Raw genomic sequence first — 123,217 nt, forward strand, 5'->3', positions numbered from 1 at the left:
AGAATAACAGGATTTATTCCGGAAAACAGAGTTACGCAGTAAAGCGTCAAAACAGTCCAGTGTGCAAAACAGGCGCACTGGAACCAACAAGGCACACAGGGAAAACAACCCAGCGATACAAAATACAAGGAGCACCACCGAGCTTCACTCTCCTCACAATAAACAATCACACACAAAGACAAGGGGGCAGAGGGAACACTTATGTAATGAACAAGACAAAAGCAATGGAATGATGAAATGAGGAGCGGCAGTGGCTAGAAGGCCGGTGACGATGAACGCCGAAGCATACCCGAACAAGGAGAGGTGGCAGCTTCGGAGTGTCACAGTGCGACGGTGAAATGCGGTAGGCGAAGTCAAACGCAGGACACAGAGCTTACTGGAAATGTACTTTACTCGAAAGTAACCAGAGTAGAAAAACAATCTCCAACACAAGGAGGATAAACAACCCGCACACGAAACACTGCCGATGACGAATACAATAACACACAACACACAATGAACGACAGAGGGTTAAATAGGGAATACAATACAACATAATGGGGAACAGGTATACACAATCAGGACAAAACAAGTCAAACATAGATCGGTGGCAGCTAGTACTCCGGGGACGACGAACGCCGAAGCCTGCCCGAGCAAGGAGGAGGAGCAGCCTCGGCTAATTCCGTGACAGTACCCCCCCCCCCTTGACGCGCTGCTCCAGCCGTGCGCCGACCCCGGCCTCGGGGACGGCCAGGAGGACGCGGAGCAGGGCGAGTTGGATGACTCCAGTGGAAGTCCCTCAACATGGAGGGATCTAGAATGTCCCTCCTGGGGACCTAGCACCGTTCCTCCGGACCGTACCCCTCCCACTCCACGAGATACTGCAGGCCCCCCGTCCGACGCCTCAAATCCAAGATGGAACGGACTGAGTACGCCGGAGCCTCCTCGATGTCCAACGGGGGCGGAGGAGTCTCTCGTACCTCACTCTCCTGGAGTGGACCAGCCACCACCGGCCTGAGGAGAGACACATGGAACGAGGGATTAATGCGGTAATTAATGGGCAGTTGTAACCTATAACATACCTCGTTCAATCTCCTCAGGACTTTAAAGGGCCCCACAAACCGCCGACCCAGCTTACGGCAGGGCAGGCGAAGGGGCAGGTTTCGGGTCGAGAGCCAGACCCGGTCTCCCGGTGCATACACCGGAGCCTCACTGCGGTGGCGATCGGTGCTCGCCTTTTGCCGCCTGATGGCCCGCTGCAGGCGTACATGGGCAGTGTTCCAGGTCTCTTCCGAGCGCCGAAACCACTCGTCCACCGCAGGGGCTTCGGTCTGGCTCTGATGCCAAGGTGCCAGAACCGGCTGATAACCTATCACACACTGGAAAGGCGTAAGGTTAGTGGACGAATGGCGGAGGGAGTTTTGAGCTATCTCTGCCCAGGGAATATATCCCGACCACTCCTCTTGCCGGTCCTGGCAATATGACCTCAGAAACCTACCCACATCCTGGTTAACTCTCTCCACCTGCCCATTACTTTCGGGGTGAAAACCTGAGGTAAGGCTAATCGAGACCCCCAGATGTTCAATAAATGCCCTCCAGACTCTAGAGGTGAACTGGGGACCCTGATCAGACACTATATCCTCAGGCACCCCATTGTGCCGGAAGACGTGTGTAAACAGGGCCTCAGCAGTTTGTAGGGCAGTAGGGAGACCTGGCAGGGGAATGAGACGGCAGGCTTTAGAAAACCGATGCAAAACGACCAAGATCGTAGTGTTCCCCTGGGAGGGGGGAAGGTCGTGACAAAATCCACCGATAGGTGAGACCACGGCCGTTGTGGAACGGGTAGGGGTTGTAACTTCCCCCTGGGCAGGTGTCTAGGTGCCTTACACTGGGCGCACACCGAGCAGGAGGAAACATAAACCCTCACGTCCTTAGCTAAGGTTGGCCACCAGTACTTCTCACTAAGGCAGTGCACTGTCCGACCAATACCCGGATGACCAGAGGAGGGTGACGTGTGAGCCCAGTATATCAAACGATCGCGAACCTCGAGTGGCACGTACCTCCGACCCTCTGGACACTGTGGAGGAGTAGGGTCGGAACGTAACGCCCGCTCGATTTCCGCATCCACCTCCCACACCACCGGTGCCACTAAACAAGACTCTGGGAGTATGGGAGTGGGCTCAATGGACCTCTCCTCTGTGTCATATAGTCGGGACAGGGCGTCTGCCTTAGCGTTCTGGGACCCTGGTCTATAGGTGAGCTTAAATACAAAGCGGGAAAGAAACATTGACCACCTTGCCTGGCAAGGATTCAGCCTCCTCGCTGCCTGGATGTACTCCAGGTTACGATGGTCAGTCAGAATGAGAAAAGGGTGTTTAGCCCCCTCAAGCCAATGTCTCCACACTTTCAGGGCTTGAACCACAGCCAGCAGCTCCCTATACCCCACGTCTAATTGCGCTCCGCCGGACTGAGCTTCTTAGAATAGAAAGCACAGGGGCGGAGTTTAGGTGGCGTACCCGAGCGCTGAGACATCACAGCGCCGATCCCAGCCTCGGAAGCGTCCACCTCTACCTGGAATGCCAAAGAGGGATCCGGATGCGCCAGCACCGGAGCCGAGGTAAACAGGTCCTTCAGACGTTTAAATGCCCTGTCCGCCTCAGCTGACCACTGCAGGCGCACCGGACCCCCCTTTAGCAGAGAGGTGATGGGAGCTGCTACCTGTCCAAAGCCCCGGATAAACCTCCGGTAGTAATTGGCAAAACCCAAGAAGCGCTGCACCTCCTTTACCGTGGTGGGAGTCTTCCAATTACGCACAGCAGAAACGCGGTCAATCTCCATCTCTACCCCTGACGCGGACAACCGATGTCCCAGGAAGGAGATGGACTCCTGGAAGAACAGACATTTCTCCGCCTTCGCATACAGGTCATGCTCCAACAGTCTACCAAGCACTTGACGCACCAGGGACACATGCTCGGCTCGTGTAGCGGAGTATATTAGAATGTCATCAATATATACCACAACACCCTGTCCATGCAAGTCCCGGATAAATCTCGTCCACAAATGATTGGAAGACTGAAGGAGCATTCATTAACCCGTATGGCATGACGAGGTACTCATAGTGACCCGAGGTGGTACTGAATGCTGTCTTCCACTCATCTCCCTCCCTAATGAGCACCAGGTTGTACGCGCTCCTGAGAACCAATTTTGTGAAGAATCGCGCCCCGTGTAATGACTCCGTCATACTAGCAATCAGAGGGAGAGGATAGATGTATTTGATGGTGATCTGATTTAGACCACGGTAATCAATAAACGGGCGTAAACCCCCATCCTTCTTCTTCACAAAAAAGAAACTCGAGGATGCAGGGGAAGTAGACGGCCGTATGTAACACACTCTCAAAGATTCGGTGACGTAGGTCTCCATACCGGCCGTCTCCTCCTGAGACAGAGGATACACGTGACTACGTGGAAGCGCAGCGCCTACCTGGAGGTCTATCGCTCAATCCCCCTGTCCGATGAGGTGGTAATTGAGTCGCCTTCTTCTTACTGAAGGCGAGAGCCAAATCGGCATACTCAGGTGGAATGTGCAAGGTGGGAACTTGGTTTGGGCTCTCCACCGTCATTGCCCCTACGGAAACGCCTACACACCGCCCAGTACACTGATCAGACCATCCCTGGAGAGCTCTCTGCTGCCATGAAATGTTGGGGTCATGAGATGTTAACCAGGGAAGCCCCAACACCACGGGAAACGCAGGAGAATCAATAAAATACAAAACGTACTATCTCCTCATGACCCTCCTGCGTTTTCATCCGGAGAGGCGCCGTGACCTCCCTAATCAATCCTGACCCCAACGGGCGGCTATCTAGGGCATGAATGGGGAAGGGCACATCAACAGCTACGCTAGGAATCCATAATTTATAGGTGAACTGGCGATCGATAAAATTCCCAGCTAAGCCTGAATCTACTAGCGCCTTATGCTGGGAGTGAGGAGAAACCTCGGGAAACACCACTTTAATACACATATGATCAGCAGAGAGCTCTGGGTGAGTTGGGTGCCTACTCACCTGGAATGACTCATCAGTGCGTCGCCCACTGCCTCGATTCCTAGGAGACCCTCCCCAGCACCGACCAGCAGTGTGTCCTCTGCGGCCACAGTTGGTGCAGGGGACGGCCTCCCTCCTGGTCTCCCTCCTGGTCTCCCTAGCACGAGCACCCCCGAGCTCCATAGGGGTCGGCTCGGAAGTGCTGGGGGATGGAATGGACGGCCCCGAATCCGGACGTCCGCGGGTAGCCAACAGGGTATCCAGGCGAATCGACATGTCCACCAGTTGATCAAAGCTGAGGTTGATGTCCCTGCAGGCCAATTCCCGACGCACGTCCTCCCTCAGGCTGCATCTGTAGTGGTCGATGAGGGCCCTCTCATTCCATCCCGTGTTGGCAGCTAGCGTCCGGAAGTCCAGCGCGAACTCCTGCGCGCTCCTCCTCCCCGGTCTAAGGTGGAATAGACGCTCACCCGCCGCTTTACCCTCTGGGGGATGATCGAATACTGCCCGGAAGCGGCGGGTGAACTCCGCATAGCTGACCGTAGCAGCGTCTATCCCACCCCATTCGGCGTTGGCCCACTCCAGCGCCTTGCCGGACAGACAGGAGATGAGGGCGGACACGCTCTTGTATCCCGAGGGCGCCAGGTGAATGGTTGCTAGGTAGAGTTCAACCTGGAAACCCTGACACCCGGCCGCGGTGCCATCATAAGCCCTCGGGAGCGAGAGCCGAATCCCACTGGACTCCGGAGATGGAACGATGGCTGATGGTGGTGGTATCGTAGGAGGAGGTGTGGGCAAACCTCCACTCTCCCATCGCCTCAAGATGTCCATCACCCCTTGCATGGTGGTGCCCAGGTGCTGGATCATGGCCTCTTGGTGGATTACGTGATCCAGTGATCCCCTTGGCACCGCCGATCCTGCTGATTCCATTAAGTTGTTATTCTGTCAGAATGCGACAGTGAAATGCGGTAGGCGAAGTCAAACGCAGGACACAGAGCTTACTGGAAACGTACTTTACTCGAAAGTAACCAGAGTAGAAAAACTATCTCCACATAAGGAGGATAAACAACCCGCACACGAAACACTGCCGATGACGAATACAATAACACACAACACACAATGAACGACAGAGGGTTAAATAGGGAATACAATACAACATAATGGGGAACAGGTATACACAATCAGGACAAAACAAGTCAAACACCGAAACATAGAACGGTGGCAGCTAGTACTCCGGGGACGACGAATGCCGAAGCCTGCCCGAGTAAGGAGGAGGAGCAGCCTCGGCTGAATCCGTGACACGGAGGAATTCGTGACACATGTAGTGTTTGTTGTTGTACAAAGAGCAATATATATTTAGTTATTTTAAACCTGGTTGTTTCTGATATTCTCTTTAGTACCACCAAATTACCAAAGAGTATTGCCAGGTATAGCCAATGATTACATTTGTTTTGAATCAGAGGATTTTTTGTTATATTCAGCATTCCCTACAACAATATCAACTGAGTACCAAATCCTACCTTGAAATCCAAAACTGACATACAGTACAAGGAAGGCCATGATTCTGTGTAACCTGCTCAGTAGGGAACACATTTAGTTTGATTGACACAGACACAGCATGTAGGGTTTATGGTTGTAGAAAGAGTATTGTGTTAACTCACTGGGTAGTTTTCCCCTTGTGGCTTTGCCCTCTACAGAACGTGTCAACGTCATCATAAATGATTCGGTCACTAAATAGATAAATTGTGAGCATAAAGGTCATTGGTGAAGAGCTTCTCAGGAAGTGTCTTGATACTTACATTTTAGTTTACTGTAATCGAGGTAAGGACATTTTTCTAACAGCATTGATTTTATGTTTTGTGTATCAAACTGTGATAACATGGATGATCAGTGATAATGGTAGTTTCTCATTTGATTTGACAGCACCTTATTTTAATGTCTGCTTTTAAACTGCTTACACACATTATTGCTTTGTTAGTTTACTACTACATTTAGTAAATCCATGCATAAAGCCTGTTGTTCATGATTAGTGTAGCTTTCCAGGTCCTGGTTAAACATTATGTAAGACAATACATTCACATGTATTTAATAATATCAATGAACAAATAACACATTACAATTTTCAAAGTTTTACTGATGTTCATTTACAAACAAAAATAATACATATATATATATTGTCATGAGCCCTCTCACTCCACCGGGTTACCACCTTAATTTGTTTCCACTATCTTCCACTCTGCTCACCACTCTCTCTACTCAGCCTAACTAGCTCCACCTGTCCCTGCTCTGCTCTGCTCTAATTACTCTGCCAGCTGCGCTGCATTACCCACTAACCTCTCCCAGTATTTAAAGCCCTGTCTTTCAGCTCTCCTTTGTCAGATCGTCTGCAAAGCTCACACCCGGAACCTGTTTGCTCACGCTTCTGGCTCACCCTTGTTTTGTGACCCCGGACCTGCCTGATTCTTGGATACTCTTCTGCCCCAGGAAAACCAGACCTGCTTTCTGCTATAACGACTCCTGACTACTCTTCAATCCCGGTAACTCTGACCAGCCTTCTGCCTTGCTACAACGTATTTGGATTTCCCTTGAACTGTACTGCTGCCTTGTTTCATCCGCCCCGTTGTGTCTGTGTTTCCCCCCCCAGGACTTCTGGACCACCCACCACCGGCGTCATAGGACGCATCGCTGCCACTGGGGGGGGCACAGACCCAGCACATTGGACGGGATCCCTGTTACCCCTGGAGCCTTCACTCACTCCCTACTTCCCTTTTCCCTTAAGTTTTAATAAACTTTCTGGTGTGACGCAATTGTGGTCCTCTGGTCGTCTGTCTGAACCGTGACAGTACGATCTGACCATCATGGACTCAGCGCACACTTCCCCCGACATGGAAACCGACGAACCTGAGCAACCCACTGCCATGCTACGCCTGGAACACACTGAGAGAGGGCTAGCCCGCATGAGCGGCGACATCACCTCTCTGCTTCAGGTCGGCCACCAACAGCATCAGCAGTTACAGCAGCACCAGCAGCAGTTCCAGCAGCAGCAACAACAACTCGCCATGATCATCCAACTCCTCACCAACCTTACCCCAGCCACTCCGCCCACCGGCCCGGTTCCAGGCAGTCTGCCCACCAGCCCTGCCTCCGAGTTACCTGCCCCGGTCATTGCAGCCGCTGCTCCGGAACCCAAGATTGGAAACCCCGAGCGGTTCAACGGCGATTCTACCCAGGTCCGGCCATTCCTGACTAGCTGCCGACTTCAGTTCTCCTTGCAGCCAAGGACCTTCGCCACGGAGGGGGCTAAAGTTGGGTATGCCATCACTCACCTGACGGGCCGAGCTCGACTCTGGGGAACAGCAGAGTTCGAACGTCAAACCCCCGCATGTGCAACCTTCGACCTGTTTGCTGAGGAGATGCTGAAGGTGTTTGACCTGGATTCACCAACCGCAGAGGCGTCTCGTGAACTGTTCAGTATTCGACAAGGCAGACGAACAGTCGCAGACCATTCCATCGACTTCCGAACCCTGGCAAGACGAAGTTCTTGGAACACACCATCGTTGGTGGACGCGTTCTTCCATAGCTTGGCTGACTATATCAAGGACGAGTTGGTCTCCCATGAACTGCCTTCCACTCTTGATGAAGCCATCGCACTGACTGTCCGGATCGACAGAAGGATACAGACCCGTCGTCGTGAGAGGGGGCGCCAAGGTCCACCAACTACCGGCATTCGGAGAGATCCGACTGGGCTCCTGTCATCTACTGCCACTCACCCAAGTCAGCTTGATCAGTCTGAGCCTATGGAGATTGGGCGAGCCTCTCTCACTCCTGCAGAGCGCCAGCGCCGCTTCACCTCAAACCTCTGCCTCTATTGTGGAGGTGATGGACATCGTGTGGTAACCTGCCCTTTAAAAGCCGAAGCTCACCGGGCATAGGGGGAGTCCGGTTGAGCTCAATGACCATCCAGTCCTCCGACCGCAAACCCCTGCTGCAAGTTCACCTCCGCCTCTCTGACTCAACTCACACCCTGGCTGCTCTGGTGGATTCTGGCGCCGAAGCCAACATAATGGACATCAAGCTGGCACGCCAACTGGGACTGGAGAACCTCCGTTTGACACCTCCTATTCCTGCCCGGGCACTGGACGGACACTTACTCGGGTCGGTCACTCATGTCACGGCCCCGGTCTCGATGGGTCTGTCCGGAAACCATCAAGAAACTATCCAGTTTCACCTGCTCCCCTCTCCAGGCCAACCCCTCATCCTGGGTTACCCATGGCTCCGCCGGCACAACCCTCAGCTCGACTGGGTGACCGGGGTGATCAGGGAGTGGGGAGAGGACTGCCACCGAACCTGCCTGCTTGCTGCCGCACTACCCCCTCGGCCAGTACCTACTAACTCCGCTCCTGACCTCTCCAATGTCCCAGAATGCTACCATGGTCTCAGAGAAGTGTTTAACAAAGCTAGAGCCACATCTCTGCCCCCTCACCGACCGTACGACTGTGCCATCGACCTCCTCCCTGGAACAGCCCCTCCAAAGGGCCGTCTTTATTCGTTGTCTGCTCCTGAAAGAAGGTCCATGGAGGACTACATCAATGACTCTCTGTCCGCAGGATTAATCCGTTCATCTTAATCTCCTGCTGGTGCTGGCTTCTTCTTTGTGGGGAAGAGGGACGGATCTCTTCGCCCCTGCATCGACTACAGGGGACTCAACGACATCACAGTGAAAAACCGTTACCCTCTGCCTCTGCTCACCTCTGCTTTTGAGTTGCTCCAGGGAGCCACTGTTTTTACCAAGTTGGATCTCAGAAACGCTTACCACCTAGTGCGGATCCGGGAGGGAGATGAATGGAAAACCGCATTCAATACACCAACAGGCCACTACGAGTATCTGGTTATGCCTTTTGGCCTCACCAATGCTCCTGCTGTGTTCCAGGCTCTAGTGAATGATGTACTGCGGGACATGTTAAACAAGTTTGTCTTCGTTTACCTGGATGACATCTTAATCTACTCCAGAAACCTGTCTGAACACACCCGCCATGTCCAGCAAGTCCTTCATCGTCTTCTGGAGAATTCCCTCTACGCCAAGGCAGAGAAATGTGAGTTTCACGTCAAGACAGTGGCCTTCCTGGGGTACATAGTGGCAGAGGGAAGTATCCAAATGGATCCTGCCAAAGTATCAGCAGTCACTTCATGGCCAGTTCCGGAGAACAGAAAGAAGCTGCAACAGTTTCTGGGGTTTGCTAACTTCTATAGAAAGTTTATCCGGAACTACAGTACCGTTGCTGCCCCTCTCACTGCTCTAACCAGCACCAAGCAACCCTTCACCTGGACCCCAGCAGCCGACAAAGCCTTCAGTACCCTCAAGGTAAGGTTCACCTCCGCTCCCATCCTCCAGATGCCTGATGTGGACCGGCAATTCATTGTGGAGGTGGACGCCTCGGATGTGGGAGTTGGTGCTGTGATTTCTCAGTGGGCTGCGGAGGATAGGAAGCTCCATCCCTGTGCCTTTTTCTCACGTCGGTTGTCCCCCTCTGAGTGCAATTACGACATAGGGAACCGAGAGCTGCTGGCTGTGAAGCTTGCCTTGGAGGAGTGGCGTCACTGGCTGGAGGGGTCCACCATTCCATTTCTCGTTTGGACCGATCATAAGAACTTGGAGTACATCCGCACGGCCAAACGGTTGAACTCCAGGCAGTCCCGCTGGGCCCTGTTCTTCACCAGGTTTAATTTCACTCTGTCATACCGGCCTGGATCACGCAACACCAAGCCAGACGCCCTCTCCCGTCAATTCCAGAAGGATGACAGCCCCTCCAAGGATCCTGTGTCGATTCTGCCAAGTCCCTGCATCGTAGCAGCTCTGACCTGGGATGTTGAGGAACAGGTGCTGGAAGCTCTCCGTAACCAGCCAGGTCCCAGCACTTGCCCAGCTGACCGCCTTTTTGTCCCCGAAAACCTGAGGTCCCAGGTTGTTCAGTGGGGACATGACTCCCGCCTAGCTTGTCACCCTGGCTCCACCCGCACTTACAACCTGCTCGCCCAGAGGTTCTGGTGGCCCTCTCTGAGAAAGGATGTACGGGAATTCGTCCAAGCCTGCCCCATCTGCAACCAACACAAGTCGTCCTGCCAGCCCCCAGCCGGATTGCTGCAGCCCCTGCCTGTGCCCAGACGTCCCTGGTCTCACATCGCCCTTGACTTTGTCACGGGGCTGCCCCCTTCAAGTGGCATGACCGTCATTCTCACCATAGTTGACCGATTCAGCAAGATGGCACACTTCATTCCCCTCCCCAAGCTCCCAACCGCCAAGGAGACCGCCCAGGTGGTCCTGGAACACGTCTTCCGGATCCACGGACTGCCAAAGGATGTAGTTTCTGACCGTGGTCCACAATTCTCCTCCGCTTTTTGGAAGGAGTTCTGTCACCTGCTGGGAGCCACAGTCAGTCTGACTTCCGGATTACATCCCCAATCCAATGGGCAGTCAGAGCGGGCAAATCAGGAGCTCGAGAAGGCACTGCGATGCATGACTTCACGCAACCCCCACTCCTGGTCGCAGCAATTGACATGGGTGGAGTACGCACACAATTCTCTGACCTGCTCTGCCATCGGTATGTCCCCTTTCCAATGTGTTTATGGATACCAGCCTCCTCTATTTGCCAGCCAGGAAGGGGAGGTTACTTGCCCATCTGCACTTGCTTTTGCCTGTCGATGTCGCCGCACCTGGTCACAAGCCCGAGCCACACTCCTCAGATCCGTTGCCAGCTACACTACCGGGGCCAACCGTCGGAGAATTCCTGCTCCCACCTACCATGTTGGTCAAAGGGTGTGGTTGTCATCGAAGAACCTGCCACTCAGGGTGGAGTCGCAAAAGCTGGCACCTCGGTTCATTGGCCCATTCCCTATTATAAGAGTGATTAGCCCAACTGCTGTCCGGCTCCAACTGCCTAATTCCATGAGGGTGCACCCCACTTTCCATGTGTCTAAGATTAAGCCCATTCATGAGAGTCCGCTGGTCCCTGCTGCGCCTTGTCCTGCTCCTCCACGGCTCGTCGATGGTGGTCTGGTTTACACCGTCCGCCGCCTGCTTCGGTCCAGACGGAGGGGTAGGGGTCTCCAGTACCTCATTGACTGGGAGGGTTATGGACCTGAGGAAAGGACCTGGGTGCCAGCTAGTCGGATTGTGGATAGGACTCTCATCACCGCCTTCCACCAACGGCATCCTGATCAACCTGCAATCCGTAGGGGCCGCCCCAGAGGGGTCCCTAACCGTCCTGCCCGCTCGGCTTCCTGTCCTGTGCCTGATCCTGTCTCGGGACCTGTCCCATCTCCCGACCACGGCCCTCCGGCTTCCTCCGAGGATGAGGACGTTCACTCGGACCGTTCGGAGGAGTTCTAGCCCTCCTCCGGCTCCCCTCCTCCCGCCCGGCGTGGTGTTGCTCTTGGGACTTCTGGGGCCGTCCCTTGGGGGGGGGGTTCTGTCATGAGCCCTCTCACTCCACCGGGTTACCACCTTAATTTGTTTCCACTATCTTCCACTCTGCTCACCACTCTCTCTACTCAGCCTAACTAGCTCCACCTGTCCCTGCTCTGCTCTGCTCTAATTACTCTGCCAGCTGCGCTGCATTACCCACTAACCTCTCCCAGTATTTAAAGCCCTGTCTTTCAGCTCTCCTTTGTCAGATCGTCTGCAAAGCTCACACCCGGAACCTGTTTGCTCACGCTTCTGGCTCACCCTTGTTTTGTGACCCCGGACCTGCCTGATTCTTGGATACTCTTCTGCCCCAGGAAAACCAGACCTGCTTTCTGCTATAACGACTCCTGACTACTCTTCAATCCCGGTAACTCTGACCAGCCTTCTGCCTTGCTACAACGTATTTGGATTTCCCTTGAACTGTACTGCTGCCTTGTTTCATCCGCCCCGTTGTGTCTGTGTTTCCCCCCCCAGGACTTCTGGACCACCCACCACCGGCGTCATAGGACGCATCGCTGCCACTGGGGGGGGCACAGACCCAGCACATTGGACGGGATCCCTGTTACCCCTGGAGCCTTCACTCACTCCCTACTTCCCTTTTCCCTTAAGTTTTAATAAACTTTCTGGTGTGACGCAATTGTGGTCCTCTGGTCGTCTGTCTGAACCGTGACATATATATTATAATGATTGTTGACATGGTAAAACAATTCCGTCTGTGAGCTGTAATAATTATTGGTAAATGCACAATGGGCCAAATCCTTACTTGAAATCTGCATGCATAACAACATTTCTTTGTTCAAATCTTCCACTGACAATATGCATGATTTACATGAAAGTCACACGTGCATACGTCAATTTAGGATTTGACACTAGAGTATATGAGCAATATTCCGTTTGATTTGATATGACAAAAACCTGATGAAAACACTGCTCTAGGTTGTAATGATGGATAATTTACTATAACATAAATGTTCATTACTTTCCAGAGTGTTGGTTCTAAGAGAACATATGGTCATGTCAGCAGGGAATCACAGCTTTGTGACAGAGTTTGTCATCGTTGGGTTCCCTGGACTTCAGCCAGAGTTCTACGGCCTTGTCTCAACTGTATTATTCTTGGTATATTGTTGCATTTTAATAGGAAATGTTGTTGTTCTTATCTTGTTTGCAACTCATAACGTTCTCCATAAACCCATGTATTTTATCATTTTGAATCTGGTTGTGTCTGACATACTATTCAGCACCACCACTTTACCAAAGATTATTGCCAGGTATTGGTTTCAGGCGGGAGCAATTTCTTTCTTTGGTTGTTTTTTTCAAATGTACTTAGTGCACTATTTTGGATCCGTAACTAGCTTTCTCCTATTGATAATGGCTTTAGACCGATATGTGTCAATCTGTTACCCACTCAGATACCCAAAGGTTATCAACAACTCCACCATTCATATATTCAATGCCACTGCGTGGGTGCTTGCACACCCTCCCTCTCTTGCTATGGTAATCAGGGCCTATCCTCTTCCTTACTGTGACTCAAACACAATCATGCAGTGCTACTGTGATCATGTTTCCATAACAACGCTTGCATGCACTGACAGGGCCCCTTATGGTTTATCTGCTTTTGTTGTAGCAATGGTGGTATTACTGGGACCCCTTGCTTTTATTATATTCTCATATTGCTCTATTATTATGGCAGTTCTTAAGATTGCGAGCACCCAAGGCCGCCTCAAAACCCTTTCTACCTGCAGTGGTCAGCTGATCATCATTGCCCTGTATTATCTCCCCAGATGTTTTATTTATCTGTCTAGCAATATCGGCATTAGATTCAGCACTTATTTACGTATTGTTATTATCATGTTGTATAGCCTGCTCCCTCCTATGATCAATCCACTGATATACTGTCTAAGAACTGAGGAAATAAAACAGATCTTGGTCAAGCGATTTAGAAAAACACAAGTGCGTGTTCAATAAGAGAGAATAGGACTAATATTATTTTGTGTTCGATCAAATAAAAATACTATACTGTGTATGTGAACACGTGTGTTTTATAAGTGTTTCATCGCTGATTTCTATGGCCTAACTGTGAGCATAAAGACAAGGTGTTTAGCCTCCAAAACAAAAGGCTTGTTTGTTGTTGTTTCATCATCACACAATTAACAGTTAGTCCAACTGAAGTTCTCTTAGAAAAAAAGGTGCTACCTAGAACCTAAATGGTTCTTCGACTGTCCCAATAGGACAACCCTTTGAAGACCCCTTTTGGGTTCCATGTAGGACACTTTCCACAGAGAGTTCTACATGGAAGCCAAAATGGTTCTACGTGGAACCCAAAAGGGTTCTATCTGAAACCAAAAAGGGGTTCTCCTATGGGGACAGCCGAAAAAACCTTTTGGAACCCTTTTTTCTAAGAATGTACAGTACCAGTCAAAAGATTGGACACACCTACTCATTCAAGGGTTTTTCTTAATTTTTACTATTTTTTACATTGTAGAATAATAGTGAAGACATCAAAACTATGAAATAACACATGTGGAATAATAATAATAATAATATGCCATTTAGCAGACGCTTTTATCCAAAGCGACTTACAGTCATGCGTGCATACATTTTTTGTGTATGGGTGGTCCCGGGGATCGAACCCACTACCTTGGCATTACAAGCGCCGTGCTCTACCAGCTGAGCTACAGAGAATCATGTAGTAACCAAAAAAAAGTGTTAAACAAATCAAAATATATTTGAGATTTGAGATTCTTCAAATAGCCACCCTTTGCCTTGATGACAGCTTTGCACACTCTTGGCATTCTCTCAACCAGCTTCACCTGGAATGCTTTTCCAACAGTCTTGAAGGAGTTCCCACATATGCTGAGCACTTGTTGGCTGCTTTTCCTTCACTCTGCCGTCCGACTCATTCCAAACCATCTCAATTTGGTTGAGGTCGGGGATTGTGGAGGCCAGGTCATCTGATGCAGCACTCCATCACTCTCCTTCTTGGTAAAATAACCCTTACACAGCCTGGAGGTGTGTTGGGTCATTGTCCTGTTGAAAAACAAATGATAGTCCCACTAAGCCCAAACCAGATGCGATGTCATATCGCTGCAGAATGCTGTGGTAGCCATGCTGGTTAAGTGTGCCTTGAATTCTATATAAATCACAGACAGTGTCACCAGCAAAGCACCCCACCCCATAACACCTCCTCCTCCATGCCTTACGGTGGGAACTACACATGCGGAGATCATCCATTCACCCACACCGCGTCTCACAAATACACAGCGGTTTGAACCAAAAATCTCAAATTTGGACTCCAGACCAAAGGATACATTTCCACCAGTCTAATTTCCATTGCTCGTGTTTTTTGGCCTAAGCAGGTCTCTTCTTCTTATTGGTGTCCTTTAGTAGTGGTTTCTTTGCAGCAATTCGACCATGAAGGCCTGATTCACACAGTCCCCTCTGAACAGTTGATGTTGAGATGTGTCTATTACTTGAACTCTGTGAAGCTTTTATTTGGGCTGCAATTCCTGAGGCTGGTAACTCTAATGAACTTATCCTCTGCAGCAGAGGAAATTCTGGGTCTTCCATTCCTGTGGCGGTCCTCATGAGAGCCAGTTTCATCATAGCGCTTGATGGTTTTTGCGACTGCACTTGAAGAAACTTTCAAAGTTCTTGAAATGTTCTGTATTGACTGACCTTCATGTCTTAAAGTAATGATGGACTGTCATAATATGGACTTGGTCTTTTACCAAATAGGGCTATCTTCTGTATACCCCCCCTACCTTGTCACAACACAACTAATTGGCTCAAACGCATTAAAAAGGATAGAAATTCCACAAATTAACATTTAAAAAGGCACACTTGTTAATTGAAATGCATTCCAGGTGACTACCTCATGAAGCTGGTTGAGAGAATGCCAAGAGTGTGCAAAGCTGTCATCAAGGCAAAGGGTGGCTATTTGAGGATTCACACATATAACATATATTTTGATTTGTTTAACACTTTTTTGGTTACTACATGAATCCATATGTGTTATTTAATAGTTTTGATGTCTTCACTATTATTATACAATGTCAAAAATAGTACAAATAAATAAAAACCCTTGAATGAGTAGGTGTGTTCAAACTTTTGACTGGTTGTGTAGGTAGGGTGTGTACTCTGCTTACTTTCATGATTTGTGTGCACATGTATCATTTAAAACATAATGTTGGATGCATCAAACAACAGAAAACATATTGGGTACAATAATAGTTATTTTATTGTAGAACGTGTAAACAGAATGCTTGCCAACTCATCTCTAACACTACAGTACCTCTACGAGGCAGGAGTGAGGAACTGCGTGTATATATTTCAATTTCATTTATTCACTTAATTTGTCAGGGACCATGTGCAACATCTATGTTACAGAATGAAGATAATATAAGATGTACTTTACTTTATTGTCCGTTAACTTTATTGTCCGTTAGTTAACTTTATTGTCCATTAACTCTATTGTCCATTAACTTTATTGTCCATTAACTTTATTGTCCGTTAACTTTATTGTCCATTAATGGAAATATGTATTTATGCTCACACCCTAACCCCCCCGAGACAAACACACACCCGAGAGACTGGAAGCAATGGGTCAGACGCATGGATCAGCCGCAGAGCAATTGTAGGGGTTAAGTGCCTTGCTCAAGGGCACAACGGCAGGCGATGGAATCTAGGATGATGTCAGCAACACTCCGGTTGCCGGCTTACGCCACACCAGATTTTCTCGTCTGATCCAGGATTCGAACCTTCATCTCTCTCCTCCTGTATCTGTCCCCTGGTGGTTCAGGCCTGGTAGGTCTTGACCAGGATCCACATGAGCAGCACAGTGATTAAGACTACTGTGAAGTTCAGAAACAGCTCCTGCACAGACCGGTCCATTCTGCCCTGAGAGGGGTGGCAGGAGAGGAGAAGAAGAATAGGAGAGTGTCGAGACAGAAAGGATGAGGGTCCTTACACCTTGGTTGGGAGGGCAGGTCACTCTGTCAGGGAGGCCAAAGTCTCTGAAGGTGAAATCTGAAAGTGGGGGAAGAGGTTGACCTTGAATTTTCTGGTGACAAATTAAAACTGTATCCCATTGCTCTGAAAAAAAGCCTGGTCTGAAAACAACACCTTGCTCCAGGGACGGATTGGAACCAGAAAACGGCCAGGCCTTTTTACGCCCATTCTTTCTCTTGAGGCCACCATTATTAGCCGAATAATGAAACATTTTGTGCAAACCTAGAATTTAGACAGGCCCACTAGGCTTAAGGTGGACTAGCCCATTTGGAATTTTGGCCAGAAATGCCCTATGACCAGTCTGTCCCTACCTTGCTCCTTCCTCTAGCTCCTACCATTTCTGTAGCAGGTTGGCATTTATTGTCATGAATCTTGCCCTGAAGGCAGCTCTGCAGAGTGGTCAGAAGCTGGCATAGCCACAAAGTCATAAAATCTGATTTTAAACCTAACCCTAACCTTACAGCCAGGTCATCCATGATACAAGTCAGTATTCGACGTCCATCCATGTCTGAGGACATAGAGAGATGATGTGGAAACCATCCACTAGGGGCAACAGTGAGCGCTGTTGCCTTCAAGTAGGTTTCGGTTTTGCTAGAGTGTTGTGGACGGTGGATGGTGGATGGCAAACGGGTGTAAGCATCTGCTTCTAATTCCAAAGGTTGCAAGTTTGAGTCCTTTGATAGAAAGTTTTTTTTTTATGTCAATTTTTTTTAATGCCTAAACTTAGGATTTCGGAATTAACGTCTAAATTTAACCCTAACCTTAAAGATTCTGAGTGAAAGTCTAAATTTAACCTTAAAACATTTCGAAATATGACGTTTGGAACAACTTTGAAATTTGACATTTGAGAAACATGGATGAATGTGTAAATGTGACGTGAGACTGTGAGAGCTGGATTAACCATAACGCTAACCTTAACCACACCGCTAACCCTAATGTCTAACCCTAACCTGAAATTAAGACCAAAAAGTTCATTTTTGTTTTCATCAATATTTAAAATAGAGCCAATTTTGACTTTTCAGCTGGACCATCTAGTGGAAATCACTCAGTTCTGCCTCCAGGGCAAGATTAATGATAATAAACATCAACCTGCCTTTCTGTATTTGCAGATACATAGAAGAGTAAGTAACTTGACAGACACTTCCCTATCTACAGTGTGTCTATCTAGACAGTATAAAATATCAGCCCTTGGGCATTTACCTGGCTGGGTCTGGTGGTGGGTGTGACAGGTAGAGGTCCTTTGTAGTCCTGTGGTCCTGTGGTCAGGGTCTCAGAGTTGTCATCTGTCTTCTACAGTCCTGAGGGCCAGGGTCCACACCTAAAGTAACCCACTGCCAATCGACCGCCCACGGTTCAGATATAGTTTGTGGATGTTTGGGCCGTGGGGTGGGGCCGAACCCTCTGGAGCCTGACAATGGAATCTGACATGCGCGCACACGCGGACACTCACACACACCTCCTCTGCTGATGAGGGCAGGATCCAGGGGATGGGGGGGACAAGTGTTATTTATAAAAGCCCATTGTCTGAGCTGGATTACAGTAGTTCTAAATACAATACTCATTATTTGAATAATAAAAATTACAGATGAAGTGTGCTAGGAAAATATGCATCTCATGCTTTGGCTGGGATATGGATTCATCTCACACAATAACCAATGGCTGGGTTATGGATTCACCACACATAGTAACCAATCTCTGGGTTATGGATTCATCTCACTGTATTAAACCAATAGCTGGAGTATGGATTTACCTGACACAATAACCAATGGCTGGGGTATGGATTCACCTCACACAATAACCAATGGTTGTAACTATGACTCCCTGTATCCTTTTAGTGGGCCACATGGGCAGCCGATCCACTGCAAACATGCCACACACAATCATGCCATACAAAGTGTCCTTGTTTCCATTGGGTGTGTTGAGTGTGATAGAAGGAGTCAGGCGCAGGAGGAGAATCACCAAATGCAGAGTTTATTCCGTCATACACAAATAGCTCTGGATAGCGACAAACGAAACAGGCACAGGGGAAAATCTACCCTGGCAATACAAGGTAACGGTAGTTCCAACAATAACAGGCACAGAGGAAATATCTACCCCGGCAATAACAAGGTACGAGTAGCTCCACCGAGCTACACAACTCTCACGAATAAACAATCACCCACAAGGACAAGGGGAGCAGAGGGAACACTTATATGGTGAACTTATATGGGAACACTTATATGGTGTGGTCCTCTGTAGCTCAGCTGGTAGAGCACGGCGCTTGTAACGCCAAGGTAGTGGGTTCGATCCCCGGGACCACCCATACACAAAAATGTATGCACACTTGACTGTAAGTCGCTCTGGATAAAAGCGTCTGCTAAATGGCATATTATTATTATTTATTATTATTATTATACACAGACTAATGAGGGGATAAGAACCAGGTGTGTGTGATTGACAAGACAAGACAAATGGAATGATGAATAATGGAGCGGCAGTGGCTAGTAAGCCGGTGACGACGAACGCCGAAGCCTGCCCGAACAAGGAGGAAAGGCAGCCTCGGCGGAAGTTGACAGTACCCCCCCTTGACGCGCAGCTCCAACAGCGCGCCGACCCCGGCCTCGGGGACGGCCAGGAGGATGCGGAGCAGGGCGAGCCCGATGGTGACGGTGGAAATCCCGTATCATGGAGGGATTAAGGATATCCCTCATTGGGACCCAGCACCGTTCCTCCGGACCTTACCCCGCCCACTCCACGAGGTACTGAAGGCCCCCCACCCGATGCCTCAAATCCAGGATGGAACGGACAGAGTACGCTGGGGCCCCCTCGATGTCCAGAGGAGGTGGAGGAACGTCCCGCACCTCAGACTCCTGGAGCGGACCAACCACCACCGGCTTGAGGAGAGACACATGAAACGAGGGGTTAATACGGTAGCCTCAGCGTTGGCCTTTTGACGACGCACGGCGCGCTGGAGGTGAACGTGGGTAGCGTCCCACGTCTCCTCCACACGCCGAAACCAGTCATCCACCGCAGGAGCCTCGGTCTGGCTCTGGTGCCACGGTGCCAGAACCAGTTGGTAACCTAAAACACATTGGAATGGTGTTAGGTTAGTAGAGGAGTGGCGGAGAGAGTTCTGGGCATATTCTGAGCATGGCAAGAACAACGACCACTCCCCCAGCCAGTCCTGGCAGTAGGACCGCAGGAACCTACCCACATCCTGATTTACCCGTTACACCTGTCCATTTGACTTGGGGTGGAACCCAGAGGTCAGGCTGACCGAGACCCCCAGACGTTCCATGAACGCCTTCCAAACCTTGGACGTGAACTGGGGACCTCGGTCAGACACTATATCCTCTGGTACCCCGTAGTGCCGGAAGACGGGAGTAAATAGGGTCTCCGCAGTCTGCAGGGCCGTGGGGAGACCGGGCAGAGGAAGGAGGCGGCAGGACTTGGAAAAGCGGTCCACAACGACCAGGATGGTGGTGTTACCTTGGGAGAGGGGAAGATCAGTCAAGAAATCAACACTAAGGTGAGACCATGGTCGTTTTGGAACTGGTAAAGGTTGTAACTTACCTGCTGGGAGGTGCTTAGGTGCCTTACTCTGGGCGCACACCGAGCAGGAGGAGACGTACAATGTACTTACTAACTGTAAGTCGCTCTGGATAAGAGCGTCTGCTAAATGACTAAAATGTAAATGTAAATGTAATGTACATCCTCACGTCCTTAGCCAAGGTAGGCCACCAGTACTTTCCGATCAGGCAGTGCACTGTACGACCGATACCTGGGTGACTAGAGGAGGGTGACGTGTGTGCCCAGAAGATCATACGATCACAGATAAGAGCAGGCACGTACTGCAGCCCAGCTGGACACTGAGGTGGAGATAGATCTGTGCGTAATGCCTGCTCTATATCCGCGTCCATCGCCCACACTACCGGCGCCACAATGCAGGAGGCAGGGAGTATGGGGGTGTTGTCTCTGGGCCTCTCCTCTGTGTCATACAGCCGGGACAGTGCGTCTGCCTTCACGTTCTTCGTACCCAGAATGTATGAAAGTGTAAAATCAAACCGAGTGAAGAATAGGGCCCACCTGGCCTGGCAAGGATTCAGCCTCCTCGCTGCCCGGATGTACTCCAGGTTACGGTGGTCCGTCCAGACGAGGAAAGAGTGTTTCGCCCCTTCGAGCCAATGCCTCCACACGGTCAAAGCTTGGACAACAGCCAACAGCTCCCGATCACCAACGTCGTGGTTCTGCTCCGCCGGGCTGAGCTTCTTAGAGAAGAAGGCACAGGGGCGGAGCGTGGGTGGCGTACCCGAGCGTTGGCAAAGGACAGCGCCTATCCAAACCTCGGACGCATCCACCTCCACTACGAACAGTAGTGATAGATCGGGGTGGGCCAGTACCGGTGCTGAGGTGAACAGACCCCGCAGTTTGCTGAAGGCCAGGTCAGCCTCAGCAGACCAGCGGAGCCGGGACGACCCACCCTTCAACAGGGATGTAATGGGAGCTGCAACCTAGCCAAAGCCCCGGATAAACCTTCGATAGTAGTTGGCAAAGCCAAGGAAGCGCTGCACCTCCTTAACCATGGTTGGAGTCTGCCAATTAAGCACGGCTGCAATGCAATCTCCCTCCATCTCCACACCTGAGGTGGTAATGTGGTATGCGAGGAAGGAGACGGACTGCTGGAAAAACATACACTTCTCTGCCTTGGCATAAAGGTCATTTTCCAACAGTCGGGCCAGCACTTTGCGAACCAGGGACACATGCTCGGCGCGCATAGCGGAATACACCAGGATGTCATCGATGTAGACCACCACACCGCGACCAAGCATGTCCCGAAACACCTTGTTCACAAAGGAATGGAAGACGGATGGAGCATTCATCAAACCGTAGGGCATCACCAGGTATTCATAATACCCCGTGGTTGTGCTGAATGCTGTATTCCACTCATCCCCCTCCGGAACACGCACCAGGTTGTACGCACTCCTGAGATCTAGTTTAGTGAAGAGGCGCGCCCCATGCAATGACTCAATCACTGAAGGAATGCGGGGGAGAGGATAACAAAATCTTATAGTCTCCTTGTTCAGTGATCGATAATCAATGCACGGGCGCAGACCGCCAACTTTCTTCTTCACAAAGAAGAAAGAAAGTGGAGGGACTTATATACCCCTGGCCCAGGGACTCGGTGACGTATGTTTCCATAGCCATAGTTTCAGCCTGCGACGGGGGGTGGGCTTGTAGGTGGGCTTGTGGAGTGCTAGCCAAGGGATACTTAATACCACAGGGAAAGCAGGAGACTCAATAATTGAAAAAGTAACCTGCTCACAATGAGTCTCCTGGGTGATCATGGTGACTGGTACAGTAACTTCCTTAACAAACCCGGAACCTAATGGTCGACTATCAAGTGCTCTGATGGGGAGTGGAATGGATAGGGGAACCAATGAAATGCGTTGACGGCGTGAGAATGCCCTGTCCATAAAGATCCCAGCTGCGCCTGAATTGACTAGCGCCTTACACTGGGGAACTACCATGTGATCGGGAAAGTAGATAGGTAGGGTACAGTGTGCAGCAGAGGGCTCTGAACGAGTGTGCGTGTTCGATACCTGGGGTGATGCGAGAGTGCCCTGCCTGCCGCCTCCAGGCCCAAAAGAGCGTTGACTACGACGTGTGGTGTACTGTCCCTTCGTGCACCAGAGTGGCACTGTCGCTGTCTTCCTCCGCTCTCTCGGACGGCGGCTCCACCCAGCTCCATCAGCTCGGGATCCGAGTCGTCCGGGGTGGAAACGGGCAGACCCCTACCAGGACGTCCTCTGGCTGCCAGCAGGTAGTCCAAACGGATGGCCATGTCCACCAGTTTTGAAAAAGACAACATGGTGTCCCGGTAGGCTAGCTCCCGTCTGACGTCCTCCCGCAGATGGCACCGGAAATGGTCGATCAGGGCCTGCTCGTTCCACCCGGACCCCGCTGCCAGATTCAGAAACTCCAACATGAAGTCCTGTGTGGTTCTCGTCCCCTGCCTCAGGTGGACCAGCCGCTCGCCCGCCTGTCAACCCTCGGGCGGGTGTTCGAAGACTGCCCGAAAGAGGCAAGCAAACTCCCCGTAGTCCTCCAACGTGGCTCCTCCTTTGTTCCAAACCGTGTTGGCCCACTCCAGGGCTTTCCCAGAGAGGCAGGAAACGAGGACGGACACCTTCTCCCGCTCCGATGGCGGCGGCCTGATGCTGGAGACCGTCGCGGCCCCCCCCAGTCTCACTGGGAGAAACAGAGGGCCAGGTTGACAGAGAGGGATGGAGGGATTAAGGCTATACAAACGCCTCACACCGCGTGGCTGCTGCCTCTCTAACATGGTGGTTCCTGCACGCACGACCCACGTGGAGTTCCAGGTCTCCAGCAGCCTCTGGAACTGCCGTTCTGCGGCCAACAAGGCAGAGTTCATCTCAGCCTATGCTACCCTCCAGTCCCTCGACTTCTTGGCGCTGACGGAGACATGGATTACCACTGAAAACACTGCTACTCCTACTGCTCTCTCCTCGTCTGACCATGTGTTCTCGCATACCCCAAGAGCATCTGGTCAGCGGGGTGGTGGCACAGGAATCCTCATCTCTCCCAAGTGGACATTCTCTCTTTTTCCCCTGACCCATCTGTCTTTCTCCTCATTTGAATTCCATGCTCTCACAGTCACTAGCCCATTCAAGCTTAACATCCTTGTCATTTATTGCCCTCCAGGTTCCCTTGGAGAGTTCATCAATGAGCTTGACGCCTTGATAAGTTCCTTTCCTGATGATGGCTCACCCCTCACAGTCCTGGGTGACTTTAACCTCCCTTCGTCTACCTTTGACTCATTTCTCTCTGCCTCCTTCTTTCCACTCCTGTCCTCTTTTGACCTCACCCTCTCACCGTCCCCCCCTACTCACAAGGCAGGCAATACGCTTGACCTCATCTTTACTAGATGCTGTTCTTCTACTAATCTCACTGCAACTCCCCTTCATGTCTCCGACCACTACTTTGTATCCTTTTCTCTCTCGCTCTCCTCCAACACTACTCACTCTGCCCCTACTCAGATGGTAATGCGCCGTCGCAACCTTCGCTCTCTCTCTCCCGCTACTCTCTCCTCTTCCATCCTATCATCTCTTCCCTCTGCTCAAACCTTCTCCCTCCAATCTCCTGATTCTGCCTCCTCAACCCTCCTCTCCTCCCTTTCTGCATCCTTTGACTCTCTATGTCCCCTATCCTCCAGGCCGGCTCGGTCCTCCCCTCCTGCTCCGTGGCTTGACGACTCATTGCGAGCTCACAGAACAGGGCTCCGGGCAGCCGAGCGGAAATGGAGGAAAACTAGACTCCCTGCGGACCTGGCATCTTTTCACTCCCTCCTCTCTACATTTTATTCATCTCTTTCTGCTGCTAAAGCCACTTTATACCATTCTAAATTCCAAGCATCTGCCTCTAACCCAAGGAAGCTCTTTGCCATCTTCTCCTCCCTGCTGAATCCTCCTCCCCCTCCCCCTCCTCCCTCTCTGTGGATGACTTCGTCAACCATTTTGAAAAGAAGGTTGACGACATCCGATCCTCGTTTGTTAAGTCAAATGACACTGCTGGTCCTGCTCACACTGCCCTACCCTATGCTTTGCCTTCTTTCTCCCCTCTCTCTCCAGATGAAATCTTGCGACTTGTGACGGCCGGCCGCCCAACAACCTGCCCGCTTGACCCTGTCCCCTCCTCTCTTCTCCAAACCATCTCCGGTGACCTTCTCCCTTACCTGACCTCGCTCATCAACTCATCCTTGACCGCTGGCTATGTCCCTTCCGCCTCCAAGAGAGCGAGAGTTGCACCCCTTCTCAAAAATCCAACACTCGATCCCTCTGATGTCAACAACTACAGACCAGTATCCCTTCTTTCTTTTCTCTCCAAAACTCTTGAGCGTGCCGTCTTTAGCCAACTCTCTTGCTATCTCTCTCAGAATGACCTTCTTGATCCAAACCAGTCAGGTTTCAAGACTGGTCATTCAACTGAGACTGCTCTTCTCTGTGTCACGGAGGCTCTCCGCACTGCTAAAGCTAACTCTCTCTCCTCTGCTCTTGTCCTTCTAGACCTGTCTGCTGCCTTTCATACTGTGAACCATCAGATCCTCCTCTCCACCCTCTCCGAGTTGGGCATCTCCGGCGTGGCTCACTCTTGGATTGCGTCCTACCTGACCGGTCGCTCCTACCAAGTGGCGTGGCGAGAAGCTGTCTCCGCACCACATGCTCTCACCACTGGTGTCCCCCAGGGCTCAGTTCTAGGCCCTCTCCTATTCTCGCTATACACCAAGTCACTTGGCTCTGTCATATCCTCACATGGCCTCTCCTATCATTGCTACGCAGACGACACACAACTAATCTTCTCCTTTCCCCCTTCTGATAACCAGGTGGCGAATCGCATCTCTGCATGTCTGGCAGACATATCAATGTGGATGACGGATCACCACCTCAAGCTGAACCTCGGCAAGACAGAGCTGCTCTTCCTCCCGGGGAAGGACTGCCCGTTCCATGATCTCGTCATCACGGTTGACAACTCCGTTGTGTCCTCCTCCCAGAGTGCGAAGAGCCTTGGCGTGACCCTGGACAACACCCTGTTGTTCTCCGCTAACATCAAGGCGGTGACCCGATCCTGTAGGTTCATGCTCTACAACATTCGGAGAGTACAACCCTACCTTACACAGGAAGCGGCACAGGTTCTAATCCAGGCACTTGTCATCTCGTCTGGATTACTGCAACACGCTGTTGGCTGGGCTCCCTGCCTATGCCGTTAAACCCCTACAACTCATCCAGAATGCCGCAGCCCGTCTGGTGTTCAACCTTCCCAAGTTCTCTCACGTCACCCCGCTCCTCCGCACACTCCACTGGCTTCCAGTTGAAGCTTGCATCTGCTACAAGACCATGGTGCTTGCCTACGGAGCTGTGAGGGGAATGGCACCTCCGTACCTTCAGGCTCTGATCAGTCCCTACACCCAAACGAGGGCATCGCGTTCATCCACCTCTGTCCTGCTGGCCCCCCTACCTCTGCGGGAGCACAGTTCCCGCTCAGCCCAGTCAAAACTGTTCGCTGCTCTGGCACCCCAATGGTGGAACAAGCTCCCTCATGACGCCAGGACAGCGGAGTCACTCACCACCTTCCGGAGACACTTGAAACCCCACCTCTTTAAGGAATACCTGGGATAGGATAAAGTAATCCTTCTACCCCCCCTTACCCCACCCCAAAGAAGAAGAAAAACAAATTATTGTAAAATGGTTATCCCACTGGCTATAAGGTGAATGCACCAATTTGTAAGTCGCTCTGGATAAGAGCGTCTGCTAAATTACGTAAATGTAAATGTAAATGTTGTAGGAGGAATCCTTGGCAGAGTGCCGCCGTCCCGTCGAACGCCCGTGGTCGGGATATCTGGATCCCTCCGGGTGCTGGGGTGTAGGTGGCTGGATCCGGTTGGCCAGCTGGTCTCGACAGATCGGGTCCTCTCCTCTCCAGGCGTTGGACGACCTGTAGAACCCGATCCATCACTTCCCCCAAGCTGGCCAGCATCGTGGAATGCTCCTGGACCCGTGCCACGATTCCAGGCATGCGCTCTTCTCCCACTGACTCTATAGCGCGTGGGTGATTCTTTGATGAGTGTGATACAAGGAGTCAGGCGCAGGAGGAGAATCACCAAATGCAGAGTTTATTCCGTCGTACACAAATAGCGCTGGATAGTGACAAACGAAACAGGCACAGGGGAATATCTACCCTGGCAATACAAGGTAACGGTAGTTCCAACAATAACAGGCACAGGGGAAATATCTAACCCGGCAATAACAAGGTACGAGTAGCTCCACTGAGCTACACTACTCTCACGAATAAACAATCACCTACAAGGACAAGGGGGGCAGAGGGAACACTTATACACGGACTAATGAGGGAATAAGAACCAGGTGTGTGTGATTGACAAGATAATACAAATGGAATGATGAATAATGGAGCGGCAGTGGCTAGTAAGCCGGTGACGACGAACGCCGAAGCCTGCCTAAACAAGGAGGAGAGGCAGCCTCGGCGGAAGTCGTGACATTGGGTCATTTATTCCAACCCCCTAAAGCTATGTAAGCAGACACAAAACATTGCAGTGAAGGGCAATGTAATTTTCTTGGTCCCTCTATAGCATACATTACTGGTGCTCATGAGCGTAGCGCTTCAAGCAGGTGGGTCATTCCACGAAATGAGTGCCTTTTGCGTCCATTTGATCCTCTAAGTAGGAATTGCGCTGAAACATTGCATTTTAAAAGCCTGTTATATTAAATTAAGCGGCCTTTAAAATATACCATCTTGTAATTCAATAAATCTGATTTTTTATATGAATTAAGACTTGCATTTCTGAAGATTATTAATTATTAGTGATTCAAATCCTGTACCTCATTTTAACGTCAACCCTGTTACATAAACTGAACTCTCATTAATAATATGGTGAAATTATTCCTTTAAAAAAAAAAAATCCAAAGAGACATTGAACATCTGATAGGCAAATCATAGTTTAAAAGCAGGTGAACTGGTTTTACTCTTTTTAAACATTTTCTGGTGTTTTGTGGTGGAAAACTGAGCGGGTCGAGTATAACACGTCAATCCTGTTACCCATAGATAAACAGGCTAGAGGTGTATTAACAATTTAAAAGAAATTTGTGAAGCTTGTTTTCAATTGCCCCTATCCTGTTGCACACAACAAGCTTCCATTCCCCCTGTCACGGGGGGATTTATGGCTGATTTAAGATGAAGTCGTCAACTCTGTTACGGTCAACCTTGTTACTTTATTTGCCATTTAATAGGCACTTACTATAGTCATTTTTTTATCAACAGCTTTATTAAGTTGAACATGTGCTCTTTAGTTCAAGTTTAAGTTTTATTGTCACATGCACAAGTACAGTTTCATGTATAACTTGCAAGCTCTTTATAACAGAATGTTAAAATTAGGTTAAATAAACTATTTAAATTCACTACTCAAAAGGCACTTAATTGGTGGAACAACCCAGTTGATATAAGGTTGTTATGGATGTTTAGTAGTGCTGCGATTGAGCAACATTTGCACACTGACTTTGATAGTGACTTATCATGTACGTTGTTGTGCTTTGGTGATTGGTTTGCCATCTAAGTGTTACAGTCCTTTGGTTAATAATGAAAGAACATTAGTTTATCTCACACACTGTCATGGAGTATTCCTTTCAGAAACAACAACAGTTGTTGCAATAACTGACAGGCTAACTTGTGACAGGTCACAACAGCTAACCTCACAGTTAGCCACACATTCGACAGCTGCTTAAGGAGAGTGTTGTTATCACAAATCTGCTGCTAAACCTGCCCTCAGGTCAATCCATAAATACACGCAACACGCCTGCATGCACACACTGCATGTAGACAGGTACGCATACACACACACACACACACACACACACACACACACACACACACACTGGGGTCACAGCAGGACCGCTGTGAGAGTTTTCCCTGTGCTGCTCTCATTCCAGGATTCCATAGGCATTCCAAGATAATTAATACAATCCAGGGGACTGTCTCCTTCGGGAATGACGGAGCCCTTGCATCTGTGTCCCGCTGCCGCCACCGACAGCACTGATGGAGTTTTCTGGGAAATATCAACATGGAGTGATGCTATTGAACCAGGAGGAAAACATAAACACATTATTACACTATGTAAACATTCTTATTGATTGTGTAATCTGTACTTTGACCATGTGTTGGGACCCAGGTGACCAACCTGTTGGTGACCCATGTATTGGGACCTTGGCTCTTCTATCCTTGTGGGACCTAAAATCCAAGGATAGAAGAACAAGGAAAGTTCTCCCTAGTGGGGACATTTCCCACATCCCCATGAGGTCAAAGGTTATTTTAAGGTAAGTGGTTTAGGGATAGGGTTACAATGATGGTTAGGGTTAGAATTAGGGTTAGGGTAAGGGGTTAGGGGTTAGGTTTAGGGTTAGTGTTACGGGTTAAGGTTAAGGTTGTGGTTATGGTTAGGGGTTAGGGGAAAAAAAATGTTTTATGTAAAATAAATATTTGGTCCCCACGTGTGTGTGTGTGTGTGTGCGTGTGTGTGTGTTTGTGTGTGTGTGTGTGTGTGTGCGCGCGCGCGTGCATGCGTGTGTGTGTGTGTACACATGCATGCGTGTGTGTGTGTGTTTGTGTGTGTGTGATAACAAAGCCCTCACCTGTCCTCAGACATCTCGCTAATCAGTGACTCATATCTGTGTTGGCCAGGGGGAACCCTCCGTTATGGAAACAGTCTGGCCAACCAAACAACAGCTGAGTTATGTAACACTGCTGGTGCCCTACCAAATCACAACAAATCAATCCAATTTAATTTGTGTACAGAGCTTTTACAAATGCATTTATCCCAAACAACAGATCCCAGACCCAATCCCTCAAAGAGCAAGTAGCAATACCAAAACACACACACTAAACTGGAGTTTTGACCTCATATTGTTGGCACTTATGCACACTACACACCCATGACCTCTTTAGAACGCCTGGAATGGAGGTCAGAGACTGTTGACATCCCCATGTCTCATCATGGAATGGAGGTCGGAGCCTGTTGACATCCCCATGTCTCATCAATTTGGGGGTTATGCTGTTTTCTCTATTTTGGACTCCTCTTAAAGCCATATGCAGCTGTCAGAGGTGCAGAGCCAAGTGAACCTCAGACACACACTCACACACACACACACATCTGAATCTGTTTAAATTTACTCCTGAGAGAGGGGGCCTGAGAGAGAGAGAGAGAGAGAGAGAGAGAGAGAGAGAGAGAGAGAGAGAGAGAGAGAGAGAGAGAGAGAGAGAGACTGTAGGCCTCACTCACCTCTTAAAAAGAATAATCTATGACTCCTGTGCTATTGTTAAATTTGGAGACCAGATGAAATCTCATGTTACTTTAAATCCACTAGTCAGTCCAGTGATGACACTGGACAGTGGAAGATCCGTCCATATCCTGTTCCCCATATTACTCTGTAGATGGTGATGGAACGGAACAAAAGTATCCCAGCTAGCATATAACGTTTTGAGAACCATATGTTTATTACAATGATTTGTAGAAACCCTGGATGACTGACAGGGGGCGCTGTATTGAAGCACCGCGCAGCCATCTTGGTACTCCTCCTCAGGTGTTACATTTTTTTGGGAAGCTATGGAAATGCAGTTATTAATGTCTATAGTTATTTTGCATGCAACCTTCCCACAATTTTCTGGTGCAGGATAGTTGCTTGGCTTTGAAACATTCTCAGCACATTTAAGAAACAAAAAAGGATATACACTACCGTTCAAAAGTTTGGGGTCACTTGGAAATGTCCTTGTTTTCCATGAAAACATACATGAATTGAGTTTGAATAGGAAATATAGCAAAATGCATAGGAAATGTAGTCATTGACAAGGTTAGAAATAATGATTTTTAATTGAAATAATAATTGTGTCCTTCAAACTTCGCTTTTGTCAAATAATCCTCCATTTGCAACAATTACAGCCTTGCAGACCTTTGGCATTCTAGTTGTCAATTTCTTGAGGTAATCTGAAGAGATTTCACTCCATGCTTCCTGAAGCACCTCCCACAAGCTGGATTGGCTTGATGGGCAGTTCTTACGTACCATACGGTCAAGCTGCTCCCACAACAGCTCAATAGAGTTGAGATCCGGTGACTGTGCTGGCCATTCCATTATAGACAGAATACCAGCTGACTGCTTCTTCCCTAAATAGTTATTGCATAGTTTGGAGCTGTGCTTTGGGTCATTGTCCTGTTGTAGGAAATTGGCTCCAATCAAGCGCCGTCCACAGGGTATGGCATGGCGTTGCATTGCAAAATGGAGTGATAGCCTTCCTTCTTCAAAATCCCTTTTACCCTGTACAAGTCTCCCACTTTACCACCACTAAAGCACCCCCAGACCATCACATTGCCTCCACCATGCTTGACAGATGGCATCAAGCACTCCTCCAGCATCTTTTCATTTGGTCTGCGTCTCACAAATGTTCTTCTTTGTGATCCGAACACCTCAAACATTGATTCATCTGTCCATAACACCTTTTCCAATCTTCATCTGTCCAGTGTCTGTGTTCTTTTGCCCATCTTAACCTTTTCTTTTTATTGGCCAGTCTGAGATATGGCTTTTTCTTAGCAACTCTGCCTAGAAGGTCAGCATCCTGGAATCACCTCTTCACTGTTGACGTTGCGACTGGTGTTTTACTGTACTATATAATGAAGCTGCCAGTTGAGGACCTGTGAGGCGTCTGTTTCTCAAACTAGACACTCTAATGTATTTGTCCTCTTGCTCAGTTGTGCAACGGGGCCTCCCACTCCTCTTTCTATTCTGGTTAGAGCCAGTTTGCGCTGTTCTGTGAAGGGAGTAGTACACAGCGTTGTACGAGATCTTCAGTTTCTTGGCAATTTCTAGCATGGAATAGCCTTCATTTCTCAGAACAAGAATAGACTTTCACGTTTCATAAGAAAGTTATTTGTTTCTGGCCATTTTGATTCTGTAATCGAACCCACAATTGCTGATGCTCCAGATACTCAACTAGTCTCAAGAAGGCCAGTTTTATTGCTTCTTTAATCAGCACAACGGTTTTCTAATGTCACTGATTCTGCCGAGGCTGCTCCTCCTCCTTGCTCAGGCAGGCTTCGGCGTTCGTCGTCCCCGGAGTACTAGCTGCTGCCGATCGATGTTTCGGTGTTTGTCTTGTTTAGTCTTGAGTGTTTACACCTGTTCGCTATTATGTTTGATTGTAGTCCCTATATTTACCCCTGTCTCTCGTTTGGTAAATTGTGTGTTATTGTTTTGTTTCCCGTAAGGTCGGCTTTGCTGTTTCGTATGCATGTATTTGTTTCCTCCCTGTTAGGAGGTTTTGTTTTGTATGTTCTTTTACTGGTTAGTAAAGTACGTCTGCCAGTAGCTCTGTGTCCTGCGCTTGACTTCGCTCACCGCATACACGTCGCCATTGACAGAATAACACACCACACATGGAGTCAGCAGGATCGGCGGTGCCAACGGGATCACTGGAGGAGCGCGTTATCCAACAAGCGGCCATGATCCAAGATCTTGGCACCGCCATGGAAGGGGTGATGAACACCTTGAGGCGAAGGGAAAGAGGAGGTTTGCCCACACCTCCTCCAAAGATACCATCACCATCAGCCATACCCATCGTTTCACCTCCGGAGTCCAGTGGGATTCGGCTCTCGCTCCAGAGGGCTTATGATGGCACCGCGGCCGGGTGTCAGGGTTTCCTGCTCCAAGTGGAACTCTACCTGGCAACCATACACCAGGCGCCCTCAGGATACGAGAGCGTTTCCGCCCTCATCTCCTGTCTGTCCGGCAAGGCACTGGAGTGGGCCAACGCCGAGTGGAGGGGAATAGACGCCGCTACAGTCAGCTCTGCGGAGTTCTTCCGCCACTTCAGGACGGTTTTCGATCATCCCCCAGAGGGGAAAGCGGCGGGTGAGCGTCTGTTCCACCTCAGACAGGGGAAGAGGAGCGCGCAGGAGTTCGCACTGGACTTCCGGACTCTGGCTGCCAATGCGGGATGGAATGAGAGGGCCCTCATCGACCACTACAGGTGCAGCCTAAGGGAGGACGTTCACCGAGAGTTGGCCTGCAGGGACACCAACCTAAGTTTCGATCAGCTGGTGGACATGTCGATTCGCCTAGATACCCTGTTGGCTACCCGCGGACGTCCGGAGTTGGGGCCGTCCATTCCATCCCCCAGCACCTCCGAGCCGAGCCCTATGGAGCTCGGGGGCGCTGGTGCTAGAGAGAAGAGGAGAGAGACCAGGAGAGAGGCCGTCCCCTGCACCAACTGTGGCCCCAGAGGACACACTGCGGGTCGGTGCTGGGGAGGGTCTCCTAGGGATCGAGGCAGTGGGCCACGCACTGATGAGTCATTACAGGTGAGTAAGCACCCAACTCACCCAGAGCTCTCTGTGGTACATATGTGTATTAAAGTTGTGTTTCCCGAGGTTTCTTCTCACTCCCAGCATAAGGCGCTAGTCGATTCAGGCGCAGCTGGGAATTTTATTGATCGCTGTTTCTCGTATAAGTTAGGGATTCCTCTTATACCAGTTGATGTGCCCTTCCCCATCCATGCCCTAGACAGCCGCCCTTTGGGTTCGGGATTGATTAGGGAGGTCACTGCGCCACTTAAGATGAAGACGCAGGGGGGTCATGAGGAGATTATACAGTTGTATTTGATTGACTCTCCTGCGTTTCCCGTGGTGTTGGGGCTTCCCTGGTTAACATCTCATGACCCCAACATTTCATGGCAACAGAGGGCTCTCAAGGGATGGTCTGATCAGTGTGTCGGGCGGTGTATAGGTGTTTCCGTAGGGGCAATGACGGTGGAAAGTCCGAACCAAATGCCCACAATGCACATTCCTCCTGAGTATGCAGATTTGGCACTCGCCTTCTGTAAGAAGAAGGCGACTCAATTACCACCTCATAGACAGGGGGATTGTGCGATAGACCTCCAGGTAGGCGCTGCACTTCCTCGTAGTCATGTGTATCCTCTGTCTCAGGAGGAGACGGCAGCTATGGAGACATTCGTCACCGAATCTCTGAGACAGGGATACATACGGCCGTCCACTTCCCCGGCGTCCTCGAGTTTCTTTTTTGTGAAGAAGAAGGATGGGGGTTTACGCCCGTGTATTGATTACCGTGGTCTCAATCAGATTACCATTAAATACAGCTATCCTCTCCCTCTGATTGCTAGTATGACGGAGTCATTACACGGGGCGCGATTCTTCACAAAATTGGATCTCAGGAGCGCTTACAACCTGGTGCGCATTAGGGAAGGAGATGAATGGACGACATCATTCAGTACCACCTCGGGTCACTATGAGTATCTCGTCATGCCATACGGTTTAATGAATGCTCCTTCAGTCTTCCAATCATTTGTGGACGAGATTTTCCGGGATTTGCATGGACAGGGTGTATATTGATGACATTCTAATATACTCCGCTACACGAGCCGAGCATGTGACCCTGGTGCGTCGGGTGCTGGGTAGACTGTTGGAGCATGACCTGTATGTGAAGGCGGAGAAATGCCTGTTTTTCCAGGAGTCCATCTCCTTCCTGGGACATCGGTTGTCCGCGTCAGGGGTGGAGATGGAGATTGACCGCATTTCAGCCGTGCGTAATTGGCAGACTCCCACCACGGTTAAGGAGGTGCAGCGGTTTTGGGGTTTTGCCAATTACTACCGCAGGTTTATCCGGGGTTTTGGACAGGTAGCTGCTCCCATCACCTCCCTGCTAAAGGGGGGCCCGGTGCGTTTGCAGTGGTCGGCTGAGGCGGACAGGGCGTTTAGACATCTGAAGGACCTGTTCACCTCGGTTCCGGTGCTGGCACATCCGGACCACTCTTTGGCATTCCAAGTTGAGGTGGATGCGTCCGAGGCGGGGATCGGTGCTATACTGTCTCAGTGCTCGGGCACGCCTCCAAAACTCTGCCCCTGTGCTTTTTATTCCAAGAAGCTCAGTCCGGTGGAACGCAATTATGACGTGGGGGACAGGGAGCTGCTAGCGGTGGTTCAAGCCCTGAAGGTGTGGAGGCATTGGCTTGAGGGGGCTAAACACCCTTTCCTCATTCTGACTGACCATCGTAACCTGGAGTACATCCGGGCAGCGAGGAGACTGAACCCTCGTCAGGCTAGGTGGGCCATGTTTCTTGCCCGGTTTGTATTTAAGCTCACGTATATACCAGGGTCACAGAACGCTAAGGCAGACGCCCTGTCCCGGCGATATGACACAGAGGAGAGGTCCATTGAGCCCACTCCCATACTTCCGGAGTCTTGTCTAGTGGCACCGGTGGTGTGGGAGGTCAATGCGGAAATCGAGCGGGCGTTACGTACCGACCCTACTCCCCCAGAGTGTACAGAGGGGCGGAGGTACGTGCCGCACGAGGTCCGTGATCGACTGATATATTGGGCTCACACGTCACCCTCCTCTGGTCATCCGGGTATTGGTCGAACGGTGCACTGCCTTAGCGGGAAGTACTGGTGGCCCACCTTGGCTAAGGACAGGGTTTACGTTTCTTCCTGCTCGGTGTGCGCTCAGTGTAAGGCGCCTAGACACCTGCCCAGAGGGAAGTCACAACCTCTACCCGTTCCACAACGGCCGTGGTCTCACCTATCGGTGGATTTTGTCACGGACCTTCCCCCCTCCCAGGGGAATACCACGATCTTGGATCGGTTTTCTAAGGCCTGCCGTCTCATTCCGATGCCAGGTCTCCCTACAGCCCTATAAACGGCCGACGCCCTGTTTACTCACGTCTTCCGGCACTACGGGGTGCCTGAGGATATAGTGTCTGATCGGGGTCCCCAGTTCACCTCTAGAGTCTGGAGGGCATTTATGGAACATTTGGGGGTCTCGATTAGCCTTACCTCTGGTTTTCACCCTGAGAGTAATGGGCAGGTGGAGAGAGTAAACCAGGATGTGGGTAGGTTTCTGAGGTCCTATTGCCAGGACCGGCAGGAGGAGTGGTCGGGTTATATCCCCTGGGCAGAGATAGCCCAAAACTCACTTCGCCACTCCTCCACTAATCTTATGCCTTTTCAATGTGTGTTGGGTTATCAGCCGGTCCTGGCACCCTGGCATCAGAGCCAGATCGAGGCTCCTGCGGTGGATGAGTGGTTTCGGCGCTCGGAAGAAACATGGAACGCTGCGCATGTCCATCTGCAGCGGGCTATCAGAAGGCAAAAGGCGAGCGCCGATCGCCACCGCAGTGAGGGTCCGGTTTATGCACCGGGAGATCGGGTCTGGCTCTCGACCCGAAACCTGCCCCTTCGCCTGCCCTGTTGGAAGCTGGGTCGGCGGTTTTTGGGGCCATTTAAAGTCCTGAGGCGATTGAACGAGGTATATTATAGGTTACAACTGCCCATAATTTACCACATTAACCACTCGTTCCATTTGTCTCTCCTCAGGCCGGTGGTAGCTGGTCCACTCCAGGAGTATGAGATACGAGAGGCTCCTCCGCCCCCACTAGACATCGAAGGGGCTCTGGCGTACTCAGTCCGTTCCATCGTGGATTCGAGGCGTCGGATGGGGGGTCTGCAGTATCTCGTGGAGTGGGAGGGGTACGGTCTGGAGGAACGGTGCTGGGTCCCTAGGAGGGACATCCTAGATCCCTCCCTGGTGAGGGATTTCCACCGGAGTCATCCGACTCGCCCTGCTCCGCGTCCTCCTGGCCGTCCCCGAGACCGGGGTCGGCGCACGGCTTGAGCCGTGCGTCAAGGGGGGGTACTGTCAAGGATTCTGCCGAGGCTGCTCCTCCTCCTTGCTCGGGCAGGCTTCGGCGTTCGTCGTCCCCGGAGTACTAGCTGCTGCCGATCGATGTTTCGGTGTTTGTCTTGTTTAGTCTTGAGTGTTTACACCTGTTTGCTATTATGTTTGATTGTAGTCCCTATATTTACCCCTGTCTCTCGTTTGGTAAATTGTGTGTTATTGTTTTGTTTCCCATAAGGTCGGCATTGCTGTTTCGTATGCGTGTATTTGTTTCCTCCCTGTTAGGAGGTTTTGTTTTGTATGTTATTTTACTGGTTAGTAAAGTACGTCTGCCAGTAGCTCTGTGTCCTGCGCTTGACTTCGCTCACCGCATACACGTCGCCATTGACATCTAATGATCAATTAGCCTTTTAAAATGATAAACTTGGATTAGCAAATACAACGTGCCATTGGGACACAGGACTGATGGTTGCTGATAATGGGACTCTGTACACCTATGTAGATATTCCATAAAAAATCAGCCGTTTCCAGCTGCAATAGCCATTTACAACATTAAATCAAATCAAATCAAATCAAATTGTATTGGTCACATGCGCCGAATACAACAGGTGCAGACATTACAGTGAAATGCTTATTTACAGCCCTTAACCAACAGTGCATTTATTTTTTACAAAAAAAGTAAAAATAAAACAACAACAAAAAAAGTGTTGAGAAAAAAAAGAGCAGAAGTAAAATAAAATAACAGTAGGGAGGCTATATATACAGGGGGGTACCGTTGCAGAGTCAATGTGCGGGGGTACCGGCTAGTTGAAGTAGTTGAGGTAATATGTACATGTGGGTAGAGTTAAAGTGACTATGCATAAATAATTAACAGAGTAGCAGCAGCGTAAAAAGGATGGGGTGGGGGGGCAGTGCAAATAGTCCGGGTAGCCATGATTAGCTGTTCAGGAGTCTTATGGCTTGGGGGTAGAAGCTGTTGAGAAGTCTTTTGGACCTAGACTTGGCACTCCGGTACCGCTTGCCGTGCGGTAGCAGAGAGAACAGTCTATGACTAGGGTGGCTGGAGTCTTTGACAATTTTGAGGGCCTTCCTCTGACACCGCCTGGTATAGAGGTCCTGGATGGCAGGAAGCTTGGCCCCAGTGATGTACTGGGCCGTACGCACTACCCTCTGTAGTGCCTTGCGGTCGGAGGCCAAGCAGTTGCCATACCAGGCGGTGATGCAACCAGTCAGGATGCTCTCGATGGTGCAGCTGTAGAATTTTTTGAGGATCTGAGGACCCATGCCAAATCTTTTCAGTCTCCTGAGGGGGAATAGGTTTTGTCGTGCCCTCTTCACGACTGTCTTGGTGTGTTTGGACCATGATAGTTCGTTGGTGATGTGGACACCAAGGAACTTGAAGCTCTCAACCTGTTCCACTACAGCCCCGTCGATGAGAATGGGGGCGTGCTCAGTCCTCTTTTTTTTCCTGTAGTCCACAATCATCTCCTTTGTCTTGGTCACATTGAGGGAGAGGTTGTTGTCCTGGCACCACACGGCCAGGTCTCTGACCTCCTCCCTATAGGCTGTCTCATCGTTGTCGGTGATCAGGCCTACCACTGTTGTGTCATCAGAAAACTTAATGATGGTGTTGGAGTCGTGCCTGGCCATGCAGTCATGGGTGAACAGAGAGTACAGGAGGGGACTGAGCACGCACCCCTGAGGGGCCCCCGTGTTGAGGATCAGTTTGGCAGATGTGTTGTTACCTACCCTTACCACCTGGGGGCGGCCCGTCAGGAAGTCCAGGATCCAGTTGCAGAGGGAGGTGTTTAGTCCCAGGATCCTTAGCTTAGTGATGAGCTTAGAGGGCACTATGGTGTTGAATGCTGAGCTGTAGTCAATGAATAGCATTCTCACGTAGGTGTTCCTCTTGTCCAGGTGGGAAAGGGCAGTGTGGAGTGCAATAGAGATTGCATCATCTGTGGATCTGTTGGGGCGGTATGCAAATTGGAGTGGGTCTAGGGTTTCTGGGATAATGCTGTTGATGTGAGCCATGACCAGCCTTTCAAAGCACTTCATGGCTACAGACGTCAGTGCTACGGGTCGGTAGTCATTTAGGCAGGTTATCTTAGAGTCCTTTGGCACGGGGACTATGGTGGTCTGCTTGAAACATGTTGGTATTACAGACTCAGTCAGGGACATGTTGAAAATGTCAGTGAAGACACTTGCCAGTTGGTCAGCACATGCTCGGAGTACACGTCCTGGTAATCCGTCTGGCCCTGCGGCCTTGTGAATGTTGACCTGCTTAAAAGTCTTACTCACATCGGCTACGGAGAGCGTGATCACATAGTCATCCGGAACAGCTGGTGCTCTCATGCATGCTTCAGTGTTGCTTGCCTCGAAGCGAGCATAGAAGTGGTTTAGCTCGTCTGGTAGGCTTGTGTCACTGGGCAGCTCGCGGCTGTGCTTACCTTTGTAGTCTGTAATCGTTTTCAAGCCCTGCCACATCCGACGAGCGTCAGAGCCAGTGTAGTACGATTCAATCTTAGTCCTGTATTGACTCTTTGCCTGTTTGATGGTTCAATGTCTACACTGTATTTCTGATCAATTTTATGTTATTTTAATGGACAAAAAAATTGCTTTTCTTTCCAAAGCAAGGAAATGTCTAAGTGACCCCAAACTTTTGAACGGTAGTGTATATATATTTTATTACTTTAACAGAAGTTTTCCTAAAAGTTCAAACACGGTCACATTCAATTTAATTTTGTTCTAGGAACGTTTTCCAACTGGTTTGACATTGGGAATGTTCTCAAATAGTTCAGAGAACGTTAAGAAACAACGTTAAGAAACAATGTTTCGTACAGGTTTCCTCATGGTTCTATTTAAAGTCATGTTCTCTAATTGTTCTGAGAACATTAAGAAAACTTTCCATAAAAGCCACAAGAAAACTTTAGTATAGTTCAGAGAATGTTCTAAGAATGTTATTTTAAAACATCTACATTCCGTTCTCAGCATCAACCAAACTCTCTCTAGCCTCTGTCTTGTTTAGTGTGTTGTGTCTGTGTGTGTTGGCCGTGCCTACTTATTGGCCACACCTGATCTTAAGGAGTGTTTGTTTCCTTTGAAATGGGGTCTGTTTGAATAGACTAAAATGAACAGCTTTGTATTCTTAAAAAAATATGGCATGCTGTCTCTGTCCTGGAGGCACGGTGGACTAATTCCATAGATAGAGAACCGAAGGTTATGAATTCAAATCTCACTGATGCCATGTCACAATAAAAAAATGAATGTGTTTGTTAGATTAATGCCTAAGGAAATTAATTTCCATGGGTCCTATTCTGTTCAAAAAAGCTAGCAGTGTTATTAAAGGTCTTGACATTCAGTGAAAGTTTTAATAAAGAAGTTATACAAAAAAATCAAAATATTATAATTTCCGTTCTCAGAACATTAATAAAATCTCCCAGGAAACTTTCAGGGACCATAGTAAAACGTTATCAGAACCTCCCTGCAACCGATAAGTTAACGTTCCAAGAACAGGCGATCAAGAATTTAGAGCGAGGCTGGTGTTAGCAAGACTAACACCAGATTGCTATAACATATGATGTGATTAGCTGATCTGTAAAATACCTATCCAGGGGTTGTAAGATCTGGCATGCATCCGCAACGTCTGAGCAGGGAAACACGACCATATGAGGCGCATTCCTCTGCCCAGGTGTTGCTGACGCATGCCAGATATTACAACGTCTGGATAGGTATTTTACGTAATTCCGGAAACATTTCTCACGTCTGTGTTGCAGTGGGGACGTATTAAGTAGTTGCACCATGGAGCCCTACTCAGAAAACGTGAAAACTGTCAGGAGAAGTAAAGAGGAGAAGAAACTTCTCCGAAAGCAAATCAAAGCCAGTCATACTTTACTGAAACATGAGGGCATAAGCACAGTAACACAGCCCACCAAGGTAATAACTGCAGTCTTTGTTTTGCGGGAGAGTAAGCTAGTTTACGTGTTAGCTACTGTACCTAGCACCAGTAGCTAGCCGCTAGACGGAGCAAGAACAACACATCTGTAAGTTAAGAAAGTAGACTGAACACGAATACAATAGCTATATACTGTGCAATCTGACTAGGTAGCTGTCTGAGAAAATAACACAGGCACGGTCTAGGACTGTAATGCTAGCTATATTGCTGTTTCTCTGCAGAGCCTGGTGGTGGCTAACGGTGGGTTAGGTAACGGTGTGAGCCGTGAGCAGCTCCAGGACGTGCTGGGAGAGGTCGGCGAAGTGGAGACCCTGGTTATGCCCCCACACAAACCCTACGCCCTAGTGACCTACAGGTCAGAGGTCAGCGCCCAGAGAGGACACGCCCTCAACGGACGACAGCTGCAGTGTGGGGACCAGATTGTCACACTGTACCTGAGCTATGTCATTACAGGTAAATAGGTGTGTGTGTGTGTGTGTGTGTGTGTGTGTGTGTGTGTGCGCGCAGTGTGGGGGTCACCATAGTTGAGTCAGTCAGATCTGAAAGAAAAATGGTGTGTGTGTTATGCTCCCTGTAGTAAGTTGTGTTTGTGGATGTTTCCCTGCAGTGGACAGTGGGTTGGGGGGGGGTGTGGACCTCCCCCCAGGGTTGGTGCTGGTTGAAGAGTTTGTCTCTCTGGAGGAAGAGGCTCTCCTGCTGGACGCTATAGACTGGACGTCCCACGATGAGGATGTCACTGGTACTTTAAATATGCATTATTCCTTGTGATCAATCAGTCAACCAATCAACTAGTCACGAAATGTGGCGATGTCTTCAAATGACGTAGACAACGCTGCGCACATTTTATATAGAAAGATCCTAAACGTCCCTTATCTGTCACGAATGTTGAATAAAATTATATTTAAATTTACTCTGCCGATTGACTGTGGTGTTGGTCACTCAGCTGGTCGAAATTTGAGACAGAATATCCACAGGAAGGTATTATTAAACTGACTTCAAAACACGGGTCTATGTGTGGCAATTAAAAAATATGTTTGCTCATAATTGAAGGCACGTGCACAGGATGGAAGTACACAGACACAAACCATGCATACTAACCGAAATCTTCCAGGTGTTTACATGGTTTTGCGCCTGTGAGGACCATTTCCAGAATCAAACACTGTCACACAGCATGTAGCCTAGCAGTTGAGAGCGTTGGGCCAGTAACCGAAAGGTCGCTGGTTTGAGTCCCCGAGCCGACTAGGTAAAAAATCAGTCTGTGCCCTTGAGCAAGGCACTTAACCCTAATTGCTCATGTATGTCTCTTTGGATAAGAGCATCTGCTAAATGACAAAAACAATTCCAGACGGTGTATTACAAATTCACCGTCTGGTCCCCAGGCAACCAATCGACCAACTGTCAGTGCCTGTGCAGGTTTCAGCCACTGGGTAATGATTGTTGTTTGTCTTCCAGTGCAGAAAGCCCTGAAGCACAGGAGAGTGAAGCATTATGGTTACGAGTTTCGCTATGACAACAACAATGTGGACAAAGACAAACCGTTACCTGGAGGTTTGTGTCTGTCATATGATCATCATAATAGTGTATGGTGTTACAGTGTATGGAATATACTCAGTGGTTCCCTTGCTATACATTGATGTTTGTGGTCTTGTTCCCAGGTCTTCCCCAGGTGTGTGTCCCTGTGCTGGAGAGGTGTGTGAGGGACAGACACACAGACATCATGCCAGACCAGCTGACTGTGAACCAGTACCAGTCTGGACAAGGTGAGTCTAATTAAATCACATCCAGCAGCTGTAGTACTCGCCTTGACCACACAGGTGCAGCGTGCTCTGCAGTCATAAGGTAGAGGACAATGAAGGTATAATATAAATAATAATAATATAATAATATAATATGCCATTTAGCAGACGCTTTTATCCAAAGCGACTTACAGTCATGCGTGCATACATTTTTGTGTATGGGTGGTCCCGGGGATCGAACCCACTACCTTGGCGTTACAAGCGCCGTGCTCTACCAGCTGAGCTACAGAGGACCACAGTCGTGACAGGTAGTGTCAATGCTGCTGTAGAATCAGACTGTAAAGTGTGTGGAACTGGAAATGAACACAATCCTCATGTCAGTTATTCAGAGGTTATTTCTAGACCCTTATACTGGTTGGTGTTTGGATAACATGTTAATAGTGCTGGTGTTTAAAGGCATACCATTGAGCTTATGGTTTATTTGTGTTGCTGTTAGGTATTCCTCCTCATGTGGACACTCACTCTGCCTTTGAAGACCTCATCCTCTCCCTAAGCCTGGGTGCTAAGGTACATTTTCGATCTGTTTTCATTTCCTCACAGAATATTAAGTCTATACTCTGTCCCCATCCTCTCTCTTTCCCCACCCTTTCTCTGTCTCGTGGTCTCTCTCTCTCTCTCGCTCTGTCTCTCGCTCTCTCTCTCTCCCTTCCACTGCAGTGAAAAAGCTTTTCAGAGTTTCTGTGAGCGTGTTAATGTAACAGCCTAATTGAGAGGATTGGGAAGTGTGAGTTTGCACGTGTGTGTATAAAGGTTTTGCAGTCTAATGGAGGGTTAGTTATGTTTAAGACCTTTCTCTGCTGGAGAGGCCCTCACAATGATGTTTAGTATCCCAGAAGACGCACACACACAAACAAGTACACACACACAAACTACCGTGGAGAGTTACGTTTCATAGACTGAGTTGATGATGCGTGTCTTTGAAGACTGTTTCTTTTTGTTAATGGTGAATTAATGAAATAAATACAAAGACAGATGTAGGAAAGAGAGAGAGGTCCCAATGTTCCATATGTCTGTGTGAAGTTGTTCCCTGTCACAGCTACAAGACTGTCAGTACATGACTGGTTGACGGGAGGGGGCAGCATTTACTGCGACATGCTGACAGGGAGGCTGCTTTAGATGGGACGGGGTTAGAGGGGGGCGGCTTTAGATGCGACACCTCATCTGTTCCTCTGTGCCTGCAGTGCAGGGGTGCCATTAGCAACAGCCTCTCTTACGACACAAGATCAATTACAGACAGACAGAGTGCACCGTGCTGCATCTACGTGTCTGTGACATAATAATAAGTAACTTCTCGATGTGGAAAGGACGTTTTATACCCAGACTGATGGGAGAGAAGTGAACTGCCCTGATGTTATAGTGAAGTTGACAGCCTTGACTGATAGGAGAGAAGTGAACTGCCCTGATGTTATAGTGAAGTTGACAGCCTTGACTGATAGGAGAGAAGTGAACTGCCCTGATGTTATAGTGAAGTTGACAGCCTTGACTGATAGGAGAGAAGTGAACTGCCCTGATGTTATAGTGAAGTTGACAGCCTTGACTGATAGGAGAGAAGTGAACTGCCCTGATGTTATAGTGAAGTTGACAGCCTTGACTGATAGGAGAGAAGTGAACTGCCCTGATGTTATAGTGAAGTTGACAGCCTTGACTGAGAGTTAATTTGATATAATATAAAACATATCCTTGTCTCTGAAGCTGTGGTGAAGTTGGCAGTGTTGAGGGGATCGGTTGTGATACTGTAATAGGTCTTTGTGATGAAGTGTCTTGAGGGACGTCTATGTTTTGTAAGTTGTAATGAAGCCGTAGTCTTGAGTGGTTGGCAATGTATTTGTTTGTTCAGTAAAAAATAAATAGGCAGTTGTAAGTGATAGTTGTAGGCTTCTACTGCGTTATTATTTCTGACGTTGTAGTGCAGTAGGTTATCTGGACTGATAGGTTAAGCCTACTTGAGGATATCTTTGTTTCCTCTGCAGTAATCATTTAACAGGAAGTCGTCAGGCAAAGGTAATGAATCAGTTAACATTGAGCTGTGTTCCTATTCAATTGGTGAGCGTGTGCGCTTGCGTGTGTGATTAATTGCTGAGGGTTGTAGCGTAGAGAAGCTGTCTGGTTCTGGATTGATTTGGTCACAGCCGAGCGGCTCCATTGATAGGGTGATACTCCCCAGAGGATCTGAGAGGAAGAAGAGAGCCCAGATCGTGTGTGTGTGTGTGAGCATGTAGATGTCTATATCAGTAAAGCCTGTGATTTGATGGTGTAGAACGTTGTGATCTTTTCCTGCTTTGTAACACACCGGTTCAGCAGTGTCTGAAATTCCATTATATCCTGTCACTCTCCTCAGTCTCTCCATCTCTCTGTCTCCCTCTCGCTCCATTTCTCTCTCATTGCAGACGGTGATGGATTTCCGTCATCCTGAAGGCCGCTCGGTTGCCGTAGTGTTGCCAGGGCGCAGTCTCCTGGTGATGAAGGGAGAGAGCAGATACCTATGGACACACGGGTAAGAGAGAGATGGGGAGAGAGAGAGATGGAGAGAGAGAGCAGAGACCTATGGACCCACGGGTAAGAGAGAGAGATGGGGAGAGAGAGAGAGCAGAGACCTATGGACCCACGGGTAAGAGAGAGAGATGGGGAGGGAGCGAGAGAGGGAGAGACGAAGATGGAGCGAGAGATGGGGAGGGGGAGGGAGAGGGAGATGGAGCGAGAGAGATGGGGAATGAGAGAGAGAGCTGATACCTATGGACTCACTGGTAAGAGAGATGGAGAGAAAGAGTGGGGGGAAAGGAAGAGGGTGAGACTAGTGAGTGTAGGGATAGTTCAACCAAATTACAAAATGACATCGGTTTCCTTACACTGTTAGCAGTCTAGGGACAAGGTATGACAACAATCCATGCTTTAGGTTCAAAACATCCAAAAGTATCTCAAATATATTATGAAGCTCAACAGTCACATATATACAGTGAGGGAAAAAGGTATTTGATCCCCTGCTGATTTTGTACGTTTGCCCACTGACAAAGAAATGATCAGTCTATAATTTTAATGGTAGGTTTATTTGAACAGTGAGTGACAGAATAACAACAAAAAAATCCAGAAAAACACATGTCAAAAATTTTATAAATTGATTTTCATTTTAATGAGGGAAATAAGTATTTGAACCCTCTGCAAAACATGACTTAGTACTTGGTGGCAAAACCCTTGTTGGCAATCACAGAGGTCAGACGTTTCTTGTAGTTGGCCACGAGGTTTGCACACATCTCAGGAGGGATTTTGTTCCACTCCTCTTTGCAGATCTTCTCCAAGTCATTAAGGTTTCGAGGCTGACGTTTGGCAACTCGAACCTTCAGCTCCCTCCACAGATTTTCTATGGGATTAAGGTCTGGAGACTGGCTAGGCCACTCCAGGACCTTAATGTGCTTCTTCTTGAGCCACTCCTTTGTTGCCTTGGCCGTGTGTTTTGGGTCATTGCCATGCTGGAATACCCATCCACGACCCATTTTCAATGCCCCTGCTGAGGGAAGGAGGTTCTCACCCAAGATTTGACGGTACATGGCCCCATCCATCGTCCCTTTGATGCGGTGAAGTTGTCCTGTCCCCTTAGCAGAGAAACACCCCCAAAGCATAATGTTTCCACCACCATGTTTGACGGTGGAGATGGTGTTCTTGGGGTCATAGGCAGCATTCCACCTCTTCCAAACATGGCGAGTTGAGTTGATGCCAAAGAGCTCGATTTTGGTCTCATCTGACCACAACACTTTCACCCAGTTCTCCTCTGAATCATTCAGAAGTTCACTGGCAAACTTCAGACGGCCCTGTATATGTGCTTTCTTGAGCAGGGGGACCTTGCGGGCGCTGCAGGATTTCAGTCTTTCACGGCGTAGTGTGTTACCAATTGTTTTCTTGGTGACTATGGTCCCAGCTGCCTTGAGATCATTGACAAGATCCTCCCGTGTAGTTCTGGGCTGATTCCTCACCGTTCTCATGATCATTGCAACTCCACAAGGTGAGATCTTGCATGGAGCCCCAGGCCGAGGGAGATTGACAGTTATTTTGTGTTTCTTCCATTTGCGAATAATCGCACCAACTGTTGTCACCTTCTCACTAAACTGCTTGGCGATGGTCTTGTAGCCCATTCCAGCCTTGTGTAGGTCAACAATCTTGTCCCTGACATCCTTGGAGAGCTCTTTGGTCTTGGCCATGGTGGAGAGTTTGGAATCTGATTGATTGATTGCTTCTGTGGACAGGTGTCTTTTATACAGGTAACAAACTGAGATTAGGAGCACTCCCTTTAAGAGTGTGCTCCTAATCTCAGCTCGTTACCTGTATAAAAGACACCTGGGAGCCAGAAATCTTTCTGATTGAGAGGGGGTCAAATACTTATTTCCCTCATTAAAATGCAAATCAATTTATAACATTTTTGACATGCGTTTTTCTGGATTTTGTTGTTGTTATTCTGTCTCTCACTGTTCAAATAAACCTACCATTAAAATTATAGACTGATAATTTCTTTGTCAGTGGGCAAACGTACAACATCAGCAGGGGATCAAATACTTTTTTCCCTCACTGTAGGATTTGAACATGATGCGCGAAAAATGCTAATATCGAATCAATTTCTTGAGTAGGATTTGTGCCATAAATGCTAAAATGTTAGTATGTGTAAACAGTGCCATGGACACTAAACCAAAGCATGGATTGATGTCATACCTTGTCAATAGACTGCTTACAGGGTAAGGAAACCAATTTGTCATTTGGGTGAACTACCCCTTTACATTTGACATTTTAGTCATTTAGCAGACGCTCTTATCCAGAGCGACTTACAGTTAGTGAGTGCATACATTATTTTTATTTTTCATACTGGCCCCCTGTGGGAATCGAACCCACAACCCTGGCGTTGCAAACACCATGCTCTACCAACTGAGCTACATCCCTGCCGGCCATTCCCTCCCCTACCCTGGTCGACGCTGGGCCAATTGTGCGCCGCCCCAAATGACTATTTGGGTGAACTATCCCGTTTTCTGTGGTTTTCCAGGATAACCCCCAGGAAGTTTGACGTGGTGCCAGCCTGTGACCCAGAATCCCCTGCTGCAGTGACCTCTGACCTCAGTAACCATAGTAACCTCACCCTAAGTAGGAGGGGCACCAGGACCTCTCTCACCTTCCGTAAGGTGCGCCGCACACCATGTGACTGCGGTGAGCTCCTTGATTTGTTAAAAGCAGATGGGATTGATGTGTCTCTGTGTTTACCTTTACCTGTGCTGATCCGTTTGTCTCTCCTCTGAGCAGGGTACCCCTCGGGCTGTGACAGCCAGCAGCCTACTGCCCCTCCCTCGCCCCCCTCCCTCCCTCGCAGCCAGACTGACGCTAGCCGTCTAGAGGAGGAGTTTGTGCACCGTGTGTACGAGGAGATCGCTGGTCACTTCAGCAGCACTCGACACTCCCCCTGGCCACGCGTGTGTGACTTCCTGTCTTCCCTAGAACCAGGAAGCATTCTCGCTGATGTGGGCTGTGGGAACGGAAAGTACCTGGGCGTCAACCCGGAAGTGATTGCGGTGAGGGAGTCTGTGAGGGTAGTTTATAAATACTAGCATCTTTTAACACTATCTATGGAAGAGAGAGTGTCCTGTTTATTGACCCTATTGTTCCCTCTCGTCTCTCAATTCAATTAGCCTACCATACAAGTTTTCAGACTTTTCTACTCTTTTACAGTTATAAATGCTACACAATTTTTGTGAAAATGTCTTATTTGTTTAAAAACATACATTTCCTGTATCTGGGTACTCAGTCTAGGCGTTAGATATACCATTTAAGCTTTCAAAGTCTCCAAAACAATCTCTACACAATGTTTACAGATTATGGAAGCCAGATGAGAAAAAAAAAAACGTTTTGAATGCTACACTATATTTGTTACATTTTTGGTTAAAATAGATTATTCATCTTGATTAAAACATGCATTTTCCTCTATCTGGGTACTCAGACAATGCTTTAGATCAGGGGTGTCAAACTCATTTTAGCTCAGGGGCCACATGGAGGAAAGTCTATTCCCAAGTGGGCCGGACCGGAAAAATCAGGGTATATATAACTTAAAAACAACAACTTCAGATTGTTTTCTTTGTTTTAATACGATCAACATACAACATAAAGCTGGAGCCTGAGGACAGTGTGTCCAAAATAGTACAAGCACAACATCACTATTAATCATAAAACACGTCAAGTTTATTTGAAAATTCTAAAGAAAAAGAACACACAAACACACAATGCCTCAGTGATTAACAGAACTGTTTCACAGATCACAGAACTATATCAGGGTGTCATTTCTCAGGCAGAAATGTAGATAAAAATAATTAAATCCTGTTCCCCAAACAAGTGCAAGAACCACAGAGTCAAGAATAGGTTAAATATACAAATAAAATAAAAACAATTAAAAACAATAGCACATCAACATAAAAACATATAAACATAAAGCTGGAGCCTGAGGACAGTGTCCAAAAGCACAACATTACTATTAATCATAAAACACCTCAAGTTATTTGAAAGTTCTGAGGACAAAGAACACACAAACACACAATGCCTCAGTGATTAACAGAACTGTTTCAAAGATCACAGAACTATATCAGGGTGTAATTTCTCAGGCAGAAATGTAGATAAAAATAATGAAATCCTGTTCCCCAAACAAGTGCAAGAACCACAGAGTCAAGAATAGGTTAAATATACAAATAAAATAAAATCAATTAAAAACAATAGCACATCAACATATAAACATAAAGCTGGAGCCTGAGGACAGTGTCCAAAAGCACAACATCACTATTAATCATAAAACACCTCAAGTTATTTGAAAGTTCTGAGGACAAAGAACACACAAACACACAATGCCTCAGTGATTCACAGAAGTATATCACAGATCACAGAACTATATCAGGGTGTCATTTCTCAGGCAGAAATGTAGATAAAAATAATGAAATCCTGTTCCCCAAACAAGTGCAAGAACCACAGAGTCAAGAATAGGTTAAATATACAAATAAAATCAATTAAAAACAATAGCACATCAACATAAAAACATAAACATAAATCTGAAAGCGTTGCTCAAACTCCCGTAACAGTCCCGTTATTTTATCTTTGAACCGCTTCATGTCTGCCACATGTTTCAGACAGGGGAAGTGAGCTGCATCACCACCGGCAAGTTGCGTCTCCCACAATGACAGCTTCAACTTGAAAGAACGTATGCTGTCATAATACTGCGTGACAACTTTGTTGCGCCCTTGCAGCTGTTTGTTCAAGTTATTCAGGTGCTCTGTAACATCCACCATAAATGCAAGGTCCTGCATCCATTCTGCGGAATGAAATTCTAACACTGGTTTGCCCTTTTCTTCCATGAACTGTTCAATTTCTTCTCGTAAATCAAAGAAACGCCTCAGCACAGCACCTCGGCTTAACCATCTTACCTCAGTGTGGTATGGCAGGCCATAGATGTGGTCTTTCTCTCTGAGAAGGCTGTCAAACTGACGGTGATTCAGGCTTCTGGATCGGATGAAATTAACAGTTTGGATGACCACCTTCATGACGTTATCCATCTTTAATGACTTGCAACACAAAGCCTCCTGGTGCAAAATACAGTGAAAAGTCCAAAAATCACGTCCTCCATTTGCAGATTGCACTTTCTCTCTGAACTTTGTCACAACGCCTGCTTTTTTCCCGATCATTGAGGGCGCACCATCTGTAGCCAGGCTGACAGCGCGGGACCAGTCCACTCCGAACAAAGTAGCTCATTGGCTGCACGTGCTTGACCTACTTGCTCTGCCCCGGTATAAACAGTTTGCTTGCTTAACACAATTGCTATTGCGCCATCTAGTGGACGCAATTGGAACAGCAGTTTATTTTATTGAAAAATTGCAGCGCATTTTTATACTTTACAAAAAAACAAACAAAAAAAAGTTTTTATTTTTATTTTTTTATCATCTCGCGGGCCGGATTAAACCCGTTTGCGGGCCTGATCCGGCCCGCGGGCCGTACGTTTGACACCCCTGCTTTAGATATACCATTTAAACTTTCAAAGACTCCAAAACAATCTCTACATGATGTTCCCATCTTAGCGAAGCCTTGTGAATGCTACTCTACTTTAGTGTAAATGGATTAGGCTACCTGCAGAGACTCTTCAACCCCTCAGCCATTCTAATAGTGATAACTTCACTACTTTAAATTGAATGCAAATGTTGACCATTGTGTGTCTGTCTCTGTGTATGAGCAAGAGTGAACGTGTGTTTTTTTGGCGAGTGTGTGTGTGTGTTTGTGTGACTCACGCATGATAAGACAGAATATATGAAATTCTCTTCCAGTCTTGCCCCAGACCCCTCCTTATAGGCTAGAGCGTATGACTCATGAAGAAGCTTAATTACATTTCTCCCCCGAACAGGAGTTTTATTCAAAAGATTATTACTGCTATCAATTTCCTTCACTCTCTCCTACTCCGCTGTGAGTTATTGCAGCTGGCTGCTCCGGCTGTAATTTGTCCACTGCTGGTTTTCATTATGTGGAGTATGTTGGGTGACTTTGATAAGGATGTAAAGGTCTTAATTATTCTCTCGATGAGGCGTGTGTAAAGGCAGGCCAGTAATGGGGTTGGCTGGGGTCATACAGGAGCTTTATGGTCAGGAGTTGTGTCCATTCCTCTCACTATTTAATGTCAAAACTGTGGAAAAGGAGTAATTACTAATCAGGAAGTTTAGATTAAAATGGAAGTGTGTGCGTGCGTGTTATGGGCTATATGGACTAATAAAGTTATGTGTGTTTTGTATCTCCTATTTGTAGGTGGGCTGGGTGGATTAATAAAGTTGTGTGTGTTTGTATCTCCTTCCTGTGTGTAGGTGGGGTGTGACCGTAGCAGTGCTCTGGTCCAGATCTGCTCTGAAAGAGGCTTCCAGGCCTTTGTGTCAGATGCCCTCAATGTACCTCTACGCAGTGATGCCTGTGATGCCTGCATCTCTATTGCAGTCATACACCACCTCTCCACACAGGTCACACACCGACCGACACAGACGCTTTCCATTTTAGTGATTTTAATTCAACTTGATTTAGTGATTTAATTAATCTGTATCTCACATTGAGATTGTCTTTCGTTATCAAGCTGTCAGTGGTCATGAACTGAAAAGATCTTATTTCATGTTTAATCAAGTGTAGTTGTTTATCTGAGTTGTTTGTGTGTGTAGGAGCGGAGGCAGGCTGTGGTTGAGGAGCTTGCTCGACTACTGAGGCCTGGAGGACGGGCTCTAATCTATGTGTGGGCTGTGGAACAGGAATACAACAAGCAGAAGTCCAAATACCTCAAAGAGACCAGACATGGTCCTACAGACGACTCCACGGACCACAACAACCAGGAGTCAAAGAGACTTACAGGCAATGCCACAGACGCCTACAACACAGCACAGGATACTTCAGGTATATCCATGGGCTGCACCAAAGTCCACTGTGAGACAGAGAGTCCAGCAAAACTGAGCGTTCACACCAACCGCACTGCCTTCAACTCCCAAGACCTGCTGGTGCCCTGGCACCTCAAGGGTGGAGGGGGAGGAGGGTGTAACCAGAGGAGGGGAGGGGATGAGCAGGGGGGACGAGGCTCCAAAAAGACTTTAAACCCTCCCACTGAAGCCCAGGCCCCTGCCCCTGCCCTCAACGCTTCTCCCAGCCCAGTGTTTCACCGCTACTACCATGTGTTCCAGAAGGGGGAGCTGGAGGAGCTGTGTGTCAGGGTCAGAGGGGTGACCGTACAGAGCAGCTACCACGACCAGGGGAACTGGTGTGTCATACTGGAGAAGACTGGAGACAGATAAACAAACACTATCAAGATTTTAGTAAATGAGCTCCTAAACTGATAAACATTGAATTCGGAAATAAATTAGCTTTTCGCCTCATCAGATAAAGACGAGACAATTATACGAGCCAATGATGCGTTTTGTTATCTCTGATTATTGTAAATAATAAAGATTGAAAAACAAAATGCCCTTCAAATTAATGAGGAAAGTGCCTGTTTGATTTTCTCCACTCCAACTTGATGTATTTCGTTTTAAGTGTTAGAAAAAGCCCCAGGTTGTTGAATGGGAATGTTAACCTTGAAAGATTTGTGTCGTTGTAACAGCTGAATAGTTCACTTTAAAATCAAAGTTTTCATACCTCCGTTAGGCTCAAGACCACTTTGGTGGTCTGGAAACTTTAGTTTTGGGGTAAACTATTCCTTTAAATCCCCTTCATTGCCAAGCTCAGTCACCTTAAGGTCTGGTATATTTACTGCCGTGTGTTCTGCTATTGCCACCGTTGCTTCCCAATGCCAGACTAATTCATCTCAATGAGAGTGGGGTACCAGACAATCACAGAGAGAGGGGCCCCAAATGTCCAGCTCATCATAAACATGGTCCCGTGTGGCTCAGTTGGTAGAGCATCGCACTTGGAACGCCAGGGTAGTGGGTTCGATTCCTAAGGGGGGACCAGTACGAATCAAAATATATGCAATCACTTACTGTAAGTCGCTCTGGATAAGAGCATCTGCTAAAATGACGTAAAAAAAACAGTGCTCCTCTCTCTCTCTCCATCTGTCTCCTCTCCGTCTGTCCTCTTTCTGCTATAAACTGGGATCATGGTGGTCACTACACTGCCTCTGTCAGTTTTCCTTTCTGTCCCCTCCCTCCCTTTCCCATCCTCCTCTGTCTTGCTCCTTCTCTCCCTCCCCCTATCTGCTACTGCATGGTCCCTGAGCAGCCTGAGTATCAGTATTCAAGACCACATTTGTACTGACAGGGAGTCTGGCTGTCTGTAGACCGCACCTGAAATGGACATACACACCGAACACACTCACACACTAATCTTAATTAGATAAGGTCCAACAGACGAGTTAAATAGCTGAATGAATCTCGGGGTACCGGGGTCTTGCAGGGACGATGCCGTATCTCAAAGCAGCCCCGTGATAATTGGGAAATGGCTCCCGGTAAATTACCTCCGCGGCTGTCTGAGTCCACTGGGACTGAACCGCCAGTTACGTAGTTAAAAGGAGGAGGAGGCTGGAGTCTACCGTGCCTGGTGATCTGGCTATCGATTGTTGTGCTGCAGTTAGGCATATGACATTTTCAGAAAATTAAAGGTGGCTAGATGTCTGCCTGCCCCCTGTGTATTGATCAAATGGATAGAAGGTCTAATGCATTTTAAATCTATTTACTGAGGGGGTAACATCAAGACAACATCATTGCAATACATTCCTATTCATTATAGGCCATTTTGCATTCCTTATTATGGTGAACGCCTTAGCCTTGACATAGGCAGGCCTATACTGTACAATCTCCTCTCCTTTAGCCTACTCAGCATAACACGCTGGGGCTACCACAGAACTATACTGAACAAAAATATAAATGCAACATGTTAAGTGTTGGTTTCATGAGCAGAAATAAAAGATCCCATAAATTTGCCATTTGTAAATTTGCCATTTGTGCACAAATTTGTTTACATTCCTGTTAGTGAGCATTTTTGCTTTGCCAAGATAATCCATCCAACTGACAGGTGTGGCATATCAAGAAGCTGATAAAACAGCATTATCATTACAGGTGCACCTTGTGCTGGGGACAATAACAGGCCACTCAAAAATGTGCAGTTTTGTCACACAACACAATGCCACAGAGGTCTCAAGTTTTGAGGGAGCATGAAATTAGCATATTAACTGCAGGAATGTCCACCAGAGCTGTTGCCAGAGAATTTAATGTTAATTTCTCTACCATAAGCCGCCTCCAACGTCGTTTTTGAGAATTTGGCAGTATGTCCAACCGGCCTCACAACCGCAGACCACGTTTAACCACGCCAGCCCAGGACCTCCACATCAGGCTTCTTAACCTGCAGGATTGTCTGAGACCAGCCAGCTGATGAAACTGTGGGTTTGCACAACTGAAGAATTTCTGCACAAACTGTTAGAAACCGTTTCAGGGAAGCTCAACTGCATGGTTGTCGTCCTCACCAGGGTCTTGACCTGACTGCAGTTCGGCGTCGTAACCGACTACAATAGGCAAATGCTCACCTTCGATGGCCACTGGCACGCTGGAGAAGTGTGCTCTTCACGGATGAATCCCGGTTTCAACTTTGTGTGGGCGAGCGGTTTGCTGATGTCAGCGTTGTGAACAGAGTGCCCCATGGTGGTGATGGGGTTATGGTATGGGCATGCATAAACTACGGACAACGAACACAGTTGTATTTTATCGATGGCAATGCACAGAGATACTGTGACGAGATCCTGAGGCCCATTGTCATGCCATTCATCCACCGCCATCACCTCAATTTTCAGCATGATAATTCACGGCCCCATGTTGCAAGGATCTGTACAGAATTCCTGGAAGCTGAAAATGTCCCAGTTCTTCCATGGCCTGCATACTCAGCAGACATGTCACCCATTGAGCATGTTTGGGATGCTCTGGATCGATGTGTACGACAGCGTGTTCCAGTTCCCGCCAATATCCAGCAACTTCGTACATCCATTGAGGAGTGGGACAACAGGCCACAATCAACAGCCTGATCAACTCTATGCGAAGGAGATGTGTCTCGCTTCATGAGACACATGTCATGATACTGACTGGTTTTCTGATCCACGCCCCTACCTTATTTTTAAGGTAGTTGTGACCAACAGATGCATATCTCTATTCCCAGTCATGTGAAATTCATAGATTATGGCCTAATGAATTTATTTCAATTGACTGATGCTTATATGAACTGTAACTCAGTAAACTCTTTGAAATTGTTGCATGTTGTGTTTATATTTTTGTTCAGTGTACAATGATATTCTAGTTCTATGGGAGCTATTTCTCAAGTAGTGTTCTGCAGACATACAGTGAGATTGAGAACAGATAACTTGCAATGAAGGCCTAAAGGAGAGGGGCTTGAACCTTGCAGTTATTGGATGAGTGCACTACCCTACCACCTGTACAATAATATTCCAGGTAAGCCAGGTTGGTTTGATATGTTTGATCACACGTTCACAATTTACATTTACATTTTAGTCATTTAGCAGATGCTCTTATCCAGAGCGATTTACAGTTAGTGAGGGCATACATTAGGCTGAAACATAACAATGTGGAAAAAGTCAAAGGGTCTGAACACTCTCCGAATGCACTGTATGTGAGTGGGTGTTCGTGTGTAGAGTCAGTATAAATGTATTTGCATATTATGTGTGAGTGAGAAGATGGAGTGAGTGCATGTGTGAGTATGTAGGGCCCTGTGAGTGTGAATAGAGACAGCGCAAAACAAAAAATCAATAAATATACAAGGTTAACTCAGTCCGTGTAGCTATTTTGTCATTGGGTCTGGACTGCGAGGGTCCACTGCTGACGACCCAATCTACATCCATCATCCAAAACAAACAGGGCAGGCAGGGGTATTGAAGGTATGCAACTTACATTTTCTGTTAAATAAATAAAATACATTTTTAGCAAAGATTGGCCTACGTTTGTATCTTTACAGAAACCATGTTGCGATTGGAGCTCTGGATTTGCAATGAAGCATTTTTTAATCAGAAATAGCAGAGATGTGCTTTGGAAATAGCAACTTGGATGAGCTAAATATGACGATATTTCCCATATAGCCTCCTACTGAATATAGTGCAAATGTATGCTTAGATATGTCATCTTCATGTGAAGAAGCACTATGATTATCGGCGCCTGAACAGATGTTGACCAGATACTGGAGTGGGTGCTCTAACAATGAAAATAAATGTCTCAAAATTGGAAGGAAGTCAGGAGGCAAGATCAGGTGGGACATTTCATTTGAGTCTGATTTAGCCCATTTTCAATTCGTTCATGCCTAAGTATAAAGGCTTAGATATGTTGAAACCCCTTCTGGTGTAGTAATATTCTACAAATACAAAAGTATGTGGACAGTGTCCACTTGACACCCCTTCAAATGATTGGATTCAGCCATTTCAGCCACACTCGTTGCTGACAGGTGTATAAAATCGAGCACACAGCCATGCAATCTCCATTGACAAACATTGGCAGTAGAATGGCCTTACTGAAGAGCTCAGTGACTTTCAACGTGGCACCGTCATAGGATGCCACCTTTCCAAAAAGTCAGTTTGTCAAATTTCTGCCCTGATTACAATTGTAGTTCTGTAATTCACTGTATTTGTACGTATAATCCACTGCAGTGGACTAAATTAACCAGAACCACTATTTTTTCAGAGGTCGTAAATGTTTTTGCGACAGTTGACGGAAGCACATTTACCGGCAGTGTCATGGCGGCAGTTTTGAAAATGTTAACGGCGTCGAAGACCGAAAATAATATAAACGTAAAGCCAGGGAGGAGGTTATTCAGAAGGTCAATATGTGTGCTGTATAGGTAGATACTAATCTACATGGGCAATGTAAAATACTTTAATTTAACGTCAATACAAAGTCAAGTGTGTGGCTGCAACACCTAGCTGAATGCTAACAAATTGTTAGCCTAACGTCTGCCATACGAATTAGCTAGCTACGGGAGTTACTTTAAACAATATTTGTAATTGGCACATATACGTATGTTTAATATCATATAGTGATAATAAACTGTTTTGAATAATGCTATTACCTACTAAGTACAGCAAAGATGTGTAGTTAGCTATCTTAGCCAGCTCGCTAACAAACGTCAAAACAGTGAAAGGAAGTCACATGGTCCTTCCTATCCGTGTTCCTTGGGACGTCCCCACCCCCAATTGAAGTAGAAAATGTAAATGGTTCGGTAAGGGATTGGGGTTAATGATAGGGACTTCCGAAGGATCCCAGATAGCACTAACCGGAATCACATGGCTAACTACCAACCTATTTACACTGAACAAAAATATAAATGAACATGTAAAGTGTTGGTTTCATGAGCTGAAATGAAAAATCACATTTTCCATACGCACAAAAAGCTATTTTCTTTCAAATTATTGTCCACAGCACAAGGTGCACCTGTGTAATGATCATGCTGTTTAATCAGCTACATTTGGAAAGTATTCAGACCCCTTGACTTTTTCCACATTTTGTAACGTTACAGCCTTATTCAGTTTGGCCGGGCAACCAGCTCTAGGAACAATCTTGGTGGTTCCAAACTTCTTCCATTTAAGAACGATGGAGGCCACTGTGTTCTTGGGGACCTTCAATGCTACAGAAATGTTTTACCCTTGGGTACTCTTCCCCAGATCTGCGCCTCGACACAATCCTGTCTCGGAGCTCTACAGACAATTCCTTCAACCTCATGGCTTGGTTTTTGCTCTGACAAGCACTGTCAACTGTGGGACCTTATATAGACAGGTGTGTGCCTTTCCAAATCATGTCCAATCAATTGAATTGTCCACAGGTGGACTCCAATCAAGTTGTAGAAACATCTCAAGGATGATCAATGGAAACAGGATGCAGCTGAGCTCAATTTCGAGTCTCATAGCAAAGGGTCTGAATACTTATGTAAATAAGGTATTTCTGTTTTTTACATTAGCAACATTTTCTAAAAACCTGTTTTCGCTTTGTCATTATGGGGTATCGTGTGTAGATTGATGAGGGAAAAAAATATTTTAATCAATTTTAAAATAAGGCTGTAACGTAACAATGTGGAAAAAGGGAAGGGGTCTGAATACTTTCCGAATGCACTGTATTAAATCACATTTTATTGGTCACATACACATATTTAGCAGATGTTATTGCGGGTGAAGCGAAATGCCACACCCGTCAGGTGGATGGATTATCTTGGCAAAGGAGAAATGCTCACTAACAGGGATGTAAACTAATCTTTGAGAAAAGCTTTGTGTGTGTATGGAAGATTTCTGGGATCTTTTATTTAAGCTCATGAAACATGTTGCATTTTATATTTTTGTTCAGTGTCTTGCATTCCTTTTTAATTCCTTCCAAAGTACCCCAGTACATGAAATTGTTTACATGTCCCCCCATGTTGCTCCTGCTATGTTAGTATGCTCTTATTCTCTCTGGTAGTCAGTCAGTGGTGATGTGAGCATGGTAGACACTAGGTGGCGATGTTCTACACAGTGGAGGTGGTGCCTATCCCTAGTCCTCTCTGTGAATGCACTGTCTGCGGAATGTCTACCCACCTTGCCTCAGGTGATCAATAGATTACCATGAAGAAATAAACTGTCTGAATGTCTACCCACCTTGCCTCAGGTGATCAATAGATTACCATGGAGAAATAAACTGTCAATGTCTACCCACATTTCCTCAGGTGATCAATAGATTACCATGGAGAAGTAAAGAGCAACAGACGCTGTGCCCTCTGAGGACAGGAGGGAAATGACAAGGCGGACAGACACTTGAATCAATGGAAGCAGATTGATAGTGTTTACAGTGGTGTGATTGATCAAGATACACCATAGTGTGTGTGTGTGTGTGTAAATATGAAGTGTCATCAGGGGATGGCAGGACAAACACTGCTGCAGGGAGATAATAGCTGTGACGCAACCACTCCGGATACAGTTGAACACGGTTATATTCCTGTTCAACACACATATACTCACTTACCTTACACCATATATATGCCATGCACACCAAAAACAAAGAGTAGTTGGGTACATGTTATCTCCTGAGCAGCTGTGTTGACTTCATGAACACACATTGTGAGGTGTGTGTAATGGTGACGGATAAGCTTCCTGGAGGAAATCATCTGAACTTGATATTTCTTTCTCTCGCACCTCATCTTCCCCTCCATCTCCGCTCTCACTCTGTCTTATCTCCGTTCTCCCTCCCTCCCTCTCTCTCAACTCATCTCCCACTCTCCTTCCTCCCTCTGTCTCACCTCATCTTCGATCTCCCTCTGTCTCACCTCATCTCCGCTCTCCCTCCATCTCCCTCTGTCTCACCTCATCTCCGCTCTCCCTTCATCTCCCTCTGTCTCACCTCATCTCCGCTCTCCCTCCATCTCCCTCTGTCTCACCTCATCTCCTTCCTCCCTCTGTCTCACCTCATCTCCGCTCTCCCTCTGTCTCACCTCATCTCCGCTCTCCCTCCATCTCCCTCTGTATCATCTCCGCTCTCCCTCCATCTCCCTCTGTCTCATCTCCGCTCTCCCTCCATCTCCTTCTGTCTCACCTCATCTGTGGTCCTCTGTAGCTCAGCTGGTAGAGCACAGCGCTTGTAACGCCAAGGTAGTGGGTTCGATCCCCGGAACCACCCATACACAAAAAAAATAAAAAATGTATGCACACATGGCTGTAAGTCGCTTTGGATAAAAGTGTCTGCTAAATGGCATATTATTATTATTATCATTATCTCCGCTCTCCCTCTCTGTCTCACCTCATCTCCACCTCCCCCCAGACGAAGCAGCAGTATGAGAAGGAGGAGAAGAGGAAGGAGATGAAGAGACAGAGAAGAGAGAACACCTGGATGCTCCCTGAAGTTGACCTCAGACTGCAGCAGCTAGAACAGGTCAGCAGGTCGTGCGTTGGTAACCCCGTGACCTCCCTATTCTCTGCATGACCTAGAAGTAGGGTTGATCCCCAAGTCAATATTTGGTTCTCATACAGCAACAGTGGATCTAGAGCTGCACTGTTTTTCATACCTGTCATCTTTTTTGTAGATCTAGCTAGACCATTGATGTTTCCAAACACTTTATCTTATCTATAATGGCATATAAGAGATCACCTCGTTTTGCATATTTTAATCAGCCCCACTAATTTCTGTCACCTTCAGGAGGTTTTCGGGCAAAAGCAAGATGAAGAAAGAGAAGGAGGAGAAGAGAGCTCAGGGAGGAGAAGAGAGCTCAGGGAGGAGAAGAGAGCTCGGGGAGGAGAAGAGAGCTCGGGGAGGAGAAGAGAGCTCGGGGAGGAGAAGAGAGCTCGGTGAGGAGATGAGAGCTCGGGGAGGAGAAGAGAAGAGAGCTCAGGGAGGAGAAGAGAGCTCGGGGAGGAGAAGAGTGCTCCGGGAGGAGAAGAGAGCTCAGGGAGGTGAAGAGAGCTCAGGGAGGAGAAGAGAGCTCGGGGAGGAGAAGAGAAGAGAGCTCAGGGAGGAGAAGAGAAGAGAGCTCAGGGAGGAGAAGAGAGCTCAGGGAGGAGAAGAGAGCTCAGGGTGGAGAAGAGAGCTCAGGGAGGAGAAGAGAGCTCGGGAGGAGAAGAGAGCTCGGGGAGGAGAAGAGAAGAGAGCTCAGGGAGGAGAAGAGAAGAGAGCTCAGGGAGGAGAAGAGAAGAGAGCTCAGGGAGGAGAAGAGAGCTCAGGGAGGAGAAGAGAAGAGAGCTCAGGGAGGAGAAGAGAGCTCAGGGAGGAGAAGAGAGCTCAGGGTGGAGAAGAGAGCACAGGGAGGAGAAGAGAGCTCGGGGAGGAGAAGAGAGCTCGGGGAGGAGAAGAGAGCTCGGGGAGGAGAAGAGAGCTCGGGGAGGAGAAGAGAGCTCAGGGAGGAGAAGAGAGCTCGGGGAGGAGAAGAGAAGAGAGCTCAGGGAGGAGAAGAGAAGAGAGCTTAGGGAGGAGAAGAGAGCTCGGGGAGGAGAAGAGAAGAGAAGAGAGCTCAGGGAGGAGAAGAGAAGAGAGCTCAGGGAGGAGAAGAGAAGAGAGCTCAGGGAGGAGAAGAGAGCTCAGGGAGGAGAAGAGAGCTCGGGGAGGAGAAGAGAGCTCAGGGAGGAGAAGAGAGCTCAGGGAGGAGAAGAGTGCTCAGGGAGGAGAAGAGAGCTCAGGGAGGAGAAGAGAGCTCATGGAGGAGAAGAGAGCTCGGGGAGAAGAAGAGAGCTCGGGGAGGAGAAGAGAGCTCAGGGAGGAGAAGAGAGCTCGTGGAGAAGAAGAGAGCTCGGGGAGGAGAAGAGAGCTCAGGGAGAAGAAGAGAGCTCGGGGAGGAGAAGAGAGCTCAGAGAGGAGATGGTCCAGTGACAGCTTTGTATCGCTCTTCCGCCCTCCCTCCGTTTACTCTCACCTCTTTATTTTCCTCTCACATCCCATATTCCCTCTCCTTCCCTCTCTTGTACTTCCTTTCCTCTATCCCGAACATATACATGTTATCCCTCTTCTCTCTCTCTCCAGGGGTCAGGGGATGAGTGGGTTGAGGCCCAGCCCCAGACAGAGGCCTCAGGTAAAGCCTGGAAGATTCCTGCCAAATCTGAGACAGCAGCCCTACCCCGGCCGAGAACAACCAGGTAACACCCACATCCATTACCCTCCACAGCACCGGTAAACCATAAGACAGGGATCATCAACTAGGTTCAGCCACGGGCCAATTTTTTCTTTAGTGGATGGTCAGGGCGCCAGAACATAATTACAAATCATTTGTAGACTGCAAATTGACCACAAGAAGCACAAACAGATATAATATTTTATTAAAACATAATAATTTCAAACCTTGCTTACATTTGTATACAATCACATACAGTTGCGGCCTAATAAATTGGCAACCTTGAACTTTTCTTAAATCATTTCCTATTTCTTCTCAAATAAAAAGGTCGCCCCCCCTTGTTATTGGATTTTTTCCCCTATTTTTATTTTTATAAACTTAAGTTTACAGTTTTAATTGAGAAAATAAAGACAAATGGCATGGACAAAGTTATTTGCACCCCAGAGCAAGTACTTTATTGCACAGCCTTTAGCCAAGATAACTGCAGACAAACGCTTCTTATAGCTATCAATGAGCTGGCTGCATCTTTCTCCTGACAATTTGGTCCACTTTTCAGCAGCAAACTGCCTTAATTCTTCAATATTTGAGGGGTTCCCTCCACCAACTGCTGTTTTCAGATCTCTCTATAGGTTTTGGGTGTGATTCAAATCTGGACTTCACTGGCCACTCCAGAACAGTCCAGCATGTCTTCTTAACCATTCCTTTGTGCTTTTTGGTGTCGATGTACTGCTGGAAGACCCATCACTTTCAACAGAGACACAGTTTTTGGACACTGGGTCCAACATTGGACTACAAAACACCTGATAATCTGCTGATTTCATGATGCCTTGCACACGTTCAAGGACCCCCAGTACCAGAGACAGCAATGTTCAACCAAGTGTCCAAAAACAGTGTCTCTGTTGAATGTCGTGGGTCTTCCAGTAGGACAACAACCCCAAACGCACATCACAAGCACCCAGGAATAGTACAAGAAGAAAGACTGTTCTGGAGTGGCCAGTGAAGAGTCCAGATCTGAATCACATCCAAAACCCATTCCTATGCTTAAAACAGCAATTGGTGGAGGGCACCCCTCGAACATTGAATAATTAGAGTAATTTGCTGCTGAAGAGTGGGCTAAGTTGCCAGTAGAAATGTGCAGCAAGCTCATTGATGGCTACAATAAGCATTTGTTGGTAGTTATCTTGGCCAAAGGCTGTGCAACCAAGTACTAGCGCCGGGGTGCCAATAACTTTGTATTTACAGCGCATTCGGAAAGTATTCAGACCCCTTGACCTTTTCCAGCCTTATTACAGCCTTATTCTAAAATGGATTAAATACTTTTCTTCCGTCATCAATCTACACACAATACCCCACAATGACAAAACAAAAACAGGTTTTTTGAAATTGTATCAAATTTACTAAAAATTAAAAGCAGAAATACCTTATTTACATAAGTATTCAACCCTTTGATATGATACTCGAAATTGAGCTCAGCTGCATCCTGTTTACATTGATCATCCTTGAGATGTTTCTACAACTTGATTGGAGTCCACCTGTGGTAAATTCAATTGATTGGACATGATTTGGAAAGGCACACACCTGTCTATATAAGGTCCCACAGTTGGCAGTGCATGTCAGAGCAAAAACCAAGCCATGAGGTCGAAGGACTTTTCCGTAGAGCTCAGAGACAGGATTTTGTCTAGACACAGACCAAAAAATGTCTGCACCATTTAAGGTCCCCAAGAACACAGTGACCTCCATCATTCTTTTTTTTTTTCAATTTAAAGTTTTATTAAGTTTTCAATCAACCAACCAAACACATTCCACATTCACAGATGTGAATTAAAAAAATAAAAATAAAAAAAAATTACAAAAGTAATAATAATAAAAAAAAAAATGTTTTATATATGTATATACATATACATACATATATATACATACATACATACATACATACACACAAATAATAATAATTATAACAACATTTTAATTATAGAACTTGCAGCAGCACTATCAAGGTTCTTATTAGCTATTTCCAGCCTTAGCTGAGATGACGAGCCAATAATTAGTTTTTATGTTTTACAGCACCTTACACAACACGCATCTGCCCACCTCCCTGATTCCCCCATTCACTCTGTCCAATTTGAAATATAGTTGAGTAGTGGAGACCAGAGTCTATCAAACTTGGGCTGTCTCTTGTGGAGGTCATAAGTGAGCTTTTCAAGGGGGAGAAAGTCAACAATCTGGTCAATCCACATTTTAAATGTAGGAGAAGTATTAGAGGCCCACAATAGGAGAATACATTTCTTAGCAAAGTATGTAATGGTCATGAGCAAATTTTCTCTGTCAGGATCAAGAACAAAGTCCTGCTGGGCATTAAGAAGGTAGAGACACGGGGTCATATCAAACTGTACATCTAGTATTTTCTGTGCAGCAGTATGTATAGATTGCCAAAATCTGGCAATCTCTCTGCAGCTCCAAAATACATGCATATAGGTTCCACTTTCAGAGGTACATCTATTACAATTAGGAGAAATGTCTGTTTTCATTTTATGGAGTCTCAGGGGAGTGTAATAAAATTTGTACAAAAATTTGTAATTAGATTCTTTCATTTTTACATTAGTAGAGGAGCAGTATACCCTGTCGCAAACCTCCGCCCATAACTCGTCACTGATAGTCAGACCAAGGTCCTTTTCCCATATTATTTTCAAAGGAGTAAAGGAGGATCCTCCTTTCTCAGAAAGGAGTCTATAGATATAGGATATTTTGCCTTTAATGGATTGTGCTGTGACAAGAAGGGTTTCAACTTCATTCAACTGAGTTCTAAACCTCCTCTTGGAAGTAAATGAGGAGATGACATGTCTAATTTGTAGATATTTAAAAAAATGGGATCTTGGCACATGGAATTCATTGCAGAGCTCTTGAAAGGATTTCAGTGTAGTGGTCTTCTGATGAAATAGGTCTGAAAAGGTCCTGATTCCTAGAGTATGCCAAAGATTAAAGTTGGCATCTCTCAGGGCTTTTGGCAAGTCTGGGTTGCCTACTATAGGCGAGTAAGAACATATTTGGGAGGAGATGCCCAAGTATTTCTTACAGTCCCTCCACGCTCGTAGGGTACTGTAAATCACAAATGTTTTGGCTATGTTGCCCACTTCACTAAAGTTATCAATGAATATAGTTGAGCTTAGTGGCAATGAACCACAAGATTGGGCTTCTATCTGGCTCCACGTTGACTCTTGTCTGTTTGTGATCCATGTTAGCATGTTGCGGATTTGGGCAGACCAGTAGTACAATTGGAGGGAGGGAAGGGCAAGACCACCCTTAGATTCAGGTTTCGATAGAGTGGAAAGCTTGATCCTAGGTTTTTTATTGCCCCATATAAATTTGGTGATGCTTTGGTTAATTGTTTTGAAAAAGGAAGCTGGGAGATAGCATGGGAGCATCTGAAATAAATAGTTCAGTCTAGGGAGGATGTTCATACGGATTACATTAATTCTTCCTACTAAGCTAATTGGGAGGGAGATCCAGGTTTGGAGGTTGTTCTTGATTTGATCCAGGAGTGGAAGATAATTCTCTTTGAAAAGCCTGTTCAGATCTGGTGTTATGAATATCCCAAGGTATTGAAACCCCTGTGTCTTCCATTGGAATGGGCATAGTGTCTTCATAGAACTGGTGAGTATAATATTGAGAGGGCAGACAGTGGATTTGTTAAAATTAATCTTATAACCTGAAAACGTGCCATACTGAGCAATTGTATCTAAGATGGGAGGAAGGGATTTCTCAGGGTTGGATATGTAGAGCAAGACATCATCCGCGTAAAGCGAAATCTTGTGCTGCAGGCCGCCTGCAGGAACACCCATAATACTTGGATTGCTCCTTATCAATTCTGCCAGAGGCTCCGCCCCCAACAAGTAGAGCAGGGGGCCTCCATCATTCTTAAATGGAAGACGTTTGGAACCACCTAAGACTCTTCCTAGAGCTGGCCGCTGGCCAAACTGAGCAATCGGGGGAGAAGAGCCTTGGTCAGAGAGGCGACCAAGAACCCGATGGTCACTCTGACAGAGCTCCAGAGTTCCTCTGTGGAGATGGGAGAACCTTCCAGAAGGACAACCATCTCTGCAGCACTCTGCCAATCAGGCCTTCAATGACCCTAAGCACAAAGCCAAGACAACGCAGGAGTGGCTTGGGGACAAGTCTGAATGTCCTTCAGTGGCCCAGCCAGAGGCCGGACTTGAACCCGATCTAACATCTCTGGAGAGACCTGAAAATAGCTGTGCAGCGACGCTCCCCATCCAACCTGACAGAGCTTGAGAGGATCTGCAGAGAAGAATGGGAGGAACTCCCCAAATACAGGTGTGCCAAGCTTGTAGCGTCATACCCAAGAAGACTCAAGGCTGTAATCGCTGCCAAAGGTGATTCAACAAAGTACTGAGTAAAGGGTCTGAATACTTATGTAAATGTGATATTTCAGTATTTTATTTGGGGAGCCAGGCCCAATCAGAATGAGTTTTTCTCCACAAAAGGGCTTTATTACAGACAGAAATACAAATCAGCCCCCCCCCCCCCCCCCCCCCCCCTCAAATGATCCCGCAGGTGAAGAAGCCGGAAGTGGCGGTCCTGGGCTGGCGTGGTTACACGTGGTCTGCGGTTCAGAGGTCGGTTGGACGTACTGCCATATTCTCTAAAACGATGTTGGAGGCGGCTTATGGTAGGGAAATTAACATTAAATTCTCTAGCAACAGCGCTGTAAGACATTCCTGCAGTCAGCATGCCAATTGCAAGCTCCCTCAAAACTTGAGACATCTGTGGCATTGTGTTGTGTAACAAAACTGCACATTTTAGAGTGGCCTTTTATTGGCCCCAGCACAAGGTGCACATGAATAATGATCATCCTGTTGAATCAGCTTCTTGATATGCCGCACCTGTCAGGTGGATGGATTATCTTGGCAAAGGAGAAATGCTCACTAACAGGGATGTAAACAAATTTGTGCACAACATTTGAGAGAAATAAGCCTTTTGTCCGTAAGGAAAATTTCGGGAATATTTTATTTCAGCTCATGAAACGTGCGACCAACACTTTACATGTTGCATTTATATTTTTGTTTGAGAGAGAGAGAGAGAGCGAGAGAAACACATATTAGGAACATCTTCCTAATATTGAGTTGGACCCCCCTTTTTGCCCATAGAACATCCTGAATGCGTCAGGGCATGGATTCTACAAGGTGTCGAAAGCGTTCCACAGGGTATATACAGTATTTTACTCTGAAAACTTGGGGGGACAAAATCACCCGCGGGCCAAATGCCTTATGAGAACTAGCAGCTAGCAGTGTAGTCAAGATGGGGTGCCAAGATGGCGGTTGAGTGGAAGGGTTCCATGCTCTTGGTTTATAAAGTGGTATGTTGTGGTCTTATTAAGCATTTCTTCCCCAAATCAAATTGTATTAATCACGTACACATTTTCCAGCGGGTATAAAAGGTGCAGCGACATTATTGTTGTGAGTGCATGTTTCTAGGACAGGGGATCAATAGAACCCCACTCTTAATGAGGTCTGATGTGTTGGGGGTTATGAACCCATGTACCATTTACATTAGCCTACATGTACGTAATGATTTGATGTTCTATATTGATTTCTTTATTGATTGGTTTGATGTTATTGTCAGGCAACATGTTTCATAACATGATTCATGTGTTTTCTCCATTGCTCTCTCTCTATCCCTGTCTCCTTCCATCCATCCGCTAGAGAGATGAGTGGATGACCTTTGACTTCTTGACAATGAGAATAATGTCAACAGCAGAAAAGAGGGCTGAGAAAGAACGTCTGAAAGCGGAGGAGAAAGAGAAGGCCCGGGTCATCGAGCAGGTGTGTGTGCTCGCTATGTTTAAATGGAAGGGTGATGGAAGTCGATTGCCTCACTTCACCTCTTCTGTTGGTTACCTGGGCAACCAAAGGTGCCGAACTGAGCAGGGACAAGGGACTTAACAATAGCTTTGTGTGTGTGGTGCCCTGGGCTTGTCTGCACAAGATGGAGTTGAACCCGTTGTGGAAGGGCGGGGGGAGTGGCCTTCCCCCAGAAGAGAAGGCCAGTAATGTGGTTAAAAAAGGTCAATCAAACCCCCTGCACAACTTCATACTACATCATAAATATTTTCTGCTCTCACACTTGTACCTGAAGTTTAATCATCAAACCCATGTACACAACTCTCTATATCATCCCAGTCTTTGGTCAACCCTCCCCGGCCTCTCCGTCTGTGCTAGGACTCCCCCCTCCCCTCTCTCTGTGCTAGGACTCCCCCCTCCCCTCTCTCTGTGCTAGGACTCCCCCCTCCCCTCTCTCTGTGCTAGGACTCCCCCTCCCCTCTATCTGTGCTAGGACTCCCCCCTCCCCTCTATCTGTGCTAGGACTCCCCCCTCCCCTCTCTCTGTGCTAGGACTCCCCCCTCCCCTCTCTCTGTGCTAGGACTCCCCCCTCCCCTCTATCTGTGCTAGGACTCCCCCCTCCCCTCTCTCTGTGCTAGGACTCCCGCCTCCCCTCCATCTATGCTAGGACTCCCCCTCCCCTCTATCTATGCTAGGACTCCCCCTCCCCTCTATCTATGCTAGGACTCCCCCTCCCCTCTATCTATGCTAGGACTCCCCCTCCCCTCTATCTATGCTAGGACTCCCCCTCCCCTCTATCTGTGCTAGGACTCCCCCTCCCCTCTATCTGTGCTAGGACTCCCCCTCCCCTCCCCTCTATCTGTGCTGACTCCCCCTCCCCTCTATCTATGCTAGGACTCCCCCTCCCCTCCCCTCTATCTATGCTAGGACTCCCCCTCCCCTCCCCTCTATCTATGCTAGGACTCCCCCTCCCCTCTATCTATGCTAGGACTCCCCCTCCCCTCTATCTGTGCTAGGACTCCCCCTTCCCTCTATCTGTGCTAGGACTCCCCCTCCCCTCTATCTGTGCTAGGACTCCTCCTCCCCTCCCCTCTATCTGTGCTAAGACTCCCCCTCCCCTCTATCTATGCTAGGACTCCCCCTCCCCTCCCCTCTATCTGTGCTAGGACTCCCCCTCCCCTCTATCTGTGCTAGGACTCCCCTCCCCTCTATCTGTGCTAGGACTCCCCTCCCCTCTATCTGTGCTAGGACTCCCCCTCCCCTCTATCTGTGCTAGGACTCCCCCCTCCCCTCTGTCTATGCTAGGACTCCCCCTCCCCTCTATCTGTGCTAGGACTCCCCCTCCCCTCTATCTGTGCTAGGACTGCTGCCCTGTCACTCTGAGAGGGGAGGGATGCGTAAATAGTTCAGTGTTTACAGGCACTGAGGGCCCAGACACCACGTAAATCATAGACAGACAGACGGAGGGAGGGAGGGAGGGAGGGAGGGAGGGAGATGTAAGTAAGAGATAAATAAGAGAGGGGGAAATAGGAGTGAGAGAGAGAGAAAGGAGTAGGAGAGGGAGACACTGTAGGGGAATATTGGGTAAAGAATTTCTAGCAGACGGATGGACAAGGAGAGAAGGAGAGGGGGCAGAGAGAAGGAAAGGGGGCAGAGAGAAGGAGAGAGGGCAGAGAGAAGGAGAGGGGGAAGAGAGAAGGAGAGGGGCAGAGAGAAGGAGAGGGCAGAGAGAAGGAGAGGGGAGAGGGGGAAGAGAGAAGGAGAGGGGCAGAGAGAAGGAGAGGGGCAGAGAGAAGGAGAGGGGCAGAGAGAAGGAGAGGGGCAGAGAGAAGGAGAGGGGCAGAGAGAAGGAGAGGGGGCAGAGATAAGGAGAGTGGGCAGAGAGAAGGAGAGGGGGCTGAGAGAAGGAGAGGGTGCAGAGAGAAGGAGAGAATGAGAGGGGGCAGAGAGAAGGAGAGGGGGCAGAGAGAAGGAGAGAAGGAGAGGGGGCAGAGAGAAGGAGAGGGGGCAGAGAGAAGGAGAGGAGGAAGAGTGTGCGAAAATTAGTGCAGAAAGAAAGAGAGAGGGAGGCAGGGAGTATTGAGAGATACTGTATGAGAGAGTAATAAGTAAGAGGTGCAGAGAGCAGTGTTGCCAACTAATTTTCAGGGGAAGTTGCTAGAGGCAGGTCGATTTGTTGCTAAATGATGTTGTGATGCCATTCCCGCACTATTCGCTGCTCTGGCACCCCAATGGTGGAACAAGCTCCCCCACGACGCCAGGACAGCGGAGTCACTGACCACCTTCCGGAGACACTTGAAACCCTACCTCTTTAAAGAATACCTGGAATAGTATAAAGTAATCCTTCTACCCCCCCATAAAAAAAAAGGGAAAAAAAGAAAAGTGGTTGTCCCACTGGCTATCATAAGTTGAATGCACCAATTTGTAAGTCGCTAAGAGGGTCTGCTAAATGATGTAAATGTAAATTGCGTGATGACGTCATTACGTAATAACGTAAAACTGCGTCATTACATAGAATACACAATAACATTACTCAAATTGACTGGCCGTCTCGGCGACAAATATGATTTGACATTTGTTAGTTTAGATTTGTTTGTTTATTATCACATCTTTTTATTTGTAAAAGATAGATAGATATAAACACAACACATTTTATATGATCAGATATTTTTATTTTTAAACACAACACATTGAATTATTGAACAATTACACATGACACATTATTGAACAATTACATTAGATTTTTTTATTAACTAGTAAACCTACACATTCTGAACAGTTATAGTTTTAAGCAGTGTATAGGTAGTTAGTTAACATGCTACCTAACTGATCAACAATTATAGGTACAAGCTAATAACAAGGTATGTATGCTATCTTATTGAACAAGCAACTTAACTCAAATAATGATGTGTGCGCTAGGCATCTCTCTCCAGCTCTCTCCAGGTTGTTGTGCTGCTTGGCTGGCCTGCTGCTGCCTGTGCACGAGCTGAGCGCCTGCTGCTGACGTCACTGCTGTGTGACAGAGAAAATTGTTTTTGAGTCATTTAGAGGGGAAAATGTTTGCATTTTAGCGTTTGAGTCACTTTTCAAAAGTTGCTAAAAGTTCCAAATACATTTGTAAAAGTAGCTAAATTTGTTGCTAGGTGCTGTTTGGAAAAAAAAAAGTTGCCAGGGTAGTCTGAAAAGTTGCTAAATCTAGCAACAAAATTGCTAAGTTGGCATCACTGGCAGAGAGAGGGGTCTTGGTTCTGCTAAGCTGACAGTGTGCGTGTCATCTCCACTCAGTAGGTACTCTGCCATCTCCTGAGTAAGCTTCACTTTAACAGTGTGGCAGAATAAGTAGACTTAAGACTCAGACACACTCACACATACACACTCACACAGACAGTGACGCACACTGTCACTTACGTATGCAAACAAAACTCTCCTAGATACAGCCATGGACAGTACACACACACTTTTCTCTCTAAGTTGTGTGTGTCAGAAGGGAATGTTGTTTTCCTCATCTCTGGTTTGACTGAGAGGTTCATGAAGTGGTGTGTGAATGGGCGGGGGGGGGGGATAACACGCTGTGAGAGAAAAGAGATTGAGAAAGATTGAGGGAGAGGATAACTTCTCTGCGGAAAGCAGATGTGAAATTGTTCAGGAGAAGAGGGATTAGATGAGAGGGAGCTATAGGCAGTCCATGGAGACGTTTCAGAAGAGGATGGATGAGGCTGAGATTGCTGTGTATGGATACAAGAGAGGAGAGGGGAAATGGATGGGCAGAGAGAGAGGAAGAAGGTGGAGAGGAGAGGAAGAGGGTGGAGAGGAAGAGGGTGGAGAGGAGAGGAAGAGGGAATGTCACCGGGACAGAGATCGGGATGGAAATAGTAACAGAGATAAAGATGGTGATAGAGATGAAGGAAGAGATGGAGAGGGATAGAGAGAGATAGAGATGGAGAGAGAGAGAGAGACAGAGAGAGAGCTCAAAGACATTGCTCCTGCATTTTTAACAAAAAATATAGATTTAGAGTTAGATAAAGTAGGATTTTTTGGCAGGGACATATACAGGATGCTACCCTCCACAACATAACCTTCATTCCAAACCAAAACTCCAAACCTACAACCTGATTTTGGACGGAATTACCTGGAAAGCTTTCTACTACCAAGGATTACTATTATCAAGCTATACATTACATTTACATTTTAGTCATTTAGCAGACGCTCTTATCCAGAGCGACTTACAGGAGCAATTAGGGTTAAGTGCCTTGCTCAAGGGCACATTTACGTCATTTAGCAGACGCTCTTATCCAGAGCGACTCACCAATTGGTTCGTTCACCCTATAGCCAGTGGGATAATCACTTTACACATTTTTTTTTTTTTTGGGGGGGGGGGGGGGGGGGTAGAAGGATTACTTTATCCTATCCCAGGTATTCCTTAAAGAGGTGGGGTTTCAAATGTCTCCGGAAGGTGGTGAGTGACTCCGCTGTCCTGGCGTCGTGAGGGAGCTTGTTCCACCATTGGGGTGCCAGAGCAGCGAACAGTTTTGACTGGGCTGAGCGGGAACTATGCTTCCGCAGAGGAAGGGGAGCCAGCAGGCCAGAGGTGGATGAACGCAATGCCCTCGTTTGGGTGTAGGGACTGATCAGAGCCCGAAGGTACAGAGGTGCCGTTCCCCTCACTGCTCCATAGGCAAGCACCATGGTCTTGTAGCGGATGCGAGCTTCAACTGGAAGCCAGTGGAGTGTGCGGAGGAGGGGGGTGACGTGAGAGAACTTGGGAAGGTTGAACACCAGACGGGCTGCGGCATTCTGGATGAGTTGTAGGGGTTTAATGGCACAGGCAGGGAGGCCAACCAACAGCGAGTTGCAGTAGTCCAGACGGGAGATGACAAGTGCCTGGATTAGGACCTGTGCCGCTTCCTGTGTAAGGCAGGGTCGTACTCTCCGAATGTTGTAGAGCATGAACCTGCAGGAGCGGGTCACCGCCTTGATGTTGGCGGAGAACGACAGGGTGTTGTCCAGGGTCACGCCTAGGCTCTTCGCACTCTGGGAGGAGGACACAGCGGAGTTGTCAACCGTGATGGCGAGATCATGGAACGGGCAGTCCTTCCCCGGGAGGAAGAGCAGCTCCGTCTTGCCAGGGTTCAGCTTGAGGTGGTGATCCGTCATCCATGCTGATATGTCTGCCAGACATGCAGAGATGCGATTCGCCACCTGGTTATCAGAAGGGGGAAAGGAGAAGATTAGTTGTGTATCGTCAGCGTAGCAATGATAGGAGAGGCCATGTGAGGATATGACAGAGCCAAGTGACTTGGTGTATAGGGAGAAAAGGAGAGGGCCTAGAACTGAGCCCTGGGGGACACCAGTGGTGAGAGTACGTGGTGCGGAGACAGCTTCTCGCCACGCCACTTGGTAGGAGCGACCGGTCAGGTAGGACGCAATCCAGGAGTGAGCCGCGCCAGAGATGCCCAGCTCGGAGAGGGTGGAGAGGAGGATCTGATGGTTCACAGTATCAAAGGCAGCAGACAGGTCTAGAAGGACAAGAGCAGAGGATACAGCAAATGCTCTGGCAAACAAACAGAAACCTGAAAACACCATCCAACCTGGAACTGAGTGAGTAATGTTTAGTATGAAGCTATTTTTCACTTTCAAAAACCAAGAAGAAAAATACATTACAATGATATATTTTATTTTATAAGGACTGAATGCTAAGGCTACCAAGCTTAAGCTTGCTACAAAGAGATACAATTTCAATTAGCACTGACGTGTGAAGTGAGAGGTGTCAAAGCCCTTGAGCCCAACAATGGCAGGAGAGTCGTACAGTCTACCACAACAAAATGGAGAGGCCTTAGAAGCACCCCCCCACTGTTCAGAGGTCATTAAAATACAGTACCCTCTGAATGTAAAAAACGACAAGACACGAAAAGAGTACAAATTGAAACTTCTTTTGGGGAAGCACGAGACACTTTTTGCTGATTTGTATAAAAATGGGAACATAAGCAACCTTATCTTATACACAAAAAATGTATGCATGCATGACTGTAAGTCGCTTTGGATAAAAGCGTCTGCTAAATGGCATATTATTATTATTATTATTATCTTCCACACAGACCAGCCCCTGGCATGGCACAGTGCTATACTAGCACACTACCCATCTGTTAAGAGGGGGGGTGTTAGCGACGGGTGGAAACTCAGGATACTGGACAACGAGGACTCTGTGTTACGCTATGGTTCAAACCAGCACTCAGAGAAACAAACACGACTAAGGGAGTGGAGGAAACAAAAATTATTTTAATAAAAGTTCAATTTGTCTTAGTCCAAAAAACAACTGAAGAAAAGGAACAGAGTGGGCTAGTCGGCTCCGGAGGAAGGAGAGGCTGAGGCAGGCAGGCAGGCAGGGAGGTATGTCTGAACTGAAGACAAAACAAACGACAGGTTAAGGAGAGTAAAAAGCCAGGCTGAAGACTAAGATAATATAACTTTACTGGTGAGCCAAGTAACCGCTCTAGTAAGAACAACGATCTGGCGCCGGTGGAGAGCCATGCCCAGGAATAAGTAGTGCAGGTTGATGAGAGAATAGGATGCAGCTGCGTAGGCAGGAATCACTGGAAACAACCCGCAGCTGCACAGGAGAGGCAGATCCTGAGCACGCCCCCTGATCCACTCCAGACACACCCACATAAAGGGGACAAACACACATACAGATACAACAGACAAAGAGGGGACAAAACAAGGAGGAAGGGAAACAGAAAAGGGAGAGACAAGCTGCCCACATAACAGTACCCCCCCCTCAATGGTCGCCACCTGGCGACCCACCAGGCCTGTCAGGGTTGTCGTGATGGAAGTCCGTGATCAGCTGAGGATCCAACACAAAACGCTTAGGGACCCAAGACCTCTCCTCTGGTCCATAACCTTCCCAATCGACTAGGTATTGGAGACCCCTACCCCGCCTCCGAGAGTCCAGGAGCTTACTGACGGTGTAGGCCGGATGGTCGTCAATGAGGCGAACAGGTGGAGGTGGATCTGCCGGCGGACACAAAAGGCTGGAGGACACAGGTTTCAGTTGGGAGACGTGGAAAGTAGGGTGTATCTTCATGGCTGAAGGCAACTTCAAACGAACCGCAGCGGGGTTAATGATGGACTCCACCACAAACGGACCCAGGTACCGAGGAGACAGCTTGCGTGATTTGGTACGAAGAGGTACGTTCTTTGATGACAGCCAAACCTCTTGACCAGGATGAAACACAGGTGCGGGAGTCCTGCTCCTATTCGCTGTCGTCTTGTTCCTGTCGGTGGTCCGAAGCAATGCTTCCCGAGCATCGCTCCACACTCTCTGGCAGCGGCGGAGGTTCTCCTGAACCGAAGGAACAGCCAATTCCTTCTCCTGAGCAGGAAACAGAGGGGGTTGATAACCCATGGTAACCTCGAAGGGTGAAAGACCGGTGGCAGAGGTGGTGAGGGAGTTGTGGGCGTACTCTATCCAAGGCAGATGTTTGGCCCAGGATGATGATGTTGAGCAGCCACACAACGAAGGGTTGCTTCGAGGTTTTGATTGGCTCTTTCTGTTTGACCGTTGGTCTGGGGATGAAACCCTGAGGACAGACTAACGGAAGCACCCAAAGCAGAACAGAAAACCTTCCAAACACGGGAAGTAAACTGTGGGCCTCTATCAGATACGATGTCCACAGGTATTCCATGGGGACGGAATACATGTTGGACTAGGAGGTCCGCTGTCTCACTGGCAGACGGTAATTTTGGTAATGCTATATAGTGGACAGATTTAGAGAATCTGTCCACAATGGTAAGTATAGTATCATTACCTTCAGACTTGGGTAGGCCGGTGACAAAATCCATGGCAATGTGGGACCAGGGACGGCTGGGAACTGGGAGGGGTAGCAGCAGCCCCGAAGGGGACTGATGGGAGGCTTTGCCCCGAGCACAGGTTGAGCAGGCTGCCACAAAAGCCCGAACGTCAGTTTCCATTGAAGGCCACCAAAAATGTCTCCTAAGCAGCGTCAACGTGCGTCTCATCCCAGGGTGACCAGCAAAACGGGAGGTGTGAATCCACTGCAACACCTGAGATCGGACCGTCTCGGGAACAAAGAGTAGGTTGGTAGGTCCATCACCCGGTCCCGGGTCCGTGGCAAGTGCAGTCTTCACAAGAGACTCGATCTCCCACTGTACTGCCGCCACGACGCATGAGGAAGGCAGGACTGCCTCAGGCTCGCTGGTCTCCGAAGTGTCAGCAAACTGGCGGGACAAAGCATCTGGTTTAACATTTCTTGACCCCGGTCTGTATGTAAGAATAAAGTTAAACCTACTAAAAAACAGGGCCCATCTGGCTTGGCGTGAGTTGAGTCTCTTAGTGGCTTGAATGTAAGCCAAGTTTTTGTGGTCTGTCCAGACCACAAACGGCAGTTCAGCTCCATCCAGCCAGTGCCGCCATTCTTCCAGTGCTAGCTTGACCGCCAGCAGTTCCCGGTTTCCAACGTCGTAATTCCGTTCTGTGGGTGACAATTTCTTGGAGAAAAAAGCACAGGGGTGAAGCTTTTGGTCAGTGGGGGAGCGCTGGGAGAGGACTGCTCCCACACCTGAGTCCGACGCGTCCACCTCCACAACAAACTGCAGAGAGGTATTGGGGTGTATCAACACGGGGGAGGTGGAAAACAGTTCCTTCAAAACCCCTACCGCCTGCTCCGCCTCAGGGGACCACAGAAAAGGGACTTTTGGGGATGTGAGTCTAGTAAGGGGTGACACCACTTTACTAAAACCCTTAATGAATCTACGGTAGAAGTTAGCAAAGCCCAAAAATCGTTGAAGTTTCTTACGGGTGGTGGGTGTGGGCCATTCCGTCACTGCCCGGATCTTCTCGGGGTCCGCCTTCACCTGCCCGCTCTCAATTATGAAACCAAGGAACGATGTAGACTGTTTGTGGAACTCACACTTTTCTGCTTTGACGTACAGCTTGTTCTCCAAGAGCCGTTGAAGGACTTGACGGACGTGTGACTCATGCTCCTCGGGTGACTTGGAAAAAACAAGAATATCATCCAGGTATACAAAGACAAAACGGTTCAAAAAATCCCTAAGAACATCGTTCACCATGGCTTGGAAAACAGCAGGGGCGTTTGAGAGCCCAAAGGGCATGACCAAATACTCAAAATGTCCCAGTGGAGTGTTGAAAGCGGTTTTCCACTCATCTCCCTTTCGGATTCGGACAAGGTGATAAGCGTTCCTGAGGTCGAGCTTGGAAAAAACTTTGCCGCCATGCAGAGGTTCAAAAGCTGAGTTGATGAGTGGAAGGGGATACTTGTTTTTAACAGTTATGTTGTTTAAACCCCTGAAATCGATACAGGGGCGTAACGACTTGTCTTTCTTTTCCACAAAAAAGAACCCTGCACCCAAAGGAGACGACGAGGGACGGATTATGCCCGAGGCCAGAGAATCCCCAATATACTGCTCCATTGCCTCTCTTTCCGGTCGGGACAGATTGTATAAGCGACTAGAGGGCAAGGGAGCACCAGGAAGCAGTTCAATAGGGCAATCATAAGGCCTATGTGGTGGTAGAGACAGAGCCTTGTCCTTACTGAAAACCTCCGCTAAGTCATGGTATTCTTTGGGGACAGATGACAGATCGAGAGGAGCTGAGGGATGAGTTGGGTTACACTTAGTGGGGGGAACCGCTGATCTAAGGCACTCTGAATGGCAGTTAGTGCTCCAACTGAGAATGGTGTGACGTGTCCAATCAATTTGTGGGTTGTGAAGAGCCAACCAGGGGAAGCCAAGGATTAGGGAGGTAGCTGAGCCAGACATAACTCTTAACTGAATGCTTTCACAATGATTGCCAGAAATCACTAGGGAAACGGGGGAGGTTTGATGAGTTATCTCCGCGAGGAGGCGCCCATCAAGGGCTGTGACCCGAATGGGGGTAGGTAGTGGCTCCATGGGGATACGAGCTTGTGTAACGAACTGGTGGCTAATAAAGTTGTCTTATGCACCTGAGTCTATGAGAGCTGAGAGTGGCAGGGAATGACTCTGGAAACGTAAGGTTACAGGTACTTGTAATCGGGGAATGACGGGTTCCGGATCTAACTCTGGGCTCGCAAGTAGACCCACCGTTACAAGCGAGCCTTGTCTTTTGGGTCGCTTAGGGCATGTAGCCAGAATGTGTGTGGCGTCTCCACAGTACAGGCACTCACCTGCCTGGAGGCGCCGTTGCCGCTCTGCTGGAGATAGTTGAGCTCGACCCACTTGCATTGGTTCCTCCTCTGTGCTCGGGATGGGATCAGGAACAAGAAGCTGCCGGCTCCGGGGAGGCGAGACTCGAGTGGTTGAAGGCGGGGGAACTCGTCCTCCTAGATGTGGCCGACCGCCTCTCTCCCGACGCCTCTCCCGCAACCGGTTGTCTAGCTTAATGGACAGGGAAATGAGAGAATGTAAATCATGTGGCTCATCACGAGCAGCCAGTTCATCCTTAATGGCTTCATTCAAACCGTTTAGAAATGCTCCTTGAAGTGCCACATTGTTCCACTTGGAGTCCGCTGCCAACGTCCAGAACTCAATAGAGTACTCTGCCACACTGTTATAACCCTGCCTCAAATTAAAAAGTATCTTGGAGGAATTACCCACATGGTCAGGATGGTCAAAAACAGTCTTCAATTTAGCAGAAAAATCAGCAAAAGTCAATCCAGTCAAAGTTTGATCTGAGCACACAGCCTCAGCCCAAACCAGAGCTCTCCCTCTTAACAGCCCCAGAACATAATGTACCTTAGAGGAATCAGTAGAAAACGACAGTGGTCTCTGCCGAAAAATCAAGTCACACTGAAGAAAAAATCCCCGGCACTTGTCCAATTCTCCATTGAACGGTTCAGGCGACGTGACAGGGGGTTCCCGACGGAACGAAGCCTGCCTAATGTCCGAGGAAACAACTTGGGGTGCATCAAACTGGGGGTCAGAGAGAGATGGAGAACTGATAACAGACAATTTAGAGACTGTAGTTAACTGAGTCACCTGGTTCAGCAGTTGATGATTATCTTCCACAAGAGTCCGAATCAATTGGTCATGCTGTCCTAGCAACGTTCCTTGAGCCTGGATAGCTTGTTGGAAGCTGTCTTCGTTTGCCCCGTGCTGTTTCTCTGTTGGGTCCATGGCCAGATCGTTCTGTTACGCTATGGTTCAACCCAGCACTCAGAGAAACAAACACGACTAAGGGAGTGGAGGAAACAAAAATTATTTTAATAAAAGTTCAATTTGTCTTAGTCCAAAAAACAACTGAAGAAAAGGAACAGAGTGGGCTAGTCGGCTCCGGAGGAAGGAGAGGCTGAGGCAGGCAGGCAGGCAGGCAGGCAGGCAGGCAGGCAGGCACGAAGGCAGGCAGGCAGGGAGGTATGTCTGAACTGAAGACAAAACAAACGACAGGTTAAGGAGAGTAAAAAGCCAGGCTGAAGACTAAGATAATATAACTTTACTGGTGAGCCAAGTTACCGCTCTAGTATGAACAACGATCTGGCGCCGGTGGAGAGCCATGCCCAGGAATAAGTAGTGCAGGTTGATGAGAGAATAGGATGCAGCTGCGTAGGCAGGAATCACTGGAAACAACCCGCAGCTGCACAGGAGAGGCAGATCCTGAGCACGCCCCCTGATCCACTCCAGACACACCCACATAAAGGGGACAAACACACATACAGATACAACAGACAAAGAGGGGACAAAACAAGGAGGAAGGGAAACAAAAAAGGGAGAGACAAGCTGCCCACATAACACTCTGAGTCCTCTAATATTAATCTCTATAAATCTGGAACCGTTTTGGTTCAAGGCAACACCAAACAGTTCCAGCTGGACTTTCACCTAATCAAAGAAATAGCTCAGCAGGAGAAGCTCTCCCTTGAGAAAGATACCCCTACCCCGAGCGGGTCAGACCAGACCTCTTCATCATTAAATAACCCCACAGAGCAACCCCAAGCAGAAAGTCAACTTCCCAGCATAGAGTACTACTCCCTCATTGAAATGAAGGATAAATTCACCCAGCTGGAGGTAAGGCAGGTGGAGCTGGAACAGCAGGTGAACACACTCCAGTCAGCACAGACCCAAACAACAGTCCAGCACAACAACACCCCCTTAACTAGACCTGGAGAGCTGCAGGTAGAGAGAGACATGTCTGCACTCTGGACTGTGGTGAGACAACATCAACAGGAGAAAGAGCAGGAGCAGGAGAAGAACAGAGCACTAGAGGAGAGGATCAGAGTGCTGGAGGAGAAGGTGAGAACGATGACGGGTGACATAGAACAACCCATTAGAGAGCTGGCCACCCCCGCAGAGAAGCCAGCAGAACAGCCCACCTCAGATCCTGGCCAAAGTCTCGACACCGCAGCAGAACAGTACACCCTAGACCCTGACCATAGCCTCGACATCACACCCAGACAAACAAATGAAGAACCCCAAGCCCAGGGGATCCCAACCCCTCTGAGCAACCCCCCAGTCAGACACCCTGATAGCCCTCATGACGACCCCCCCACACCCACTGAGGACATACACAAGCCACAGATTGTACTCCTTATGGACTCAAACAGGAAATACATACAAGAAAATAAACTTTAACCAAAACACACAGTGTCTAAACTCTGGTGTCCAAACACCCAGCGCGCCCTAGACCTTCTGTCTGAGGACCGACTAGGATCACCCAGCCACATAATAATACACACAGGCACAAACGACCTGAGAACACAGCAGGAAAGGGTGGCCACATCACTCAAGGGAGTGATAGAAAAAGCTTCTTCTACTTTCCCCAATGCACAAGTGGTTATCTCAACCCTGTTACCAAGAAAAGACTTCCACCCTGCTACCATACAGCGGGTAAACGCAAGTATTTCCCGTGACTGTGCATCAAAACCAAATGACTACCTGGCCCACCACTCCACCCTGGACGTGAACAGCCTTTATGACCAGGTCCACCTATACAAGGCAGCAGTGCCCACCTTCGCACGGACCCTAAAGGATATCGCCCTCAACCTCAGACCCAACACCTCACACAGGAGCAACAGATCAACAGACACCCCGCCCAGACCAGCGAGACACTCTCTCAGACCTGCGGGACCCCCCCCCAGGACCTACACATAGAGGACCCCCGCAGAGAGGACCTACATCCAGACCACAGCACCATCAACCACATCTACACCCCCACCCCCACCAATTAACTCCCCCCCAAGTCAACCATGCCCACACCCCATTTAGGCCCCCTCAGATCAGACCTATGCCCCTCCTACCCACCCCAAGCCCCCCATTCCCACAAAGAGGGCCTCAACATGAAAGTCACACATACGCCCAGGCCGTGAGCAGGCAAACAGGCCCGACACCCACTCTTACACTAGCCCAAGCCAATGGCATGTACCAGATGCTCAGCAGGCTCTGCTCACAATTACTGGCCTGAGGCCAAACCACACAACCAACAACATTAGACACTTTATGGAACACAAAGCCTTCACTATTTCATCCTGGAATATCCAAGGCCTGAGGTCATCTGCCTTTGGCCTAAAGAGCAGGAATCTGGACTTCCCCAAAGAAATCGGAAATACAGACATTGTCATCCTACAAGAAACATGGTATAGAGGAGACGGACCCACTGGTTGCCCTCTAGGTTACAGAGAGCTGGTAGTCCCATCCACCAAACTACCAGGTGTGAAACAGGGAAGGGACTCCGGGGGTATGCTAATTTGGTATAGAGCAGACCTAACTCACTCTATTAAATTAATCAAAACAGGAACATTTTACATTTGGTTAGAAATTCAAAAGGAAATTATCTCAACTGAGAAAAATGTCCTCCTGTCTGCTACCTATATCCCCCCACTAGAATCCCCATACTTTAATGAAGACAGTTTCTCCATCCTGGAGGGGGAAATCAATCATTTCCAGACCCAGGGACATGTACTAGTCGGTGGCGACCTAAATGCCAAAACTGGACAAGAACCTGACACCCTCAGCACACAGGGGGACAAACACCTACCTGGAGGTGACAGCATTCCCTCCCCCATATGCCCCCCTAGGCACAACTACGACAACATAACCAACAAAAACGGGTCACGACTCCTGCAGCTCTGTCGCACACTGGGTATGTACATAGTCAATGGTAGGCTTCGAGGGGACTCCTATGGTAGGTACACCTATAGCTCATCTCTTGGCAGTAGTACTGTAGACTACTTTATCACTGACCTCAACCCAGAGTCTCTCAGAGCGTTCACAGTCAGCCCACTGACACCCCTATCAGACCACAGCAAAATCACAGTCTACTTGAACAGAGCAATACTCAATCATGAGGCATCAAAGCCAAAGGAACTGAATAATATTAAGAAATGCTATAGATGGAAGGAAAGTAGTGTTGAAACCTACCAAAAAACAATTAGGAAACAACAAATTCAATCCATTCTAGACAACTTCCTGGACAAAACGTTCCACTGTAATAGTGAAGGTGTAAACTTGGCAGTAGAAAACCTAAACAGTATATTTGACCTCTCAGCTTCCTTATCAAATCTAAAAATCTCTAACAGAAAACCAAAGAAAAGTAATAACAGTGATAAATGGTTTGATGAAGAATGCAAAAACCTAAGAAAAAAATTGAGAAACCTATCCAACCAAAAATATAGAGACCCAGAAAACCTGAGCCTACACCTTCACTATGGTGAATCACTAAAACAATACAGAAATACACTACGGAAAAAGAAGGAACAGCATGTCAGAAATCAGCTCAATGTAATTGAAGAATCCATAGACTCTAACCACTTCTGGGAAAATTGGAAAACACTAAACAAACAACAACACGAAGAGCTATCTATCCAAAACGGAGATGTATGGGTAAACCACTTCTCCAATCTTTTTGGCCCTATAACAGAACAAACAGCAAAAAATATATACATGATCAAATGCAAATCTTAGAATCAACTATTAAAGACTACCAGAACCCACTGGATTCTCCAATTACATTGAATGAACTACAGGACAAAATACAAACCCTCCAACCCAAAAAGTCCTGTGGTGTTGATGGTATCCTCAATGAAATGATAAAATATACAGACCACAAATTTCAATTAGCTATACTTAAACTCTTTAACATCATCCTTAGCTCTGGCATCTTCCCCAATATTTGGAACCAAGGACTGATCACCCCAATCCACAAAAGTGGAGACAAATTTGACCCCAATAACTACCGTGGGATATGCGTCAACAGCAACCTTGGGAAACATCCTCTGCATTATCATTAACAGCAGACTAGTTCATTTCCTCAGTGAAAACAATGTACTGAGCAAATGTCAAATTGGCTTTTTACCAAATTACCGTACGACAGACCACGTATTCACCCTGCACACCCTAATTGACAAACAAACAAACCAAAACAAAGGCAAAGTCTTCTCATGCTTTGTTGATTTCAAAAAAGCTTTTGACTCAATTTGGCATGAGGGTCTGCTATACAAATTGATGGAAAGTGGGGTTGGGGGAAAAACATACGACATTATAAAATCCATGTACACAAACAACAAGTGTGCGGTTAAAATTGGCAAAAAACACACACATTTCTTTCCACAGGGCCGTGGGGTGAGACAGGGATGCAGTTTAAGCCCCACCCTCTTCAACATATATATCAACGAATTGGCGAGGGCACTAGAACAGTCTGCAGCACCCGGCCTCACCCTACTAGAATCTGAAGTCAAATGTCTTCTGTTTGCTGATGATCTGGTGCTTCTGTCACCAACCAAGGAGGGCCTACAGCAGCACCTAGATCTTCTGCACAGATTCTGTCAGACCTGGGTCCTGACAGTAAATCTCAGTAAGACAAAAATAATGGTGTTCCAAAAAAGGTCCAGTTGCCAGGACCACAAATACAAATTCCATCTAGACACCGTTGCCCTAGAGCACACAAAAAACTATACATACCTCGGCCTAAACATCAGCACCACAGGTAACTTCCACAAAGCTGTGAACGATCTGAGAGACAAGGCAAGAAGGACCTTCTATGCCATCAAAAGGAACATAAAATTTGACATAGCAATTAGGATCTGGCTAAAAATACTTGAATCAGTTATAGAACCCATTGCCCTTTATGGTTCTGAGGTCTGGGGTCCGCTCACCAACCAAGAATTCACAAAATGGGACAAACACCAAATTGAGACTCTGCATGCAGAATTCTGCAAAAACATCCTCTGTGTACAACGTAAAACACCAAATAATGCATGCAGAGCAGAATTAGGCCAATACCCGCTAATTATCAAAATCCAGAAAAGAGCCGTTAAATTCTATAACCACTTAAAAGGAAGCGATTCCCAAACCTTCCATAACAAAGCCATCACCTACAGAGAGATGAACTTGGAGAAGAGTCCCCTAAGTAAGCTTGTCCTGGGGCTCTGTTCACAAACACAAACAGACCCCACTCAGCCCCAGGACAACAACAACAACACAACTAGACCCAACCAAATCATGAGAAAACAAAAAGAGAATTACTTGACACATTGGAAAGAACAAACAAAAAAACAGAGCAAACTAGAATGCTATTTGGCCCTAAACAGAGAGTACACAGTGGCAGAATACCTGACCACTGTGACTGACCCAAACTTAAGGAAAGCTTTGACTATGTACAGACTCAGTGAACATAGCCTTGCTATTGAGAAAGGCCGCCATAGGCAGACCTGGCTCTCAAGAGAAGACAGGCTATGTGCACACTGCCCACAAAATGAGGTTGAAACTGAGCTGCACTTCCTAACCTCCTGCCAAATGTATGACCATATTAGAGACACATATTTCCCTCAGATTACAGCGATCCACAAAGAATTCGAAAACAAACCCAATTTTGATAAACTCCCTTATCTACTGGGTGAAATACCACAGTGTGCCATCACAGCAGCAATATTTGTGACCTATTGCCACAAGAAAAGGGCAACCAGTGAAGAACAAACAACATTGTAAATACAACCCATATTTATGTTTATTTATTTTCCCTTTTGTACTTTAACTATTTGCACATTGTTACAACACTGTATATAGACATAATATGACATTTGAAATGTCTTTATTATTTTGGAACTTCTGAGTGTAATGTTTACTGTTGATAGTTATTGTTTATTTCACTTTTGTTTACTATCTACTTCACTTGCTTTGGCAATGTTAACATACGTTTCTCATGCCAATAAAGCCCTTCAATTGAATTGAATTGAATTGAGATGGAGAGAGGACTGGAGGTGGACCTAGGGACTGGGATAGAGAGAGGGCTGGAGGTAGACCTAGTGACTGGGATAGAGAGAGGGCTGGAGGTAGACCTAGTGACTGGGATAGAGAGAGGGCTGGAGGTAGACCTAGTGACTGGGATAGAGAGAGGGCTGGAGGTAGACCTAGTGAATGGGATAGAGAGAGGGCTGGAGGTAGACCTAGTGACTGGGATAGAGAGAGGGCTGGAGGTAGACCTAGTGACTGGGATAGAGAGAGGGCTGGAGGTAGACCTAGTGAATGGGATAGAGAGAGGGCTGGAGGTAGACCTGGTGACTGGGATAGAGAGAGGGCTGGAGGTAGACCTAGTGACTGGGATAGAGAGAGGGCTGGAGGTAGACCTAGTGACTGGGATAGAGAGAGGGCTGGAGGTAGACCTAGTGAATGGGATAGAGAGAGGGCTGGAGGTAGACCTGGTGACTGGGATAGAGAGAGGGCTGGAGGTAGACCTAGTGACTGGGATAGAGAGAGGGCTGGAGGTAGACCTTGTGACTGGGATAGAGAGAGGGCTGGAGGTAGACCTAGTGACTGGGATAGAGAGAGGGCTGGAGGTAGACCTAGTGACTGGGATAGAGAGAGGGCTGGAGGTAGACCTAGTGACTGGGATAGAGAGAGGGCTGGAGGTAGAATTAGTTACTGGGATAGAGAGAGGGCTGGAGGTAGACCTAGTGACTGGGATAGAGAGAGGGCTGGAGGTAGACCTAGTGACTGGGATAGAGAGAGGGCTGGAGGTAGACCTAGTGACTGGGATAGAGAGAGGGCTGGAGGTAGACCTAGTGAATGGGATAGAGAGAGGGCTGGAGGTAGACCTGGTGACTGGGATAGAGAGAGGGCTGGAGGTAGACCTAGTGAATGGGATAGAGAGAGGGCTGGAGGTAGACCTAGTGACTGGGATAGAGAGAGGGCTGGAGGTAGACCTAGTGACTGGGATAGAGAGAGGGCTGGAGGTAGACCTAGTGACTGGGATAGAGAGAGGGCTGGAGGTAGAATTAGTTACTGGGATAGAGAGAGGGCTGGAGGTAGACCTAGTGACTGGGATAGAGAGAGGGCTGGAGGTAGACCTAGTGACTGGGATAGAGAGAGGGCTGGAGGTAGACCTAGTGACTGGGATAGAGAGAGGGCTGGAGGTAGACCTAGTGACTGGGATAGAGAGAGGGCTGGAGGTAGACCTAGTGAATGGGATAGAGAGAGGGCTGGAGGTAGACCTGGTGACTGGGATAGAGAGAGGGCTGGAGGTAGACCTAGTGACTGGGATAGAGAGAGGGCTGGAGGTAGACCTAGTGACTGGGATAGAGAGAGGGCTGGAGGTAGACCTAGTGACTGGGATAGAGAGAGGGCTGGAGGTAGAACTAGTTACTGGGATAGAGAGAGGGCTGGAGGTAGACCTAGTGACTGGGATAGAGAGAGGGCTGGAGGTAGACCTAGTGACTGGGATAGAGAGAGGGCTGGAGGTAGACCTAGTGACTGGGATAGAGAGAGGGCTGGAGGTAGACCTAGTGACTGGGATAGAGAGAGGGCTGGAGGTAGACCTAGTGAATGGGATAGAGAGAGGGCTGGAGGTAGACCTGGTGACTGGGATAGAGAGAGGGCTGGAGGTAGACCTAGTGACTGGGATAGAGAGAGGGCTGGAGGTAGACCTACTGGGATAGAGAGAGGGCTGGAGGTAGACCTAGTGACTGGGATAGAGAGAGGGCTGGAGGTAGACCTAGTGACTGGGATAGAGAGAGGGCTGGAGGTAGACCTGGTGACTGGAATAGAGAGAGGGCTGGAGGTAGACCTAGTGACTGGGATAGAGAGAGGGCTGGAGGTAGACCTAGTGACTGGGATCGAGACAGAGAGAGGGGCAGACCTAGAGAGAGAGGTGGGGATGAGAGCCTTGACTCTGGGCTAGGCCGGAGTCAGCCTCCCCTCTCCCTCAGAGCTCTGAAAAGTCGCTTCCTCAAGCCTGCTGACGAGGATGATGGAGGTGAGTTCAGTGTAGTACCTCGTTCCACACACACAAATATACACACCCTACTAACACTCTACTAGGCGGAGTGTCAGCCCCTGCTCCGGCCCGAGCTTCCATGGGTTTCCTGAAACCTGGGTCTGACGATGAGTCGGATCGGAAGAGGAGCGGTCCGGCCTGAAGGAAGAGCAGCTCCGGACAGAAATCTGCTTCAGGAAAACCGGAGCAGGATAAAGAGAGGGAGTCTGGGAAAACCATGTCCACTCCTGACCAGGGTCATAGCTGCAACAGGCCTGCAGTGACATCATTGAGGTCAGAGGTAAAATACACAGTCGCCATAGCACTGTTCCAACTGTTTAGCAATTCATTTTGGCTTCTTCTCTCCCCAGTATTAATCACTCATCTAACTTGCTTGGATATTTAAGCAAGAGTTCCAACAGGATCCACAGATATGCATGTTGGTGACAAGGGCATGTTAATATTCTGGATGCACTACATTTCAACTGAATATGTTGTAATGGTACTAGAGATGTTTAGCTATTGGCTAGACTGAACTTGTAGAAGCATTCTTCCAATCCCCAGAAGATTCTCTGAATATCTGAACTCTGAACCTGAAGTCATTTCTTCTCTGTAAGACTAAGATAGTATTTTTCTACACACTGTCCTTGACCCTGGCCCTGTCTACTGATGGGGAAAACTTTCCCATCACTTCATCCAAACTTTAAAATGACCCCTCAGATGATTCTCTCCTCCACTTGACCTCCCCCTCTTCCTTTTTTTACACGCAATCATTCCCTCCGTTCATCACAGTCTTTCACAGTGACCGTTCCAAAGTGGCAGTAGCTGTTTCAAAGTAGCAGTAGCTGTTCCATAGTGGCAGTAGCTGTTCCATAGTAGCAGTAGCTGTTCCATAGTGGCAGTAGCTGTTCCATAGTGGCAGTAGCTGTTCCATAGTGGCAGTAGCTGTTCCATAGTGGCAGTAGCTGTTCCAAAGTGGCAGTAGCTGTTCCAAAGTGGCAGTAGCTGTTCCATAGTGGCAGTAGCTGTTCCATAGTGGCAGTAGCTGTTCCAAAGTGGCAGTAGCTGTTCCATAGTGGCAGTAGCTGTTCCAAAGTGCCAGTAGCTGTTCCATAGTGCCAGTAGCTGTTCCATAGTGGCAGTAGCTGTTCCATAGTGGCAGTAGCTGTTCCATAGTGGCAGTAGCTGTTCCAAAGTGGCAGTAGCTGTTCCATAATGGCAGTAGCTGTTCCATAGTGGCAGTAGCTGTTCCAAAGTGGCAGTAGCTGTTCCATAGTGGCAGTAGCTGTTCCAAAGTGGCAGTAGCTGTTCCATAGTGGCAGTAGCTGTTCCAAAGTGGCAGTAGCTGTTCCATAGTGGCAGTAGCTGTTCCAAAGTGCCAGTAGCTGTTCCATAGTGGCAGTAGCTGTTCCATAGTGGCAGTAGCTGTTCCATAGTGGCAGTAGCTGTTCCATAGTGGCAGTAGCTGTTCCAAAGTGGCAGTAGCTGTTCCATAGTGGCAGTAGCTGTTCCATAGTGGCAGTAGCTGTTCCAAAGTGGCAGTAGCTGTTCCATAGTGGCAGTAGCTGTTCCATAGTGGCAGTAGCTGTTCCAAAGTGGCAGTAGCTGTTCCATAGTGGCAGTAGCTGTTCCAAAGTGGCAGTAGCTGTTCCATAGTGGCAGTAGCTGTTCCAAAGTGGCAGTAGCTGTTCCAAAGTGGCAGTAGCTGTTCCAAAGTGGCAGTAGCTGGTCCATAGTGGCAGTAGCTGTTCCAAAGTGGCAGTAGCTGTTCCAATGTGGCAGTAGCTATTCCAATGTGGCAGTAGCTGTTCCAAAGTGGCAGTAGCTGTTCCATTGTGTCAGTAGCTGTTCCATAGTGGCAGTAGCTGTTCCAAAGTGGCAGTAGCTGTTCCATTGTGTCAGTAGCTGTTCCATAGTGGCAGTAGCTGTTCCAAAGTGGCAGTTATCACTTCACGCACCATAGAACACTCACTCAATTATCTAGATTTTCTCTCGTTCATATTCACTCTTTGTCTCTCTCTTTTTCTCTCCCTCACACCCTCACTCTATCTTTCCCCATTCCTCTCTTCCTCTCTCTTTCCACCACGTTTCTCTCCCCTCTCTCTGTCCGTATTGCTCCACCGCTTCCCGTTCTCTCTCTATCATTAGCTAAGTCATTAAGTTAAACCTGCATCCAGAAGCCCTTTAAACCTCTGCAGCGTGAAATGAAGGTGCCGTTTTAGAAGAAAAGGTAATCTGTGAGGAGAGAAATTCTGTCGGGAACGAGACAGAAGGAGACGGTTTCTGAGACAAGACGACCATCAGAAAGAACATGGAAACAGGGAGAGGGGTAGAAAGGGATGGATGGAGCGAGAAAGAGAGCAGGGAAATGGACCAGAAAGAGAGAGAAGGGTGGAGATGGAGGGAGGGATAGAGAGAGAGAACCATCAGGGGAGAAGAGAGCAGAACAAGCCGGTTGATTTGTGAGCGGGTGAGCCTGTTCCGATGCTGCTAAGCCTACATTTAGCAGAACCTCTTGGACATCTCTCTAACACACACTGACACACACACACACACACACACACACACACACACACACACACACACACACACACACACACAGGTATCTGATGTGTACAATGTGTACCTCTTGTTGTCTTTGCTTAATTTAACCTAATTTCAGTTCTTCCCTGTGTCTTCATATCTGAGAGCAGCAGTGACAGTTTGAGTGAGGAGGAGATGAAGAGATGAACAAACTGGGGGCCAGGCTGGTGAAGGCAGAGATGATGGGTAACACGGTGAGGTGTTTCCTCTCTTCATCCTAGTCACCCAAAAAAAGACAGACAATTCCCCATTCTGGATGCTTTCCATACACCCCTGCCCATAGGCCCTTCCCCTAGCATATCTAGGTCCCACAGCTCTCTCTCGCTCTCCTTAATCACAGCAAAATACTCATTTTATAGCAGTCTCTCAGTCCACTCAACCCCCATCCATCTCGGTATATCAATCCATACAGGTTTTACTGGCCTCAGTACTATATAACACACACATTTATACCTGACAGTTGTACTGGGCCTTGAGTACTCTATAGCAGACCACTAAGTGTCCCTGGTTTGAGAGACTGCGTTGGTGTGTGTGTTTTTGTTAATTGCCTTTTAACTGTGTGCTTTCATACCCTATAGAATAACTGCATTGGCATTTGTCACTAGAGACAGGCTTCAGAGGACTGAGTGTGGATGTGGCCACTTCTCTCTATCTAAATACCCTTCAGAGGACTGAGTGTAGATGTGGCCACTATTTTCCTATATCCCCTTCAGAGGACTGAGTGTGGATGTGGCCACTACTCTCTTTCTATATACCCTTCAGAGGACTGTGTAGATATGGCTACTATTTTCCTATATCCCCTTCAGAGGACTGAGTGTGGATGTGGCCACTACTCTCTTTCTATATACCCTTCAGAGGACTTAGTGTGGATGTGGCCGCTATTTTCCTATATCCCCTTCAGAGAACTGTGTAGATATGGCCACTATTTTCCTATATCCCCTTCAGAGGACTGTGTGTGGATGTGGCCACTACTCTCTTTCTATATACCCTTCTGAGGACTGAGTGTGGATGTGGCCACTATTTTCCTATATCCCCTTCAGAGGACTGTGTAGATATGGCCACTATTTTCCTATATCCCCTTCAGAGGACTGTGTGTGGATGTGGCCACTACTCTCTTTCTATATACCCTTCAGAGGACTTAGTGTGGATGTGGCCGCTATTTTCCTATATCCCCTTCAGAGAACTGTGTAGATGTGGCCACTATTTTCCTATATCCCCTTCAGAGGACTGAGTGTGGATGTGGCCACTACTCTCTTTCTATATACCCTTCAGAGGACTGAGTGTGGATGTGGCCGCTATTTTCTTATATCCCCTTCAGAGGACTGTGTAGATGTGGCCGCTATTTTCCTATATCCCCTTCAGAGGACTGTGTAGATGTGGCCACTATTTTCCTATATCCCCTTCAGAGGACTGTGTGTGGATGTGGCCACTACTCTCTTTCTATATACCCTTCAGAGGACTGAGTGTGGATGTGGCCACAATTTTTCTATATCCCCTTCAGAGGACTGTGTGTGGATGTGGCCACTATTTTTCTATATCCCTGTCTGCTCTGACAGTGTCCAGTCACAGCCAGCTCCTCTTAGCTGAAAAGGGCTTGGTAGAGATGGGCCAAGCACGAACGAACACACACTCTGCTAGTGGCTTCCTCTGCTAGTGGCTTCCTCTGCTACTTTTCCACATTGTCCACATCCCTCTCATATGAGACAGAGGGTTAGAAGGTGCTGGTGGTAGAAGTTTGTGGTGGTAGAAGGCAACAAATGAGAGGCAAAAAGAGGGAGAGATATGGGGCTGACTGAAAGACAGAGTGGAGAAGGACATATGGAGTGAGTGAGAGACAGAAAGACAAAGGGGGGAGAGACGGACTGAGAGAGAGAGAGAGAGAGAGAGAGAGAGAGAGAGAGAGAGAGAGAGAGAGAGAGAGAGAGAGAGAGAGGGAGAGACGGACAGAGATGGAGTAAGAGCTATCCCGCAGGTGAAGAAGCCAGGTGTGGCGGTCCTGGGCTGGTGTAGTTACACGTGGTCTGCGGTTGTGAGGCCGGTTGGACGTACTGCCAAATTCTCGAAAACGATGTTGGAGGCGGCTTATGGTAGAGAAATTAACATTAAATTCTCTGTCAAAGGTTTTTAGATTTGTTTTGCAAATGTATACAAAATAAAAAAACAGATACCTTATTTACATAAGTATTCAAACCCTTTGCTATGAGATTCGAAATCGAGCTCAGGTGCATCCTGTTTCCACTAATCATCCTTGAGATGTTTCTACAACTTGATTGGAGTCCACTTGTGGTAAATTCAATTGATTGGACATGATTTGGAAAGGCACACACCTGTCTATATAAGGTCCCACAGTTGACAGTGCATGTCAGAGCAAAAACCAAGCCATGAGGTCGAAGGAATTGTCCGTAGAGCTCTGAGACAGGATTATGTCGATGCACAAATCTGGGGAAGGGTACCAAAAGATTTCTGCAGCATTGAAGGTCCCCAAGAACACAGTGGCCTCTTAAATGGAAGAAGTTTGGAACCACCAAGACTCTTCCTACTGCTGGCCGCCTGGCCAAACTGAGCAATGGGGGAGAAGGCCCTTGGTCAGGGAGTTGACCAAGAACCAGATGGTCACTCTGACAGAGCTCCAGAGTTCCTCTGTGGAGATGGGAGAACCTTCCAGAAGGACAACCATCTCTGCAGCACTCCACCAATCAGGCCTTTATGGTAGAGTGGCCAGACGGAAGCCACTCCTCAGTAAAAGGCACATGACAGCCCACTTGGAGTTTGCCAAAAGGCACCTAAAGGACTCGCAGACTATGAGAAACAAGATTCTCTGGTCTGATGAAACCAAGATTGAACTATTTGGCCTGAATGCCAAGCGTCACATCTGGAGGGAACCTGGCACCATCCCTACGGTGAAGCATGGTGATGGCAGCATGCTGTGGGGATGTTTTTCAGCGGCAGGGACTGGGAGACTAGTCAGGGTCGAGGGAAAGATTAACGGTGCAAAGTACAGAGAGATCCTTGATCAAACCTGCTCCAGAGCACTCAGGACCTCAGACTGGGGAAAAGATTCACCTTCCCGGACTTGAACCCGATCAAACATCTCTGGAGAGAACTGAAAATAGCTGTGCAGCCACGCTCCCCATCCAACCTGATAGATCATTGAGTGTATCTGCAGAGAAGAATGGGAGAAACTCCCCAAATACAGGTGTGCCAAGCTTGTAGCGGCATACCAAAGAAGACTTGAGGATGTAATCGCTGCCAACGGTGCTTCAACAAAGTACTGAGTAAAGGGTCTTAATACTTATGTAAATGTCATATTTCAGTTTTTGTATTTTTTATAAGTTAGCTAGAAAATCTCAAGTCAAGGGTTCTGAATACAATCCGGAGAGGTTGTTCAATGTAATTCAGTGTGTTATGTAGGAATGGCTGGAGAAACGGCACTCTGTGTAAGAGAAATCCAGAAATCATTAGTGTGCAGTGGGTTGGTGGCATGAAGTTTTTAAATGTGTGTCTCCTTTAGGCTCTGATGTAGAAACTGAAGACCTAGCTGGAATCGTCCCTTAAAGCCAAGGAGAACCGTGCTGAAAATGCCGCACAGCAACCTGGGAAATCAGACAGGGTGAGTGGAGGTGTATATGGATGAAAGGATGGAGGGAGGGAGGGAGGGAGGGAGGGACAGGCATGCTAGTCTCTGCCTCCCTTACCCCTCAGGGAGCCAAAAGCATAAGGTAGTAGCCTACTGTAAGTATGTGCTACTCTTTTGGAGATGACCATTAGCACTTCAGAACAGACTAAATCACTGTCAGCTGACTGACTGAGTGCTCAGTAGCAACAAGCCTGCAGACTGATTGACTGCTTTTCCCCTGCCTGTCTACCCCATCTGTCTGAATACCTGCTGTCTGAATGCATGTAGCGTTATTCTCTCCTGTCATTGACATGAATGCATTTTCTTACTCCCTCAGATTTATATATCCTAGTGTTCTAGGGTACACACACACTCCCAACACATCTACCTTTGTCAGATTTATTCCCTAGCGTTCTCTCCTGCCCTGGTGTGGGTTTATCCAAACAGAGAGCTCATAGCTCCACTTTTATTACACAAGTGGTTTAAATTAACGCCGTTATCACGTCATCCATCTTCCGCCAGGCATGAAGAATCTCAGACACTCAAAGAGGAATCTTCAAAACAACGTCACATCTCAACTTTTATTAGAAAATACAATCGCTGTTAGTATGTGGCGGTCTACTTTTCCTGTGTGTGTGATTGTGTTTACTGGCTGTCTGTGAGTGTTGGCTAACACTTGTCACACTGTTCTTTCTCTCCTTGGCCTTGAACTCAAACCTGCTCCACCATCCAGCCCCGCCCTGGATCAAAGACTTTCTCCTTCTGTGAAATGCTCAGCTTGCTTTGGTGTTTTTTTGTAATATGTTATGGCCCATTTTCTTTTGTTAGCAGTGTCAATCGTCAATCATCTCTCTCTCTCTCTCTCTCTCTCTCTCTCTCTCTCTCTCTCTCTCTCTATCTCTATCTCTATCTCTCTCTCTCGCTCTCTCTCTCGCTCTCTCTCTCTCTCTCTCTCTCTCTCTGTGTGTGTGTGTGTAATTTCAGCTTTGAATGAAACCCTCTAGTGCACAGATAATCAACAAGATTCAGCCGCAGGACGATTTTATTTTCAGGGGTCTGCCAGTTGGGGAACCCTGCTCTAATGAGCTGTTTGATCGTGAACCCCTCTCCTCAGTTAGAAAAAACATGAATAGATAGCATACGATCATAGATACAACTTGGCTACATAGGCCCACAAACATTTACAATGAATAGCAAAATCACAATAATCACAAGAATGGCTTCAAATCAAAGTCTACGTTGAGACCAAAGGGAGCAAGGGTCTTTAAATTAAAGATCCTCGTTTTAACAATAAATTATTGAGTTCACCCCCTATCCTAGGGAGAGTGACATGTTCGATGCCGATATAACGTAGGGACGAAATCGAGTGGTTCGCTTCCAAAAAGTGGGCAGCGACTGGGTTTGTCAAGTTTTTTGCACCTAATGGTGCTACGATGCTCCAAGATTCGTACTTTTAATTTGCGCTTTGTTTTACCCACATAATTTTTACCACAAGGACAAGTTATAAGATAAATAACTGCTTTTTGGTTGACCTTGACTAATGACTGTAAACCATGACACGCACACAGTCAGATAATGAAGGCCAAAAGCCTTGACTCAAAAGCATTAGCTTTCACAATGCATTGTGATATTCCATTAAGAGCACGCAGACTTGTTGGTATACCTGATAGGAAGCCTGATAGTTTTTCCCATTGGAAATGCTTATAGTGTAGTGTCTCTTTTGTAGAAGGTCTTTGGTGCAGTCTGTGAGACAGGATACGTCAAGGTAAATGTGTCAGCTCCCCTGAGGGCAGAATGGAGAGAACAGCCTTCTGGGATGTGTAGTCTTGCAGCCTCACTTCCTGTGTACTAGAAACGGACAGAGTATCACTGTCAGATTTATCCATCTGAATATGTATCCTTCCAGTTTTAAGCGAGAGTCTCTCTCTCTCTTGCACACTCGCTCATGATCTCTCTTCATCGCTCACTTTTTCTCTAAGTATATGAGTAAATCTTTTGGAGTGCAGAGAAGTGTGTGTGTGTGAGAGAGCGAGAGCGAGGGAGAGAGAGAAAGCATTATTAATAAACTCTAGGAGACGTCAGAGTTGCCATGGGGATTCAAAATGAAAGTGACAAAGTTGCACCTTTTTAGCTCACTCTCCTCTGTGGGCTATATCCTTAGCTCCGCTCACACACACACACACACACACACACACACACACACACCCTCTCTCTCCTTAGCTCTACTGTAAGCCTACAAGCATGGACTAGATTCTAAATACTGCTACAGTTACCATGGCCTAGTGACTAAATACTAGATCTAATCATTTATATATTTATAATATACATGGAGAGAACGCCTAGTCCTTATGGCTTTAACACTGGCCCTGTGTACTCCTCAACCACCACCCTAGTCCTTATGGCTTTAACACTGGCCCTGTGTACTCCTCAACCACCACCCAAATCGGACTTTTGATTTCTTCAGTCAAGCTGATCTGATAACCAGTTTAATAGATCAATGGTATTGAAATATTAGCCGACTGTCTCCTGTATCAACGTTTGTCTGGGTTTAGTTTTCCCTCACCCAATGCAGCCTGATGCAGCTACACTATGCCTAGACCTGGTGTTTCTGTAGATGTTTCAACGGGTTCCAAGGATAGTTAGTATTTCTGTCAGAGTGCTGTGTGTGGATGAGTGAAGGGAATCAAGCGCAGGAACAAGGATGACTTCAACAGACTTTAGTAATATCCAACACAGGAATGAGTCACCAACCCAACCGGGCGGCGCGAACAATTACGCACAACACACAGTGCGGAAAACAAGAAAAAGCGCACGCAGTGCGAACTCTCGAAAATACAACAAACGAGAGAGACAAACTCCTCGGAGGCAAGCTGACAATAACAATCACACATAACACCTGACCCAAACAAACGAAACTAAATAGGGAACACAATCAAACACAAACAAGGGACAGGTGTTACAAAGAGACAAAACCAAACGAACATGAAACATAGAACGGTGGCAGCTAGTACTCCGGAGACGACGACCGCCGAAGCCTGCCCGAACAAGGAGGAGGAGCAGCCTCGGCCGAAACCGTGACAGTACCCCCCCCCTTGACGCGCGGCTCCAGCCGTGCGCCGACCCGGGGCTCCAGCCGTGCGCCGACCCGGGGCTCGGGGACGACCCGGACGACGCGGAGCAGGGCGCGCAGGATGACCCCGATGGAACTCGGTCAGCAGGGACTGGTCCAATATGTCCCTCCTTGGCACCCAGCACCGCTCCTCCGGGCCGTACCCCTCCCACTCCACGAGATATTGAAGACCCCCCATCCGGCGTCTCGAATCAAGGATGGACCTCACAGTGTACGCCGGAGCCCCCTCGATGTCCAACGGGGGCGGAGGAGTCTCCTCTATCTCATACTCCTGGAGTGGACCAGCTACCACCGGCCTGAGGAGAGACACATGGAACGAGGGGTTAATATTCCTATAGTCAATAGGCAGTTCTAACCTGTAACACACCTCGTTCAACCTCCTCAGGACTTTGAATGGCCCCACAAACCGCCGACCCAGCTTCCGGCAGGGCAGGCGGAGGGGCAGGTTTCTGGTCGAGAGCCAGACTCGATCTCCAGATGCGTACACAGGCCCCTCACTGCGGTGGAGATCGGCGCTCGTTTTCTGCCGACGGATGGCCCGCTGCAGATGTACGTGGGCAGCGTTCCATGTTTCCTCCGAGCGCCGTACCCATTCATCCACCGCAGGGGCCTCGATCTGGCTCTCGTGCCAAGGTGCCAGAACCGGCTGGTACCCTAACACACACTGGAAAGGGGTTAGTTGGGTGGAGGAGTGGCGGAGAGAGTTCTGTGCCATTTCGGCCCACGGAACGTATCTCGCCCACTCCTCCGGCCGGCCCTGGCAATAAGACCTCAGAAACCTACCCACCTCCTGGTTAACACGTTCAACCTGCCCATTACTCTCCGGGTGGTAACCCGAGGTAAAGCTTACCGAAACCCCCAACCGTTCCATAAACGCTCTCCACACTCTGGAGGTGAACTGGGGGCCTCGGTCAGACACTATATCCTCGGGTACCCCGTAATGCCGGAAGACATGGGTAAACAGAGCCTCAGCGGTCTGTAGGGCAGTGGGTAGACCCGGCATGGGAAGGAGACGACAGTCCTTCGAGAACCGATCCACAACGACCAGGATGGTAGTATTCCCCTGTGAGGGGGGAAGGTCGGTAACAAAATCCACCGAGAGGTGGGACCAGGGTCGTTGTGGAATAGGCAGGGGTTGTAGCTTACCCCTGGGCAAATGTCTGGGCGCCTTACACTGGGCACACACCGAACAGGAGGAGACATAAATCCTCACATCCCTAGCTAACGTTGGCCACCAGTACTTCGTGCTAAGGCAGTGCACTGTCCGGCCGATACCCGGATGGCCAGAGGAGGGGGACGTATGAGCCCAACAAATGAGGCGATCGCATACCTCGAGCGGAACGTACGTCCGACCCACTGGACACTGTGGAGGACTTGGGTCGGTGCGTAACGCCCGCTCGATCTCGGCATCAACCTCCCACACCACCGTTTGCAACCAGACAAGACTCTGGTAGTATGGGCGTGGGCTCAACGGACCTCTCCTCCGCGTCATACCGCCGAGACAGAGCATCTGCCTTCCCGTTCTGGGACCCAGGGATGTAAGTGATTTTAAACACAAACCGGGCTAGAAACATAGTCCAGCGGGCCTGGCGAGGATTCAGTCTCCTAGCTGCCCGGATGTATTCCAGGTTACGATGGTCAGTTAGAATGAGGAAAGGGTGTTGAGCCCCCTCGAGCCAATGCCGCCACACCTTTAGGGCCTGTACCACGGCTAACAGCTCCCTGTCTCCTACGTCATAATTCCGCTCCGCCGGACTGAGCTTTTTAGAATAAAACGCACAGGGACGGAGTTTAGGTGGTGTGCCAGAACGTTGGGAAAGAACGGCCCCTATACCGGCCTCTGACCTGGAAAGGTAAAGAGGGATCCGGATGCGCCAACACCGGCGCCGAGGTAAACAGGTCCTTCAGTTTCCCAAAAGCCCTGTCCGCCTCAGCTGACCACCGCAAGCGCACCGGACCCCCCTTCAACAGAGACGTTATGGGAGCTGCCACCTGTCCAAAACCCCGGATAAACCTCCGGTAATAATTTGCAAAACCCAAGAACTGTTGCACCTCCTTCACAGTGGTTGGGGTCTGCCAATTACGCACAGCTGACACCCGGTCTACCTCCATCTTCACCCCTGACGCAGACAACTGATAACCCAGAAAGGAGACCGACTTCTGAAAAAACAGACATTTCTCTGCCTTGACATATAGGTCATGCTCCAACAGCCTCCTCAATACTCGGCGCACCAGGGCTACATGCTCTGCTCGGGTAGGACTGTACACCAGAATATCGTCGATGTATACGACTACTCCCTGTCCCTGCATGTCCCGGAAAATCTCATCGACGAAGGATTGGAAGACTGAGGGAGCATTCATTAACCCATATGGCATGACTAGATACTCGTAGTGTCCGGAAGTCGTGCTAAACGCTGTCTTCCATTCATCGCCCTCTCTAATGCGCACCAAGTTATATGCGCTCCTGAGATCCAATTTTGTAAAGAACTGCGCACCGTGCAGTGACTCCGTCATAGTCGCAATCAGAGGAAGTGGATAGCTGTACTTCACCGTAATCTGATTGAGACCGCGGTAATCAATACACGGGCGCAGACCTCCATCCTTTTTCTTCACAAAAAAGAAACTCGAGGAAGCGGGTGAAGTGGAGGCCCGTATGTATCCCTGTCTCAGAGACTCAGCGATGTACGTCTCCATTGCCTTCCTCTCCTCTTGAGACAAGGGATACACATGGCTCCGCGGGAGAGCTGCTCCTGACTGGAGATCTATCGCACAATCCCCCCGTCTATGAGGCGGCAGCTGCGCCGCCCTAGTTTTACTAAACACCAGTTTCAAATCCTCATACTCGGGGGGAATATGCAGTGCTGTCATTAGATTCGGACTTTCCACCGAGGTCGCCCCTATGGAAACACCCAGACACCGCCCCTCACACTGGGCAGACCACCCTTTAAGAGCTTTCTCTCGCCACATAATAGTAGGGTCATGGGTCATCAACCAGGGAAGGCCCAGCACTACCGGATACGCAGGAGAGTCAATCAGATAGAGCTGAATCGTCTCCTCATGACCCTCCTGCGCCATCATTTGAAGGGGTGCTGTGACCTCCCTAATCAACCCAGACCCTAACGGACGGCTATCTAGGGCATGAACAGGGAAAGGCTTATCAACTGGAAGGAGGGGAATCCCTAACTCTATACAAAACTGGCGATCTACAAAATTCCCAGCTGCGCCTGAATCTACCAGCGCCTTATGCTGGGAACGAGGTGCAACCTGTGGAAAACAAACAGGCAAGGTTAGGTGAACGACAGAAAGCTCTGGGTAAGTAGGGCGCCTACTCACCTGGGGGGACCCCCCAATGCGTGACCTGCCTTCTCCTCCACCAGGGGACCCTCCCCAACACCTAGCCGCGGTGTGCCCTCCACGGCCACAGTTAGTGCAGGGAACGGCCCCCCTCGGGTTCCTACTCCTCCGTTCTCTAGCGCCAGCACCCCCGAGCTCCATAGGGCTCGGCTCGGAGGTGCTGGAGAGTGGAATGGGCGAACCCCACCCGGGACGTCCACGGGTGGCGAGCAGGGTATCCAGCCGAATGGCCATGTCGACAAGTTGGTCAAAGGTCAACGAGGTGTCCCTGCACGCCAACTCTCGCTGGACGTCCTCCCGGAGGCTGCAACGGAAGTGGTCTATAAGGGCCCGCTCATTCCACCCTGCATCGGCCGCTAGAGTCCGGAATTCCAAGGCAAAGTCCTGGGCGCTCCTCATCCCCTGTCGGAGGTAGAACAGACGCTCCCCCGCCGCCTTCCCCTCTGGTGGATGGTCAAACACAGCACGGAAGCGGCGGGAGAACTCCGCATAGGTAGTGGTAGCGGCGTCCATTCTCCTCCATTCGGCGTTGGCCCACTCCAACGCCTTGCCGGTGAGACAGGAGATGAGGGCTGAGACGCTCTCGTGTCCCGAGGGCGCCGGGTGTACGGTGGCGAGGTAGAGCTCCACTTGCAGCAGGAACCCTTGACACCCGGCAGCGGAGCCGTCGTACGCCCTCGGGAGCGAGAGCCGAATCCCACTGGGTTCCGGAGATGGGACAGGAGGACTGACCGATGGGGATGGTTCGGTAGGTGGGGTCGTGGGTACCCCGCTGGTTTCCCATCGGTGGAGAGTGTTCATCACCCCCTCCAGGGCATGACAGACCTGGTTAATCCGGTCCTCCTGCCCACGAAGACGTTCCTCCATACTTGCTGTTGGCGCGGTCGCTCCTGCTGATTCCATGGTTGATGTGTGATTCTGTCAGAGTGCTGTGTGTGGATGAGTGAAGGGAATCAAGCGCAGGAACAAGGATGACTTCAACAGACTTTAGTAATATCCAACACAGGAATGAGTCGCCAACCCAACCGGGCGGCGCGAACAATTACGCACAACACACAGTGCGGAAAACAAGAAAAAGCGCACGCAGTGCGAACTCTCGAAAATACAACAAACGAGAGAGACAAACTCCTCGGAGGCAAGCTGACAATAACAATCACACATAACACCTGACCCAAACAAACGAAACTAAATAGGGAACACAATCAAACACAAACAAGGGACAGGTGTTACAAAGAGACAAAACCAAACGAACATGAAACATAGAACGGTGGCAGCTAGTACTCCGGAGACGACGACCGCCGAAGCCTGCCCGAACAAGGAGGAGGAGCAGCCTCGGCCGAAACCGTGACAATTTCAGACGCTTTGATATTTACCTTCTATGGCACAACGGGTCAGATTCCAAAAAGCATTTGCTGTTTGCACTTTTTGGGTTCCCAGTTCCACAACTGATGGTCAATCTAAACAAGGCAAAGTCCCACTCGGCCATTCAGGGCGCGCGTGCGGCGCAGCTAGAAGTTGTCTAAAACTCCAGCAGTGAGGTGCAGCAATTACACCACCACACACAGACCTGTGGTTTAATTCGTTAATGAGTTATCCACTTAGTGAAGGCTGACAATATGAGCCCCACACTGGCCCAGCACACACACACTGTAAGCGGCTTTAGCTAGATCGAGTGTCTCCCCTGTGCTCTGTCTGAGAGAGAGATGAAATTAGAGCTGAAAATTAGAGTAGATCAATTAGAGCTGAGATTAAAACACAGCCACCCACTACACACTACACACTACACACCACACACATTACACACTACACCACACATGCCACAAACTACACACACTACACCACACACCACAAACTACACACTACACACCACACACATTACACACTACACCACACATGCCACACTACACACCAGACACCACAAACTACACACCACACCACACACCACAAACTACACACACCACACACCACACTACACACCACACACATTACACACTACACCACACACGCCACACCACAAACTACACACCACACCACACACCACAAACTACACACACTACACTACACACCACAAACCACACACTACACATGCCACACACACAATACACACCACACACACTACTAGGCCTGCTCTCACACAGACCCAGACCTGTCAATCAGTCAAGACAGGGTCTGGAGACACAACATCCCCACAGCTCACCCTGTATCCATGGAGACGCCTCTCTGTCACTTCCATAAAAATAAAATCCTAGAAGCAACACTCAACCATCAGATCCTATAGACATGGTTTAGTTGTGACGTAAATGACAACTGAACCAACACAAACACTACTTTTCAAAGCACCCTCCTATCTTGTTTCTGTGTGCAATGTGAAGAGTGGGAATATTTGTCCGCTGTTCGTTGCTCCCTAGTGTGATCTTTATTGAGCTACAGCAATAACGTGCACTGATCAAACAATGACGTCTGTTAACTGACCCGGCTACAGCAATATGGATTGGTATTGATAGACTGATTGATTACTCTAGTCTAGTGTGAGACTAGCCCTTTGGGTCTCTGTCTGGGCGTGTGTGTGTGTGTGTGTGTGTGTGTGTTGATAACGTAGAAAGAGCACAGGCGACTGGCGGTTACCGTGGAGAAATGCCATCACTGCTTCAGCAACCCCGAGCTCCAGAAACACCTGCTCATCACCATAGGAACCAAGGTGAGAGAGAAGGGAAGGAAGGTTTGGCCCCCTGGGATTCCTAGTGTCAGATTGGTATGAGTGTGTTCTGACCGTGTGTGTGTGTGTGTGTGTGTGTGTGTGTGTTCTGACAGTGAGTGTGTGTATAGGTATGTTCTGACCATGTGTGTTCTGACTGAGTGTGTTCTGACCGTGTGTGTGTGTATAGATATGTTCTGACCGTGAGAGTGTGTGTGTATGTTCTGACAGTGAGTGTGTGTGTTTTCTGAACAGGTGTATCTGAGCCTGCCTGGAGGTGTGTCTCTGACAGAGGGTCACTGTCTGATCGCTCCGCTGCAACACCACCGCTCTGCCACTGGATTGGACGAGGACGTGTGGACAGAGATCCAGGTCAGCCAGGATCTGCCTCTACTACAGCCTAGACATGCCCTCCCACCTTTCAGATTTTCACTGATTGGTCTAGAAGGCAGAGAATGGAGTTTGTGTGTGAAATTGTGTGTTTGTTGGTGTGTCCTACAGAAAGCCATCTATAGAATAGATGAGGTGTCTGGGTTAATAAAGTGTGTTGGTGTGTCCTACAGAAAGCCATCTATAGAATAGATGAGGTGTCTGGGTTAATAAAGTGTGTTGGTGTGTCCTACAGAAAGCCATCATGGAATGTGATGAGGAGGGCTTTTTTCACGTCATTGAGAACGAACACAAGTTCCCCCACTACTTTGTCAAGGTCATTGATTTACAACACAAGTTCCCCCCACTACTTTGTCAAGGTCAGTGAATTACAACACAAGTTCCCCCACTACTTTGTCAAGGTCAGTGAATTACAACACAAGTTCCCCCACTACTTTGTCAAGGTCAGTGAATTACAACACAAGTTCCCCCACTAGTGAATTACAACACAAGTTCCCCCACTAGTGAATTACAACACAAGTTCCCCCACTAGTGAATTACAACACAAGTTCCCCCACTAGTGAATTACAACACAAGTTCCCCCACTAGTGAATTACAACACAAGTTCCCCCACTAGTGAATTACAACACAAGTTCCCCCACTAGTGAATTACAACCACTATGGGGTGCTTTTACTGTCTGTATGCAGTAGCATGTTATGTACAGTGGGGAAAAAATGTATTTAGTCAGCCACCAATTGTGCAAGTTCTCCCACTTAAAAAGATGAGAGAGGCCTGTAATTTTCATCATAGGTACACGTCAACTATGACAGACAAAATTAGAAAAGAAAATCCAGAAAATCACATTGTAGGATTTGTAATGAATTTATTTGCAAATTATGGTGGAAAATAAGTATTTGGTCAATAACAAAAGTTTCTCAATACTTTGTTATATACCCTTTGTTGGCAATGACACAGGTCACACGTTTTCTGTAAGTCTTCACAAGGTTTTCACACACTGTTGCTGGTATTTTGGCCCATTCCTCCATGCAGATCTCCTCTAGAGCAGTGATGTTTTGGGGCTGTCGCTGGGCAACACAGACTTTCAACTCCCTCCAAAGATTTTCTATGGGGTTGAGATCTGGAGACTGGCTAGGCCACTCCAGGACCTTGAAATGCTTCTTACGAAGCCACTCCTTCGTTGCCCGGGCGGTGTGTTTTGAATCATTGTCATGCTGAAAGACCCAGCCACGTTTCATCTTCAATGCCCTTGCTGATGGAAGGAGGTTTTCACTCAAAATCTCACGATACATGGCCCCATTCATTCTTTCCTTTACACGGATCAGTCGTCCTGGTCCCTTTGCAGAAAAACAGCCCCAAAGCATGATGTTTCCACCCCCATGCTTCACAGTAGGTATGGTGTTCTTTGGATGCAACTCAGCATTCTTTGTCCTCCAAACACGACGAGTTGAGTTTTTACCAAAAAGTTCTATTTTGGTTTCATCTGACCATATGACATTCTCCCAATCCTCTTCTGGATCATCCAAATGCACTCTAGCAAACTTCAGGCGGGCCTGGACATGTACTGGCTTAAGCAGGGGGACACGTCTGGCACTGCAGGATTTGAGACCCTGGCGGCATAGTGTGTTACTGATGGTAGGCTTTGTTACTTTGGTCCCAGCTCTCTGCAGGTCATTCACTAGGTCCCCCCGTGTGGTTCTGGGATTTTTGCTCACCGTTCTTGTGATCATTTTGACCCCACGGGGTGAGATCTTGCGTGGAGCCCCAGATCGAGGGAGATTATCAGTGGTCTTGTATGTCTTCCATTTCCTAATAATTCAAACCAAGCTACTTACCTATTGCAGATTCAATCTTCCCAGCCTGGTGCAGGTCTATAATTTTGTTTCTGGTGTCCTTTGACAGCTCTTTGGTCTTGGCCATAGTGGAGTTTGGAGTGTGACTGTTTGAGGTTGTGGACAGGTGTCTTTTATACTGATAACAAGTTCAAACAGGTGCCATTAATACAGGTAACGAGTGGAGGACAGAGGAGCCTCTTAAAGAAGAAGTTACAGGTCTGTGAGAGCCAGAAATCTTGCTTGTTTGTAGGTGACCAAATACTTATTTTCCACCATATTTTGCAAATAAATTCATTAAAAATCCTACAATGTGATTTTCAGGATTTTTTTTCCTCAATTTGTCTGTCATAGTTGACGTGTACCTATGATGAAAATTACAGGCCTCTCTCATCTTTTTAAGTGGGAGAACTTGCACAATTGGTGGCTGACTAAATACTTTTTTTCCCCACTGTATGTCCGCTGTATCACGCTAACCCTTCTCACTTCTTTCCCTCTCCTTCTCTCCCCCTCCTCCTCTCCCCTCTCTTCAGGAGATAGTTGGGGGGATGTTGGACGTGGAGCCGAGGATATGGAGGAAGTCCATCAGAGAGAACTTTGACGACCAGCAGAAGAAAGTCCTTGAGTTCTGCCAGTGGTGGAAACCCTTTGACTGCACCAAGACGGACAGCTGAACCAGCCAACCAACATGTCTCAATAAACCCCTATCCCCTTTTACATCTGAAAATATACAAGTAGATGTAACTGCAAGCAGTATGGTGTTAGCCCCGCCTTGTCCTCTGATTAGTTAAGACTAAGAGGAGTCTCTGACGTTCTGCTTTATAATCCTCTATGATCCTGTCAACACGTTGTTTTGCTCCCAGATTATTTGGATTAAATAAGGGCAGAAAGCCATAAAAAAACGACTATTTTAAAAGCTGATGTACAATTGTTGTGTATGTGGTATATGTTGTTTTTACTGTGTTAAAAATAATTAATGACGCATTCTGTTCTTTACATTTTAGTCAATTAGCTGACGTTTCCTATCCAGAGCGACTTACAATTAGTGCATTCATCTTAAGATAGCTAGGTGAGACGACCACGTGTCACAGTCGTAGTTAGAACATTTTCCCCTCAAAGTACAGTGCGAGTAAGAAAAGACAAGTGCAGGTTAATTTTAATTTATTTTGATTTGCTGCTTTGTCATCAGGTAACTTGCAAACACCAAAAACACAGCCAAATGCACACACACACACACACACTTTTACTTGTGGGTAATCTGCCAAACCTGACCCAGCAGCTGCCCTCATCATTCAGACACTAGATTGGTCTAGACATGAATAAACCTCTGGCTCCTAATACTGTCCCCTGAAAGACCCCACTCTCTATTACTCTCTCTCTCTCATCTCATCTCCCTATCCTCTCCTATTATCTAAGTATCTCTCCCCTCATGTCCTCTCTCCTCTCCATCTTTCTCTTTTAACTCATCTCCCCTCCTGTGTGTGTCAGTGGTTGTATGTCTCAGTTTGTTTGTGTGTGTGTGTTCTAGACAGTAAATGGTCCAATGTCATCAGTAATGGTGCTATGGTGGTGACGAGTGATCTGTGGTTATGCCCACTTAGATGGACCTGGGACAGATGTACAGCCAAGCTCCACTCTACTGTCCCCTTCCTGCTGACACACATTCTGTCTCTCTCACACACACACACACACACACACACACACACACACACACACACACACACACACACACACACACACACACACACACCACTGTCAGGCCATATCCCATGACTCTAAATTGACCAGTTCTGATTAACGGTGGCGTTTATCAAAGTAGGGTTCAGACAGCTGCTCTACCCGGTTATACAGTTCACACACACAAACAGGGTATCGCAGACAGGACCTACAGTGTCTTCAGAAACTATTCATACCCCTTGACTTAATCCACATTTTGTTGTGTTACAGCCTGAATTCAAAATGGATTAAATATATATTTTCTCTCACCCATCTACACACAATAACCCATAATGACAAAGTGAAAACATGTTTTTAGACATTGTTGCACATTTATTGAATATGAAATACAGAAATATCTAATTGACATAACTATTTACACCCCTGAGTCAATACATGTTAGAATCACCTTTGGCAGTGATTACAGCTGTGAGTCTCTCTGGGTAAGTCGTTAAGAGCTTTGCACAACTGGGTTGTACAATATTTGCACTTGTTTCTTTTTTTTAAACTCTGTCAAGTTGGTTGTTGATTATTGCTAGAAAACCATTTTCAAGTCTTGCCATAGATTGTCAAGCAGATTTAAGTAAAAACTGTAACTCGCCCACTCAAGAACATTCACTGTCTTCTTGGTAAGCAACTCCAGTGTAGATTTGACCTGCTGAAAGGTTAATTAATCTCCCAGTGTCTGGTGGAAAGCCGACTGAACCAGGTTTTCCTCTAGGATTTTGCCTGTTCTTAGCTCTGTTCCATTCCTTTTTTTATCCTGAAACTCCCCAGTCCTTAACAATTACAAGCATACCCATAACATGATGCAGCCACCACTATGCTTGAAAATGTAGAGAGTTGTACTCTGTAATGTGTTGTATTGGATTTGCCCCAAACATAACACTTTGTATTCAGAACAAAACGTTAATTGCTTTGCCACATTTTTTGCAGTATTACTTTAGTGCCTTGTTGAAAACAGGATGCATGTTTTGGAATATTTGTAGCATTGTGGAGTAACTACAATATTGTTGATCCATCCTCAGTTTTCTCCTATCACAGACATTAAACTCTGTAACTGTTTTAAAGTCACCAGTGGCCTCATGATGAAATCCCTGAGCAGTTTCCTTCCTCTCTGGCAACTGAGTTAGGAAGGACGCCTGTATCTTTGTAGTGACTAGGTGTATTGATACACCATCCAAAGTGTAATTAATAACTTCACCATGCTCAAAGGGATATTCAATGTCTGCTTTTCTTTTACCAATACAGTGCATTCTGAAAATATTCAGACCCCTTGACTTTTTCCACATTTTGTTACGTTACAGCCTTAATCTGTTTTTTTCATCATCAATCTACACACAATACCTCATGATGACAAAGCGAACACAGGTTTTTATAAATTTTTGCAAATGTATTCAAAATAAAAAACTGAAATACCTTATTTACATAAGTATTCAGACCCTTTTCTATGAGACTCAAAATTGAGCTCAGGTGCATCTGTTTCCATTGATCATCTTTGAGATGTTTCTACAACTTGATTGGAGTCCACCTGTGGTAAATTCAATTGATTGGACATGATTCGGAAAGGCACACACCTGTCTATATAAGGTCCCACAGTTGACAGTGCATGTCAGAGCAAAAACCAAGCCATGAGGTCAAAGGAATTGTCCGTAGAGCTCTGAGACAGTATTGTGTCGAGGCAAAGATCGGGGGAAGAGTACCCAAAACATTTCTGCAGCACTGAAGGTCCCCAAGAACACAGTGGCCTCCATCAGTCTTAAATGGAAGAAGTTTGGAACCACCAAGACTCTTCCTAGAGCTGGCCCCCCAGCCAAACTGAGCAATCGGGTGAGAAGGGCCTTGGTCAGGGTGACCAAGAACCGGATAGGCACTCTGACAGAGCTTCAGAGTTCCTCTGTGCAGATGGGAGAACCTTCCAGAAGGACAACCATCTCTGCAGCACTCCACCAATCAGGCCTTTATGGTAGAGTGGCCAGACAGAAGCCAATCCTCAGTAAAAGGCACATGACAGCCCGCTTGGAGTTTGCCAAAAGGCACCTAAAGGACTCTCAGACAATGAGAAACAAGATTCTCTGGTCTAATGAAACCAAGATTGAACTCTTTGGGAAAAACGCAAATGGGGGATGCCTACCACTTTAAAAATGCAAAATACTTTTTTTTGTGAAACAAACAAGAAATAAGACAAAAAAACAGAAAACTTGAGCATGCATAACTATTCATCCCCCCCAAAGTCAATACTTTGTAGAGCCACCTTTTGCAGCAATTACAGCTGCAAGTCTCTTGGGGTATGTCGCTATGAGCTTGGCACATCTAGCCACTGGGATTTTTGCCCATTCTTCAAGGCAAAACTGCTCCAGCTCCTTCAAGTTGGATGGGTTCCGCTGGTGTACAGCAATCTTTAAGTCATACCACAGATTCTCAATTGGATTGTGGTCTGGGCTTTGACTAGGCCATTCCAAGACATTTAAATGTTTTCCCTTAAACCACTCAAGTTTTGCTTTAGCAGTATGCTTAGGGTCATTGTCCTGCTGGAAGGTAAACCTCCGTCCCAGTCTCAAATCTCTGGAAGACTGAAACAGGTTTTCTTCAAGAATTTCCCTGTATGTAGCGCCATCCATTATTCCTTCAATTCTGACCAGTTTCCCAGTCCCTGCCAATGAAAAACATCCCCACATCATAATGCTGCCACCACCATGCTTCACTGTGGATGGTGTGAGAAAAAACTAAACAATTTAATCTATTTTAGAATAAGGCTGTAACGTAACAAAATGTGGAAAAAGTGAAGAGGTCTGAATACATCCCGAATGCACTGTAGGTGCGCTTCATTGCGAGGCATAGGAAAACCTCCCTGGTCTTTGTGGTTGAATCTGTGGTTGAAATTCACTGCTCGACTGAGGGACCTTACAGATAGTTGTATGTTTGGGGCACAGAGATGAGGTAGTCAATGCAAATAGATTAGCCCTCTGTAGTGCCTTGCGGTCGGAGGCCGAGCAGTTGCCATACCAGGCGGTGATGCAACCAGTCAGGATGCTCTCGATGGTGCAGCTGTAGAATTCTTTGAGGATCTGAGGACCCATGCCAAATCTTTTCAGTCTCCTGAGGGGGAATAGGCTTTGTCATGCCCTCTTCACAACTATCTTGGTGTATTTGGACCATGATAGTTTGTTGGTGATGTGGACACCAAGGAACTTGAAGCTCTCAACCTGTTCCACTACAGCCCCGTCGATGAGAATGGGGGCGTGCTCAGTCCTCTTTTTTTTCCCTGTAGTCCACAATCATCTCCTTTGTCTTGAGCACGTTGAGGGAGAGGTTGTTTTGTGTGTAGGCCAGTGACAAACAATCTAAATGTTATCAATTTTAAATTCAGGCTGTAACAATTTTGGGGGGTTAAAGTCAAGTGGTGTGAATACTTTCTGAAGGCACTGTATGCGTTTCTACTGTAAAAATAGATGCTAGCCTACAGTCAGTTGGAACTAGGTCAAACAAGGGTGTATATCTGAATAACTTGAGGTTCTGTGTGACTCAACGGTAGGCACCTCGGAGCCGCTTCATGCACTATCTCTGCTAGCTCTAATTTAATGTGACTGACGGAATAATGTTACCGTCGGGGGTGTGTGTGTATGTGTGTGAGAGCGTGAGTGAGTGACTCTGACTGACATTAACATTATTTTGAATGTGTTTTTTCTTTCTATGGTATTTAGGTGCATTGTGATAACTGGCTGTCTCTTGTGCAACATCTCTAGGAAAGGCATACCTTGGGAATTACAACCGTAAATCTGACTGTAGAAAACCCTGTTTTTACTGCCTGTTGATCTGGAGGGAGATGGGGTAGTAGACACATGGAATATTCAGTCTGGCCAAGAGGGGTTTTATGGGTAACTCACACACACCACAATCTAAATAATGGCTTTAAAATTGAAGTTGGGTTTTTGGTAATGTCAACTGAAGGGATGAGTCTTCATATTGTAGGATGTGTTCCCTTTGAGTAGTAAGCAGCATTGTTGTCTTCCTCACGTAACATTTAATTATAATCTTCAATAAACCTAATCATCTTTAATATCACTGTTTGAGGTATTACACAATCGACCAATCCTCTGAGCACACGCACACACACGCACGCACGCACGCACACACACACACACACACACACACACATGCACGTTCAAGACTTTCCCTTGCTTTTTAATCTTTAGAGAATTATGGTTAAATTGTTGCTGCAGGTTTATTAAATATCCTTCTGACAGTGTTATTGATGTATTGTTTTATGTAGCGAGATAAGCGGGGAGAGAGGAGAGACGACGAGAGACCGTAATCTATTAGGGTCAGGGCACACTGCTTTGGAAAGAAAACATTTTTAAGAATCTGACCGCTGTGTATGTGTACGTGTGTGTTGCATCCTCTGGTTGTCTATCTCTCTGTGTGTCTGTCCGTCCATCTGTCAGTATGTCGGTCTGTCTGTCGGTTTGTCTGTTTGGCATGTGCATGTCTATGTATACTGAACAAGAATATAAACGCAACATGCAACAATTTTAACGATTTTACTGAGTTACAGTTCATAGAAGGACATCAGTCAATTGAAATAAATTCATTAGGCCCTAATCTATGGATTTCACATGACTGGGCAGGGGCACAGCCATAGGTGGGCCTGGGAGGGCCAGAGGAGCCAGGCCCAGCCAATCAGAATGAGTTTTTCCCCACAAAAGGGCTTTATTACAGACAGATATACTCCTCAGTTTAATCAGCTGTCCAGGTGGCTGGTCTCAGACGATCCCGCAGTTGAAGAAGCCGCATGTGGAGGTCCTGGGCTGGCACGGTTACACGTGGTCTGTGGTTGTGAGGCCAGTTGGACGTACTGCCAAATTCTCTAAAATGACATTGGAGGCGGCTTATGGTAGAGAAATTAACATTCAATTATCTGGCAACAGCTCTGGTGGACATTTCTGCAGTCAGCATGCCAATTGCACACTCCCTCAAAACTTGAGACATCTGTGGCATTGTGTTGTGTGACAAAACTGCACATTTTAGAGTGGCCTTTCATTGTCCCCAGCACAATGTGCTCCTGTGTAATGATCATGCTGTTTAATCAGCTTCTTGATATGCCACACCTGTCAGGTGGATGGATTATCTTGGCAAAGGAGAAATGCTCACTAACAGGGATGTAAACAAATTTGGGCACCAAATTTGGGATCAATAAGGGGGTGACACTCTAGATCCAAACTGTTATAGACCTATATCCATCCTGCCCTGCCTTTCGAAAGTAGTTGAAAGCCAAGTTAACAAACAGATCACCGACCATTTCGAATCCCACCGTACCTTCTCCGCTATGCAATCCGGTTTCCGAGCTGGTCATGGGTGCACCTCAGCCACGCTCAAGGTCCTAAACGATATTATAAACGCGATCGATAAAAGACAGTACTGCGCAGCCGTCTTCATCGACATGGCCAAGGCTTTCGACTCTGTCAACCACCGCAGACTAAATAGCCTTGGTTTCTCTGACTGCCTCGCCTGGTTCACCAACTACTTCTCAGATAGAGTTCAATGTGTCAAATCGGAGGGCCTGTTGTCTGGACCTCTGGCCGTCTCTATGGGGGTGCCACAGGGTTCAATTCTCGGGCCGACTCTATTCTCTGTGTATATCAATGATGTCGCTCTTGCTGCTGGTGACGCTCGGATCCACCTCTATGCGGACGACACCATTTTGTATACATCTGGCCCTTCATTGGACACTGTGTTAACAAACCTCCAAACGAGCTTCAACGCCATACAACACTCCTTCCGTAGCCTCCAACTGCTCTTAAACACTAGTAAAACTAAATGCATGCTCTTCAACCGAACGCTGCTTGCACCCGCCCACCCGACTAGAATCACTACTCTCAGCGGGTCTGACCTAGAGTATGTGGACAACTACAAATACCTAGGTGTCTGGTTAGACTGTAAACTCTCCTTCCAGACTCACATTAAGCATCTCTAATCAAAAGTTAGATCTAGAATCGGCTTCCTATTTCGCAACAAAGCCTCCTTCACTCATGCTGCCAAACATGCCCTCGTAAAACTGACTATCCTACCGATCCTTGATTTCGGCGATGTCATTTACAAAATAGCCTCCAACACTCTACTCAGCAAATTGGATGTAGTCTATCACAGTGCCATCCGTTTTGTCACCAAAGCCCCATATACTACCCACCATTGTGACCTGTACGCTCTTGTTGGCTGGCCCTCACTACATATTCGTCGCCAAACCCACTGGCTCCAGGTCATCTATAAATCACTGCTAGGCAAATCCCTGTCTTATCTTAGCTCACTGGTCACCATAGCAACACCCAGCCGTAGTCTGCGCTCCAGCAGGTATATCTCACTGGTCATCCCCAAAGCCAACATCTCCTTTGGCCGCCATTCCTTCCAGTTCTCTGCTGCAAATGACTGGAACGAACTGCAAAAATCTCTGAAGCTGGAGACTCTTATCTCCCTCACTAACTTTAAGCGTCAGTTGTCAGAGCAGCTTACCGATCACTGCACCTGTACACAGCCTTTCTGAAATTAGCCCACCCAGCTACCTCATCCCCATATTGTTATTTATTTTGCTAATTTGCACCCCAGTATCTCTATTTGCACATCATCTTTTGCACATCTATCATTCCAGTGTTAATACGAAATTGTAACTATTTTGCACTATGGCCTATTTATTGCCTTACCTCCATAACTTACTACATTCGCACACACTGTATATATATTTTCTGTTGTATTTTTGACTTTATGTTTTGTTTACCCCATATGTAACTCTGTGTTGTTTTTATCGCACTGCTTTGCTTTATCTTGGCCAGGTTGCAGTTGTAAATGAGAACTTGTTCTCAACTGGCTTCTTACCTGGTTAAATGAAGGTGAAATAAAAATAAATAAAATAAATTGTGCGTTTGGAAGATTTATGGGATCTTTTATTTAATCTCATAAAACATCGGACCAACCCTTTACATGTTGCGTTTGTATTTTTGTTCACTAAATATGCAGTGTGTATGTTTATCCAGGGCACTATCCTGGTAGTGTGTTTTCTTCAGTTTGTGTGTCTCGGGCCTCAGGCTGGGGGGATAGTCTGGCACATGGGCAGAGAAGAGGTCAAGGTCACCGAAGCGATTAGTGTTCGACATGAATTCCGCCCTGTCACCCGCTGCGGCTCGGCAATTTTAATTACGCTAATACCGTCAGTTACCGTTATCATGTGTTTATTATGGGGACAGAGAGTCAGATCTTATAGGAGAGGAGGCTGTGTGAACCAAACACACCCGTTGATTTTAGTGGTGTACTATTGTTGACATATACCATAGTCTAGTCTACTAGAACCAAGTCTACCTTAAATTATTGTTTTATCACAATGACCTTGAGTAAAGTAAGAAGTAAATTATTTACAACGGTCAGTATTCAGTTGATTATGGCAAATTGGTCTAGGATACAAACACACTGAATGTGTTCTGCTGGTATATTTTGTGTTTCATGAAAAACAAGAAAAAGGATCAAATCACATGCAACCGCTAGACCTATTTGATTTGTAGGTTATGGTCTTGGTTTCTCCTGCAGTTGCTTGTAGTTTTGACTCTAGTGTCTCCTCCGTCTGTATCTGCGCCATACAGCAGCCTAGCCCTAAACTAAAGTCTGTCTCTCACAGGGATGGTAAGGGGGGGGGGTTTAGTCTGATATGATATCTGATTGGCTGTGGCGGATGGAGGTAGAATAGTGATGCTGAAGAGCTCGAGCGGAGTGGACAGATAGAACTCCACCAGGCAGCGGCTCGAGCTGATGTTTGACTGCAAGCTGACTCCGCGAGCATCTCTCCGTATCTCCCGATCCTCCTCGGGCCCGCACCTGGACACACCGTTTCCCGCCCTCTAGAGAGGAGAGGAATACAGCCAACTGCAGGGATGAGAGGATGAAGGAATGAAAGCATGAATAGTCCACTCAGAGAGAGAGTCAGAAAACAGTGAAGCCGCAGAGGATGTGATAGTGGAGAGGTGCGCAGCAGGCAAAATACTTCCAACTCGGATTTCAAAGGGAAAACCAAAAGGACAACCGTTAAAACCATTAGACATGAGATTCAGCTGGTGAATATAGTCCCTCTCTCTGGCCATCGCGAGAGCATCTTGGTTTGGGGAATACATTTTTTCTCTAAATGCTCGTGTGCGGTTAGTGTAGCTCTCGCTCTTGACCGGCGCGCGCGCCTCCCCATCATTACCACGCGAGTGAATCTGATGAGTCCCCGTGGCCGTGTGTTGTTTCGCCGCCGCACGCGTACGCGCCTGGACTTTTCGCGCTTAGCAGCAGCAGCATGTCCTCGCGCAAGATCTCTTCGGAGTCGTTCAGCTCGATGGGATCGGAGTGCCTGGAGAGCCCCGGAGATGATGGCGATTCCTGCCCCTTTTCACGCATCTGGAACGGCAAGAGCCCCGTGGAGAAGCTCGCGTGCCCGTTCGAGGACGCACCGGGACCCAAACGGGCGAACAGACGGAAGCGCGTGAACCTGGACTCGCTCGGGGAGAGTTTGAGGAGATTAACGTCGCCCACGGTAGGATACAGTAACAAAAACCCCAGATAGAGAGATTCTCTCCGGTATTTCTCTCTCCCCTCTGCATGCATCACCTGAGTGGTTACAAAAGGACCAGCACCCTAGAGATGACTGTTAGAATACCAATTGAGAGCGAGAGAGAGAGAGAGAAGATTGGGTAGTAGATTAGGCCTATTCTATATCACTCCTTGCTGGGCGATGAGGTTATTCTGGGTGAGTTTTGGTGAGACTATCTGTTTACCTAGTGTAGTGTAGATGGTTCCCTTTCACCTCCTCTCCTCCACCTGCACTGATGTGAAAGAAGTGGACAGGTGAAATAAAATAGCTGGCCTCCACCTTACAGCATCATTAACCTGTGTTTTCAGAACAGTGTAGGTTAAGGAATAGAAACTAGGACATAAGCTAGATATTAGAGATGCATTTGATGATGATGATTATGATTATGATGATAAAGATACCCTGGTCTTTATACAAGGCTGTTTTCAATTTCCTTGGTCTAAGGGAAGTGTTTAGCTTGCGACTCCCTGGCCAAAAGCAGAGACGCCCCCCACACCCTGGCCAAAAGCAGAGACGCCTCCCACTCCCTGACCAAAAGCAGAGACGCCACCCACACCCTGGCCAAAAGCAGAGACGCCCCCCACACCCTGGCCAAAAGCAGAGACGCCACCCACACCCTGGCCAAAAGCAGAGACGCCTCCCACTCCCTGACCAAAAGCAGAGACGCCTCCCACTCCCTGACCAAAACTAAAAAGTAACAGAACAGAGCATGTACTTGGTGTTCACTTCAAATCAAATTTTATTGGCCACATGCGCCGAATACAACAGGTGCAGACATTACAGTGAAATGCTTACTTACAGCCCTTAACCAACAGTGCATTTATTTCTAATAAAAAAGTAGAACGGTCCTGATACTGTCAACCAGGCCAGCCACAGTGACCCTGACCACAGGACACACACACACACACAACACCCTGTCGCCACACATTGCACACACATAAACATAAACACAAACATAAACATATCCAGGGAGGTGGTAGTTAGTGGAGAGACCCATAACTGTTCTACAGTAGTGTAGTTCATGAACTTCAAAGGCTGTGTGTGTACTGTGGGACATGTAGCTGTGCCATAGTTTGCACTACATTCCCTAATTAAAGCAGTACACAGACACACTCACATACAAACATACTGCCTTAGAGGAGAGAGAAAGAGGAGGAGAGAGGAGAACTGCTTGAGGAGAGAGAAAGAGGCGAGAGGAGAACTGCTTGAGGAGAGAGAAAGAGGAGGAGAGAGGAGAACTGCTTGAGGAGAGAGAAAGAGGAGGAGAGAGGAGAACTGCTTGAGGAGAGAGAAAGAGGAGGAGAGAGGAGAACTGCTTGAGGAGAGAGAACTGCTTGAGGAGAGAGAAAGAGGAGAGAGGAGAACTGCTTGAGGAGAGAGAAAGAGGAGAGAGGAGAACTGCTTGAGGAGAGAGAAAGAGGAGGAGAGAGGAGAACTGCTTGAGGAGAGAGAAAGAGGCGAGAGGAGAACTGCTTGAGGAGAGAGAAAGAGGAGAGAGGAGAACTGCTTGAGGAGAGAGAAAGAGGAGAGAGGAGAACTGCTTGCGGAGAGAGAAAGAGGAGAGAGGAGAACTGCTTGAGGAGAGAGAAAGAGGAGAGAGGAGAACTGCTTGAGGAGAGAGAAAGAGGAGTGAGGAGAACTGCTTGAGAGAGAAAGGGGAGGAGAGAGGAGAACTGCTTGAGGAGAGAAAGAGAAGGAGAGTGGAGAACTGCTTGAGGAGAGAGAAAGATGAGGAGAGAGGAGAACTGCTTGAAGAGAGAGAAAGAGGAGAGAGGAGAACTGCTTGAGGAGAGAGGATGAGGAGAGAGGAGAACTGCTTGAGGAGAGAGAAAGAGGAGAGAGGAGAACTGCTTGAGGAGAGAGAAAGAGGAGAGAGAGGAGAACTGCTTGAGGAGAGAGAAAGAGGAGAGAGAGGAGAACTGCTTGAGAGAGGAAAGGAGGGCAGAGGAAGGATACAGATGATGGAGGGATGGGAGAGAGGAAAGAAGAGAGAGAGATGCAGAAAGAGTAAAAATAAATGCACTAATTAATTGACTCATTTGTTCATTTTGTGTGTGTGTATGTGTGTGTTTGTATGGATCAGCCAGCTGATCCACTGTGTGTTAACAAGCCAACCCACCTTTCATAGCTTATGTGTGTGTGTGTTTGTATGGATTCATGTACAAGTCTTTGTGATGTGAACATTTCCTTGTCTGTGTCAGTGAAATTTGAGAAAAGATGTGTGCTTGTCATTGTGTTTACTGGTTTGCTGATGGTAATGTGTGGAGAGAGTGAGTGTGTGTGTCGATGATGTACATGCATGTTCTGTGAATGAATGGCTAAGACAAGGACACTCTCATAGGACACACACACACTATGCCTGTATGTATAACGTTAGATGAGCCAGATCCTGATCCCCTGTACACCAGGCCGTAGGGTGACCCCAGACTGACACAGTGTTCTTTTAGCGTTGCTGCAGGATTCTATTAATGTTCATCATATTTAAACCTCTCTCTCACACACACAAACACACGCACATGTACGCGGGCACACACACACACACTGTCTCAGTCAGAGCCCACTGCAGAGGAATTTAAGATGTAAAACTGGATTTTGAATATTTAGAGCTTTCTGTATTTTTGTTGTTGTTGTCATTGTTGATAGGAAATGATTGTTTTTTGTCTATATAAGGTCCCACAGTTGACAGTGCATGTCAGAGCAAAAACCAAGCCATGAGGTCGAAGGAAATATCCATAGAGCTCCGAGACAGGATTGTGTCGAGGCACAGTTCTGGGGAAGGGAACCAAAATATTTCTGCAGCATTGAAGGTCCCCAAGAACACAGTGGCCTCATTCTTAAATGGAAGAAGTTTGGAATCACCAAGACTCTTCCTAGAGCCGGCCACCTTGCCAAACTGAGCAATTGGGGGAGAAGGGCCTTTGTCAGGGAGGTGACCGATAACATGCTATTTAGCAGACGCTTTTATCCAAAGCGACTTACAGTCATGCGTGCATACATTTTTTGTGTATGGGTGGTCCTGGGGATCGAACCCACTACCCTGGCGTTACAAGCGCCGTGCTCTACCAGTTGAGCTACAGAGAACCACAAGAACCAAGAACCCGATGGTTCACTTTCCAACAGGACAACGACCCTAAGAACACAGCCAAGACAACGCAGGAGTGGCTTCTGAACCAGTCTCTGAATGTCCTTGAGTGGCCCAGCCAGAGCCCGGACTTTAATCCATTCTAACATATCTGGAGAGACCTGAAAATAGTTGTGCAGCGACGCTCCCCATCCAACCTGACAGAGCTTGAGAGGATCTGCAGAGAAGAATGGGAGAAACTCCCCAAATACAGGTGTGCCAAGCTTGTAGCGTCATATCCAAGAAGACTCGAGGCTGTTGTCGCTGCCAAAGGTACTTCAACAAAGTACTGAGTAAAGGGTCTGAATACTTATGTAAATGTAATATATACACTACCGGTCAAAAGTTTGGACACACCTACTCATTCAAGGGTTTTTCTTTATTTTTACTATTTTCTACATTGTAGAATAATAGTGAAGACATCAAAACTATGAAATAACGCATATGGAATCATGTAGTAACCAAAAAAAGTGTTAAACAAATCAAAATACATTTTATATCTGAGATTCTTCAAATAGCCACCCTTTGCCTTGATGACAGCTTTGCACACTCTTGGCATTCTCTCAACCAGCTTCATGAGGTAGTCACCGGAATGCATTTCAATTAACAGGTGTGCCTTCTTAAACGTTAATTTGTGGAATTTATTTCCTTTTTAATGTGTTTGAGCCAATCAGTTGTGTTGTGACAAGGTAGGGGGGGTATACAGAAGATAGCCCTATTTGGTAAAAGACCAAGTCTGTATTATGGCAAGAACAGCTCTAATAAGCAAAGAGAAACGACAGTCCATCATTACTTTAAGACATGAAAGTCAGTCAATCCGGAAAAATTCAAGAAAGTTTCTTCAAGTGCAGTCGCAAAAACCATCAAGCCCTATGATGAAACTGGCTCTCATGAGGACCACCTCAGGAATGGAAGACCCAGTTACCTCTGCTGCAGAGGATAAGTTCATTAGAGTTACCAGCCTCAGAAATTGCAGCCCAAATAAATGCTTCACAGAGTTCAAGTAAGAGACACATCTCAACAGGGGCGGCAGGTAGCTTAGTGGTTAAGAGCGTTGTGCCAGTAACCGAAAGGTCGCTGGTTCTAATCCCCGAGCCAACTAGGTGAAAAATCTGTCGATGTGCCCTTGAGCAAGGCACTTAACTCTAATTGCTCTGGATAAGAGCGTTTGCTAAATGACGTAACATCAACTGTTCAGAGGAGACTGTGTGAATCAGGCCTTCATGGTCGAATTGCTGCAAAAAAATCACTACTAAAGGATACCAACAAGAAGAAGAGACTTGCTTGGGCCAAGAAACACGAGCATTAGACCGGTGGAAATGTGTCCTTTGGTCTGGAGTCCAAATTGGATATTTTTGGTTCCAACCGACCATGTCTTTGTGAGACACGGTGTGTGTGAACGGATGATCTCTGCATGTGTATTTCCCACCGTAAAGCATGGAGGAGGAGGTGTTATGGTGTAGGGGTGCTTTGCTGGTGACACTGTCTGTGATTTATTTAGAATTCAAGGCACACTTAACCAGCATGGCTATCACTGCATTCTGCAGCGATACGCCATCCCATCTGGTTTGGGCTTAGTGGGACTATACTTTGTTTTCCAACAGGACAATGACCCAACACACCTCCAGGCTGTGTAAGGGCTATTTTACCAAGAAGGAGAGTGATGGAGTGCTGCATCAGATGACCTGGCCTCCACAATCCCCCGACCTCAACCAAATTGAGATGGTTTGGGATGAGTCAGACCGCAGAGTGAAGGAAAAGCATCCAACAAGTGCTCAGCATATGTGGGAACTCCATCAAGACTGTTGGAAAAGCATTCCAGGTGAAGCTGGTTGAGAGAATGCCAAGAGTGTGCAAAGCTGTCATCAAGGCAAAGGGTGGCTATTTACTCAAATATAAAATATATTTTGATTTGTTTAACACTTTTTTGGTTACTACATGATTCCATATGTGTTATTTCATAGTTCTGATGTCTTCACTATTATTCTACAATGTAGGAAATAGTAAAAATAAAGAAAAACCCTTGAATGAGTGGGTGTTCTAAAACTTTTGACCGGTAGCGTATATTCTTTTAATCCAGTCAGATAAACACTCCAAGCAGCCTACCCGACCGCTCGGAGGCGTCCGCATGGTCCTAAAGCACACAGTTTTCTCGTTTTGTATCACATTCCAATGATAAAACGGGGGGGACAAAAATGCAATTTCAGACCAGGAAAACAGTGTTCTTAAATTTGTCCTATCCCACACATGTACTAGGGTGTATTAATATGCATGTGTGAATTGGAAATGTGTTTTTGCATATCCAAACTCTCCCTGAGACACCCTCGGACCCTGGAGCAATTAGGGTAAGTGCCTTGCTCAAGGGCACATAGACAAACTTTTCACCTTGTCTCCTCGGGGATTCGAACCAGCGACCTTTAGGTTTCTGGCCCAGTAACATTTGTTTTTCCATCTTCTTTCAGACACAGATGGTTCAACAGTCTTTACAGAGAACCTTAGAGTTCTACAGACAGAAAGAGATCAGGTAAGGACTGCTGTGTTGCGTGCGTGTGTATGTGTGTGTGTGTATGTGTGTGTGTGTGTGTGTATGCATGTGTCTGCGCCCTTGAGAATGGTGTAGTAGAGGTACATATAGGTCTTTGGTAAGAGTGAATAAGGAGACTGTGAGTAATGGTTTCTAGTAACATACTGAGGTCACATAAGAGCAAGGCCACTCTCCTTTACAGTTGAAGTCAGAAGTTTACATGCACCTTAGCCAAATACATTTAAACTCAGTTTTTCACAATTCCTGACATTTAATCCTAGTAAAAATTCACTGTCATAGGTCAGTTAGGATCACCACTTTATTTTAAGAATGTGAAATGTCAGAATAATAGTAGAGAGAATGATTTATTTCAGCTTTTATTTATTTCATCACATTCCCAGTGGGTCAGAAGTTTACATAGACTCAATTAGTGTTTGGTAGCATTGCCTTTAAATTGTTTAACTTGGGTCAAACGTTTCGGGTAGCCTTCCACAAGCTTCCCACAATAAGTTGGGTGAATTTTGGCCCATTCCTCCTGACAGAGCTGGTGCAACTGAGTCAGGTTTGTAGGCTCCTTGCTCGCACACGCTTTTTCAGTTCTGCCCACAAATTTTCTATAGGATTGAGGTCAGGGCTTTGTGATGGCCACTCCAATACCTTGACTTTGTTGTCCTTAAGCCATTTTGCCACAACTTTGGAAGTATGCATTGTCCATTTGGAAGACCCAATTGCGACCAAGCTTTAACTTCCTGACTGATGTCTTGAGATGTTGCTTCAATATATCCACATCATTTTCCTTCCTCATGATGCCATCTATTTTGTGAATTGCACCAGTCCCTCCTGCAGCAAAGCACCCCCACAGCATGATGTTGCCACCCCCGTGCGTCACGGTTTGGATGGTGTTCTTTGGCTTGCAAGCATCCCTCTTTTTCCTCCAAACATAACGATGATCATTATGGCCAAACAGTTCTATTTTTGTTTCATCAGACCAGAGGACATTTCTCCAAAAAGTACAATCTTTGTCCCCATGTGCAGTTGCAAACCGTAGTCTGGCTTTTCTATGGTGGTTTTGGAGCAGTGGCTTCTTGCTTGCTGAGCGGCCTTTCAGGTTATGTCGATATAGGACTCGTTTTACTGTGGATATAGATACTTTTGTACCTGTTTCCTCCAGCATCTTCACAAGGTCCTTTGCTGTTGTTCTGGGATTGATTCGCACCAAAGTACGTTCATCTCTAGGAGACAGAACGCGTCTCCATCCTGAGTGGTATGACGGCTGTGTGGTCCCATGGTGTTTATACTTGCGTACTATTGTTTGTACAGATGAACGCGTTACCTTCAGGCATTTGGAAATTGCTCCCAAGTATGAACCAGACTTGTGGAGGTCTACAATTTTTTTTCTGAGATCTTGGCTGATTTCTTTAGATTTTCCCATGATGTCAAGCAAAGAGGCACTGAGTTTGAAGGTAGGCCTTGAAATACATCCACAGGTACACCTCCAATTGACTCAAATGATGTCAATTAGCCTATCAGAAGCTTCTAAAGCCATGACATCATTTTCTGGAATTTTCCAAGCTGTTTAAAGGCACAGTCAACTTAGTGTATGTAAACTTCTGACCCACTGGAATTGTGATACAGTGAATTATAAGTGAAATAATCTGTCTGTAAAAAATTGTTGGGAAAATTACTTGTGTCATGCACAAAGTAGATGTCCTAACCGACTTGCCAAAACTATAGTTTGTTAACAAGACATTTGTGGAGTGGATGAAAAACGAGTTTTAATGACTCCAACTTAAGTGTATGTAAACTTCTGACTTCAACTGTAACTGTTAAAAATGTTAAAACCATGTAACTAATTCATCCGTTACATAACGTGTGTTTGTATTTTGTGTGAACATTGCTCTAGTTAAGTATTACTGTCTGTTGTGTGTTGGTGTGAGTTTCTGTTCAATGCTCTGTGTTTGTGTGTGTGTGGGTGTGCGTTGGTGTGTGTGTGGACGTGCTTAACTATAGAATAGTCAAATAAAATGTTTGACCAACTGGGGACATTTTGTTGGTCCCCACAAGGTCAAATGCTATTTTACGGTTAGAATTAGGTTAGGGTTAGGAGGGATAGTTTTAGGGTTAGGAGCTAGGGTTAGGTTTAGGGTTAGGTTTAAGGTTAGGGTAAGGGTTAGGGTTAGGTTTAGAGTTAGGGGTTAGGGAAAATAAGATTTTGAATGGGACTAAATTGTGTGTCCCCACAAGGTTAGTTATACAAGACTGTGTGTGTGTATGTGTGTTTAGGTGCTCTCCAGCCTGTTACATCATCTCTCTGTCTCCATTCCGTGTGTGTGTGTGTGTGTGTGTGTGTGTGTGTGTGTTTGTGTGCGTGTGCGTGTGCGTGCGTCAAAGATGCAGAGAGGATGGGAAGGAGGAAAAGACAATGTGTCCCTTTGTGGATAATTCTGGTTCTGGAGAAGAGGCGGACATCTCAGGAATACTACAGTACATGGCTACTCTACAGGGTCAGTATCACTCTACCGTGTGTGTGTGTAAGTGTGTGTGTGTGTAAGTGTGTGTGAGTAAGTGTGTGTGTGTAAGTGTGTGTGTGTAAGTGTGTGTGTGTAAGTGTGTGTGTGTAAGTGTGTGTGTGTGTAAGTGTGTGTGAGTAAGTGTGTGTGTGTGTAAGTGTGTGTGAGTAAGTGTGTGTGTGTGTAAGTGTGTGTGAGTAAGTGTGTGTGTGTGTAAGTGTGTGTGAGTAAGTGTGTGTGTGTGCGTGCTTTGAAATACTTTATATGCTCTCTGCTTAGTCTCTGTGTCACATTTAAAGGAGTTTGATTAATGCTGTCTGCTAACTATGCTTTTTGATGTATTGGTGTCTTGAATAACGGTTTGATTTATGTCCAAAAGTGTGTGTGTTTGTGGAATGGGTGTGTGATTTATAGTGCTTACTTGCTGCTTACACTAGAATGATTCTTCAGCTGTACTTTGCAACTAAAAGCAACCTCTCCACACGCATGCACACTAGCTCCTCTGGAACCCTGCAGCAACCTTCTAATGAGGAGAGACATCTCGGTGGAGCTCTGACAAACACACACTTCTTCACCTCTTTCTGCTGTTCTCTTTCTCTCCTCCTTCCTCTCCCTTTCCTGGCTCTCCTACCTCTCATCCTCCTTTTTCCCTCCCTCCCAACCCTCCCTCCCTCCCTCCTCTCCCCTAATCGCTCTTTCTCCTCCTGCCTCCATTCTTCTGTCTTGTGCTGCGGTACTGATGGTCATTAGGTTACAGCACAACCTGTTTCTCAGTGTTCTACTTCTCTGTCTCTCTATGTCCCTCTCTCCATCTCTCTCTACCTTCCTCCGTCCAGCTCTCTCTACCGCTCTCCTTCTACCCCCCTCCCTCCAGCTCTCTCTACCTCACTCTCCCTACCTTCCTCCCTCCATCTCTCTCTACCTCCCTCCCTCCACCTCTCTCTACCTCCCTCCATCTCTCTACCTCCCTCCCTCCCTCCACCTTCCTCTACCTCCCTCCCTCCACCTCTCTCTACCTCCCTCCATCTCTCTCTACCTACCTACCTCCCTCCCTCCCTCCCTCCCTCCTCCCTCCCTCCCTCCCTCCCTCCCTCCCTACATTTATCTCTACCTCCCTACATTTCCCTCTACCACCCTCCCTCCATCTCTCTCTCTCTCTCTCTCTCTCTCTCTACCTCCCTCCCTCCACCTCTCTCTACCTCCCTCCCTCCATCTCTCTCTCTATACCTCCCTCCCTCCATCTCTCTCTACTTCCCTCCCTCCCTTCATCTCTCCCTCCCTCCCTCTGCCTTCCCCTCCCTCCCCCTCCCTCCCTGCCTCCCTTCCTCCCTCCCACCATCTCTCTCTACCTTCCTCCCTCCATCTCTCTCTACCACCCTCCCTTCATCTCTCTCTACTTCCCTCCCTCCCTTCATCTCTCTCTCCCTCCCTCCCTCCCTCCCTCCCTCCCTCCCTCCCTCCCTCCCTCCCTCCCTCCCTCCCACCAACTCTCTCTCTACCTTCCTCCCTCCATCTCCCTCTACCACCCTCCCTCCCTCCCTCCCTCCATCTCTCTC

At 47.5% G+C, this 123,217-nt stretch overlaps 3 protein-coding genes and 1 pseudogene across 4 annotated transcripts in view; all 4 read left to right on the forward strand.

The window, feature by feature from the left end:
- Positions 1-12,496: 12,496 nt before the first annotated feature.
- Positions 12,497-13,447, forward strand: LOC311105901 (olfactory receptor 2AT4-like; the record flags this gene model as incomplete). Its single annotated transcript, XM_084148124.1, has 1 exon — positions 12,497-13,447. One exon carries the CDS (start codon positions 12,497-12,499, stop codon positions 13,445-13,447), a length of 951 nt encoding a protein of 316 aa, XP_084004250.1.
- Positions 13,448-39,526: 26,079 nt separating this feature from the next.
- Positions 39,527-51,470, forward strand: alkbh8 (alkB homolog 8, tRNA methyltransferase). The gene is made up of 11 exons (XM_084147733.1): positions 39,527-39,663; positions 39,904-40,135; positions 40,290-40,421; positions 41,135-41,230; positions 41,338-41,442; positions 41,915-41,985; positions 43,866-43,972; positions 46,499-46,659; positions 46,753-47,018; positions 50,328-50,477; positions 50,670-51,470. The coding sequence occupies exons 1-11, from the start codon at positions 39,529-39,531 to the stop codon at positions 51,288-51,290; spliced, it is 2,076 nt and encodes a 691-aa protein (XP_084003859.1). The 5' UTR covers positions 39,527-39,528; the 3' UTR covers positions 51,291-51,470.
- Positions 51,471-55,834: 4,364 nt separating this feature from the next.
- LOC311106240 lies at positions 55,835-103,853 on the forward strand (annotated as a pseudogene). Its single transcript has 13 exons — positions 55,835-55,843; positions 58,755-58,865; positions 65,697-65,753; positions 66,252-66,371; positions 67,751-67,830; positions 85,301-85,581; positions 85,647-85,882; positions 88,270-88,358; positions 91,676-91,774; positions 100,864-100,962; positions 101,215-101,331; positions 101,585-101,665; positions 103,713-103,853. The product of its transcript is annotated as an uncharacterized misc_RNA (transcript).
- Positions 103,854-113,212: 9,359 nt separating this feature from the next.
- LOC311106241 (guanylate cyclase soluble subunit alpha-2-like) overlaps positions 113,213-123,217 on the forward strand; it is a gene marked incomplete at its 5' end in the record, with an annotated part of 24,419 nt that continues 14,414 nt past the window's right edge. Inside the window, 3 exons of the mRNA XM_084148537.1 lie at positions 113,213-113,449; positions 119,090-119,151; positions 121,543-121,672. Of these exons, the coding sequence (XP_084004663.1) occupies positions 113,213-113,449; positions 119,090-119,151; positions 121,543-121,672 (429 nt within the window). The remainder of the gene's footprint in view (positions 113,450-119,089; positions 119,152-121,542; positions 121,673-123,217) is intronic.

The sequence above is a fragment of the Coregonus lavaretus genome, assembly GCF_964263955.1.
Source record: "Coregonus lavaretus genome assembly, chromosome: 30".
Taxonomy (NCBI): domain Eukaryota; kingdom Metazoa; phylum Chordata; class Actinopteri; order Salmoniformes; family Salmonidae; genus Coregonus; species Coregonus lavaretus.

What these genes read in the sequence shown, in the direction of transcription:
- alkbh8 (XM_084147733.1), top strand. Translation starts at nt 39,529, where the DNA reads ATGGAGCCCTACTCAGAAAACGTGAAAACTGTCAGGAGAAGTAAAGAG. An exon ending in CAGTAACACAGCCCACCAAG is followed by an intron (nt 39,664 to 39,903) that starts GTAATAACTGCA and finishes GTTTCTCTGCAG; the next exon opens with AGCCTGGTGGTGGCTAACGG. An exon ending in CCGCACACCATGTGACTGCG is followed by an intron (nt 46,660 to 46,752) that starts GTGAGCTCCTTG and finishes TCCTCTGAGCAG; the next exon opens with GGTACCCCTCGGGCTGTGAC.